Source organism: Budorcas taxicolor, chromosome 10, assembly GCF_023091745.1.
Source record: "Budorcas taxicolor isolate Tak-1 chromosome 10, Takin1.1, whole genome shotgun sequence".
Lineage (NCBI taxonomy): Eukaryota > Metazoa > Chordata > Mammalia > Artiodactyla > Bovidae > Budorcas > Budorcas taxicolor.
In genome coordinates, this window is record NC_068919.1 from 21,414,040 (window position 1) to 21,540,083 (window position 126,044).

The 126,044-nt window shown below is 51.3% G+C and overlaps 5 protein-coding genes across 6 annotated transcripts; 2 read left to right on the plus strand and 3 right to left on the minus strand.

Annotated features, from left to right (window-relative positions):
* Positions 1 to 29,863: 29,863 nt before the first annotated feature.
* NGDN (neuroguidin) lies at positions 29,864 to 37,347 on the minus strand. Of its 2 annotated transcripts, XM_052646892.1 has the most exons (11): positions 37,268 to 37,347; positions 36,866 to 36,925; positions 35,961 to 36,032; positions 33,043 to 33,180; positions 32,349 to 32,433; positions 32,212 to 32,264; positions 31,837 to 31,960; positions 31,580 to 31,748; positions 30,682 to 30,838; positions 30,484 to 30,541; positions 29,864 to 30,034 (listed from the first exon to the last, which is right to left on the minus strand). In XM_052646892.1, the coding sequence occupies exons 1-11, from the start codon at positions 37,277 to 37,279 to the stop codon at positions 30,015 to 30,017; spliced, it is 948 nt and encodes a 315-aa protein (XP_052502852.1). In that variant the 5' UTR covers positions 37,280 to 37,347; the 3' UTR covers positions 29,864 to 30,014. The 2 variants fall into 2 exon arrangements, with proteins under 2 accessions (XP_052502852.1, XP_052502853.1); XM_052646893.1 differs by lacking the exons at positions 36,866 to 36,925; positions 37,268 to 37,347 and adding an exon at positions 34,853 to 34,916 and having other exon boundaries at positions 35,961 to 36,027.
* Positions 37,348 to 58,449: 21,102 nt separating this feature from the next.
* LOC128054194 (myosin-7) lies at positions 58,450 to 80,256 on the plus strand. The gene is made up of 40 exons (XM_052646811.1): positions 58,450 to 58,517; positions 59,690 to 59,742; positions 60,131 to 60,339; positions 60,596 to 60,739; positions 61,229 to 61,385; positions 61,537 to 61,564; positions 62,352 to 62,460; positions 62,550 to 62,642; positions 62,745 to 62,808; positions 63,224 to 63,322; positions 63,561 to 63,664; positions 64,273 to 64,411; positions 64,512 to 64,630; positions 64,745 to 64,894; positions 65,153 to 65,323; positions 65,916 to 66,225; positions 66,502 to 66,569; positions 66,880 to 66,967; positions 67,582 to 67,699; positions 67,844 to 67,967; positions 68,239 to 68,375; positions 68,626 to 68,881; positions 69,482 to 69,724; positions 69,871 to 70,047; positions 70,852 to 70,997; positions 72,099 to 72,189; positions 72,880 to 73,269; positions 73,492 to 73,618; positions 73,774 to 73,892; positions 74,883 to 75,079; positions 75,647 to 75,830; positions 76,008 to 76,173; positions 76,299 to 76,423; positions 76,982 to 77,290; positions 77,517 to 77,720; positions 77,842 to 77,967; positions 78,059 to 78,334; positions 79,242 to 79,337; positions 79,439 to 79,573; positions 80,122 to 80,256. Exons 3-40 carry the CDS (start codon positions 60,139 to 60,141, stop codon positions 80,137 to 80,139), a joined length of 5,808 nt encoding a protein of 1,935 aa, XP_052502771.1. The 5' UTR covers positions 58,450 to 58,517; positions 59,690 to 59,742; positions 60,131 to 60,138; the 3' UTR covers positions 80,140 to 80,256.
* A 5,040-nt stretch (positions 80,257 to 85,296) lies between these two features.
* Positions 85,297 to 111,719, plus strand: LOC128054195 (myosin-6). Its single transcript, XM_052646812.1, has 37 exons — positions 85,297 to 85,509; positions 86,703 to 86,846; positions 87,080 to 87,236; positions 87,333 to 87,360; positions 87,636 to 87,747; positions 88,002 to 88,094; positions 88,732 to 88,795; positions 89,066 to 89,164; positions 89,611 to 89,714; positions 89,800 to 89,938; positions 91,579 to 91,847; positions 92,106 to 92,276; positions 93,636 to 93,945; positions 94,853 to 94,923; positions 95,212 to 95,299; positions 95,390 to 95,507; positions 95,875 to 95,998; positions 96,279 to 96,415; positions 97,976 to 98,231; positions 98,378 to 98,620; positions 98,767 to 98,943; positions 99,453 to 99,598; positions 99,846 to 99,936; positions 102,202 to 102,591; positions 102,941 to 103,067; positions 103,159 to 103,277; positions 103,875 to 104,071; positions 104,606 to 104,789; positions 104,966 to 105,131; positions 105,257 to 105,381; positions 106,913 to 107,221; positions 107,533 to 107,736; positions 108,734 to 108,859; positions 109,090 to 109,365; positions 110,498 to 110,593; positions 111,255 to 111,389; positions 111,681 to 111,719. Exons 1-37 carry the CDS (start codon positions 85,309 to 85,311, stop codon positions 111,702 to 111,704), a joined length of 5,820 nt encoding a protein of 1,939 aa, XP_052502772.1. The 5' UTR covers positions 85,297 to 85,308; the 3' UTR covers positions 111,705 to 111,719.
* A 2,549-nt stretch (positions 111,720 to 114,268) lies between these two features.
* CMTM5 (CKLF like MARVEL transmembrane domain containing 5) lies at positions 114,269 to 116,498 on the minus strand. Its single transcript, XM_052647168.1, has 5 exons — positions 116,373 to 116,498; positions 115,247 to 115,399; positions 114,722 to 114,814; positions 114,426 to 114,510; positions 114,269 to 114,332 (listed from the first exon to the last, which is right to left on the minus strand). Exons 1-5 carry the CDS (start codon positions 116,496 to 116,498, stop codon positions 114,319 to 114,321), a joined length of 471 nt encoding a protein of 156 aa, XP_052503128.1. The 3' UTR covers positions 114,269 to 114,318.
* A 1,416-nt stretch (positions 116,499 to 117,914) lies between these two features.
* On the minus strand, positions 117,915 to 120,387 carry IL25 (interleukin 25). Its single transcript, XM_052647263.1, has 2 exons — positions 120,134 to 120,387; positions 117,915 to 118,170 (listed from the first exon to the last, which is right to left on the minus strand). Exons 1-2 carry the CDS (start codon positions 120,373 to 120,375, stop codon positions 117,915 to 117,917), a joined length of 498 nt encoding a protein of 165 aa, XP_052503223.1. The 5' UTR covers positions 120,376 to 120,387.
* Between the last annotated feature and the right edge of the window lie 5,657 nt (positions 120,388 to 126,044).

The following is a 126,044-nucleotide window of genomic DNA, read 5'->3' on the forward strand; positions in this document are numbered from 1 at the left end:
CCTTGGGGTCTTGGCAATGGCGTGCTTTCTCCTTTGTGTCCTCACGCCTCTCTCCGTCTGTCGCTCTACTCCCCATGCCTAAGAGGGAACGGGAAGGAGGTCCTGGCAGAAAAAAGTCTGTGTTCCCAAACAACTCTCTCTCTCATACACACACACACACTCACACACTCTCACACCCAACATCTTGCCTCCTCCCTTCTCACTCCTGGCACAAGCCTCTCAACCAGATTGGCAAGAGGCACTGCCACCCTCCCCCACTCCACACAACACCAGAGCCCGTGCCAGGCTCCCTGGGCATTCATTGCCAGCACCCGCCCGCCTCCTGCCAGGTCCCCTTGCCTCTTCAGTGCTCCAACAAAAGGCTGGCCTGCCAGCCCAAAAAGTCTCCCTGGGGAGCGGTGGCACCACCTCTTCTCTTGGCTCTTAGAAGCTCTCTGGGCACTTGCCTGGCCTCTCCCTCCACCACTTCACGTTCCCAGGCTGGAAGAGGACTAACCACCTCACAGTCCAACCAGTTCCCAGAGCTGAGCTATAGATGGACAGCGACATCAGAAACACCCCTACCCCTCCTCTCTGCCTCCTGGGGCCCATGCCCACAGCAACCGCTTGGAGCGCCAGCCTGACAGATGTGATGCCAATGGCTCCTGGGTATCGAGCCTTCCTCCCAGAGCACCAGGACTCCCACCACCGCCCCCTCCCCATTTGGCTCCTTCCATCTCCACAGACACAAGGGTGGCAGCTGCAGTGCCATGCCTGTAAGCAGGCAGCGTGAAGCAACTCAGGCACCTGCTTCTGTTCGCCCAGGCCCCAAACCTCTCCCCTCCTTCCACCCCATCCCTCTGTCCTTCAGGTGGGACACTAGACTGGCGACCGCAGTGCCAACCCCCACCCATGCCCAGGAGGCTCACATATAGCACTCACTTCTGCGTACACATACGCACACGCGCGCGCGCGCGCACACACACACACACACACACGGCCCCTTGAGTGCCAGGCAGCGGTGGCAGACACACAGCAATGCATAGTGACTGGTATACCCGAGGAGGCAGCCAGATTCGGCACCTGATCCAGCACCCATTTGGGATTGGGTGGGTAGGCGGGCAGGCAGGCGGGCGGAGGGGTGATGGAGGCAGGCGATGGCCCTAGGTTGGCAGCCGATGGAGCTGGGAGAATGGAGGGAACAGATGCTCTTTGCCCAGCCTCCCTCCCTCTCTCTCCGAGATCAGTGCCAAGCTGGGGGGATGGGGAGAGGGAAGATGGGGGAAGGGTGGCATTTGGAGGCTGGCAGAGGGGGGAGCTGGGTCCGCCCAGGCTGGGCAGTGCCGGCACTGGCTGCTGCCTCTCCACTCTGCCATCTGTCTCGCTCCCCCCCCCACCCCCTTTCTCTCTCTTTCTCTCTCTCTCCTTCATCCACAGCAAAACGAAGAGAGGAAAACAGGGTCCTCATTCCGCCCACCCCCAACCTCTGCCGGACCCCTCTCATCCTCCCACAACTCACCACACTACACCACCACCAAGCCATCTGTGTTGCCTCCTCTGGCTCGGCCACCTTCTTTCCTTCGCCTTCACCCTCACACCAAGACGGGTGCAATGTTTTTAAAAAACAGATACATGTATATTTTACAAAGCAACTTAAAAGGAAAACTATTTTCTTTGGGAATGTCGGGTCCTTCTGAGTCTGGGTCCTCGGTGCCAATGTTTATGGCAGGCAAAGGGAGGGCACCCTGTCCTCAGCTGGTGCCCATGAATCCCATGCCAGGGAGGAGGGGTGGCTGGGGTGGGGTGGGGGCGGGGTGGGGTACCGGGAGAGCTCTCTTCTCTCTGCGCCTGTGGTGGTTTCTTTTTTTTTCCTCCTTTTCCACTTCCGGAGCAGATTCAAATAGATCTAGAGCCTCCCCCACCCCCAGTTCCCAGGGCCCCTGTGCCCTTCTCTCCCTGCTTTTGATTTCATTCCTCGATCACCCTTTCCTTTTTTGTGTATGAGTGTGTGCGTGTGCGTGCGCGTGTTTGCATCCATCGCGGTGGGCACGGTGCCAGCCACCGCACAGCCATCTGCGATGCCTTCTGCAGCCTCTTTTCCTCCCTGCCACCTCCAGCCCCCAACTCCCCTGCACCCCAGCTCTCCACTCCCAGCCCCCAATCATTAATTAGCTACTGAATTAATTAAACCATGAATGCTAATTAACATTCCTAAAGGGCAGGCTGCCAGGCTGGGGGGACAGAAGGGGTGTGAAGAGGAGACTGGGATGGGGGAGGAGGAAAGAAAGCTTGTCTGCTTAGGAGCACAGGGGGGCAGATGGAAAGAACCCAAAAGAAGAGGAAAGAGAAGAACAGAGTGATGAGACAGGGACATGGAAAACAGCATGGAAAAACTGAGTCCAAGTGAGAGCCCCCCAGGCTTTCCTGCCCAAATGAGGCACAGTTTACTGCTCGTCCCCATCCAGCCTGGGGAAGGCTCAGTATATATTCCTAGGGTGGGAGACTCTGGCTGCTTTTTTCCTGTCTCTGAGAGAAAACCAACTCCAAACCAGTCAACAGCTACTACCTCTCCATCCAACCACAGCGACCCTCAGATTAGGTCACCAAGACGAGACTCTGGGCTCACAGGAGCCCTCCTGACTTGGCCTTCCCCACCCCTTGTCAAGGTCGGGGGGGCGCCCTGCGAGCCTCTGCTGCTGCGAGACATGCAGCAGTGCATGGGGACCCACGAGGGGTGTCAGTTTCACAGGAGTCAACGGCAGTTCGCTGAAGATGAACGACTGCCTGCAAGGCTGCCCTAGGAAGACTGTGACAAAGACAGTCCCTTTAGGACTCCAGAGGAGAAAAAGCGGACACTCCTACCCACCCTGAAGACCAAGAATTTGGGGAAAAGACAGTAAGAGTAATTTTGAGTTGTTGTTTTTAAAGAAAAAGATACCAGTATAGCAAGACTTCTGAGGGTGCTCTATGACATGCGAATCTGATGAGATGCACCTCAGAAAAATGGATCTCACTATCAAATTATTTGGGAAATACTCTATATTCTCCCTCTTAAGAGATTCAAAATGTACAGGGGTGTGTTAAAGGCGCTGAGAAATTCTGTAAAAAAAAAAAAGTGTTGAATGCTTTTAACCCCAATTCTCAAACTCACTGGGACCTGGAGCTCTGATTTAAAATCTTTCTAATGTAATGTATTTATTCCCATGGCAGCAATGCCCCACTTTGGGGAAAGCCCTATCAAGTGCTCAGGGGTGGTCCTGGCCCGGAAGCCAGCAGCTGGACAAGCTGGCCCCAGGTGTGGCATTCCAGAAAGAAAGCACAGGGCCCAGGCTCCAGTCTTCCAAGTGCAGCGCAGCAAAGCACCAAACCAACTCACGGCGGAGAAACGGTATCACTCTTAGGGTCACAGACCTGCATCTTCAGAGCTGGAAAGACACCTTAGCAACCATTAAGCCTAATCCTTTCACTTTAGAGTAAGAGGAACCGAGACTCAAGAGACGTGAAGTGATTTGTCCAAGGTAACGGAGCCTGTCCAAGGTCACTGATAACACTGAGGTTAGGGCTGGGATTTTCTGAGCTCTAGCTCTGCTCCTCTTTTTCTGCTGTTAAAATTTCAGGCAAGGCCAGCACAGGTTTATCATAAACGTGTATCTGAAAGTTTCACCCAGACCCCCTTCTTCCTCTGTGACTAAGGCCTGGGCCTGTCTTTCCCACCCTGCCCTGGCCCCGCTTGCCAGAACCCACAGCATCCACCTGTCTTCAGAGAGTATATTCCCTTGGAAGTGCGGATGGGTGGCAGGAGTTCACATTTTACAGACTCTCCCCAAGTGTTCCTGATACCCTGGGTTCACAGCATCAGCTCTGAGCCATCTCTGCCTTCCCTTCCAGGACACCCCAACCCCACTACGTATCATTGGTATCGACCTCAAGCTTTTACTCCCATCACAGACTCCACCCTATCCTGGTCAGGTAATCCCAGATGTCTCCGGGACACCTTCTGCTATATTCCTAGCAACCTTCCCTCTTCCTGTCCTTCTCACTTTGGCACCTGCAGTCCCCAAGGTTGCTTGGCCTTGCCATCAGTCCTTAGGAGGATGGGCTGTCTTCAACCTGCAGGGACACATGACTCACAAGAGTGAGGAGACCCCAGAGCCAGCCTTGGAGATGTGCCAGGGCCCACAGCCCCCCAAGTTTCTGAACACCCATCCCTCTGCCACAGCATGGGCCTATCTTTTCCAGCAAAGACCTTTGGGGAGCTGGCGGACAATGGAGATAGATGGGGTCAAGCACATCTCAAATGCTGAAGAACAGCATTAAATTGCGGAGGGGTTTTTTGGCCACCCTGCATGGCTTGTGGGATCTTAGTTCCCTGACCAGAGACCAAACCCGAGCCCTCGGCAGTGAAAGTATGGAGTCCTAATTGCTGGACCTCCAGGAGAGTCTCACTATGTGGGAATATACAGGGGAATATGGGTCCTATTAAGGGCTTCTCCAGTGGCTCAGAAGGTAAAGAACCCCCCTGCAATGCAGGAAACTCAGGTTCAATCCCTGGGTCAGGAAGATCCCTTGGAAAAGGAAATGGCAACCCACTCCAGTATTCTTGCCTGGAGAATTCCATGGATAGAGGAGCCTGGCATTGGGCTACAGTTCCATGGGGTCACAAAGAGTCGGACATGAATGAGTGACTTTTACTTTCTTTCATGGGTCCTATTGTGTAAGTCTGGCCCAGTTCACAGCCACGCTTCCAATATATAAACTCCCCCACAACTACACAAGAATAATGGCCCTCTTAACAAGATAACTCACCACACCATTTAAAGACAGAATAGCTTTGATAATTTTGATTTGCTTAAGACATCGACATCCAAATTTGCAAACATCACAAGGTCCCTCGGAGCTCTAATCTCAGAATCTGTAAGTGCACGGGCTGACTCTGCTCCTCCTTCCCTCCCACGTGCCCAACAGGATGGCCTTTCGCCCCTGGGCTCACAGAGCCACTTCAGAGTGTGCCCCACTGTCCAGCTGCTGGCTACACCCCCAGCTGAAGAACGATGTGATAGAGGGGGGACAAAGTAGAGTCAACTATCCAACTAGGGTGGGCAGGAGGTAAGACCTAGATGTGGTCACAGGTATCCGCCCCTTTTTTTTAACATTGTTTTATAGAAAGCATTTTAGGGCTGCTTTTATCCTTGGGGGACATCCCTGCTAAATTCTCCCCTTTCAGAGATCAGTGAGAGAGGCCAAAGTCCAGCTTTCCAGGGTCATGGATCCCAAGCCAGTTCACTCTCCCTTCTAGTCTGTTTTATCTCCCCAACACCCAGGCACTAAGTTGCTGTCAGTAGCAGAGGCACTCTGAGCTACAATATAAATGATGATTATTCTATTATCAAATAACATTGCCAAGCCTGGCCGGCTCCCTCCTACAGTGGCAGCAGAGGCGAGCTACAAAATTCAATATTGATAAAGCGTATATTGTCTTCTAGAACCATTATTCTGCCTGACAGCCACTCTCTAGGGCTCCCACCATTAGCAGCAAAGAAGGGAGAGAGATTGGTTAGCAATGGCCTCTGGGAGGGAGGACCCTCAGGGAAAAGTCCTCTGAATCCACCACTTCTACAGCCCAACATGAGGGTTAATCCCAAACAGAACTCCCCAGAAAAATCTAACACAGTGAACAGAAAGGGGGCCCACAGCCTGGTCCCACCTCTGCCACTCCTTCAGCGCAGCCCTGGATGTCCTGTATTCTGGTAAGAAGAAAGGAATGAGCCGGAGGTTCCTTCCAGCGCTGACCCCCAATTCTGCAGCTTAGCCCATGCCTACTAAGGCTACTGTCAGTTTCCTTTTTGGTCCCAAGCACGAAAAGAATTAGGGTCATGGTAGTAAGTTTCCTAGTAAAAGGGCTTAAGACTTTAAGCCGCAGACCGAAGGGCTCACCCGATCTGCTCCCCACTGCAGGCCTGTGCACTGTCTGTTCTCTAAGCCCCGTGCACTTCCTTAGACAACTGCACAGCCAGCTCCCCACCCTCCTCCTGCCCTTTACACAGGAGGTCTCCCATTTAATACTGACTCCTGACCCCACCCAACCCCTTTACCCTGCTCTACTTTTCCCTTTATCCATTGCATTTGTTACCTTCTATCTGACTTATTATTTATTTTCTACTTCTCACCTCCAGCAGGTAAACTCTACAAAGGTAGGGATCTTGGCTTTGTTCCTGAGTGAACCCACCAACAATACCACCTGACACATAGGTGGAGCTCAAAAGGATTTGCTGAATGAAGGAAGCTAAAGCTAGAAGGCTGCGTGTTTTGGTCAGCCCCATCTGACTAGTTCCATCACTTGGGGTTGGGGACAGGGAGAGATGGGTCATCATTTCAGCAAGATGGCTAGTGAACGCCCCACATCCTCCTGTCTCCATCACAGCCTCTAGAACGTGCCACTCAGGAAAACCTGGATGTTTAAGTGGGATATTTGCTGCCGAACCCCAAGCACATTGCTATCTGGTGCTCAGTCAGATTGCTAAGCCTTCCTCCCAAGACTTCAGTCCCCTGCTTCAGGCTGCCCCAGACTAAACACCAACCTCTACAGCCCTGATTTTCCAGCTTGAGTAAGCACAGGAACCACCAGATAAGCTGGTTTACAATGCTTATTCCCAAGCCACCTTCCCGGAGACTCTGATTCAATGAGACAGGGGAAGGACCCAGAAATATACATTTAACAACACTCTCCATTCCCCAAGGTGATGGCAGTAACAGGAATTGTTTGGGCCACACCTTGAGGAAATCTGGTGCAGACTGATGCTATTAATAGATTAAGTGAGCTGTATTTCTGTTTCCTCTGCATCTCCCTAACTTCAGGATGTGGCTCTAGCACCAGAAGAAATGGACCTGTGAGGTGGGTTTGCCATTTTCTTTCCTACCAGAAGCACAAAAAATTAAAACAGCACTTTGGAGAGACATGGAAGGAAGGGAGGAAGTGGAGGAAGGCAGCAGCGTAGAGTGTAGAGCTGAGGCAAAGCACGCCCACATCGCAGCGTGCTGACCCCGTACCTCACGTTCTGCACAGCTTCTTCAGCAGTTAGGTTCGAAGTTTAAGCATCTTATCTTGGAAAGTAAGCAGGTAAAAATGACCATGTCTAGAATGACGGAACCATCTGCCTCTGTCCATTTTATATGGAGAAATCCAGCATATATATCATGGCAGTGGCCTGGGCCTGAGCTCACCTGGAGTGCCTCCAAGTACTGGGTCCAACATACACTCCTGCCCAACAGGCTCTAATGGACAGAGCTGAAAGGGACTCAGTATTCCAAACACTGAGGCCACTGCTCCCGGGGCAACTATGCCTGTCCAGGAAGGGTAACTGCTAAGCAGGTGTTCCCAAAGGGATGGCACAACCACCAATCAGACCTCAGCACAGAGACTCCTGGATTCTCTAGGATACAGGCCTGGGAGAAGAGAAACATACCAGGAGCAAGAAGGGATATCATGGCCATCCCAGGGTCCAAGGAGCAGCACGAGGGCTCTGGGAGCCCAGGGTACAGCATCTAAGAGGAAGATGCAAACAGAGACAGGGAACACCCTAAGGGCTTCTCTAACCCCTGTTCTCTTTCTTCTACTCTTCAGGAACTTACTAGAGACAAGCATTACTCATGCCCATTCCACTGAGTCACTCAGATATGATTTGCTAGGTCAGACCCCAGGACTAGGGACTGAAAAGCAGCCCTCAGTTCCCTCTATACCTCTGCTAAGTTAAGCTCATAACTATCTGTCATCTGGAGGTCTCCCAAGGCCAAATATTAATATATTTCCTTCAATAATGACAACAATAATAGCAACCAACATTTATTTGGTACGTCCTTTACATCAGGAACTATATTAACTCATTCAATTTAACAACTATGTGAGATAGGGACTATTATTACACCGATTTTACAAATGGAGAAACCAAGGTAGGAAGAGGTTAACAATAGGAAGGAGTTCCAATCAGGCAGCTTGGACTCTGGAAATCATTCTCTTAGCTTCTTTGCTCACTGACTGCTTCTGGGCTTGGGGATGGGATGGGATTTGCCCCAGGTGACAGATTTAAGACTAGGTCTAAGGGTTCTGAATCTCAGAAAAGAGCTGAGACTCAAGTCCCGACCACAAAATCAAAGAGCAGAAAAGAATTTCACAGGGAGTTCCCTGGCAGCCCAGTGGTTAAGACTTGGTGGTTTCACTGCTGTGGGCTGGGTTTCAATTCCTGGTTGGGGAACTAAGACCCCATAAGCTGTGTGGTACGATTTTCTAGTCAGTAGAGTCCACACCCCCTCTCAGCTGGGGGAACTTTCAGGCTAAGTTGGTTAGCTAGTATCCTATTCTAGAAGCTCCAACCCTGGGATACTTCTGGTTCAGTGGGTCTCATATTTATACTATTCACCATCATTTGACTAATGAGCACTTATTCTACTCTAGGCACTGGGCTACACCTGCAAAAAAGCAGCAGTGAGCGCGTGGGACCAAGAGCGGATTGTTGCTGAGCAGCATAAAGTACAAGACACACAGGAGAAGGTCCAGAGGTCTCCTGTGAATACCACATTAAGAAACCTCAGTGTTACTCTGCAGCCTATTGACAGCAACTGAAGGAGTTTAAGCAGGGGGATAATGCTAAGATTTGTGCTTCAGCGAGATGACTTTGGTGTTTAATTGGAGGCTAGATTTGAATGACGCGGGGGTAACTGGAGGTTGTGGCTGGAAGAAGTTAGAGCCGATTAGGAACTGAAACAGTGGAAACTGAAGTAGGAAGGGGAAGTAGTAAGGGCTTTCCTTAACTGAAGGCATACAGGGTAGAGTGGAGAGAAACATCCAGGGGATGCTCAGGTTCTGTGATCAGCACCTGAGCTCAGTGATCAAGAAGATAATGGAGCTACCTCCTGGGAAAGTGAATACGAGAGGTAGGTGAGATGGCAACATGACGAAGCTGGCTTTAGAAAAGTTATGCTCAAGTTTGTTGGGTCATCCAGACAGAGATACCCAACAAGCAGATGAATATAGGGGTTGGAAGCTCAACAAGAAATCTGAACTGAAGATAGAGATTTAGAAATTATATGGAAATTCATGGAGTTGGAACCTTGGGAATGAATGATATCAACCTGGGAGAACATGTAAAGTAAGAAATGAAGAGGAGGACAGACTCCTTAAGATATCTTAACATAAAAGGGTGGGAGAAGTTGCTTGAGCCAAAAGAGACCAAGAAAGAACAGAGGGACCCAGAGACTAAGGGAGAGTGTGGGTCACAGAGCCAAGGGAGACACATTTCAAGGAGAAGCAGTCAACAGGTCCAACGCTGGGCTCAGCTGAGTTCAGGCAAAGCCCACGACCTGCTAACCACTCTAATCTATACACCTCCCCACTCCCCTGCTGCTGGCAAAGAACACTGCTTAGGACTGCTGTGTTTTATGATCTCCATTTTAATACCACTGAATAACAAAATCTATTTATTTTTTCATCTTGAAGCTCAGTAGAGAAGCAGTTGTGGCTCACCTGGAAGTCTCCTGAGGGCCAAGGCCCACGTCTGAGGAAGGAGCTCATGCAGCAGACCCAGAACCCTGAAAAAGTTCCTGACTCTCTAAGGACAAACCCCTGGGCCTCAGTTCCCTTGTTTGAAAAGTGGTTGTGAAGAATATCTGAGCTAATTCTCCCGATGAAAACATCTTATGCTGTGGCTGACATTAGTTTAGTTGCTAAGTCATGTCCGACTGGTCTTGCGATCCCGTGGACTATAGGCCACCAGGCTCCTCTTGTCCATGGGATTTCCATGGCTGACACTTAGGAACCACCAAATAAGTGCTAATTAATATTCCTTGTCCTCCTTCCTTCAAAGGCCTTAAAGACCTTTAAACCTGTCATGATTCTTACAACCTGAAGAAACACAGGGAAAGCCAGCCTTAGAGAACTGACGTGCCTTCCATAAAGCCACCCAGAAGAAGAGCTGCCAAGCCAAGATGAGAGCCTGGGGCTGCTAAGTCTCAGTTGAGGATTCTGGCATCCACAGCACAGATGCCCAGAATCCTTTCCTAAGTGAGTAATCCCTCCCTCAATAACCATCACATCTTACGTATATCTGAAGTTTATCCATAACTGGACAAACCTGTAGACTTCACTCTAGAGAATCTGAGCCCTCAGAGCCCTCCCAGCCTCCCTCACCAGAGCAGAGCCCAGGACCAAGCACAGGAGAAAAGGAACCCAAGAGTCCTACCACCCACATCACTTCTTCCAAATATTATCTACTATTAGCTTTGTCCATGACCTGAAGCTGAGCTCAGCTAAGCAGACTTCCAAGACCCTTCTGCTCAGCAGAATCCCTTTGCAGACAGAAGGCAAGGCCCAAGACTGACCATGTCTTGGGTCACTCTGATCACTGTATTCCTTCCTCGGTTTCTGAAATGCTAGCCATAGTGTGCCATAAGGCAATGTTCAGTAGGTAAGCCCTCTCTAAGTATATATAAATGTTAGATAGTGATAATGCTGTAGAGAAAAATAAAGCAGAGAAGGGGAATTGGGGTCTCTACATAGAGAGAAGGGCAAGGGGCAATTTTGAATGGAGTGATCACAGAGAAGACACTTGCCTAAACATCTTTCTCAGAAATAAAGATAGGGTCAACTCAAAACATAATCTGGAAGTCACGGAGCCTTTCTCAGCCTCAGTTACTTCACCATGTACTGTTATGAGATGTGAGATGCCTATGTCTTTACTTCAGGCCACATGGGGTAGAGAAAAGTGCCTTGGATCATGAATGACAAGACCTGGGTTCCACGCGCACTTCCACCACTTACGAGCTGGGTGAATCCGGGGGAAATAGCCCGTTTTTCAGTTGCCTCATCTATAAAGAAGAACCAGTATCTCTCTACCTATCTATGTCTGTCTGTCTATCTATCACAGAAGCCTTTTTCAGTAGCATGGGCCAGAGTAATGATGGCATTCTGCCTTTAGTTCACCATCTCCTCCCAAGTATCCTAAAGTTGAGGGAGATTTCATCTCAAGGGATGCAGATCACTTAACCAAGGTCCTCAGAAATGACTTTCCTATGGCACTTCCCCGGTGGTCCAGTGGTTAAGACTCCGAGATTCCAGTGCAAGGGGTGTGGGTTCAATCCCTTGTCCGGGAACTAAGATCCCATATGCTGTGCAGTGCAGCCAAAAAAAGTATTAAAAAAAACCACACAACTTTTCTTTCATTGATCTTACTCAATCAACTATTTATTAAGAGCTTCCCTGGTGGCTCAGTGGTGAAGAATCTGACTGCCAATGCAGGAGACACAGGTTCAGTCCCTGGGTTGGGAAGATCCACTGAAGAAGGAAATGGTAACCCACTCCAGTATTCTTGCCTGGAGAATCCCGTGGACAGAGGAGCCTGGTGGGCTACAGTCCATGGGGTCACAAAAGAGTTTAAACGACTGAGCGACTAACACTTGCTCCAAGTAAAGAGCTACAGAGTACTTACTAAAAAAGAAAAAAAAAAAAAGACATCATTATTTGTAACTCAATTCCTCTCATTAAGTTGTTTTAATAGTAATTACTAAACATTCGCCCTTCCTTTTTAGGTCCTACAAGATTTTCCCTGAACTGTGGCCATGGGCTTTTGGGGTCAAGGAAGGAGTCTGTGTGTCTGTTTCCCATATCCACTCTGCACATGACTGGTGCTCATTAAAGTTACTCTCTAGGTAAGAGCTTCCCTGTAGCTCAGACAGTAAAGAATCCACCTGCAATGCAGGAGACCTGGGTTCGACCCCTGGGTGGAGAAGATCCCCTGAAAAAGGGCATGGCAAGCCACTCCAGTATTCTTACCTGGAGAATCCCATGGACAGAGGAGCCTGGAGGGCTACAGATGATGGGGTCGCAGAGAGTCGGACACGACAGAGCAACTAACACTACACTACCGCTCCTCGCTAAGAGGCCTGGATGAGACGTGAAGACTGTCCCTACCCCTGGGTGTGACTGAACAATGCTATTAAGGCTTCTACTCCACCAAGAAAATTCCTCTCAGATGCCAGGCTGTGCTTGTTCCAGCATAAACTGCCCACAAGAGTTCTGCATCCACCACAGTATCGGGTCTTCGTAAGACTGAGTCCACAGACAGCAAAAGTGAGCCTCTCCATGGCTACCACGCAGGCCAGGACCGAGGCTCCGCGATCTCCCTGATTAACGGATCTGCTCAGTTGATCTCACATAGGGCCGCACAGAAATGGTCTGCTCCACCACACACTCCATGCCACAGTGACCATCTTAGCATGCCTGCCTCCCTTTTCTTCCTTTAATAACTTTACTTATTTTTGGCTGTGTGGGTCTTCGTTGCTGCCTGGGCTTTTCCCTAGCTGAAGCGAGCAAGGGCTATTTTCTAGTTGCAGTCCGTGGACTTCCTACTGCAGCGGCTTCTCTTGTAGAGCACAGGCTCTAGGGTGCACAGGCTAAGTAGTTGTGGCACAGCGGCTTAGCAGCTCTGCAGCCTGTGGGATCTTCCCAGATCAAGGATTGAACCCGTGTCTCCTGCACTGGCAGGAGGAGTCTTTACCACTGAGCCACCAGGAGAGCCCCTGACTCCCTTCTAGACGTGAATTCCTCCATGAGGGCTGGTGTCTTCTCAGCGCCTGACAGTACCTAATAGAAAAGACTGGGTGCCTGCCTAGCAAATGCTGCCCGCTGCAGACACCATGCCGCCCCCGTGACCCAGGCCTGGAGTCGTTCCCTCAGGCCTTCTGCAGGCAGATGCGCTTCTCTTACCCAGGCTAGGTCACAGCATTTGGGACCTGGGAAGGATACCATGAGAAATCAAATTCATTAGCAGTGATTAGCTGATTTCATTGTCTCATTGTCTCCTAATGAAAATAAGGCTTTCTGCGAAGGGGGGTGGGTATGAAAAAATAAAATAGGATCCAGAAAGGCAGGTAAAGGTCTAGAGCAGAGGGCGCCACAGTGACGCGAGTTCTGGCAGCCATGCTCATCAGCACAGGATCCAACAGTCTCTGGCACAAGCTCAGGACGGAGGGTGGGTGAGCGTTTCCGACTCCCTTCACCCAGGGCAAGATCTGTGCAGAATCTGGCCGTAAGGGAGCCATGGATTCCCAGGCATTCGCATCTTCTTGCTGAGACCAGAGCCTCAGCCTTGAACATTCCAGTTTCACCCCACCTCGTACCATTTTTTCCCTCTGCAGACTGCAGAAAAATCAGAGTCCAACCGCACATCTTCCTCTCAGCAGCTCCCGGTTAGCAGGAGACAGAGGTGGCCCATAGGAGGCTGGCTCCAATCAGCCTCACCCATTTGGCAGTCCCGGCAAGCGCAGCTGGCGGGAGCACAACAGGAAAGAAGGGAGGCGCTCAAAGTGCATCCTCACCGCTCAGAGGTGCAGCTGGACCCAGCAACACCAGTTTGCTGCCAGTTTTGTTAAGCTAGTCAACGAAGCCTCTCCAACTGAATACTGCCGCCTGTCCTGTACTTCTCGAGGGTTTCTGTCTCAGTTTGTCTCTCTACACCCAAAGAAGAGCGAAGAATAAGTATGGGGGAGAGGAGAGAGAAGCGTTGGTGGCATGTTTTTTCTTTTTCTACTTAAAAGAATGAATGGGTTTTTCCCCAGTGGCTCAGTGGTAAAGAATCTGCCTGCCAATGCAGGAGGCACAGGTTCAATCCCTGATTCAGGGAGATCCCACTTGCCTCGGAACAACCAAGCCTGTGTGCCACAACTACTGAGCCTGTGCTCTAGAGGCTGGGAACTACTGAGCCTGCACCGCAATGAGAAGCCTGCACACCGCAACTAGAGAAAAGCCCTCGCAGCAACCAAGACCCAGCACAGCAAAAAATAAATTAATTAATTTTTAAAATAAAGAATGAAAAAAGACTGCGTCGTGTGGTGGTAGAAAGGAAACTGGGCTAAAAGTCTAGAAATCTAAATCTGGGGCCTGGTTCTGCTACTCACAAGCTCATGAGCTTATGCCCTCCACATCACTCCCTGAACCAGTCTCTGCATGCAAATGATGGTGCTGGTCCATGTGACAACCACATGTACAAAGTACCTTCAATAAGCAAAGGAAGCGACTGAGGCTCAGAGCGACTGCCGCATGCCACTGTTAAACCACCTCTAAACTTCCTTTCAGCTCTAATGCTCTGGAGTTTCTTGAATGACCCCTCACTGTCACTTTTTTCTTCCTTCATCAGTTCATGGCACCAAGCTTTGAAAGCTAAATTATCTAACTGCTCTATGGTCATAAAGGCAAATACAATAAATTATTCAAGGACACCCCCTCACACAAACACACACCAAGATCCCTAGGGCTGCAAGAGTGCCTACCCCCTCCATATACTTATCCTTCCATTACTTACAAGGAAAATAATCATGGAAGGCCTTAAGGAACAGAAAGTGAAAGTCGCTGTTGTGTCTGACTCTTCGTGAGTCCATGGAATTCTCCAGGCCAAAAAACTAGAGTGGGTAGCCTTTCCCTTCTCCAGGGGATCTTCCCAACCCAGGGATGGAACCCAGGCCTCCTGCATCGCAGGCAGATTCTTTACCAGCTGAGCTATCCGGGAAGGAACAGAAAGTTTCCTGAATTCACCTGTCTCCTTTCTTTTTTCGTCTAGTAACTACTTAGGGCAACTACTAAAGAACATTGTAATGTAGCAAACAATGCTTATTTCTTCTCATTTACTTTTAGAACTGTTTGTTTCTCTTTGTTGTCCACTAATGCCTGCTTTATGATCCAAAAGTCAGCAGGGCAGGCACAGTTTGAGTCTGGGTGCCAGCCAAAGGTACCATATAATCAGGAGGCCTTTAGACGAGCTGGTGATGATCTTACCCTTTGGTGGCTTCCACACAAGGTAGCCCGACCCACTCATTCTAAACAGATCACAAATAGCAAATACCAGCAGCTACCAAACAAAACAGTAAAGCAGAAAATAAGCCATGTGTTAAAACCAAGTGTCACGTAATTCTTCAACTCTCTTCTCCCTGTGCCAGCAGGTAGTTGAGAGAAATTACTTTGGCTGTAAGCAGGGTTATGCCTAAACCAGGCATAGTATTAGACTGCAAGAGGGAGATGCAGACAGGCAGTGAGGATATTCCAGAAGAGACGCACAATTTAGACAATTAGACTCTTCAAAAAAAAAGAAGTCTGTATCTCAAAGAACAGGCCCAGAGAACAGGACAGAGGTCAAAAATAATAGGGGAAAAGTTACCCTAGAGTTTAATCAAAAGAGATCTGTCAATATTTGGCTTGTTCTGCAAGAGACCATCCAGGAGAAGCAATTAACATAAAGCAAATTCAGGGGAAGAGCTGTGGTGTGTCCTGTACTGGCAGGGGAGCTGGCACTCTCATGGACTGCTGGTAGAAGTATAAACTGGTTTACTATCCTTTTTGGAAGGCAACTTCAGTCTCCATTAACATGTAAAACTTCTACCCAGCAACTGTAGGCATTTATGAGAAAAACTCAACACTCTTTACACCAGCAGTGTTTCCAATGACTCCCGTAATTAGGGCAACAGTTACATAAACTGTAGACATCACAGAGCAGTGAAAAAATTGAGAAAGATCTTTAGGCGGTGATATGGAAAGATCTTTCAAGATATGTCAAGATAGAAAAGCAAGTTATAAAACCCTATGTGTAGTGTGCTCTCATTCATGTAAAAATAAAATAATAACTACAAGGCCCTCACAAGGGCTTCCATGGCGGTTCGGTGGTAAAGAATCTGCCTGCTCATGCAGGAGACACAGGTTTGATCCCTGGTCCCGGAAGATCCCACATGCCTCAGAGCAACTAAGCCACACCTACTGAGCTGTGCTCTGGAGCCCACGCTGTAGAGCCCCAGGGAACCTCACCACCGAGCTCCTGTGATGCAGCTACTGAAGCCTGCATGCTGAGAGCTTGGGCTCCACAACGAGAGAAGATGCCACAACAAGAGGGCTGCCCACTGCAACTAGAGAATAGCCCCTGCTAGGCACAGGTAGAGAAAAGCCTGCACAGCAACGAAGACCCAGCACAGTCAAAAAAAAAAACCACACACACACAACCAAGAATCTAGGAGACATACATGAATTCAATTATAGTGGCTATAAGAACTGGGGAGTGAGCATCAAAGGGGGTTTCCCTTATCTGTATTATTTGAAATTTGTTTTAGAAATGTATTTTTGCATAGTAAATAATGATTTAAAAAAAAACAACAACCCTACAAATGAGCTAAAGTACAAAAGCCACCTTTATGTATGAAACGAAAGATGTTCTAGACACATTTTTAGTGAAAAAAGCAAGTAACCAAACACCAGGTATGGTATAATCTAATGACGGTGAATGAACATCAGCCTGGAGAGAGAGGCCTGAGTTCACATCTGCACTCTGCCACTTGACAGTCCCTTGATCGTGGGTAAGCTGCTTAATTTTTCCAAAGCCTTGGTTTAAGGATTACCCAGTTCATGAAGTTTAAGTGAAAATGGATAAAAAGTACTTTTTACAGGGCCTGGCATAGATAAGCACTCAGTAAATGGTAGCCATTATTTATATTAACAATAATCAATTCAGTATCAAAAACTGGTTCCCAGGGAGCATTCCAAAGAGAATCTTTATGATATATGATGATTGAGTCTTAACATTAATCAATATTATTTTTCAAATTACTAATTCTGTGAGTTCCAGTCATTAAATTTTAGAGCTGGAGAGAATCCCAGGAATTGATTTAACTTGATGGTTCCTAAATCTGGCTCCCGACAAAGGTCCATATAGTCAAAGCTATGGTCTTCCCAGTGGTCACGTACAATTCTGAGAGCTGGACCGTAAAGAAGGCAGAACGCCAAAGAATTGATGCCTTCAAACTGTGTTGCTGCAGAAGACTCCTGAAAGTCCCTTGGACAGCAAAGAGATCAAACCAGTCAATCTTAAAGGAGATCAACTCTGAATATTCACTGGCAGGACTGATGCTGAAGCTCCAGTATTTTGGTCATCTGATACAAACAAATGACTCATTGGAAAAGTCCCTGATGCTGGGAAAGACTGAAGGCAGAAGGAGAAGAGGGCGTCAGAGGATAAGGTGGCTGGACAGCATCACCGATGCAATGAACATGAACTTGGGCACACTCCGGGAGATGGTGAGGGACAGGGAGGCCTGGTGTGCTGCAGTTCACGGGGCTGCAAAGAGTCAGACACAACTGGGTGACTGAACATTAACAACAAAAAATCTGGGTACACGGGAGAATTAGTGAGAAACCTTTAGGGGAGGAAAATAGACATTCCAAAGACCCACTTCAGACCACATTAGAATTTCTGGGAGGTGGGACTGTGATCTCCATATTTACAAACCTTCATCCATCCATGTGCTTATACATGCACAGGACACCTCTGGGAGGGGAACTGAGGAATGGAGGTGGTAGGAGATTTCGCTGTAGTACCTACTCCCTTTTGTAGTGTTTACTTCATTTACCTACTCAAAAAATAAGTTATTTTTAAAAATAAATAATAAGCTCCTCCAGGGGCATTACTCCAGAGACCAGAATGGTGTTCTTTATCCTATGCCCCTGAAATTTCACTTCAGAAAATTGCAAAAGATTTCTGTATAAAGATGTGGGTGTCCATCACAGAAGGAAAATACAACAAACCTGCAAACATGCTAAATGTCTAACAAAAAGAAACGGTTTTATAAATTATAGTATATCCATGATTGAGATATTACATGTTCATTTAAGGGTTTTTTATTTTGAGACTGATCTTTATTTGCTTTACACAGCATTAAAAAGTATGTATTATATACTGCGTGTGTGTGGGCTCAGTCATAACTCACATCCAACTCTTTTGTGACCCCCTAGACTGTGGTCCACCAGGCTCCTCCGTCCATGGAATTTTCCAGGCAAGAATACTGGAGTGGGATGCCATTTCCTTCTCCACATTAAGCATTCTTTAATCTGATTTTTTTAATTGCATAAGAAAATGTGATACAATATGAAGTGAATAAAACAGGATACAAATGTGTACAAGAAGCCTAATCATAATTTTGGAGTGGGAAGGTGGTGAGAAATGTCTATAAAAACATAAAAGGAAATACAGTATATATGAAAACAAGCCTGTGCCCTTTACTCTTCACTCCATCACCTCTCCTCAGCCCTTGCCCCCTTCAGAAACTGGCTTCAGTTGAGGAAGGACCTCCCTGGTAGTCCAGTGGCTAAGACTCCATGCTTCCAATGCAAGGGACCTGGGTTTGACTCCTGGTCAGAAAAACTAGATCCCACATGCTGCAGCTAAGAGTTCCCGTGCAGCAACTGAAGAACCTGCATGCTGCAATGAAGGTCATTGCAACTAAGACCCAGCATAGCCAAATAAATAAATATATATTTAAAAAACAAACCCTACTGAGGCACCTAAGCCACATTATACTGTGGAGTGACCTCCCTTAGTCATCACAAAATTATCTTACTCATCATACTTTTTGTAACTTTTTGTGTCCTCCATCCAGAGGACAAATACTTGCCATAACTGGGAATGTCACTGACTCTAAAGCAACTAAGACACCTTGATATGTGGCTCTATGCCAATCAATACATTTGCTGAACAGCTGGGAATTGCCAGGCTTTAGGCTAGCACTACGTGTACTTCACTCTAAAGACCTGGATTTCTGCCCTCACGGAGCTAGCATCTCATCTCTGTGGACGGCCTAAGACACACATACACAAGAAAGAATAAGTAACAGTATTGTTATTGTTTAGTCATTAAGTTGCGTCTAACTCTTTTGCGACCCAATGAATTACAGCCCACCAGGCTCCTCTGTCCATGGAATTCTCCAGGCAAGAATACTGGAGTGGGTAGCCGTTTCCTTCTCCAGGGGATCTTCCCGACCCAGGGATTGAACCTGCATCTCCTGCATTAAAAAGCAAGATTATTCACCACTGAGCCACCTGGGAAGCCCAAGTAACAAATAGTACAAGAAGACCCAAAAGCAGCACACGGGATAGGTGCTACAAGGAGTTTGCACAGAGACACAGAATAATTTACCACCCTTTATTGTATATTCTCGGAGAAGGCAATGGCACCCCACTCCAGTACTCTTGCCTGGAAAATCCCATGGACAGAGGAGCCTGGTAGGCTGCAGTCCATGGGGTCCCTAAGAGTCGGACACGACTGAGCGACTTCACTTTCACTTTTCACTTTCATGCACTGGAGAAGGAAATGGCAACCCACTCCAGTACTCTTGCCTGGAGAATCCCAGGGACGGGGGAGTCTGGTGAGCTGCCGTCTATGGGGTCGCACAGAGTCGGACACGACTGAAGTGACTTAGCAGCAGCAGCACTGTATATTCTCGTATATTCTATTTTCCCCCTGAACCAAAATATAAACCCCTTTGATGTAACAATTCTATCTCATCCTTTTTTTTCATATCTAAACCTAATGCCTTGTGTGTCCGGCAGATAATAGGTGCTTAACAAATGTTTTTTAAATTTATGATACTCTAATGCTTTGTATAGTGAATATGCAAATTTTTGAGTGAATTAATTACTGCACTATGAATAACAGTTGGAAATACCACCTAAGTGCACAGTGGTTAGGAGAATAGATAAGATAGAACTTGCTCCTGGTATATTTCAGACTGAAGAAGGTAGGGAAACGTTGGGGTGGCTGCTGTCGGGAGGCTCTGCTCACCCAGTGGAGTCCTCACAGACTTCAGTTCTTTAGTGAAGGGCTAGACAGGGGCGTCTAGATCTGCACTGAATAGTTTCTTTCACTCTTCAGAGGAGAAAAACAATGACAAGCAAGCTGTCCCTCTTTTTTCCAGCTTGCATCATGGTAGCGACCTTAACAGAGTCCTTGGCACCAGCTACAACACAGCCTTGTCAATCCACACCCCAGCCTCCCTTCTTCTGCTCCACATATGTATCTCCAGTTGTTCTCCTATTCTCCTCTCCAGCCCTCTGTCAAGGACAGAAGCCATGCTAGTCATCAGAGTCATCTCTTTGAAGTCTCAGCTAGGAATCAGTGCTCTAAACCCTCCAGGGAAGCAATTATCTTCTTTGAAGGGAAGTCTCATCCCTAAAATGTTGACAGACCACAAAGATCAAACTCAAAGTTCACCCTGAATGCAATGAGGAAAGGGAACTGAGAATGCACCCTGAATTTTCCTATCCTGGATTTTCTTGGTTCTCTAGGACACAGTACATATTTAAGGATGACTATGTCTATCTAGAAAAAACCTTCCAAGTTCATCTGGCTTGGGGCAAACTTTAACCACTCCAGGCAGATACGCATCCATCTCCTTAAGAGTTCTTTCACTAGAGCATGTCACTGACTTGCAAGGAGGAAGTTCTCCTTCATTTCTAACCTAAAGCACTCCCATTAAAATTGATATTTATTACTTTAGAAGATATTCAGGGCAGCAAATCGGCATCCTCTGTAACATTATTTCTCAGGCTATTCAAGCATGCTAATGTTTGCAACCCACAGCTCTACCTCTAACCTTTAGAAGCTTCAAGATACTCTCATTTCTCCAATGCTACTAATTATTTCCCTCTTCAGTAAGTTCCACTTTTCACGATTTCCCATCTCTGTCTCTTCACACCTCCCTCAGATTTCTTTCCACTTAGGCTGTTCTTCCCTCTTCAACCCTTCAGCCTCCTTCCCCCTACCTGCCCATCCCTAAGTTTCCCATCCTGAATGGACAGAAGCCCTGCTTTATCACCTCCTACTTTTCTGACCTAGCATTCTTCCCTGTAGGAATGTTAATTAGCATGCGGGATTTAATTAATTCAGCAGTTAATTAAAAATGAGAGCGAAAGAGTGGGCGAGGAGGCGGGCGGGAGAGGCAGAGCCCGTCTCAGTGCAGAAGGCACTGCAGATGGTTCTGCGTTGGTTGGCACCATGCCACCGCCCTCCAACCCCCCCCCCCCAAAAGCACGTACAGTGAGGGGGAGGGGCAAAAGGAAGGGGCACAGCCTGGCAGAGCCTCTAGACAGACTCATTCAGTCCTGCCGCCGCTTTGTGCCGGGGAGAGATAGAAAGAGGGAGAAAGCGAGAGAAAGAGTGGGAGAAACGAGGACAAACCACACTCAGGAAAAGCAAAAGACGTGGGTGTCGGAGCCAACTGACTGGGAGAAGCACAACGCTTGTTCATCCCCAAGAGGGGCAGTGTCTTGGGGCTCCCTGGCTCCTGAAGACCATCGAGGACAAGATGGGAAAAGACTGCCACGCACCCTCTGGAGGAAAAGGGATCGTCTATTCTGACAACCAGGGACCCACTCTGCAGCCATTCTGCCCCTCACATGCTGCTTCTTCAGTATAAGCAGGCAATGAGGAAGATAGCTATTGAAAATGAAAGATGAGGGTGTGGAGGGAATGGGCACAGATGGGCAACGGTGAGCAAGTGGATGAGGAAACTTAAAGGAAGAGAAATGAAGGGTATTCATGAAGGGAAGGCAGAAATGTAACTAGATGAAGGAGAAGAAATAATGGGAAAGAAAGAGGAGGAAGTCAGGGGCAGAGCCACACTTTGTTTGCCAAGAAGGATGAAGAGGGCTGGAGTGTCTGTGCAGAGGACTTCCACACCTGATCTCGCTTAGCCTAGGTCAAGAAGGGGGACAGCGACACTGCAGGGAGGGGCGGGAGCCGATCCTTCTGAGGGTCAACTAAGGCACCGGAGATGGGGGACTAATCCCGAAGATCTTCCTAAATTCTGGATACTTCTGCCAAACCAGGACATCATCAAAAGCAATGGAGAAAAGCTTCCAAGTGAACAGAAAAGGAGGCTAGGATGACAGGAGGCTGCAGAATCCGATTCCTGGAGCTCCAGCAGGGAGATGGGTGAGGAACGGGATTTTTAGCAGCACCCAGCTGGCTCTTAGAGGATCCATTTCAGGATCTGAGGGATAAGACAGACAGGGAAGGTTGGGTTTCAGAAAGCACCCTTTTGGTGGGAGGCATCTAGGAAGCTTTGGCACTTTAAGCCTTGGGAGGGAACAAAAGGGCAAGTGAAGTCTGCCATCAGTGACAGATTACTTAAGGCTTGACTGAGAGAGACTGAGGAGGAGGGTGTGAAGCCAGATGAAGCTTCTCTGGTGTTAACTGCCACAGAACTGAACGCAATGCCAGACAAGGGTCACTGTAGCTAAGAGACAGGGTTTTCCTGGCTAGGAATTCTGATTTGATCTCTTTACCACCTAGGGCTTCCCGCAAGAGCTAGCAGTGAGTGAATCGAAATTGGGAGAGAAGAAGTAGGCATTCAAGGGCTTTTTATTCTCCAGAGTTCAGCCGTGGGGCTAAACTCAAGGCTGGCAGATGAGACAAAGCCAATTCTCAGACTAAGCTGCTACAGGCTCAGTCCAAGTGGAAATATGTGAATGCTTTCTGAGCTTATTTTTTTAGCCTAGGCTTTCATTAACAACACAAACTGTAAGAACATGTAATAGAGGCAGAGTGATGGCTTTACAGTAGACAAATTCTTTAAGACTGAAGATGATCAGCACTAGCAGGAGGAAGAGGGTGGTCTACAGAGCCTTTTATTTTATTGATACCAAATCCAAGAGTTAGCTGAAAAGGAGCAGGAAGGCGAAAACGGAGACGTCAGAGCTTCCGAGCCACCACCGTGTGCTATCCAGTCCTGAGATAATAAGGGGGAGAAGGCTTAGGGGAAGGAGTATATTAGCAGTAAAGTCAAATTAAAATCTGGAATGGGAAAGAGAAACCAGCGGTTTAGAAATTTTCTACCTTTGGGAATGTCAAGGCCCCTCCAATAGGCTGTGCTGTGTAACACCTGAGGGAATCCCAGCCCTTCTCAGGGAGCCAGGCACCTGCTCTGCCCCACGCCCCAGCTCTCACACTGCTGATGCCTAACCTCAGCCAGCGGCCAAAACTGGTTTCACTACAAAACCTGTGCGGCTGGCTCCAAAGCGGTCAGTGAATTTGGGGATGAAATGGAAACACTGGTTTCTGTGGGGCAGTCAGCAAAAAGTCAGACCCAGATGTCCAAGAGGATGTGGGTTCCAACACCAGCTCTGCTAATGACTTATCTGTACAGTTTTGGACAAACCACTTCTCCCTAAGTGGAAGAAAACAAAACTTTTAACCAAGACAATTTTAGCTGCAGTAACCATAAGCACCTAGAAAAGATATAGTTAAAATTTTATAACTCTTGGAGAAGGTACCAAAGCTGAAAAGTCCCTACCATTCAGGCAACAAATATTTACTGAGCCTTGGTTTTAAAAGAGGGACCTTGGGAATTCCCTGGTGATCCAGTCATTAGGACTCATCAGTTTCACTTTTGGGGGGCCCAGGTTCAATTCCTCATTAGGGAACTAAGATTCCACAAGCTACATAGCACAGACAGAGAAAAAAAAAAAAGAGAGAGAGAGAGGGACAGGTTTCATCTTTCATCGTCTAAGTTACACGAGTCCACAACCCTAACTAGAGTCCCTCAGATAAGGTGAAGGTCTCTGAAAAGGGCAGCATGAAAATCAGCTGAGGAAACAAAGAGACCACTGGTCCATTTGCCTCCACTGACATACACACCTCAGGAAGGCGGGAGAGGCAGGCAGAGGTTTTCATAGGTACCTCCAAATCTCAGGCAATAACGTGAAGGATGTGGAGTTTTGAATTGAGGCTCTCTCTAGGGCTCTGCCTTGCAGGCAAACGCTGCCTGTCTCCGTAGTCCAGGAGTCGGTCTTGACTCACACAAGCATGGGAAATAGAAGCTAGTCATTCTGAGGGTGCCCATTTAAGCTAAGAAAGATCTCTTCCCACCCGGGAATGAAGGAAAGAGGCCACACCATCCATCTTGTGGACAATTCCTAGGTCATACACAAGGCAAAGACTCAATACTATTTTTCCAGGGAGCTACCAAGATGCTTTTAATCCACCAAAATAACTCAGTAAGTGGAAAATGAGCCATCTTAGAAACTGGGTAACCTTCCAACCAACTGGAAGGCTGCTAGCTGGCTAGCTGAGGGACTGTTTTGGTCACACACTGAATGAGTGGTCTCCAGATAAAGTTGAGAAGCAAGGCAGTACATGAGTGAGGGGACTGTCTGGTGACTCTGGATTATATTCTGGAAAGGTTATGGCTGAGTGGGGCAACCCCATAAACTTTGCTGAGATAAAGGACAGACATGGAATGACAGGAGGAAGTAGTGGCAAGACAAAAAATGAGATCCTGCAGTCAGAATTGTGCTCAGTGGTGACCAGACAGCCAGGGTGCCCATCAAGTAGGCGTAACAGCTGCCCTGGCGAGGACAGGACTCAAAAGATCAAAAACAGGACATTTCCTAAGGACCACAGAACAGGTTTTAGGGTGTAGCTTTTCTCCAGATTCTATAAAATATAGGAAAACAAACACACAGCTATCCTGAGCCATCTAAACCAAAAGGTTTTGGACGAAGCCCTTATAATCTGAATTCGTGTGACTCTCCATCTCCTTTTCCCAGCACATGGAACGAAATTTTATAGATTCAGGTAACACAGTGTCCCTCGTCAGGTGAACTCTATTTAAAATCCAGGCACTGAACAGACCTGAACAGCACAGGCTATCTTTACTTTCCCTTTTCCATGCATTCTCCTGTGTCCGCCCTCTCCTGACCTCAACCTCAACACTCACCCATGAGTTCCTTGATGCTGCCCTTTCCTAACCCACCCTCACTATGGCCCCTTTTCATTAGGAGAGTCCTCTGAAAGATGCCAAGGGCAGAAGAGATAAAAATAAAGGGAGTAAGGAAGTGTGTGGTCTGAGATAGGGGAATGAGATGAAAATCCTGCAGACAGACAGAAAGAGAGAGAAATAGAGACAGAGAAAGCAAGGGAGTTGGAGCGGGGGGGAGGGGAAGAAGATGGCACTGCGGGAAAAAGAGCGCCACAAAATTAATTTGAGGAAGGGAACAGTAGAGGAGACGCCGGTGGAATAACAATCAGGCAGTGGAGGGCTGGGGGAAGGGGGAGGGCGCCGTGGGTGGGGAGGACCCTCCGCGCAGAGCACCAGCAGCACCACCTATGGGCACGGCGGAGGGTTACAGGCAGCAACAAAAGAGGCCCCCCGCCTGGACACGCAAGCCTGGGGTGCGGGTGGGGAGGGAGAAGCCACGCTTCTGCCCTCCAAGCCTCTCAGTAACACAACACGCAGGCTACAAGAATACATTCTATGCGGCTCTCCTGGGAAGATAGGGATTTAAGAAGGGGGGGGGGGGCGCGGGCGGTGGGCACGGAGAGAAAACTCCTGGCTTTTTCCATTCCAAGGAGGTTTCCCTCTCAGAACTCAAACAGTAGACAAGAGAAGGGTAAGGAAGAGGAGGAAAGCCAGGTACTGAAGGCAACGTGTGCACCTGCTTCTCCCTTCATTAGCTGGAGAGAGGGTTTTCTCTTTATTTCCAAGTGATTTCCTTTCCCCACTCGAGGCTGGAGTGCAGCTCCCTCCCTGGGGCACTGGCCGCCCCTCACTCAGCTGCTTCCTCCCAGCACTGCCCTGAAACTCCCAACCGTCATTAGAAACCCCCAGGGACCACTAGCTCTGAAAAGGGAAGGGAAGGGTCCCCCTGCCGAACAGGCCTGGGGTGGGGTTGGGGGCCGGGGAAGGGTGGGAGAGAATGAGAGAGAATGCGAAAGCTCTGCAGAGGGAGGGGAGAGGGAAAACGTGATCTGTTGTGCTTTCAGGGAGGAAGGATCCTTCATATTTTTAATAATAATAAATACATGAAGACAGATTTGCCAGCATTGCTCTGGCTCCTCGGGAAGTGTGGGGGAGGGGAGCCAACGCAGCGGCAGCACCGACCAGTATCTCCCCGCCCCTCCCCCACTACACAGGCTCAGTATTGCGGCTCCCCCTCCCCCCGCAGTCCTCCCCATCAGAGCCCACCCTTTCTGCGGCCCCTTCGCACAGCTCTGCCCCTCCCTCCGCCACCTCTCCCTACTCCCCTAGCCCTAGACTCAGTCCATTCAGCACGGGTCCTCATTGAACACAGTCTCACTCTAGCTCTGAGACGTCCTGGTACCCACCTCACACTCCCTAATCTGAGGCCCCGCTCTCTCCTACCAGTGCCCTTCACAGCTGATACACAACACCCCACAGAAGTAAGCCGGTATATTTCAGCCTTTCCCAGATCCCACCAAAAGGGACTGCTTTTCTCCCCATTTTTATTTCAATGTGACCTCCTTTCTCACAACCTTAAATATAATGGCCATCAAATGTGCTCAGGGGGTGTCAGGGCCTCAGGACTAGGTAGACTACTGCCACCTATTGACCCAAATTTGTTCAAGATAGACCTTTAATACACTTCTTACACAGCAGCACTCTGTCATTTCAAAAGCATCAATAGCTTAAACATGCAAAGGCATGGCTCTTGGGGCTTCTCTGAGACCCTCTGAACAATGAGATCAAAGACATACAAAAGCAAGACTGGGCAGAGAGCCAGAGCAATGATGCCTTTCTCCATGCAGAGGCAGAAAAAGAGCCCGAACCCAAGGAATGAAAAGCAACTTCAAGTCTCCTCAAGGGTCTGGAAGCAAAGAAAAGTAGGGGTAAGAGTTTTTCTCAAGGGCTGTTAAAAAATCTTGTACATCACAATATGAATTATGTTACCAATAGAGCAGAAGGCAGGATTTCACTCATACGCCACTATCAAGTTGGACAAATCCTTGGGTAAGTCTCAACATGAATCTGAGGTTTACACACCTAATAGATTGCAGGGAGTATGGGGACACTCAGGAATGCTGCTGCCTCTCACTGAATCCATACCAATCAGAACTGGAGATTGAACAGATAAACTGGGCTATGCAAAGGGCAGGTCTACACCAAGCAGCTCAGTGGATTGGTTCAGCTCTGTACCTTCCACCAACCCAAGGCAAGGAACACAATGAAAAGGCCTGCACTCTCCATGGTGCTGAAAAAGGATGTCATGGAGTCCTCATTCGTGAAGACTGCTGCATACTCCTGAAAGACATTCCCCAAGCCCTCATAAAATCATAACAAAACAAAGCTTTAGAGGCAAAAACAGGCCTTGATCAAATCCTCTTCCCTCCCCCTCAGATGACAATACGAAGGCAGAAATGCTAAAGTACTTATCAGTACTAGACAAGTAATACTGATACTTATACTACTGATAAGTAGTACTGATACAAGAGAGTAAGTACTCTCTTGCTGGAGTACAGCTCCCTCCGTGGGGCAATGAACCCACTCAGCTGTTTCCACCCAGCACTGCCTTGAAATTCCAACCATCATTAGAAACCCCAGGGAGGCACCAAGCTCTGAGAAGAGAAGGGTCCTCCCACTAAAGAGACCTGGAGGTCGGGCGGGAGATAGGGTAGAAAGAATGAGAATGCAAAAAGTCTGCAGAGGGAGGGGAGAGAGATGTGATCAGTGGTATCTGCTGTGCTTCTAGGGAGGAAGGATGCTTCACATTTTTAACAGACACCACGTGATAAAACTGAACAAGTACTCATGTGCACTGATGATACACCTTACTTAGTTAATGTTGGAAGTGATGCACTCTTTGCACTGATCAGATCTGACATTCATGTGGTCTAACCAGAGAACTAAATCTGAACAGGAAGAAGGGAAAGAAGAAAAGCAAATGACAGCCATAAAGAAACCCTGAAATCTTAATTCTTAGCTTCCTTGCCATACTACTGTAAAAGTGATTTTGAAACTACATGCTGTGGAGTGCTAACGGTTCCTAGCAGCTCCTCAGAAATCGTGGGAGAAGTGGGCCATGAGAACATGAAGCTCTAGGAACCCTCATTCCCACTTCAAAGGAACCTCACTTGTCTTTTTTACAGGGTGAAAATCCAAGCAAAATTTTGTCAACAATGTACTTTAAACATTGTTTGATAACTCTGGTGAAAATATTCTCAGAAATTACTCACGTTTTGGTTGGAAACCTCTTTCAAATAGCACCTGTCATCTAGAAGGCCAGGGATAACAAGATTTCCTGAGATTAAAGACTGGATTGAATTAATATAAGATCCACAAAGGCAGGGATTTCTGTCTGTTCAGTTCACTCCTATAACACAAAGAGGCCAGAACAATGTCTGGAACTTGTGATTTCTTTGAAGGCAAGCTCTTGAATAGAAATGGTACAGTAAGGAGAGAGCTAGAGGTCATAAACTACTTTATTTTTTTAAGGAAAAAAGAAGGAAAACAAAACCTTCAAGACGTTCATAAACCCAGGACACTTGGCCACCCTTCTCTATTTACCAAAGCACTGGCTCTTTAGCAACATAACCTTGGACAAAGGACCCAAGTGTCTCAGCTCTCTCATTATGATGACATGTTTTCTAAGGATTAAGTATAAAGCACTTCGTTCAGTATGTAACACAGAGACAGACCTTAAAAAACAAACAAAAAAGAGCACCTCCTTTCCCTTGGTAGTTCCCACAATCCAAAAATATTAACAAATTAGAAGCAAATGCAATAGCTGGTCCTAAAGGAGAAAGCAGTGGTCCTAACCTCGTCCGGTTAGTTCAGCCAGAAAGGAAAAAGGCAGGCTCTGGGTACATCAGGCTTGCTCAGACCTGCCAGGGACTAAGTCAGAGACCCCAGCAGTAAGTGCATCTTGGTATTATCCATAAGAAACTCCTCTAGGCTCCTTGGTTTGCAGGAAATCTCAGATTCAGTCTAACACATTTATTTTTCAACTGAGGAAAACTAAAGGCCAGAGATGTCAAGTATTTGCAGAAGATCACATAGTTAACAGAAGACAGTCCTAGACTGTCTCTCTTAACCACTTTCTACCAAGCTATAGCTGACTGAAAGCAGGCCCTGCCCCAGACCAGTTTAAGTCCAAATGCATAGGACTTAGAATCAACAAGGTTTTAGTGACAGAATGATCCAAATTATATCCTTCTCCATGACACATCATTAATTCCAAGGAATTATTTCTACAGACTCAACCCCCTTCCTATTCCTCATTTTCTGTATTATCCAAGGCCAGAGGGATCTCTCACTAACAGAAGTCATTCTTTGAACCGAATATAAGATCTCAGATATTTAACTTCTACCAGTCTCCTGACTTGGGCTGACGTCTGTGGGATTTTTATTCTTTTGGTCTGTTGCAGTTGTCTGCCTGCCTGCTCGTTGGCATTACTTCACAAGGTCTTTGTAACAGGACTGGCCTTTACTAACTGGTAACTGAAGCCTTTCTTGAAGGAGTGTCAACAAGTCAGAAAACCACAAGATTATCCTGATTCCTCACACTCTTCTTATTCACTCTATTTTCTCTAGATACACTCTCTCAATAACTGACCTAAGGGCTGCCTTATTTTCATGCTGTTTTAGAGAAAAGAAAAACATTCAGAGAAGTGGAAACAAGAATAACTTGGTTATGAGGAAAGGTTCCATTTAATAGTATTTGATTACAGTCAAAACCAAAGGTTTTCTGAACACTAATGCCATCTGGTGGTCAAAAAGATACATTGCCTGCGTGCAGTCGTGACAGACTCTACCACCCCATGGACTGTGGCCCTCCAAGCTTCTCTGTCCATGAGATTTCTCAGGCAAAGATACTGGAGTGGGTTGCCATTTCCTCCTCCAGGGGATCTTTCCTGATGCAGGGATTGAGCCCACATGTCCTGCATTGGCAGGCAGGTTCTTTACCACTGAGCCACCTGGGGATCCCCGTAAGATACATAATAAATCTTAAAATGTCCGTATATTTCAGATTATCTGTATTATCACTACAATAAATCATACAGGAACTTGAGGCAACGTGGGGGTAAAAGAATGTATTACACTACTCTAATCTCTCAATATTTTTTGACTAGCCAATTTCTAGTTTCTGGGGAACATATTTATCAAAGAAAACCATATAAAGCCAAATTTTCTTATTCTCCCCAAGATCTCCTCTTTCCCTTTTCCATCACCCTCTCACCAAAAATACCCACACCCAGAGATTCCAGTCATATAATACATGTGCAAAAGGGGCTTGAATTTGTTAAGTAAAATCAATTTTATTAATAAAGATCTTTCCACATGTCCAGAGTATATGATTAATGAATTCCAAAGAAAAAACCTACATACAATGAAATCAGAAGTATCCCGGATGACAAAAATAAATTAAGTATGTACACCCATAATCACCGCCGCCTCCGAAAACCTGAAAGGAAGGGAAACCAAGAATGAGGCAAAGGACAGTTGAGAAAAACCGAAGAGAGAGACAAAAAGACCATCTAGAGAAAAGGGCTCCTTAGGAGTGGGTCCCCGCGGCAGTGCTCTGTATCCTCCCAGGATGAAAGACGGGAAGGAGGAAGGAAACTGACATTGGATAGCAGTTCCTTCAAGTGATGCTTTTATATTTACGTAAGCAAGCCTGCACAGGCGCTATGGGGATTTCAGAGACAGAATCCAGAAGTCTCTTTTGTGAATGATACTGATTTTCATCTTGGAAAAGAAAAAAATAAGGCCCACATCCAAAGAGATTAATGCCCAGTATGGAAGATACACTACAGAGGTTGGTAAGAACTAGAATGGCAAACCCAGAGCCGGTATCTCAATTTATAAAGTCCACGCTGCGCTTGATCACCCAGGTCTGAGCCATTCACTCACCTTTCTTCTTCCGACCTTTCTTAGGTATCTTCTTCCGCTTCTTAGTAGGATTTTGATCCTGGAGATGCACGGAGAAGGGAAGGAATGGCTGTGCGCTTTCAATACTAGTGTCCCTTTCCAAGTTCCTCGTGGTAATAAGCCCACATACAGTTAGCTGAAGCATGAAGGTCACCTCCCACCACTGGATCAGCACCTCACCTCGTTAAGATGAGGGGTTCCTCCTGTCAGAGCACTGATGTCACTGAAGTGTGTGAGGGAATGAAGCTGTGAGCTCATGACATTTGCTCGTTTTCGCCGTCCTTTCTCCCGCTTGCTGACACTTAAACGCACCATCATGCTCTCCTCATAGTTAATCCTGCAAGAGAAACATAGACACTGTTTCCAGCATGCTCAGTCCACTGAGGCAGAAAGCTGCAGCCAAGAACCTGGCCCAGGTGTTTACTCAGCCATCACGTAGACAGTTCTCAAGAAATCTCATAGCCGGTCACCACAGTATTCGCTGAGGTGATTCTATATGCTCAGTACTCAATGTTCAATGAAATGCTCTTTGTGCTAAAACGTCCCTCCTCCCCAGAAATGAGCTCACAGCCCATCCACAGGAATATTTAAATTATTATATATGAAAATTCTTTGTATTCCAGCTTCATAACCAGGATCCCCTACATGGATCCTCTCACTGACATCTATCGACTATAGAGAGAGTCACCTAGGCAAAGTTGACAAATTTGTGTTCAACAATTGCTTTTCTACTTTTCTTCCCTGAACTAATCTAAAAACCTGATTTTCTTGCTTTCTTCACAAAATAAAGAGCAGGGATAGTGAAACGGAACTTCAGAGCCTTAGTCAGTGGCAATGCATATTTTTTTCTCCATGGAGCGTTTGCTCAGCTTGAACAGCTTGGGTCGCAGGGGTGGGGAAACAACATTTTTCCCCTAGTCCCCATAATGTACTTCAAAACTCTAATTCTTAGAAATCATTAACCCAAGTTTAGTACTCCATTTCCTACATAACATGGGTTCTCTTGGAATCAGATTAATCATATTCATTCAAAACAAAAGGACAAGTCCCTATAGCATAGAAACAACTTCTAATGCACCTGTGTTGATCCTCCTGACTCTGGCGAGTAACATGAGGATGCCGAGCATCTCGGATTTCCTCTGGAGCATCTGAGTACTGCTCCTTTAGCTCACGAATGACAGAGCTGCTCAACGCCCGTCTCTTGGCTCGTTCTAGGCGCTTCTTCTCCCGCTCAGCTTCTGTTTCATCTATGTGATTAAAAATCAGCAAGGGTTATCCCAGGACAGAGAAGAGAAACACAATTCACACAGAGGAAGCAGCAGCCACAGTTCATACCATAATGAACTGGAACCAAGCGTGGTGGGACGTATTTCTTAGCTGTTCCTTTTCCAGATTTCTTCCCTGAAGCCCCAGACTGGCCTTCTTCTGCTTCATCTTCCTCCTCATCCTCAGAGCTCAACTATAAGAGGAACATAATGTCCACAAACTTAGGAAGAGTTAGTCAAATAAGTGACAAGGAAATTGAAAGCTGAAGTACCTGGGAAAGTGGGAATACAAACCAGAGGGACAAAGGGGAATCTCACATTCAACACTCTTAGGCACAAGCTGGGAGTCAACAGTAATAAGAGAAATCCCAGGAGGTCCAGGAGCACCACAAGGCTCACCCAGGTTTAGATTCCTCAGGAAAATCAGGGTACTGCAGCCTCTTACCTTGCTCATCATATTGCTGGGACGAGGCTTAAAACGGAGTGGGTCGTTCTCACCTACAATATAAAATGCAAGAGATTGTACAAGACTTGGAACTTTTTGAATGGTCCCCAGAAAACCTTACAGTTTCCCCTACTTACTGAGGCTGCCTGTCACTGCAGTCTTGACCAGTTTGTCAATCTGATACTTCAATTTTTGGTCCAAAGGACGAAGCTTTTCCAAAACCTAAAATGTGGTTAAATACCATTACATGAAGTGAAGTCGCTCAGTCGTGTCCGACTCTTTGCGACCCCATAGACTGTAGCCTACCAGGCTCCTGTGTCCACGGGATTTTCCAGGCAAGAGTACTGGAGTGGATTGCCATTTCCTTCTCCAGGGGATCTTCCTGACCCAAGGATTGAACCCAGGTCTCCCGCATTGTAGACAGACACTTTACTGTATGAGCCATAAGCACACACCAAAAGTTCCTACTTTTAGCTGCCAGATAAAGCCCCTAAAATATGCAAAAAGTAGAGGAAATGAAAACAAAAATGCTTTTTCTCCATTTGGTTTTCTCATTAAACATGAGAAAAATGAAATAAATAAATAAATAAAAGTGTTAGTTGCTCAGTCCTGTCTGACTCTTTGCAATCCCATGGACTGTAGCTCATCAGGTTACTCTGTCCATGGAATTCTCCAGACAAGAATAATGGAGTGGGTTGCTATTCCCTTCTCCAGGGGATCTTCCTGACCCAGGGAACATGAGAACACCACTTAAATGAGAGCGATCATGCCACAGTCCTGGAGTTCAGGATTTAGCAACTTAGAGCCCATAAGATGCCAAATGCTTTGTACCGTGCGAATCTCCACCAGTCTCAAAACTGCAGGATGTCCCTGAAGAGAACCTCCTGAGGCTTTGTCCAGGATGAGATGGCTCAAATCCATAAGGTACATGAGCAACAGCTGATCTTTTACTTCCAAAAGGCTGAGACCCTGAGTTGAGTCATAAGAGAAGCATATTCAGTTTTAACCAGAGAATGAGGAGAGAGAGCCTAGGGAAAACAGGATAATTTTTTCCAAGTTCAAGTTTTTTCCAAGCAGTTCATGTAAAGTATCTAGAGTAGTCTCAAGAAAGTGGCTATACCTAAAATGGCCACAGAGAAAATTATGCTAACACGAGGGAAGCAAAGCTCACAGAATTATGGAAGACAGGAAGAGCAGGAAAATCAATAAAGTATCCCCCAAAATCACTATAGCAAGGTTTCTCAAACTCAAGGGCTACTGATATCTGGGGACAGATAATTCTTTGCTGTGGAGCACTGTTCCATCTACAGTGAACAGAGGAGGACTAGAGGGCATTCAACAGCAGCCCTGACCTCCACCCCCTGACCCCACCCCTCAAGTTGTGACAATCAAAAATATCTCCACAGCACTGAATTTTAAATTAATTTAACCAAAACAGTCACCATGATTTTATAGTGACTGCTGAATCACTACAGTGAATACATATCACATATAGTGAATACATGATTTTATCCCCATATGATGAAATTATACATTACAGGTAAAAACAAGGATCTATACCTAGTGACATGGACTTAGTTCTATGTCAACACACTTTCTACCTACGTAGAGTGAATACTGTGGTTCAAACTGAGGAGGCGAGAAGTATGATACACATATTTTACACGTATAGAAAAATAAAGATAATACAATTAGCAACTGCTACCCCTGGGAACTGAGATGAGGAAAAGGAAGAAATGGAGTATACTATAAAAGTGATTTTCCATCAAGCACATATTACTTTTATAACAAACAAACTTTTTAAATGTATCCCAGTGGCTATCTCAGAATGGTGATTACACTGATTTTTTAAAATTTTCTTCTTTGTGATTTTATGTATCTTTTCAACTGTCTAAAAATTAAAATGTATTACAGGGACTTCCCTGGCGGTCTGGTGATTAAGACTCTGCGTTTCCACTGTAGGGGGAACGGGTTCAGTCCCTGCTCAGGGAACTAAGATTCCACACGTTGCACAGGGCAGTCCACCACCAAAGAAGTGTACTACATTACAGTGTATTATGATTTGCTAATCATAAAATATAAGTGCATTCTTTTAAATAAAAAAGTAACTTGTGTAAGCAGACTTAAGGTATAGTTATGGGGGAAAAAAAAAGTCAATGTGACTGCATAAAACAAAACTGGAAAAGCCCACAGCCCTTGGAAGACCTACTTCAGACAGGCTAAATAAATAATCTCTGCCTAAGATAACATAGTAATAAGAGTAGAGCTGGGATTCAAACTCAGTCTGACTCCAACACCCAAGCCCTGGGTATCTGTAAACCAATATGCTTGAGGTCAACACTAGCATGATATAGGAGGACCAGCAAAGCCTTCAAAGACACACAAGCTGAGCTCAACTTTTGAATTAGGCATTCAATAGTCAAATATCGGGTAAATCATGACCTTTGTCTCCTCATCTATAATATGTAACATGAGACTCAAATAAGATGGGAATGTACTTTGTAGCCTATAAAACACCTGATGAAGGTCTTTGATTCTCAAAGTTACTAAATAACTGTTCAATGAATAAATATATAGTGATCTAAGACACATGTGTGCAGCTCATCTCAAAAAGGCATTAAAATGCATAAAAGCATCATACCCAGAATAAAGACAGCCAAGAATGTGAGAAACAGGATCTTCTGACACGCTTGGGCATTGTCAAGCTTATGAGTTACACGTGTATGGGTTACAAGCATATAAGACAAAAACAAAACAAGAAGCTAAGATTAAAAATGGGAAGAGAACAAAAATGAACGAAGAGAAAGAAATGGCAAAAAGATACATTAAAAATTCATTTAGCTATCTTCCTAAAGCACAAGTCTGCTGTATATCTCGTGTTTTAAGAACCCCCACTGACTTTTATTAACCTACTATAATGATTTCCATTACTTCTGCTGACCTATGGAATGTCATGCTTAAATAACATCTTTTGAACAAAAGTTCAATACATAAAACAGGCAACACAGTTCAAGCAGGGATGAGGGATCCAGAAATCCCTCATTCCTTCTATACTGATCCAGAGATTCCTTCTATACTGTCCTGCACCCAATAATTTCCTTGGAAACTTCAAGACCTTAATTTGAAAATCACTGTATTTAAGATACACATCATTTTCATAGTCAGAATACATCTTTAAATCCACAGTATCTTAGTATGTCGCAGATTAACAAGCAGCACTCTTTTTGCCCCCAATTAGCAAAATTTTGGATTAAATGAACACAGCAGTAACTCCTTAGTTGGCCTACAAGGCTCTTCATAGAGTGACTACTTTTCCAGTCATATTTTCTAGCCCTGCCCCCAAAACACACACAAAATGTACAAAAAGCACACTACGTGACATACCTCCTTCGCAGAATATCATCACGTGTTAGGTCTTTGTGTTTTTGCACATGCTATTTCTTTCCATCCCTCTGACCCTTGTTTATTCCTCACAATCCTGCTACCTCCTCTAAGACGCCTAACTCCTTTTGCTCCCTGCTGATCATTTAATTTCACTCCTCAGTTTTCACGGCCGCTCACCATGACTGCTACTGTTTATACCTATTGCTTTCACCTGCCTTCTCTACCAGACTTCAGCACGGAAACTGGATCTTATTCATCTTCAGAGCTCCAGCACTGAGGACAGGCCACACACTCAATAAGTCGACAATGGACAGAGCTGTTGAGGATATTAAGTCAGGGGATGCTTACTTTTCAATATGTCTTACCTTCTCTGTACGATAAACTTTAGCCTGAACTTTTTTGGTCAGAGTTTGCACTTGTGCTGTGACAGCCATCACCTGAAATTAATTCAAATAAAACCCCTGATCAGAATACAATCAAGTCATCTCTGTGAGCTGTGAAGGACAAAATCTAAACAAGCCACCTAAAAAATACTGATATCTGAGACACTGCCTAAAGTACACCATCATCTTCTTTTCAGTTCTGGGAAAGTACAGGAGAGGCTGATACTTCTTCAAAAAGAAGAAAAAACTTTCAACCTCTTCTTAAAGAGATTGACTTACCAAACTAGAGGTAGGGAATGGGGATGGGAAGTGGTCATGAGTGCACTGCACCTTTGTGCAGCTCAACCTGCAATGTGAGATCTATTAGTATATAACCGTGTATCAGCTGGGCACCCAAAGGGCAAATCACATCACCTTTCTCATCACTGGCTTCCTTATCTATAGGAATAAAGGAAATTGATTCAGATGCTTTTTTGTCCTGAAGTTTCCTATATTCCTTTGGATGCAGAAATCAATTACTCTGAATTGCTGCCTGAAAAGGTTTTCATTAGATCATCCTGCTCTTAAGGTATCTGGTCATTCAAATACGTACTCAGTCGCTATGTCGTATCCAATTATTTTCGACCCCATGCACTGTAGCCTACCAGGCTCCTCTGTCCATGGCATTTCCCAGACAAGAATACAGGAGTGGGTTGCCATTTCCTTCTCCCAGGGCTCTTCCTTACCCAGGGATCCAACCTCCATCTCCTGCATTGGCAGGCGGGTTCTTTACCGCTGAGCCACCAGGAAACCCCCATGACCCCAAATCACCAAACTTTAGAGGTAAGGCAAACAAAGTCAGAGCCTATTTGCAACTAATCTATTCCAAAAGGGGTGGCACTACTCACCTGCTCCTGGAGGTTTTTCAAAAGTGCCACAGCATTTGGCAGGTCTGACTCCAACACCTCCTATGAAGGGATAGTAAAGAAAAGTCATTTCTTTCCTCAGGATCATAAGACGGAAAGTGTGGGGTGGAAAAGTCCCCTCTCTCCTTCAAACAGCCCAGACTTCCTGCCTTCCCACTCCGATGCCCATGCAGCCTCGCCCCACGGACGGCCAGCCTCTCACGTTACTGGAAAGGAGCGTTAACTCCAGTCCCGTCTCCTTACTACGGTTGTGGCTGGGAGGACGCCTCGGTAGAACTATTTTTATCACCATCCTTTCCTCGCGCCAATAATTTGCCTCCAGGCACCGAGGAGAAAGGAAACGTCCACAATATCAAGCCAAGGAAACAAACACATGAAACTCACCAGAGCCGCCATCTTCAGAGAGCCTGCCCCTTCCGGAACTGTACTTCCGGAGAGCGGACGTCGTCATGACAGACTTGCGAGATCACCGCCGCTTGCAAATCTAAACCAATACGAAGAGGGGCTCTCTCATTTCCGCTCCAAACAGGATGTACGGAAGGAGGGGCCGGATCCAGCCAATGGAACAGAAGAACCGGCTAAACTCGTCAGACTTAGGAGGAGCTTTACCAATATAAATATGCTCTTGGAAAGAGCCATATGATTCGTAGATTGAGTAGAATGGGTGGAGTTAAGCCAGTAAAAACTCGGCAATTGGTTGATTGGCACTTTTAAAGGCCCAATGGGAAAAAGGAGTTAACTGAGCGAACTGAGAGCGTATTGGCTCTTGGATGCCGCAGTACCCGGAGTCTTTTTCAAGACACTTCCGTTGCGTTGCCTGAGCCTGCCGCTAGGTGACGGGGCTCAGCTTATCTCTGAGAAGGTGGCCACGTTATGGAGTCGCCTTTCCAGGCTGGTGTTCCAACGCAGGCCGTGCTAGATTCTTCATGGACCCCCAAGGCGTTTGTACGATCTTGGAGAAGTCATTTGATCTCTGAGCTCTTTTCATCTATAAATAAGAGAGTTGAGCCAGAGAAGCCCAGAGCCAGAATTTAGGCACAGAAGATAAGCACATTCACCTGCATGGTGACCACCTGGGGGCAACGTGTAAAGACCCCCTCCACTGCCGCCTTCTACCAGTTAGGGGATGTGAAGGGGAGGACGTTTGACAAAAGAAGCCAGTTCAGATTTACATGACTTGCTTCTGGTCACACAGATTCAAACCCAGGTTGTGCATACGTAGTATTTCATTATGCGCTGCCTCATCTTTTCTTCAGTTCAGTTCAGTTCAATCGCTCAGTCGTGTCGAACTCTTTGTGACCCCATGGACTGCAGCACGCCAGGCCTCCCTATCCATCACCAACTCCCGGAGTTTACCCAAACTCATGTCCATTGAGTCGGTGATGCTATCAAACCATCTCATCCTCTGTCCTCCTCTTCTCCTCCTGCGCTCAATCTTTCCCAACATCAGGGTCTTTTCAAATGAGTCAGCCCTTTGCATCAGGTGGCCAGAGTATTGGAGTTTCAGCTTCAGCATCAGTCCTTCCATGAATATGCAGGAATGATTTCCTTTAGCGTGGACTGCTTGAATCTCCTTGCTGTCCAAGGGACTCTCAAGAGTCTTCTCCAACACCACAGTTCAAAAGCATCAATTCTTTGGGGCTGAGTCTTCTTTATGGTCCAACTCTCACAACCATACATGACTCCTGGAAAAACCATAGCTTTGACCAAACAGATCTTTGTTGGCAAAGTAATGTCTTTACTTTTTAATAAGCTGTCTAGGTTGGTCGTGGCTTTTCTTCCAAGGAGCAAGCCTCTTTTAATTTCATGGCTGCAGTCACCATCTGCAGTGATTTTGGAGCCCCCCAAAATTAAGTTTGTCACTGTTTCCACTGTTTCCCCATCTATTTGCCATGAAGTGATGGGACCAGATGCCATGATCTTAGTTTTCTGAATGTTAAGTTTTAAGCCAACTTTTTCATCTTTTCTTAATACTTTCAAATATGTCGGCTAACTCCTGCTTTTTACAGTCTGGTTAAGTCAGCTGTTTGGGTATTAATTATTCCTGTCCTCTGCCTTGGACTTCCTGGGTGGCGCAGTGGTAAAGAATCCACTGTTCAATGCAAGACACCCAGGTTCCGTTCCTGGGTCAGAAAGATTCCCTGGAAATGGAAGTGGAAATGGCACCTCTTGCCTGGAAAATTCCATGGACAGAGGAGCCTAAAAGGCTACAGTCCATGGGGTCTCAAAGTGTCAGACATGACTGAGCAACTATGTGCATTGTCTGCCTTGGGAAATAAGCACTGCAAGAGGAAATAATGGTCTTGAATGTTACCCACAACTGTCGAGTTGATCTAGGACTAGAAATTAGATTTGCTGACTTGGAGCAGTCTTCTGAAAGTAAACAATGAATAACTCCCAGATCTTGGCAACTAGGGTGGGAAAATTCTGGTTTCTAAATCTTCTGCTGGACTCCCGAAGAAGGCAGGAGTTAAGTATCCAGTCCCCTTGCCTCTACATCTAACTTTATTTGCTGTTTCAGGCCCAGTGGAAGCTCAGGTGCTTGATAGCCTACTCAACTGAACTCTTTTCATCTATAAATAAAAGAGTTGTTTTTCAGTCACTCAGTTGTGTCCGACTCTTTGCAACCACATGGACTGCAGCATGCCTGGTTTCCCTGTCCTTCACCATCTCCTGGAGTTTGCCCTAACTCATGTCCATTGAGTCGGTGATGCCATCAAACCATTTTGTCCTCTATTGTCCCCTTCTCCTGCCTTCAATGTTTCCCAGCATCAAAATATTTTCCAACGAGTTGGCTCTTCACATCAGATGGCCAAAGTATTGGAGTTTCAGCTTCAGCATCAGTCATTCCAATGAATATTCAGGACTGATTTCCTCTAGGATGGACTGGTTGGATCTCCTTGCAGTCCAAAAGACTCTCAAGAGTCTTCTCCAATACCACAGCTCAAAAGTATCAGTTCTTCAGCACTCAGTTTTCTTTATGGTCCAACTCTCGCATCCATGCATGACTGCTGGAAAAACCATAGCTTTGACTATATGGACCTTTGTCAGCAAAGTAATGTCTTTGGTTTTTAATCTGCTGTCTAGGTTTAACACAGCTTCTCTTCCAAGGAGCAAGTGTCTTTTCATTTCATGGCTGCAGTTACCATCTGCAGTGATTTTGGAGCCCAGGAAAATAAAGTCTGTCACTGTTTCCCATTGCTTCCCCATCTATTTGCCATGAAGTGATGGGACTGGATGCCATGATCTTCATTTTTTGAATGTTGAGTTTTAAGCCAGCTTTTTCACTCTCCTTTTAAAAAAAATTTTTTTCTAATTGTGGTGACATTTATTTTGATAACAGAACAGGTCTCCACTCACCTGACCCTGAGCTAGACCCTGAGTAGGATGAAGCCCAAGTCTGGGTGGTGTGGAGCAGGAGCCCCACCTACCTGCAAATTCACTCCCCTCTTTCACCTTCATCAAGAGGCTCTTTAGTTCCTCCTACTCAATTAACCAATAGTTTTTATACCATTTATCAAGATTTGTATTAGGAAAATTTTTCCATTTCAACATGAATTTATGAACTATTCAGATCCTCAGCCCATTTTTTAATCAGGTAATTTTTTGTTATTATCAGATATATGATTAGCAAATATTTTCTCCCATCCTATAGGTTGCCTTCTCATTTTGTTGTTGGCTTCCTTTACCATCCAGAGCTTCTTAGCTTGTAATCCCACTTGTTTATTTTTGTTTTATTGCCTTTATTTTTTGTTGTCAGATTCAAAAAATTCCTTGTCAAGACTGCTGTTAAGAAGCTTACTGCCTATGTTTTCTTCTAAAATTTTTAAGGTTTCAGGTCTTCCATTCAGGTCTTTAATCCATTTTGAGCTATTTTGTGTATAGTATAAAATAAGAGTCTAGTTTCATTCTTTTGGGTGTAGCTGATTAGTTTTGGTAACATCATTTATTGAAGAGACTGTCCTTTCCCTATTGTAGTAAATTAATTGACCAAACAAGTGTGGTTTTATTTCTAGCCTCTCTATTCTATCCCATTGATCTATGTCTTTGTTTTTGTGCCATTATGATATTGTTTGGACTACTATAGCTTTGTAATATAGTTTGAAATCATGGACAAAAATATTTAACCTATTATCTGGGCACTTCATGACTCAATCAGTAATCATACATGAAAATACACAAGTTCATTGATTCAAAAATCTATTTCTTTGAATTTGTTCTGAGAAAATATTTCAAAAAAAAAAAGAAACTATGTATATATGTTTACAGAGACATTATAAGTTCAAAAACCTGCAAAGGATTAGAGAGTGATTGTTAATGGAAGTGGGATTCTTTTTGAGGTGATAAAAATGTTCTAAAGTTAGGTAGTGATGATGGTTACCAAACTATGAATATACTAAAACAACTGAATTGTACACTGTAAAAAGGTGAATTTTATGGTATATGAGTTATGTCTCAATAAATATGTTATAATACTATAGGCAATCTAAATATCAAATAAGTAAAATTTCTTATATTATCTCTGTAGCCCACCAGGTTGCTCTGTCCATGGAATTCTCCAGGCAAGAATACTGGAGTGGGTTGACATTTCCTTCTCCAGGGGATCTTCTCGACCAACCCAGGGATCAAACCCTTGGCTCCTGCGTTGGCAGGCAAATTCTTTACCATCTGAGCCACTGGGGGAGTTTATATTATCTCAGAAATAGCAAACAGCTCCATTTAATGAGTGCTTATCCTTCCCTGGTGGCTCAGACCATAAAGAATTTGCCTGCAATGCAGGAGTTTGATCCCTGGGTTGGGAAGATCCCCCTGGAGATGGAAATGGCAACCCACTCCAGTATTCTTGCCTGGTGAATTCTGTGAACAGGAGCCTGGCGGCCTACAGTCCACGGGGTCGCAAAGAGTCAGACACAACTGAGTGACTAAATTTCACTTTCAGTTTTCACTGAGTGCTTATTCTATGCAAGACATTATTCTGAACACTTTACACATACTAATTTGATGGTTTTTCAAAGTGTGGTCCTTGATCTAGTAGCATCTGGAATAAAAATTCAGGCCCCCCACCCTGTCCTACTGAATCAGATCTCTGAGGCCAGGCCTAAGACACAGTATTTTAATAAGCCTTCTTATTAAAGAAGTATGATTCTGCAACATGGTCAAGGTTGAGTGTCTCTGTTTTAACTTGTTATTTAATACTCATAATAAACCCATAAGGTGGGAAATATTATCTCCATTTGATAGATAGTAGTGGAATGTCTGCAGTCATAAAAATTTAAAAATCTAAGATTGCAGAAATATGGAATTCTGATGGCTAGAGCATGATAGGCAATGGCCACCCACTCCAGTACTCTTGCCTGGAGAATCCCAGGGATGGAGGAGCCCGGTAGGCTGCCATCTATGGGGTCGCACAGAGTCTGACACGACTGAAGCGACTTAGCAGCAGCAGAGCATGCTTATGTACATACTGTATGTACGCATAGCAGCCCTATATGCTATATATGTATTTTTGAATGTATATATAAAATAGAAACACAAGCACACCTTGGAAAGAAGTTGAGAATTAAAAATAGTTAATGTGAAACCTATATGCAGGTCAGGAAGCAACAGTAAGCACTGGACATGGAACAACAGACTGGTTCCAAATAGGAAAAGGAGTACGTCAAGGCTGCGTATTGTCACCCTGCTTATTTAACTTCTATGCAGAGTACATCATGAAAAACGCTGGGCTAGAAGAAGCACAAGCTGGAATCAAGATTGCCAGGAGAAATATCAGTCACCTCATATATGCAGTTGACACCACCCTTATGGCAGAAAGGGAAGAGGAACTAAAAAGCCTCTTGATGAAAGTGAAAGAGGAGAGTGAAAAAGTTGCCTTAAACCTCAACATTCAGAAAACGAAGATCATGGCATCCGGTCCCATCACTTCATGGGAAATAGATGGGGAAACAGTGGAAACAGTGTCAGACCTTATTTTGGGGGGCTCCAAAATCACTGCAGATGGTGACTGCAGCCATGAAATTAAAAGATGCTTACTCCTTGGAAGAAAAGTTATGGCCAACCTAGACAGCATATTGAAAAGCAGAGACATTACTCTGCCAACAAAGGTCCGTCTAATCAAGGCTGTGGTTTTTCCTGTGGTCACGTATGTATGTGAGAGTTGGACTAGGAAGAAAGCTGAGCGCCGAAGAATTGATGCTTTCGAACTGTGATGTTGGAGAAGACTCTTGAGAGTCCCTTGGACTGCAAGGAGATCCAACCAGTCCATTCTAAAGATCAATCCTGGGTGTTCTTTGGAAGGAATGATGCTGAAGCTGAAACTCCAGTACTTTGGCCACCTCATGCGAAGAGTTGACTCATTGGAAAAGTCTCTGATGCTGGGAGGGATTGTGGGCAGGAGGAGAAGGGGACAACAGAGGATGAGATGGCTGGATGGCATCACTGACTCGATGAACGTGAGTTTGAGTGAACTCCGGGAGTTGGTGATGGACAGGGAGGCCTGGTGTGCTGCAATTCATGGGATCGCAAAGAGCTGGACACGACTGAGCAACTGAACTGAACTGAACTGAACTGAACTGAATGTGACTGTGTAGGAGATCTTGTGTGTCATTTCTGTACTTGCATAGTTTCAACAAAGTTTTGTTTGTGTTTCAGGAACAGCCCTGCTGAACTGAAAAGTACGTTCATAGAAGAACCACTGAGACTACTATATACAAAACAGATAACAAAGACCTACTGTAAAGCACAAGAAACTATACTCAATATTTTCTATTAATCTATACAAGTATAGATTATGTTTGTGTATATATTTATTATTGAATCACTGTGATATACACCTGAAACTAACATGACATTGTAAATCAATTATACTTCAATTAAAAATGCAGATTAGAAAGAACCATCAGAGAATCTCATACATTCCATTAACATTTTTGTTAGTTATATATATTGTAATATTGCTGAATCTTTAATCAGAGCTATTTAGGCCTTTAAAAACTTGAATTTCCACATTTGAAAATGGAAAAAATATCAATATGCTACTCACTTTTGAGAATCTACTGAAACAATGTATGTATAAGTAGATTATAATTTATTATGGGCTTCACAAGTGAATGATGTTTTTAAATGATTCTTGGATATATTGTTGGTGATTTCTCTATTAATAGTGGAATAGGTTTTTTTGTTGTTGTTTTAAAAGAAGAGCCACTGAGCAGTGCTTGGAGAGGGCAGGCAGGAGAAGTTCCAACAACATTAGAGAGGTGGGAAGGTCCAGCCTGGGGTGAAGGTGCTATGGAGAACCAGTCAGACCAGGAAGTGAAGAGCTAAATTGGGACAATCTGGGGCCAGTATACAAAGTGTCTTTAGGTGCCATTCAGAAGTATTCAGGCTTTGTCTCCAAGACAACATGGAGCCCTGGACGTTTCTATGAATGATAGATATATTAGACGTGGCACTTTAGAAAATGGAGACTGCCAGTCATTTGTTGAGAAGAGCAGCTAGAAGACTAGGTAAGGTGCTATTGCAATTATCTAGACATGAGAAGGAAAGAAGGAGGTAGGACCTTCTGAAGGTAGAGTCTACAGATTAATAGAAATATTGTTCGGTGCCTTTCTCCTGAGCTCCCTTCCCTTTCTCATTTCTGTTTCCCAGCTTCTCAAAGTAGTTTCCTGCACTCCCGTGACCACAAGTCTAGAATCTCCTCTGCATATGAATCTGAAAACACAATGTCACTTTTCCCAAGAAAAATTACACCACCAATTCTATAAAATCAGATAACATCACCACCACCACACATGCCAACACCACCTTAAAACACATTAATGAGGCTCCATGCCTGGTTAAAATCCAAACTCCCTTGATTTGGTTTATAACTTTCTTTTTGACCAGCCTTCACCCACCTCCCAGGCTCTTCTACTTTGGTGCTTCCCAGTTACTTCCATTCTTTAGCTACATGGTGCTCAGTCACTCAGTTGTGTCCGACTCTTTGCAACCCCATGGACTGTAGCCCTCCAGGTTCCTCTCTCCATGGAATTTTTCAGGCAAGAATACTGGAGTGGGTTGCCATTTCTTCCTCCAGGGAGAACCCAGAAATGGAACTGGTGTTTCCTGCTTTGGCAGGTGGATTCTTTACCACTAACCTGGAAAGCCCCTAGCTACACTGAGTATGTTTCAATTCCTCTCAGGTTATTGGACAAGCTGGTCACTCTGCCCAGCTCCTCCTTTTCTTGACCTACTCCAGCTCAATGAGTAGCTCACTGAGCTCAGCTCATCCTTCAAGTCTGACCTTAAAAGTCATTTCCTCCACTAAACCTTTCCTGACCTCCAGTCTAGATTAGGTGACCTTGCTTTGTGCTCGAGGATTTCTTCCATCATAGTGCCTGCTACTTCCTCTATTATAATACCTGACACACTATTCTGTCACTGCCTGTTGCCCCTCCATAGTAATCTGTGAGCTCCTGAAGTCAGCACTGTGCCTGCCACAAAGTTGGGGCTTAATCAATATTAGTGGGAATGAATGTTCATTCCTGGACTATGGTGAGGCCTGCACCCATTAACATTATCATTCTCATTAACATGAGCTGAACAATCAAACTGGAAGGAGCTGGGATCTGGAATTGTTCGACAGGGTGCACTGAGATGGGGCAGATTCTGGGGGACACTGTCATTGCAGATGCTGGAAGGAAGTCTAGACCAGGCTGGCAGCAGATAAAAGGAATCAGTCTATTAAAGCAGTCAGAATCAGGAAGATATTCTAATAAGAGGGCACTGGAATAAGTTTGGAAATCCAAGCAGGCAAGTGGAAGTAATAGGTACAACTTATTGAGCAGTCACTGTTTGTTGGACACTGTGCCTATAACTCCAGTTTTTCCCCTTCTTTATTGAGGAATATTTGACAAATAAAATTTGTATATATTTTTACAAAATAATATTTTGATATATGTATATATCGATGTACGTATACACAATCAAGTTGACAATCTAATTAATGTATCTATCACTTTACATAGTTACCTTTCCGTTGTTTTTTTGTTGTTGTTAAAATAAAGATCTACTCTCATAGCAAATTTCAAGTACACAAAACAGTACTTTTTTTTCAAGTGTTTATTTATTCGGTTGCCCCCAGGGTCTTAGGTGAGGCACTCAGGATCTTCCTTACCGCATGCAAGCTCTTTAGTTGCAGCATGTGGGATCTAATTCCCTGACCAGGGATGGAACCTGGGCTCCTGTATTGGAATTTTGCTTCCTGCATTGAAGCTCAGAGTCTTAACCACTGGACCACCAGGGAAGTCCCACAAAACAGTACTTTTAACTACAGTCACCATGCTGTACATTAGTAAGATGGCCAGAACTTACATCCTTCATATCTGAAACTTTGTACCCTTTGATCAACATTTCACCTCCCTCCCCAACCACTGCGAACCACCATTCTATTCTTTGAGTCTAAGAGTTTATCTTTTTTAGATTCCATATATAAGTGAAATCATGCAGTATTTGTCTTTCTGTATCTGGTTTATTTCACTTAGCATAACACCCATCGCTGCTGCTGCTGCTAAGTCACATCAGTTGTGTCCGACTCTGTGCGACCCCATAGACGGCAGCCCAACAGGCTCCCTCATCCCTGGGATTCTCCAGGCAAGAACACTGGAGTGGGTTGCCATTTCCTTCTCCAGTGCATGAAAGTGAAAAGTGAAAGTGAAGTCCGACTTCACTTGTGTCCGACTCTTCGAGACCCCATGGACTGCAGCCTACCAGGCTCCTCCGCCCATGGGATTTCCCAGGCAAGAGTACTGGAGTGGGATGCCATTGACTTCTCCAGCATAACACCCATTAGTGTTATCCATATTGCCACAAATGATAAGATTTCTTTCTTTTAGAGCTGGACAATATCCTTCATCCATTCATCTAACAGTGGATACTTCGGTTGCTTCCATGTCTTGACTGTTGTGAAGAACGCTACAGTGAATATGACAGTATCTCTTCAAGACAGTGATTTCATTTCCTTCGGCTATATGTCCAGAAAAGGGGTTGCTGGATAATACGGTATTTCTATTTTTAATTTTTTGAGGAACTTCCATATTGTTTTTCATAATAGTTGTACCGATTTTTTTTATAACTTCAGATACATAATCCTTAAACCAAGTATATGGGGTAGTATTACCATCCACATTTTACAGTTAAGACTGAGAGTTAGTGCTGGAATTCAATAATAGTTCTTCTTGGGCCTGTGCTCTTTTCTCTACATTAGTGCTTCCCCAACATTAAATGGCCTGGGAGGTCCTGTAAAACTGCAGATTCTGTTAAAATGCAGAAAGGTAACTCAGGCCTGGGTTGGGGCCTGAGATTCTGTAGTCCTAACAAACTCCCACTGATGAAGCTATATCAGTCCATTGGGTCATATTTTGAGTCTTAAGACTCTGCACGGTACTTCACTCTTTTCTAAGAGGGGTTAAATAACACCTAGGTCACACAGCTAGCCCACAAGCCTGGGTTTTTGACCATAGGCCTCTCTGGTCGAAACCGGTGCTCAGGGCTTCCCTGGTGGCTCAGTGAAAGAATCCACCTGCCAGAGTTGGATCCCTGGGTCAGGAGGAACCCTTGGAGAAAGAAATGGCAACCCACTCCAGTATTCTTGCCTGGGAAATCCCATGGACAGAGGATGTTGGCAGGCTAACATCCATGGGGTTGCAAAGAGTTGAACATGACTTAGCGACTCAACAATAACAACAACATATTCCCACTTGAGGATGTGTCAGTCTGTGGATCATACTTTGAGTCATAAGGCTCTGCACAATATTTCACTTTTTTTCTCAAAGGTGTTAAATAACTCACCTAGGTCACACAGCTAGTCCATAAGTCAGGCCTAATTGATGTCAAAACCTATGCTCTTAGTGATTAAGATACGCTGATGAGTATGTGTGTACTCAGTCATGCCTGACTCTTTGAGACCCCCATGGACTGCAGCCTGCCAGGCTCCTCTGTCCACGGGGATTTTCCAGGCAAAAATGGAGTGGGTTGCCATTTCCTTCTCCAGGGGATCTTCCCCACCCAGGGATAGAACCCAAGTCTCTTCCATCTCCTCCACTGGCAGGCAGATTCTTTACCACTAGCGCCACCTGGGAAGTCCTCTAAGATATGCGGTCTCCCTCTATTTGCAGGAAACAGGACCTCCAGAGTCTGGGACTTAAGGGGGAAAATCAAATCCCTGAGAAGTAGACAAGCACCAGAGAAACTAAGAGGGTTACCAAGACGGGGCCTTTGCCAGAGAGAACAAAACCAGGGCTCAGTTACCCGTCTGGGGCACAGGCTGGGGCCCAAGTCTCAGGAGCAAGATAGAAGCTGAGTTCCCAGAAAAACGGGAAGGATGACTTGATAGGGACACTCCAAACGTGGGCAATAGCTTGTTCTACCCCTCCTGCCTGGAGCTGGACAGATTCTGCCTATGTGACAAGGTCACACAGGGGAGGAGGAAAAGCTCACCTCCACACTCTCCTCCCTGGGATCCTCAGCATGGCCTGGAGAGGCTAGGCCTCCCTAGGGCTCGCCAGCATCCTTTGGAACCACTGACCCTACCCCCTGCATGCTCCCTTTCCACCTTCTCTTCTCTTGATTTCAAGCCTTCTTCCCACCTCGATCTTCTACAAACAAACTCCCTGTCTAAATGACAGGATGTTTCAATATTTCAGATCCTTATCCTGTGGACCTTGTTCTGCAGGATTCATAAAAGTTACCTTAAATTTTTCTTTTTCCATCACCTTAACTTTTGCCTTACTCCCTTTGAATGGCCAGGGTATAGGCGTCTGGGAAGGGGCAGAAGCCAGTGATGCTTAGAACTGGCTCAGTCTGGGGTGTTTGATGGGGAATGGGGGGCCCGCAGGAGTAGCACAGAGCAGGGTGAGAATAGGTGCAGGGTATTTCGGATGCCTCTGGGCTTGTGTTTCCACAGCAGGAATCCAGCCATCCATGCCACACCAGCTGTCGGATCAAGGGCTGCATCACAGTCATCAACTATATTAGGATCTTGGTCAGAACTTTTGATTGGCTTCTGGCTAGAGGTCATTTCAGAACTTCCACAACAAAGGACAGGTACAAATGTGACCTAAAGAATAGGTTACAGATCCCCTAAACAGAAGAACAACCAGATAAATTTCTGAGCATGAAAAATGTGACAATTCAGAATTGGCTTTGCAAAATAAGTGATCAGACATCATTATATCATTGCTACAGTTGTAGGGGGAGAAGATCTCTTTTTTATAGCAGAGACAGATATAGCCTCTGCTATATTAGGAAATTTCTCATGACCCCAGAGTCCACCCATATTCCTGCACTTCTGCCCCCAGGTGGAATCCCTCTGTACAGTGACCCCTCTTCCAAGAGGAGGATATCCAGGGACAAGGATGAGCTGAAACAGAAAGGGGATGTTTGTTGGCATCTGTTACACATCCTCCTGAGACACTTGAATTCATTTTTTTAATTCATTTGGTTCTTTTTTGAGAGTTTATTACTGTTTAGCCTCTAGAGAGACTGGTACTCATTCAAAATGCAAGTTACTTGAGGAGAGACCCCCAGAATCATCCATGACCTAAGGAATCTCCAAAACTACCAACATTTCATTTTTTTTATATCCCAGTAAAAGAAAAATCCCCAGACTTGTATTTTACACACATATATAAAAGTATATCTGGATGGATACACTCCAACTATTAACCATGGTTGCCTTTGCAGAATGGGACTGTGAATAGTGGGAGAAGCTTTACCTTGCTTGCCTGGTAGAAGATTTATTGTTTGTATTTTTGAAGTATTAATAACAAGCATACTTTTATAATATGAGAGGAGGGAAAAACAGGAAGGGAGGGAGGAAGAAATGAGAATGATTTGAGAGACAGAAGAAAAGCAGAAAGACAAAAAAAAAGAGGGAGGGAGGAAGGAAGGAAAGGAGAGAAAGAGATTTAAAAAAAAACAGGAACAGAAGAAAGAAAGGCCTCCTCCACCCTCTCCCTGAATAAGATCCAGGGAATCTCATCTATGTCCCTTATTCTGCAGGAGCAATTGGAGCCCTCATAGGAACAGAGAACAGCAGCTGTTCGCCCTCTTTGGCACATTATTCATCATGCATTTATTTTATTTAGATTCATCAGAGTTGAAAGACCTCAAGATAAAAATATACATAATCACTTCTGGCCATTTAAAATATCAAAACAATGAACAATATTTAGAGAGACCAGAGGCAAGAGGGAGGACAAGGGGGAAACAAAAAAAGAATATATTGGGCAAGAAAGAAGCAGTCGTTTCAAGCAAATATCTAGAAATGGCAGTCAGCCTAAAAATCCTGGAGGCTGCTGCTCCCTGTCAAGCTATGACAACCTTGTTCCTTGGAGGCTGGGCCCAAAAGGTCAACATAGGAGCCTTTGTCTCCCTTGTTTCCCCCAGGTGCACACAGCTCTGCACAGTGGCTGTGGACGGGGTTGCTCAAGACCCAGCCCTTTCAGGACCCACATCCAGCTCACTGGTAATATGCAGGAACCTTCCCTAAGGGCCCTTCCCTCTCCCTGCCCTGCCTCTGCATTCCCACATTTGGAGACTCAAAACTTCAGCTATTTCACCCATGTTAAGTGTTGCCACTCTGGACCTGTGATCACATGGGCCGTGTGTTCATTGATCTGAAAACTCTTTGAGGACGAAGGGGCCTCTGACTTGCCTCTTTCCCCCTCGGAGCCTAGGTGCTGCCTGGTCCAGAGGGTGTGCAGTGACCTTCCTGTCCTCTTCCCGCCACCTCTCCAAGCTCTTCTCCAGTGTCAGTGCCAGAAGGCAGGAGGACCCTGGTTAGCAGATGACCATGCAGGCATGCAGGCATGTCTGTCTAATTCTAGCCAAGGGCACAGGGGGCAGGACAGAGCCCAGGGACCTGTGGCCTCTCCGCTAAGAGGACAGAGGGCTAAGAATAGGACAGGAGATTAGGGAGGGATTGGAACTGCATTGTTATCTCACAGGAATGGCGTTTGTTAGGGAGCGTTTTTTTCCAAGCTCTTCTATGAGCCACCCCACCCTCTCCTCTGCCCAGTATCTGTAGGAACACCACCACAGGTCTTCACCACTTCTCTTTCCATCTGCTCTGCTCTGCGAAAGTGAAATTACTCAGTCGTGTCCGAGTCTTTATGACCCCATGGACTATAGCCTATCAGGTTCATTCATCCATGGGATTTTCCAGGCAAGAGTACTGGAGTGAGTTGCCATTTCCTTCTCCAGGAGATCTTCCCAACCCAGGGGTTAAACTCGGGTCTCCCGCGTTGTAGGCAGACGCTTTACTGTCTGAGCCACCAACGCCTATCCATTCCTGGCCCCTCTTCCTGTTCCGGGTTCCTCTCCAGCCCCATCCTAATTCCTCATCATAAATTAAATCCCTGCCCCTCTACCTATTTTCCCTCCTTCTCTGCCTGGATCCGCTTCTTTCCACCTCTTCCCATAAGTCCTTCCCATTCATCCTTTTCCCCAACTTTGTCTCCCGCCTGGCCCCTTTGCCCACCACCTCTCCGCCTAAGCTTCCCACACTCCAGCTCTGAGCACCAGGTTTTCCAGGCTGCTGGCCTTTGCCTCCCCTCTCCTAACTTTTTTGGACCAGTATTTTGTCCACTTCTCCCTCTGTCCTGTGTCCCCTCTCTCGAAGCTGAACTGGACAAGCACAAATGGCAGAGGCTGAGGTGGGCAGACAGCCTCCACTCTCCTAACAGCTAGAAGCCATCAGCACCAGACACCAGGCAAAGGGACACCTCTGAGAACAAGACCCAGGACATGCAGGCCATAGGAAACACCTCCCCGAACTCAGCCACAGCTATTCTTAGGAACACAGTACCACAAAAGGGCCTTATGCTCTGTGTCACCCTCCCAACACCCCCACCCCACACCCCTCACACACACAAGGAGCTGCTCTTGGCAGAGGCTGTAATCTCAGAGAAAAGGGGCCCAAGCACGGGAGGCTGGGCTGGAAACTCTGCCCCCTGTTCTGACTTCTCAGAGCCACGAGGCTCTGCCCTTGAGACAAGGTCACCTCCCACCACAGCGCACAGACACACAGCTCTGGCAGTCTGCTCTCTCTGCAGTCTGAAACACCAACAGAGCTGAACCTCATCTCTGCTGCCTCACCCCTTACTCCTCCGTTGTCCACGCACCCTTTCCTGGCTCTTCCCCACTCCCAGCAAACCAACTCCCTCCCCATCTTACTTCCTCCCCACTCTTCCTGCTCAGTATGGGTCAGGCTCTTTTTTATCTAGTCAGTCCAAAGTCCCACAATAACTGTCTCTTCTTTCCTTGCTGCAGGTGAGAAGCTAAGACCCCAGCTCTGGTCCCTTGAGACATCAAGGAGCCTGACCAGCTCTCAATCCCTGGTCTGGTTCATGGATCTGGGGTGACCTGGCAGTCAGGTTGCCAGCTGCCCCTGAAAAGCTCCCTCAGGAAGAAACAGCAGCCAGCTCCGTAGCTCCTTTGTTGCAAATCAGACCCAGGGAGGTTGCTCACCACCCTCCCCAAAGGCAGGAAGCACCTTCATGATGTGTGTACATCTTTGTGTTCTTAATGAGCTTCTAATATTTGGATAGAAGTTTAGGGTGTATGTAGCAGAGACAGGAATCAAAGCCCTGCACTAAAACCCAGGCTTGCAAACCCAGCAGCAGGAATGCTGCCCAGCATTGCACGGTGGGCAGAGAGAGAAGGACTGGCTTCCACCTTCCACCCTCTCAGAACACCAGCGAGAGCCCTGCTCCCAGAGACCAGCCATTATCCCAAGGCAGGCTACGGGTTCAGACAGGCAGGGGTACCTGTATTGTCAAGCCAGGAACATCATCTTTCCAGGTGAAATAAAAATTCTGAGGCATAAGCAAGCAGAAGCAGCTGAGTCACGGGTACTACTCATGTTTTCAGATCACTTTGTAGAGCTACACTGCCCTCCAGCCCTGGGCTGGTCCTCACACCATGGAACACAGGAGGCCCAGACGTTTCTCAGGCCAGCTGGGGAGGGCCACAGGATGAGAGTGTGGCTGCCCCCATATTCCGCTGTGATCTCCCTGCATGCATCTCTGGGGATAAGGAGTGAGCTGGCTGAGCACCCTCCCATTTGCAAGCCCACTTCATGGAGGCGGGCACCTCAACCCTCCAAGTACTTCCGAACCACCCCTCTGGCTTCCAGAGAGAGAGAAGCAAAAAAAGAAAAACAGAACCAGAAAATGTAAAAGGGACTGGAGAACAAAACAAAGGTCTGTTTTATCATCCCCCTTCACAAGTACAGGATTGCCCGATTTTCAAAACAAAACAAATCATGTTATTTGGCCTTCTTCCCCTTCTGGTTGCTGTCTAATCTCTCAGCTCACTGCCAAGCTCCTCAAATGCAGGGCTCACACCCACTGCCTCCACTTCCTGTCCACTCATCCTTTTCTTAATACCTCTCTGCAGCCTGATCTGTCCTGAGACTGAAGAAGGTGCTTGCTCCAAGATAACCCGAGTTCCTCCTCTCCACCTCCCTGACATTCAGTCTGCCTTTGGCATCTGACACCATGGCCACCTGCTCCTCTTGAAGAACTTCTTCTGGCTTCGAGGAAACTGCCCCTTTCCTGTGCTCCTTGCCTTCTCCATGCTTTCCAGTCTGACAGCCATCCCCTGAGGCAGTCGGTCTCACGTACCTGTCCTGCCCACCAGTCCCGTAATTCCAACTTCATACAAGAATGCAAACCATCTTCATCAGATTCCCCACTGTTACCTCCAACTCCCCTGAACCAAATGCCCTGTCCTCTTCCTGCTTGTCTAAAAGCCCGCTCCCCTTTGCTGCTACTCCCATCCTTCCCAGGATCACACACTCATGAATCTTCCTTCCTCATTTCCTGCATCCGATCTGTCAGCAAGGCATTTGATTTCTTCCTTAGACACTACCATGTGTAAAACAGCTAGTGGGAAACTGCTGTATAATACAGTGATCTCAACTTGGTGCTCTGTGATGACCTAGAGAGGTGAGATTGGCAGGGGGTGGGGGGTGGGGGGAGTGGGTGGAGGGAGGCTTAAGAGGGAGGGGAAATATATATACATATAGTTGCTTCACTTTGTTGTACAGCAGAAACTAACACATTATAAAGCAATTATACTCCAATAAAAATCAATTTTAAAAAAAAGGAAACTCTTCCAGCCTCGCCTTTTCTTTCCTTTTTGCATCTACTCTCCCCACTCTTCTCCTGACTTAGATGGTTATCCTAGCCTCCTCTCTGGTCTCCTTGCCTCCAGCCTCTTCTCCCACAGAGGAAGAATGAGACAGGCTAGCAGCTGGGAGAGAGGCATTCCTGGTGAGTTCATCAAACAGTCTTGGCACTGGCTACAGATACAGCTCTGACTCTGTACCACAGGTGTTTTGCAGAGATGTATACATACCCACCCTGGAGGAGGGGATGACAACTCCCTCCAGTGTTCTTGTCTGGATAATTCCATGGACAGGGGAGCCTGGCAAGCTACATCCATAGGGCTGCAAAGAGTCAGTCACAACTGAGCAATTAGCACATATACACACACACACCCATGTTTGTGTAAAGTCTGTAGGCACGTGTGCTTGTGTTCACTCACCTGTGTTTATGTGGGAGTGGAGGTGGGGAGACGGGTGACTGTCCCAGGGAGGCCTGCTGAAGGGGACTTCTGACCAAAAAACCCAGAGAACACCTGTTCCCGTTGGGAAAGAGTGGCTGATTTCTCAGCCTTTTGGTTCCTCACTAAGAATTACCATCCACTCCTATTAAATGCTATGGTCTGTCTATATCCTGGGCTGATCCAGGCCTGACAGCCACAGGATACTGCCCCAGAGATGCCTGTAATCAGAGCAGAGGGCCTCGAGTCGGGGAGTGGGGGTCTGTGCTGGGTCCCCAGCTGGGGTCTGGCACAGCGCAGGCAGCGTGCAGGGCTGCAGTTCTAACACCACAGTGCTCAGCAGGTGCTGCGAGGGCTTTCTTTAGTTGCAGCGAGTGGGGGCTGTTCTGTTTCAGTGTGCGGGCTTCTCATTGCGGTGGCTTCTCTAGCCGCGGAGCTCTCGAGCACCCAGGCTTCAGTAGTTGTGGTAAATGGGCTCAGTTGCTCCATGGCTTGTGGGGTCTTCCGGGACCAGGGATCAAACCTGTGTCCCCTGCATTGGCAGGTAGATTCCTAACCACTGGACAACCAGGGAAGTCCTGGTCTTCATAGCCCCCGACTATCCCCATGTTACAGATGATGAAACTGACTCGGGGAGGTTCTGTAACTGACATCAATCACACAGCTGGGAAACAGAGGGGCTGCGTTTCAGAGCGGACCTTTGTGACCAACTCCAAAGCTTGCCAGGGTGCCCCTCGCAAGCTCTCTGAGGCCTCCAGCCTGGATCCAAACTATTCACACCCCACCAAGCCTCTCTTTTAGTGAGTTGTGCCTCTCTGAACACTCCCCGAGGGTAAGATCTACCTTTCCCAGCACCCCAAATTAAATAGGGCCAGCCTCAGCCCCTTCCTTCCAGCTGTCCACTGTCTGTCGGAAAGCAGAGTCTCTGGACAAGGGGGTGGGGGCAGGGTGCAGAGGGGCGCAAAGATTTGGAAGCCAGCAGGAAGACAAAAGAATGACAAGAAGGAGCAGCTGTTTGCAAAGGGAAACCTGAGACGTGCACAAAGCTCAGGCCCTAAGCCCAGGCTCGTGTGGAGCCAGGGTAGGGGTCTCCCCAAGGTCAGAGACTCTGGCGGCAGGCGGATTGGAGTGCTGGGCCCCACTCCAGGGTGCGTCCCCCCTCCCATATGCGCAGACAGCCATGCCCCCTTCCTCTTCCTGGCCGAAGACACCTGCCTCTTTCTGCCGCTCTCCTGCTCCCATCCCATGGGTTTGGGGGCTCCTTTCTTATTTCCCTCCTTTCACGCCGAGGTCTCCTTTGACTTGCCCTGGTGCACCCCTCCTCCTCCCATTCCTGGTAGTAATTTTAGCAACTTTTCCTCTGAACTCCCGCTGGCATGTTCACAGCAAATGGCCCCTGCTTGGGCCTGACACTTGATCAGGGTGGTGACAGAGCCCAGACAAAGCAGTCACAATGCTGGGGAGGGGAGGGCAGTGGAGACAGATTACCTTCCTTCCACTGCAGGCCTTATTTGGTCTACCTTGGTGAAGCTGTCCGCCCTCCAGCCCCTCTTTATTTATAGCATTTTGCTCTGCTCTCCTTTGTCTTATCTGCTATCACTCTAACACACCCTGCACTCTCCCCATGCACCCCCACACAGGGGGCCCCTGGCCCCTCACTCCTCCCACCAGGAATGCGCACGTGAGCAAAGGCACTGGCTCTAAGTTCAGGCCTGGATTTCACGTCTTCAAACAGTTGAGCAGAGCTGTGCGGAGGAAGGATCTTTATACTGGTCACTGTTATATCCTGATCGACTAAAACAATGCCTGGCACGTAGGTGTTCAGTAAACACTAGTTGAATGAAGGAGTCAGCAAAGCTGCGGTCTCCAAACTGTAGTGAGTAGAAGGAAGAGAATCCTGATGGAGCTAAGCGTAGATGCCAGAGGGCTGAAGAAAGAGTGGGGATATTTAAGGATGTCAGACCCTCCAATCTGGCTTCAAACTGTGCCACTGAGGCAACAAGCCTAGAGACGGGCGAGTTCTCTTCCCTTCTTCATAAGCTCTCTTGAGAAGAGTAACACTGTAACACCAGCAGGCAGGATCCCCCCAACTCAGCAGGAGGGGAACAAAGTACCATTGATTTACTAACTGTAGAAAAGGCTTTCCAGTTCTATGCCACAGACGCCCGTGATGAAGATACTGGCTTTGAAATGGCTTGGCTGGCTCCCAAGCATCCTCTGTGCATCTCAGTTGCCGGCATCTGTGTCTGAGCCCTGGGAACTCAGGGAGGGGCAGCTGCTTTAGCTTGGAAAGCTCGAGGGGGCGGATAAAAAGGAACTTTGCCCTTCGTACCCAGTCCCTGAGGTCCCTACCAGTGGACCTAATCCCTCAGCACGTGGCAGGGCCTGGTCGGGACCCTCAGGGTTTGTTCTGCTGAGCAGTGCCTGCAGGGGCTGCCTCGGCGGCTGCACACCATGACACCTGGGAGCCGGGGCTGCTCTGGCTGCACAGCTCCTGCGTTTCATGGTCGGCCTCCCACTTGCCAGCTCCTGCCCAACTAACGCTGCCCTGACTGCGTCGTGGTTACCAGGCAGCCCCCACCGAGGCCCCCACCTGGATCGCCCTTCCCTGCTGCACCCACCGCACCTTCAAAGTGCACCTGTGCCCCATCCCCCTGCCTGCAGCTCTCCTTCCAAGCGGACAATAATCAGATGGATCAGCCCGCATGCGCTGAAGAGTTGAGACTGGGAAGGAGGGGGAGCTTCAAACCAGACCATCCAGTGGTTGCCTGGACACAGAGCCAGTGAAGCTTAAACACTGGAGGAGCGTGGCATCGGCTGTGTTCTGTGCTCACAGGCTGAGCCCCAACTCCCTTTGCTCCCCTCCTCTGTGGCTGCTCCTTAGGTCCTCAGGAAAGTGGGAGATCTTTCCAGTCCCTCTACCCACCTTGCCTGAACACTAATCTCACCAGAGCTGGAGAGCGGTCACCCCTACAGAACACAAGCGGGGTGCAGGCAGGCACAGCCCCTCCTAGATCACAGCAGCTGTGTTGTCTAGGCCCTGAGGTGGGGCATTTAGTGCCTGTGGTCAGGGCTAGGAAAACAGGCAAAAGGCTCCAACCAAGGACATCTGGAGCCAGCCCTCCGCACACAGTGGGCCCTGGGCTGCTCGGACCCCCAGCCCTCCTTCTCAGGCTCCTTCCCCAGGCTGGGCTCCACCCCCATCTCCTGAGCTGCTCCCCACCCTCCTTGAATCTTGCTGCCCTGACTGGCTGCATGATCTCAGAGAAGGCTTTTCCTCTCCCCATGAAGTGAAGGACTTGGACCCATCACTAAGGCCTGTCTGGCTCTGAGGCTCGGTGACCTCACACACTGCCTGGCTGTCCAAGGAAATCAGTGCCTGAGCCAGAGGCCCCATCTCTAAGCTCCCTGGTCGTACGTCTTGCAGTTTGGCTGGAAAGCCTCCTTCCAGCTGCCCCCACCTAGCCCATACCCTGGGTCCAACTCCGCTCTGGGGTTGCTCACTCTCAGCCCCATCCCATGTCACAGCTGGGTGCAGGAGCCAGGCCAGGGAGCAGGAAGGACACGAAGCAAGGGACCAGGCTGGTCCTGGGGGCAGGGTCCCTGAGGGCAGTAGTCCAAGAGGGCGTGGAGGGGGGGACGGCCTGCCTGAGGTCACGGTGGTCGTGGTCAGTTCCCCCTCCCACCAGCTGTGGAATGTGAGGCCTGGCCTGGGAGATATTTTGGCTGTACTTGCAGCCCTCCCCGCCCCCTGGAATCAGACCCTGCTCACTCCATGCCATAACAATGACGACCACTTCCAATTGTTTCCTAGCTGGGGGGGGAGGAGGGGAGCATGGTTTGGGAAAGGAGGGGGGAGCCTGGGGGAAATGCTTCTAGTGACAACAGTCCTTTCTAAATCCGGCTGGGGACTGGGTGCAGGTGGGGGTGGGGGCGCCCTGCTTCCCCATATATACAGCCCCCGCCTGGCCAGGTCGGCTCCACAGCTCTCTCCTGCGCTCCAGTCTTCTCTCCTTGCTGCTCTCAGGTAGGGGCTGGGAGCTGGCGGCCCTCCTCTGGGATAAGGCCCCAGGTTTAGGAAGGGGCTCCTCCAGGAACAGCACGCTGCTTTCAGGGCTTCATGCAAAGTGTCAGGTCTGGTCACGGAGCACACACGGGCAGGTCTAAACATGTGTGTACATGCCAGGGGAAAGGTGTGTACATGCCAGGGGAAAGGGGGCTCATGTGTTACAGGGGGAGATGTCTGTGTCTGACTGAACCTGTGGGACCAGAGGGGTGTATGTGTGTGTGTGTGTCTGAATGTTTGGTGAGGGAGGCTATGTGCCTCACTGCCTGAGACACAGAAATATCAACTGAGAGAGGAGTTTATGATCAGGCCCGAAGACAAGTAGGAAGCGGCAAGATGATGACAGAGAACATTTCAGAAGTTCGTGCATAAAAGCTAGTTCTGTGAGGTTTGCACTGGGTAACTACCCACATTCACATACACAGGATGGCTCGTGTGCGCAGCTGGGAGTCGAGCGGTGGGAGTATGTGTGCCCCCTGCAAAAGTTGCTCCCGGGGACAGGAACATGGTGTCCTGTCTTCATACCTTTGAGACGGTCTCTGTGCTGGGCACAGACTGAATGTACAGCTCGCCACATGTCTGCGGAGCGCATTCAGCTGTGCCATGGGTGTGTCTATGAGAAGATGCCCACGGGGGCTCCTCTCTGACAACGTCCACCACAACTGACCGCAGACTGGGGACAGGATGGATGAGAACTGGCTCCGGAGTCATGAGACTTGGGTTCAAGTCCTGGCTCCGCCACTTACTGTGATGTGTTTTTGGACAAGCAAGCTCATGAACCTAGATTTCCTCCTCTGTAGAATGGGGTGAGGACTGAGGAGGAGGACAGGCATGAAAATGCTCTGTAGGCTATAAAGCCCCAACAGTGTGACCACTGGTTGTATGTCAGGTGGCTCAAAAAGGCAAGCTTCACTAGATGGGAGAGGCCAGGGCAGGGCCATCAGCCAGGAGTGAGGAGTGAGGGGCTCACTGAGGTGGCATCAAGAACCTGGGTGGGAAAAGCGAGAGAGAGAGCGGGGCCAGAGAAGCCCGCCACCACCTCCACCCCTGTTCAGGCCTTGGGGCGGAGGGGTGCTGAATGGCAGGACTGGTGAGGCAGGGACACAGCCCTGACCAACCTTCCTTCTCTCCAGGCCCCTGCTGCCTTGAGCCCCTTTCCTCTCGAAGGCGCGTTTGAAAAGCCAAGGTAAGGAGAGCCGATCCGAGAAGACGCACAACTCTAGTTTCTGCCTCGCCTTAGGGAGCACAGCCTGGTGGCCAGGAGTTCTTACCTGTGACTAGTGAAGGAGTCAGGTAGTGAACAGGTTCAGAGATGCGTGTAGTGTGTATCGTTAGCTTCCTGCTCCCAGAAGCCCAGGGCACTCTGCCCTCCGCTAGGAGGGCCCCAGGCTGGACCAAGTTAGCCTCCGCCTCTGCCCCAATAGATTTGCTGGGGCTAGGAGATGAGCTGAAGGAATGAGGGACTCTCGGTGACCCCTGCTGACCCCCGAGCACTGTGCTGGGCTTTGGGGCTCCTGCTGCAGGGGAGAAGAGTGGAGGGGAGGGCAGTCAGCTTCTTCTCCCTCCCTTTGCAGCCGCAGCCATGGTGGACGCGGAGATGGCCGCGTTTGGGGAAGCCGCCCCCTACCTGCGCAAGTCAGAGAAGGAGCGGCTGGAAGCCCAGACCAGGCCTTTTGACCTCAAGAAGGACGTCTTTGTGCCTGATGACAAAGAGGAGTTCGTCAAGGCCACGATTTTGTCTCGAGAGGGTGGCAAAGTCACCGCTGAGACAGAGCATGGCAAGGTGGGTGGCGGGGCCAGCGTGAGAGGCCACCCTGGATGCCCCCCCATGCCTGGGGTGCCTGGAGGTGGGTGCCACCAGGATGCACCCCACAGAGTCCTGGTTCTCCATTTCTCTGGGTAGGGATGTACTCTCTCCAAATAGCCCTTCTCGTCCCCAACATCCTGTCTATCTTCTCTGGGACCCTGGATTCTTTTCTCATGAGCGTGGTTCTCCTATGACCTGCCTAACTCCCATCCCTGTTCGTGGGCTGTTGCAGACAGTGACCGTGAAGGAGGACCAGGTGTTGCAGCAGAACCCACCCAAGTTCGACAAGATCGAGGACATGGCCATGCTGACCTTCCTGCACGAGCCTGCGGTGCTCTACAACCTCAAGGAGCGCTATGCCTCCTGGATGATCTACGTGAGTGCACCCCCGGACATCCCTCTGGATCTAGTGGCTTCCTGCTCCGTGCATGTCCACTTCCTGGAGGCCAGCGTGTCTGTCCTTTGTGCCCAGGCAGTACTTCACTCTGCCATACTCCCTACATCCTTGTGCATGCTAAGCTGCTTCAGTCATGTCTGATTCTTTGTGAGCCTATGGGCTGTTGCCCACCATTTCCCAGGCAAGAATACTGGAGTGGGTTGCCATTTCCTTCTCCAGGGGATATTTCCAACCCAGGAATCAAATCCGTGTCTCCTGCTTGGCAGGTGGATTCTTTACCACTAGCGCTACCTGGGAAGCTCACCTACATCCTTGGTGCAGTTCTAATGACCTGAGGGCTGGGGTTGCTCAGATGGACTGCGTTCATACAATTTCCTTTCTCTCCCTCTCCTAAGACCTTTCTCTAACTCCAAAAACTGCCACCCCTCCCACTTCATCACTGGCAACTCACTTCTTTTCCTCCCCTAGACCTACTCGGGCCTCTTCTGCGTCACCATCAACCCCTACAAGTGGCTGCCGGTGTACAATGCCGAGGTGGTGGCCGCCTACCGGGGCAAGAAGAGGAGTGAGGCACCACCCCACATCTTCTCCATCTCTGACAACGCCTACCAGTACATGCTGACAGGTGACAGGCCCCAAGTGAAGGCCTTCTTGGGGGCCCCTCCTCCCGAGGGGTTCAGGCCTCTGGGAGAGATACAGGGAGCTGGGGCAGGGTGGGGAGATGACAAAGCATCCTGAGCAACTCCTGACTTGTCCTCCCCATCTTCTCCCCACAGACAGAGAAAACCAGTCCATCCTGATCACGTGAGTGTGGCTACTTCCTATTCCCTTCCACAGTCTCCTTGAGCCCACTCCCCATCATGACCCAAGCCCCCAAGCACAGACCCCCAGTTCTCTTTCCCTCCACCTTCTGATGCCAGCTCTGATGTCTCCTCTGGCCTTGACCCTGGCCTTCTCCTTGCTCCTCCCCTTCCTTTCTCCTCCCCACTCCTCTTATTTTTCCTGTCCCATCTCCTTCACTCATGCCCCTCTAACTCATCACGCATCTATCCATAAGCCTGGGAACACCATGTCCTCTTCCTCTCTTCATTTTCCTTCATTTTTCCCTTCAGAAACCCTCCCCATTCTTCCAGCCCCACCCATTCTTTTCCAAAATGGCCTGGGCCCATCTCCTTTGATTGACATTGCCCAGCCAAGACCATATTGAGCTGTGCATAGTCACTCAGTTGTGCAGGACTCTTTGCAGCCCCAAGGACTGTAGCCCACCAGGCTCTTCTGTCCATGGGGATTCTCCAGGCAAGAATACTGGAGTGGGTTGCCATACCCTCCTCCAGGGGATCTTCCCAACTCAAGGATTGAACCCAGGTCTCCCGCCTGCCCAAATCCACTTCTTCTAGCACCTCCTTCCTAGTTGATACCCTTGACCCTGTGTATGTCAGAGCACAGCTGTGTTCCTGGGATGCATATTATCTGGTGGCTTCCTGCTGCAGGGCTCTCCCTGCCAAATGAACTAGGCAATCTCTCTTGACCAGAGGCTTGTAGTCTCAAACAATGTCTGTTCACTGCCTAATAAGCCCGACTGTCCCAACAGCGGAGAATCCGGAGCAGGGAAGACGGTCAACACCAAGAGAGTCATCCAATACTTCGCGGTCATTGCTGCCATTGGCGACCGCAGCAAAAAGGAGCAGGCCACAGGCAAGGTAGGCCTACTGTCCTCCAAGGGCCTGTGCCGCAGAAAGGGAGGAGGAGGAGGAGGCCTCTCACCTGCCATCCCTCTTGACCTCCACAGGGCACCCTGGAGGACCAGATCATCCAGGCCAACCCCGCCCTGGAGGCCTTCGGCAACGCCAAGACCGTCAGGAACGACAACTCCTCCCGCTTCGTGAGTGGGCCCTGCCTTTGGACTTGGGATTTGGGCTGGTCAAGGGATGTGTCAAACAGCAGCCCTCCCTCAACTCATCACCACTTTTCTCCATGTCTCCAGGGAAAATTCATTCGAATCCATTTTGGGGCGACCGGAAAGCTGGCGTCTGCAGACATCGAGACCTGTGAGTGTCACAGACCTGCTAGGGCTCATCCTGACCCCGCCCTCACTCTAACTGTCTCCGACTCAGTCTCTCTGTCTCTGGACGGTTCTGCCCCTCAGGCTGTCCTCCTCTCTCCCTGTCTCTGTGTCTCTGTCTGCATATTCCTCTCCCTTTGAGACTTCCTCTGGTCTGTCTCCATCCCTGTCTCTGCTCGTCCCTGTGTCTTTCTCTGGGACCTTCCTCTGCTCCTGGGACCTCGTCTCCATCTCCAGCTCTGTGTGTGATCTCTGTGCATCTGCAGGTGCATCTCTCTCCCTCTCTTGTCTCTCCCTTTCCCTCTGTCCTGTTCTCTACATTTATCATTCCTATTTCTCTATTTCCTTATACTGAAATCGAACTTTTTCTTCTTCTCCTTCTTCTCCCCTCCTATTCACAGACCTTCTGGAAAAATCCAGAGTTATTTTCCAGCTGAAAGCAGAGAGGGATTATCACATTTTCTACCAAATCCTGTCCAACAAAAAGCCTGAGCTGCTGGGTGAGTCACAGCTACCAACTGAGCCCAACTATTTCCATGGCAACCTGGTCCCCTCCACTTGCAGCTGCTTGTTGACAGGCCCTGGGTTTATCGCACTGCTGGATTCAGTTCTGTGGGCTGCAGGACCCCATTAAGCCTTGTCATGTGCTCTTTTGCAGGTCATGTGTCATGGCAGATAGCCCCAGGGAGGGCCAGGGATTTGTGCCCCCATTCTAACATCTCTCCCCCCACCCCCCAGACATGCTGCTGATCACCAACAACCCCTATGACTATGCATTCATCTCCCAAGGAGAGACCACTGTGGCCTCAATTGATGACGCTGAAGAGCTCATGGCCACTGATGTAAGTGTGTGAGGACCCAGCTGAGAGGCAAGGGGACTGGTGGTGAGGGGCAAATGAGTCCAGTTCACTGGCCCAGAAATAGAGCTAAGACCCTGGCTGTCTGTTGTTCCTTCCTGAGGGCCGGAATATACCCTGTGACATGGGTGTGCTGGGATACAGATGAGATTAGACAGTGACTTGTATTTTCAATCAAAGCAAAGAGGGTTGAAAGCCATGGACAGAGAAACAGACAAGCCAAAAAACAAAGCATTACTAAGGGAAAGGGGCGGGTGGGGCTAGAGCAGGCTGCTAGGGGAAGAATAGGTGTAGACACATATGGGAGATCCAGGCATGGATGCAAGGGAAGGGCCTAGAAGAGGGACAGCAGTAGGAAACGTGAGTGGGTCACCCAGAGCAGCTCCAGAGAACAGCCTAACCACTGACACCCAGCCAAGGCAGTCCACACCCACCCAGCTCTTATACTTCCCAGCTTAGTTCTGGGGTTCCCCACTGGGGATGGGAGTCTCAGCACCCATTCAGGAGATAAGATCTCGCTCAACTGCAGAGGGGCCTCATTTACCTTCCATATTCCCTTTTCTGGGGTCCACCACCACGGGTCCTGCCTACAGAATGCCTTTGACGTGCTGGGCTTCACTGCAGAGGAGAAAAACTCCATGTACAAGCTGACGGGTGCCATCATGCACTTTGGAAACATGAAGTTCAAACAGAAGCAGCGAGAGGAGCAGGCCGAGCCTGACGGCACCGAAGGTGGGAATCAGGGGTGCAGGGAGCAGCTATGGAGCCATGAAGCCTCCGTCTGGGAGGAGGCGTCCCCTTTCCAATTCTGCCATCGGCCCTTTCCTTCCAGAGGCCGACAAGTCCGCCTACCTCATGGGGCTGAACTCAGCCGACCTGCTCAAGGGGCTGTGCCACCCTCGGGTGAAAGTGGGCAACGAGTACGTCACCAAGGGGCAGAATGTCCAGCAGGTGGGTCATCTTCAGACATTAAATGGCAGAGGGGCTGGCCCGGCGCAGCCAGGGGAGCTTTGCAATTTACTCTTCCCACCACTCTCTCATTCGGGTTTCTCCCCGACCTTCCAGGTGGCGTATGCCAAGGGGGCGCTGGCCAAGGCCGTATATGAGAGAATGTTCAACTGGATGGTGACGCGGATCAACGCCACCCTGGAGACCAAGCAGCCTCGCCAGTACTTCATAGGCGTCCTGGACATCGCCGGCTTCGAGATCTTCGACGTGAGTGGGGAGCCCAGGGTCTGGGAGAATGGGAACTCACTGGTTCACACAGGCAGCCACTGCTGGCCAAGCCCCGGGGAAGGCCGTGGGCTCCCCAGGGGTGGAGACAGCCACGTGTCTTCAGGGGACGCTCCCTCCCTGCCCTGACTGGAGAGAGGCCAGCCACACCGTTGCCAGGCTGGACGCTGCCCTGGGTGAACCCCTTGGGCCACAGACCCCTGCCCGCCTGACCCACTCCTCCCCGTCCCCGCCCTGCAGTTCAACAGCTTCGAGCAGCTCTGCATCAACTTCACCAACGAGAAGCTGCAGCAGTTCTTCAACCACCACATGTTCGTGCTGGAGCAGGAGGAGTACAAGAAGGAGGGCATCGAGTGGGAGTTCATCGACTTCGGCATGGACCTGCAGGCCTGCATCGACCTCATCGAGAAGGTGCTGCCTCGGCCCCTCTGCCTGAACTCTCCATTCACGCCCCACACACATGAATGCCCCAGGAGAACGGCCGCCCCACCCTTCTGGGCATCGTGATCTAGCTAAAAGAAGAATCCCAAGCCCTAGTTTCCAGAGCCTTGTGCTATCCTGGCCACCCAGGACAGGGTGGTCCTGGAGAGCTGAGTTCCAAAGCTTGAGAGTGGATTCGCAGAGGATGGGCACTTCAGGGATGGCCTCCCACACCACTGTGTTTAACGACCCTGGTTTACCCATCAAGGAGCAGGAAGTCTGAGGGTGGCATGGGCAAGCATAAGAAAGCACTTCTTTTCAACCGCAACATCTCAGGGACCCGGGTGATGGAGTAGGGTGTAAAGCACCTATAGCATCCATGTTCCCAGACTTTCACAAAGGTCCCTTTGAAATCAAAGTGCCACCTTGGGAAGGTTTGAACAGGTGCCAGTCAATAGGTAACTGCTCAGAGCTGAAGTATCAGCTAACAGCCAAAGGGGCATCTCCATCAACACGAGAGCAGGCAGGATCCATCTCCACCTGCTTGAAGCAGGCTCAGTGACGCTGACCCCTCTACCCTCAGCCCATGGGCATCATGTCCATCCTGGAGGAGGAGTGCATGTTCCCCAAGGCCACCGACATGACCTTCAAGGCCAAGCTGTTCGACAACCACCTGGGCAAGTCCAGCAACTTCCAGAAGCCGCGCAACATCAAGGGGAAGCCGGAAGCCCACTTCTCCCTGATCCACTACGCCGGCACGGTGGACTACAACATCATAGGCTGGCTGCAGAAAAACAAAGACCCGCTCAACGAGACGGTGGTGGACTTGTACAAGAAGTCTTCCCTCAAGATGCTCAGCAGCCTCTTTGCCAACTATGCTGGGTTTGACTCACGTAAGTGGAGACTGGGACCCAGGGACCGGGAGCAGGTTTCTGCTGTGGTTCTGAGGCAGGTCAAGGGCTAGCCCCCGCCCCGCCCACTTCCATGTCCCATGTCGGACTGGGCCCCAGGGTTTACAGACGCAGTGAGAGAATTGGGTGGAGAAATTGGAGCACCCACAGTGAAGACTATGGCCTGCAACCAAATGTGGAGAGAGGTTGGGATTCCTCACCCGCTGCCCTGACTCCGCACAGGCCCACTCATCCCCTTTACTTGACACTCTTCCACAGCCATTGAGAAAGGCAAAGGCAAGGCCAAGAAAGGCTCATCCTTTCAGACCGTGTCAGCTCTGCACAGGGTGAGTGTGTGATCGGCGCCAACCTAGCCCTGCTCCCCTGCCTGGCTCAGCCCTGACTCCTCCCACTCCGTCTCCTCAGGCCCTTCCTGACCGGCTCCACCCTCTCTTCTCTCCCCTGTATCTGCTGGCCTCGCCTCTTACTCCTTTCTCCCCTGGCTTCTTTATCCCTTCTGCCTCCCGCTGTGTCTTCCCCTAGCCCTCCTTCACTCTCCAGCTCCTTGCATTCTCTCTTTCCTTTCCTTCCCCTCTGCTCCCTTTCTTACTTCTCTTTCACTTTCTTAACTTCTCCCTCTTGGGTTCTGGGCCACAGGAGAATCTGAACAAGCTGATGACCAACTTGCGCTCCACACACCCCCACTTCGTGCGGTGCATCATCCCCAATGAGACAAAGTCTCCAGGTGAGCCCAAGAAGCCAGGCCCAGCCCACCGCTGAGATGCACTGCCCCAAGGTCAGGGTGTTTTAGATCACCTCTTGGCTCCCACCTTGGAGATTTCCAGATCACATTCTTCCCCTCCCATTTCCCAGAGAGGCTCACACACAGCCTCCCACCCTGGCCCCAGCGCTGCCCTCCATTTAGAACGTGTAGCTCAGGGTAATGTGTAACTACTTTGATCGACATTCCCTCCTAAGTGCCTTACAGCCCCTGATGAGACATGTAAGGATTGTTTTTCCCTTTCTGAATCATAAGGAGATGGAGGAGTTCAGGTGTCTGGGTTCGGGTGCCTGGCTCTGCGAAGTTCAGCGACCTTGGTCAAGTCCCTTAACCTGTCAGGGCTTAGAAAATGGTCTATATTGGCCCTGGCCACCACCTATTAAAACAGGCATAAACCATATAAAATAAGGACTGTGAAAGCCTTTTGGTTACTCTCAAATTTTATGGCAAGAAAAAAAAATACTGACTTGCTAAGGTTACAGGCCAGTCTGCGACAGAGCCAAGATCAGAACCCAGAACCCTCGGCTCTCAGCCCCATGCTCTCCCCACACACTCCTCTCCCTTCCCTCCTGCCGCAGGGGTGATAGACAACCCCCTGGTCATGCACCAGCTGCGCTGCAACGGCGTGCTGGAGGGCATCCGCATCTGCAGGAAGGGCTTCCCCAACCGCATCCTCTACGGGGACTTCCGGCAGAGGTGGGTACCGGGCGCTGTAGGGCTCAGGGAACAGGGGGAGCCTGGGCAGCCTTGGCAGGACGCGGAAACCGTGAGTGGCCTTAGATTCTGCGGGCAGAGTCAATCACTGCAGAACACAGGTGACATGGGGCACCTCCCTCCCAGGTATCGCATCCTGAACCCAGCGGCCATCCCCGAGGGCCAGTTCATTGACAGCAGGAAAGGGGCAGAGAAGTTGCTGGGCTCTCTGGACATTGACCACAACCAGTACAAGTTCGGCCACACTAAGGTAAAGAAAAGGAGGAAACAAACCGACTACAAGGAGACCTCTCTTGTCCTTTTACTTTATGGTTCCTTTGCTTTTACCAACCGTCTCACAAGCATTACTGAACCACATGCCAGCCCTCCCCATGGACCAGACAGCCCTGCTCCCCCATTCCAGCTCCAGCTGCCACCGACCTCCTTCCTCCAGTTCTTCCCTGCCTTGTTACTCTAAGACAAGCCCCTCTTCGTCCCCCTCCTGCCTGTCCCAGTCATGTCCACACACAACTTCCCTGCAGGTGTTCTTCAAGGCGGGCCTGCTGGGGCTGCTGGAAGAGATGCGAGATGAAAGGCTGAGCCGCATCATCACCCGCATCCAGGCCCAGTCCCGAGGTGTGCTCTCCAGAATGGAGTTCAAGAAGCTGCTGGAACGCAGGTGAGGGAAGTTAAAGGGAGGGTCTCAGGCCTCTAAGGCCCAGCTTGACTCAGAGCACTGGAAGGAGAAAGAGCACCCCAGACCTTCAAGTGACAAAGGGCCACAACACAGCTACAAACACCAGTGGTGGGCGTGGGGGGGGGGGGTGGTGCCTCGCTGTCACAGTGCAGGATGGATGGAGGAGCCAGGGCCTCTGGGCCGGAAGGAGGGAAGAGGCTGTCTCACTGACCTTCTCACTCGGCCCCTGCAGAGACTCCCTGCTGATTATCCAGTGGAATATTCGGGCCTTCATGGGAGTCAAGAACTGGCCTTGGATGAAGCTCTTCTTCAAGATCAAACCACTGCTGAAGAGCGCAGAGACAGAGAAGGAAATAGCCATCATGAAGGAGGAGTTTGGGCGCCTCAAAGAGGCTCTGGAGAAGTCGGAGGCTCGGCGCAAGGAGCTGGAGGAGAAGATGGTGTCCCTGCTGCAGGAGAAGAATGACCTGCAGCTCCAAGTGCAGGCGGTGAGAGCCCCAGGCCTTTGCCCACATCTCCCACACACCCTGCACCTCCCTACCTGGGGGCTCACCATCCTGTGCCCTCACAGGCAGAGGATTCTGGAATCAACACTTCCAAAGGCCTCCACAGAGGTCTCTAGAGAAAGAAAGGGAAGGGGAGAAAGCATTAACTTAAAAATACAGGTTTTCCATCAGGATTTAACCTGGATCCATAGCTTAGTAATTCTGTGACTTGAGGCAAATGATGTGTTATCTCTGGGTCTCCATGTCCTTATCTCTAGACAGGGAATAAAGTTGCCCTTCTCACCAGGCTGTAAATATGTTAAGTGCTGGCATCAACAAATACAGTTCCCTCCCCTTTGATGGAGGAGACCAGAGGAAGAGGGCCAGATAAAGAGACTTCTGGTTCCCTTCCTCTCTGCTCTCATTCCCCAGTGCTCCTGCCACATTGCCCTAAAACTCCTCCCCTCCCCATCCCTCTGAGGTTCTTCTCAGCTGGGGAGATCCTGGGGTTTCCCTCTTACAGTGAAGGGGGAGCCTGTCCCTCCAAGCTTTTGCCATCCACCCCATCCACCGAATAGCTTCCCCTCTGCACCTTGCCCTCAGGAACAAGACAACCTGGCTGATGCGGAAGAGCGCTGTGACCAGCTGATCAAGAACAAGATCCAGCTGGAGGCAAAGGTGAAGGAGATGACCGAGAGGTTGGAGGACGAGGAGGAGATGAACGCTGAGCTCACTGCCAAGAAGCGCAAGCTGGAAGATGAGTGCTCTGAGCTCAAGAGGGACATTGATGACCTGGAGCTGACCCTGGCCAAGGTGGAGAAGGAGAAGCACGCAACAGAGAACAAGGTGAAGGCAGCTCCCTTTGAATCCAGACCAAGTCTCAGGATTCCCAGACCTGAGTGTGGTCCTGGCCCTTGGCCTTGGAGGTCTCCATAGATGTCTCCAGGTTGGTGATGTCTGACCCTGGGGGGGATGGGGTTCTCGGCCAACAGGTGAAGAACCTGACAGAGGAGATGGCTGGGCTGGATGAGATCATCGCCAAGCTGACCAAGGAGAAGAAAGCTCTGCAAGAGGCCCACCAGCAGGCCCTGGATGACCTTCAGGCTGAGGAGGACAAGGTCAACACCCTGACCAAGGCCAAGGTCAAGCTGGAACAGCATGTGGACGATGTAAGTACACTATCACAAGGGTCTAGATGTACCAGGTCCGTCAGTGTCTGTGTGTGCATATGTGCGTTTGGGGGAGTGGGGTTAGAGAGTGCTCCTCTCCTGATACCTTTTAGAAGGGAACTGGGGAATAGACAAGGAGAGGGGTGATCAGTTCACAGTTATGTATCTCACCTTGCTGATGTGATCAAGAGTAGAGATGGGCTTCTTTATTTCACTTTAGGTTCAAGCCTATATGTCTCCATTCAACTACGGAATTTAGAGGGTTATCTCATAAGAACATGATAAATTTCCTTGGGAATTTTGTGAAGATCCTCAAGGAGGATCTTTGGACTTCTAATGGTTTAGCCAGGATCTGGTCCTCAGTGATCACTGCTCCCATAGGTAGTCCTTCGAGTACACCTCTACTGAATCATTCTTTATCGCTCTTTGTTATCATTATTGAAGTATGGGTCCCATCCATAGACTGGAAGCTGCCTTTAGGTGGAACTTGGTTTTATTCAGTTTTGCATCTGCAGTGCCTAGGATGGAGCCTGGAACCCAGTAGGTGCTTACAGGATGCAGATTAAATGAAAGTAGCTTTGGGATTTTACCCTATAGTCATTCATTCAGTAATTTATCATAGTTACTGAGCATCCCTCCATGGTAGGCACTCTCACAGTGCCCTGGCCACATTTGGCCAATTCTGGGGAAGTATTCCCAAGTCTTGACACCTCTAAGGATCCCTCAGCCCCAGAAAGAACGAGCTCCTACATTATCAAGTCAGGATACTTGGCCTAAGGTCACACTGGTCCTTCTCTTCATCAGCTGGAGGGATCCCTGGAGCAGGAGAAGAAGGTGAGAATGGACCTGGAGCGAGCCAAGCGGAAGCTGGAGGGTGACCTGAAGCTGACCCAGGAGAGCATCATGGACTTGGAGAATGACAAGCAGCAGCTGGATGAGCGGCTCAAAAAGTAGCGTGTTCCCTGCCTCATCACCCATCCTCCTCCCCCACCCGCAGCCCGGTCCACTCATGGAAGTACTAGCTGACCTGACAGATCCATCCTCAGAGGCAACAGCCTCATGCAGCTTCCATAAGGGGGTGCAAAACTGTGGGCAGAGCCTCCAGGAAGAGAGCTTTCCTCCCCCAGACACACACATCAGGGCCCAGCAGGCCTCCCTGGCAAAAGTCTAACCCAGATCCCTCCAGCCCTCTCTTCCTGCTGGGCACTCGCCCCCTTTATACACAAGTCTCTTTGGAGACCAGTTGCATAACACAGAGGAAAGTTCCACACAAAAGCCTCTCGGGAAAGTCCTTTCAGGTCCTTCACAGAAAGCCCAGAGGACCACAGAGAAACGTGGTCAGCCACCACGTGTGAGCAGTGCAGGGTCTGGCTACTTCTTTGTTCAATGATCTTGTGGTTCCAATTCTTATTGCAAGACCTTCCAAAATGTGTGGATACACATTTCACACTTGGCAAAGAGTGAGTCTGCACACATATTCAGATAATCAAAGATCTTCTGTTGCTTTAGGGTCAGGACTCTGAAAGGCCCTGAGACTCATCCTGATCAACAGCCTCCCCAGAAAGTCTTCACACTTACCCAGGCACAGTACTTGTTGAATGAATGACTATATGATCCCACTGATCCTCAAACGACCTTTTAAGAATGGTACTTGAACCCCACTTACCAAAGAGGAAAGGAAGGCTTGGAAAGCATACCAAATTGCCCAAAGTAACAGACACAGAATTAAAGACCATCAGAGCTAAAAAGTGCCTTTGAGTCGGTCTAGTCCAATGCCCTCATTTTACAGACCAAAGAAGGGAGCATCTCGGAGCCCAGGTCCTGTCACTCCACCTACAGCGTTCTTCCTGTTGTACTTCCTATTGAACTTCAATCCTCCAGCAGGTGTTACACTTTCAAGGACCCTACTACAGCCCTGGAAGCTGGTTGTTGTTGTTTTTTTTTCCACGAAATCCTGCTCCTCATTTGTTTCATTACCATCTCCAACCACTGGCAGCCCCTCTTTGAGCCCGATCAGCCTTCCTTGCCTCACGGTCCCTTCTTCCTCGCAGGAAGGACTTTGAACTGAACGCCCTCAATGCAAGGATTGAAGATGAGCAAGCCTTGGGCAGTCAGCTACAGAAGAAGCTCAAGGAGCTTCAGGTAAGGCCCCTGGGCTGGTCTTCAGCCTCTCGACCCTCTTCTACACCGTTCTCACCCAGCATCACAGGCACTGGCTCTGTGTCTGTGAAGGGAGATGCTGGCTATCACAAATCCCCCATGGAACACTTCCAGGAGGGCTGGCTGATCCAAGGATGACATAGGAAGAGATCTGGAAACACTCACCGGTCTGGGGACAGAAATCCCAGCTTCCTACGTCAGCGGTGGTGCAGCTGGTGACCGTGGGGAGTGCACTGCCAACCTCTGGATCTATGTGGCCTCCTCTGTTCCCCATGGCTTTTCAGGCCCCTTCAGCCCAGCTGGGCTGTGACTTCAGTTCTTATCTCTAGAGTGGACACTGTGTTGGGTCTTTAGCTGTCCGGAACCTGGCTCTCTCATTCCAACTTCAATTATTTTTGCCACAAAACTGCCTAAACTATCCCTGGAACACTGGTCCCTTTGTCCTTCTTCAAGAGCAACCACTTTCCTTCCCATAAAGAAAATGTAGCATGTTTTGGCCCAAAGGCAGGCTAACTCAACTATCCAAACCATCTCACTGAGGTGATCCTTTTATTTCTACTTGTCCCCTGGTGGGACTAAGCTCACAAGCCAGGAGCCTTCTAGAGCCCTGGGAGGGGGCTCCGATAGAGAGGCCAAGGGGCTGGGTCTGAGCACCCTCTGTGTCCCACCCAGGCACGCATAGAGGAGCTGGAGGAGGAGCTAGAGGCTGAGCGCACCGCCCGGGCCAAGGTGGAGAAGCTGCGCTCAGACCTGTCCCGGGAGCTGGAGGAGATCAGCGAGCGGCTGGAGGAGGCCGGTGGGGCCACGTCCGTGCAGATCGAGATGAACAAGAAGCGCGAGGCTGAGTTCCAGAAAATGAGGCGGGACCTGGAGGAGGCCACGCTGCAGCACGAGGCCACGGCGGCCGCCCTGCGCAAGAAGCACGCCGACAGCGTGGCCGAGCTGGGAGAGCAGATCGACAACCTGCAGCGTGTGAAGCAGAAGCTGGAGAAGGAGAAGAGCGAGTTCAAGCTGGAGCTGGACGACGTCACATCCAACATGGAGCAGATCATCAAGGCCAAGGTGGGCCCGGCTCTCCTCTCCTCTCCTCCAATTCCCTCCACGTGCCTCTGCTTTCTGTCCACATCTCCTCTCTTTGTCTTGTTCAGTTTCCTGCTTCCGTCTTCTACCCTGTTCTTGGACCCTTCCATTTTATGCCTTCCTCTTTCCCTGCTCCTTTTAATCGCACCGCTCGCACCCCATCAGCCCCCTGCATACACCGTATAACTCTCCTTCCCATCTCAGGCTAACCTGGAGAAGATGTGCCGGACCCTAGAGGACCAGATGAATGAGCACCGGAGCAAGGCTGAGGAGACCCAGCGTTCTGTCAACGACCTCACAAGCCAACGAGCCAAGCTGCAGACCGAGAATGGTGAGCCCTACCCTTGTCTTCTGAGTTCCTGAGCCAGTCCAGGCTTGGGTATGCACACATCTCTCCAGCGAATGGGACCTGAGGGTTAGGGGCGGGGTGGGGGAGAGAGGAGTGACTGACCCTCGAGAGTTGAGTGTGCTTCGGTGCCTCTGCAGGTGAGCTGTCCCGGCAGCTGGATGAGAAGGAGGCGCTGATCTCCCAGCTGACCCGAGGCAAGCTCACCTACACCCAGCAGCTGGAGGACCTCAAGAGGCAGCTGGAAGAGGAGGTTAAGGTGAGTCCCAGAGTCAGGCCACTTGTCCAGTGTACTGGCTGGCCTTGCATCCACCACTTCTTTCCCAAGAATGAGGCTTGCTGTCTACCCAGTATTTTCCCATTTTCCAAAAAGAAATTGCCCAGACCCTACCATGTGTGTGTGTATGTGTGTGCACACTCAGTCGAGTCCAGTCTTTGCAAAACCACAGACTGTAGCCCACCAGCTTCCTCTGTCCATTGGATTTTTCAGGCAAGAATACTGGAGTGGGTTGCCATTCCCTCCACCAGGGGATCTTCCAGACCCAGTAATTGAACTTGTGTCTCCAGCATTAGCAGGCAGATTCTTTACTGCTGAGCCCCCTGGGAATCCCAGGCCCTACCATATGCCTCCTAATTCTACCTCCCATTCAGAGGCCTTCTGCCTTTCTGCAGCCATCTCTGGAGGGTAGGGAGTAAGAGGTGGGGGTGGGGGTGAGGGGAATGAGGTGAAGAGAGGAAATAAACTAGAGAGGTGTGATGGCCTTAGCTGGGCATGGGGATGGGATGCAGGAACTGTGCAAGCGGTCCTGGGATTTGCAGGGCAATCTGAAAACTGGAGAAAGAAACTCAACTGGATCCTATTTTGAGCACTTTGCTGGGCTCATTAAAAAGGGGAAAGAATATGAATTTTTAAAAAGGTCAGGGCTCAAATCCTAATCTGCCTGTTAAGAGCTTGGTGATCTTGGGGAAATTGCCTGATATCTCTGAGCCTCCATCTCCTCCACTGTAAAATGGCAGTGAGGATGATAAAGCCTACTGCGTGAGAAGCATGAGGGGGATGGGCACAAAGCCTTTTGTAAACAGTGCGGCACTGTATGGATTTTCTTTAACAGTACTCAGTAAACTGTTCCAGGTCCAACAGGGATTTAGAAACAGGTGAGAATGTGGGAGGATGTTGAAATTAGAGTGAGGAGACAAGCAGTGCATCACAGGGTAAGCTGAGCCCACCCCTCGGTGCCACCCCTCCCAGGCAAAGAATGCCCTGGCCCACGCACTGCAGTCGGCCCGGCACGACTGTGACCTGTTGCGGGAGCAGTATGAGGAGGAGACAGAAGCCAAAGCCGAGCTACAGCGCGTCCTGTCCAAGGCCAACTCAGAGGTGGCCCAGTGGAGGACCAAGTATGAGACAGACGCCATCCAGAGGACAGAGGAGCTGGAGGAGGCCAAGTGAGTCCCGGGCCGCCTGCCTCTGGCGGGGGCCCCTGTGTCAGCAGGCCGCAGCCCAGCCCACTGCTCACTGGGGCTGGCTTCGGGGATGGATGCTTAGCTAGCTCTTGACAATGCAGAGGACCCTGCCCCGGCCCCACCTCCTTCTCCTCTCAGGGAAGCTTTTTGCTCGCGTTATGTTTCTCATCCGAATATAAGACGAACAAAAGGTTTGTCTGAGGGCAGAGTGCAACCACCTGGGGCAGGGTGCCATGGCAGGTGAGAAAGTGGGGTGCTGGGACTGCATGTGTCCTCCAAGTCTGCAAGCCTAGAGGCTGGCCAAGGTGGGAGCGCTGCCTCGCAGAAGGCCCCCTGGGCGCTGTGGGTCTTCACACCCTGTCCCCCAGACTCTCCAACAGCCTTGTTTTCTGCCCCTGGGCCTGTCCTCAGGCTTCTCCAGCAACACTTCTGAACTTTCAAAGATTGTCTTCCACAAGACTCACCATGTTTCCCCTTGTCCAAATCCACACCCTCCATCCTCCCCACCCTCTCCCACCACTACTCCCTGGCCCTCACCAACACGGGCAGGAAGAAGCTGGCCCAGCGGCTGCAGGACGCCGAGGAGGCCGTCGAGGCCGTCAACGCCAAGTGCTCCTCGCTGGAGAAGACCAAGCACCGCCTGCAGAACGAGATCGAGGACCTGATGGTGGACGTGGAGCGCTCCAACGCGGCCGCCGCCGCCCTAGACAAGAAGCAGAGGAACTTCGACAAGGTGGGCCCGGGCTGCGGGCCACAGCCAGGGGGCAGAGCAGGCCGGCAGGCGGGAGTCAGGAACATCCTCCCAGGAGGCTGAGGCTAGGGGAGGCTGGGCCTAGGAGGGGGACCTGGGTGCCGGAGGTGGGGCCGGGGCTGCCCTTTGAAGCCGTTTCCTTGCGTTGGGTCCCCGCAGATCCTGGCCGAGTGGAAGCAAAAGTACGAGGAGTCGCAGTCGGAGCTAGAGTCCTCGCAGAAAGAGGCGCGCTCCCTCAGCACCGAGCTCTTCAAGCTCAAGAACGCCTACGAGGAGTCCCTGGAGCATCTGGAGACCTTCAAGCGCGAGAACAAGAATCTGCAGGGTGCGGGCGCGGGCCGGGAGGGGCGGGGCAGGGAGGGCCCGCACGTGGCGCCGCCCCGCGGCCCCTCGAGGCCTTCCCAAACTGGAGCAGGCAGCCCCCGACTGAGCCGCCCGCCCCTCCCACAGAGGAGATCTCCGACCTGACTGAGCAGCTGGGCTCCAGTGGCAAGACCATCCACGAGCTGGAGAAGGTCCGCAAGCAGCTGGAGGCCGAGAAGCTGGAGCTGCAGTCGGCCCTGGAGGAGGCCGAGGTGCGCACACAGGAGTGGAGGAGGTGCAGGGGGTGGGAGAAGAAGCTGAGGGCTAGGCTATGGTCCCTGTTCTCATCTTCCCTATCTTTTGTTCACGGGTGCACCCTCAGAGCCTAGAACAGTGCCTGACACTTAGTAGGCACTCAACAGATACTGTGGAAGGAACGAACGAACCGGTCACTCACTTCCCTTCACACAGACATTTTACCTATTACATCTTAGACGAGATTTCCTGTTTCACTCCCCCTCTTTTCACCTCTGCCTCCCTCTTTGAGCTTTTACATTCTGTGCCTGATTGCCTCTGTTTCCTTGGCAACACCACTCTCTTCATTTTCTTCTTTGTCTTTATAGCTCACTCTCCTCTGTGAGAGCCTGAATCACCTTCTCATAGGCCTTTTTTTCCCTTTCAAATTCTCTTTTCTTCTTCCTCCTCCTGCTTCTTTGACTGAACCACTTACACCACTCTTGAGCTCACTTTGTATCCACGATTCATGGACAGCCCCTGGCCCCATCCTGTGCCCTGACTGCCTCAGACCTTTTCTTCCCAACCCCCTGCAGGCCTCCCTGGAACACGAAGAGGGCAAGATCCTCCGGGCCCAGCTGGAGTTCAACCAGATCAAGGCAGAGATGGAGCGGAAGCTGGCAGAGAAGGACGAGGAGATGGAGCAGGCCAAGCGCAACCACCTGCGGGTGGTGGACTCACTGCAGACCTCCCTGGACGCGGAGACGCGCAGCCGCAACGAGGCCCTGCGGGTGAAGAAGAAGATGGAGGGCGACCTCAACGAGATGGAAATCCAGCTCAGCCATGCCAACCGCTTGGCCGCCGAGGCCCAGAAGCAAGTCAAGAGCCTCCAGAGCTTGCTGAAGGTACACGGTGGCTTTTGGAACCAGGAAGTCACCTCATCCAGAGAGGGGCAGTGGCATCCCATCATCACAGCACCAGCTCCCTCCTGCCCCTGGGCCATCACTGACCCCTCCCACAGGCCCTGCCCAAGCCACCACCACAGGCTCACTGCAGCATCCAGTTCAGCTAACAGCCTTCTGATGGGTTGAGCCCAACTCCCTCTCTCATGCGAACTCTCCTGATGCACAGGACACCCAGATCCAGCTGGACGACGCGGTCCGTGCCAACGACGACCTGAAGGAGAACATCGCCATCGTGGAGCGGCGTAACAACCTGCTGCAGGCCGAGCTGGAGGAGCTGCGGGCCGTGGTGGAGCAGACAGAGCGGTCCCGGAAGCTGGCGGAGCAGGAGCTGATCGAGACCAGTGAGCGGGTGCAGCTGCTGCACTCCCAGGTTAGCAGTGCCCTAGGGCGGTCCCAGAGCAGAGCACAGGCAGGTCTCCGCAGGTGAGTTTCAGGAGACATGCATGGAAGCTCAGCGCTGCTTTTCCTGCTCTGCCCACCCCTACCCTCAGAACACCAGCCTCATCAACCAGAAGAAGAAGATGGAGGCAGACCTGTCCCAGCTTCAGACTGAAGTGGAGGAAGCAGTGCAGGAGTGCAGGAATGCTGAGGAGAAGGCTAAGAAGGCCATCACGGATGTGAGTCCCCCTGCCTGGCCTGCCTACTCGAAGACAGGGTTTTCTTGGACTGGAAGATTTAGATCGAGTATCACTTCTCTCCCGTGTGCAGGCCGCCATGATGGCGGAGGAGCTGAAGAAGGAGCAGGACACCAGTGCGCACTTGGAGCGCATGAAGAAGAACATGGAGCAGACCATCAAGGACCTGCAGCACCGGCTGGACGAGGCGGAGCAGATCGCGCTCAAGGGCGGCAAGAAGCAGCTGCAGAAGCTGGAGGCCCGGGTGCGGGAGCTGGAGAACGAGCTGGAGGCCGAGCAGAAGCGCAACGCAGAGTCGGTCAAGGGCATGAGGAAGAGCGAGCGGCGCATCAAGGAGCTCACGTACCAGGTGCGGGCTCAGCAGCTGCCCCCGGACCGGGCCTTCTGCATCATGGCCTGAAGCCAGGGTGACAACCACCCCAGAGGGATGAAGTGTTCTCTCTTAGCCTCTTAGAGGGCAAAGAGCCGGAGGACAGCCTATGGCTACCCAGTTTCTACTCTGCCCAGCCCTGTTCTACCCTGAATACCCCTGGCTCAGAGGGCAGTCTCTGAGCCTTCTGGCCTTCAAGCTCCCCATCAACATTCACCATCAACTTGTCCCTTCAGGACACACCCGGAGCTCCAGCAGAGCTCACCCAGCACAGATGACCAGAAAGCAAATATGTAACCAAATCTTAGCCTGGCGTCATCACCACCAAAATACACCAAAGCCATTGGAGTGAATCTCAGAACTTTTCAGTTACTCAGGGAAGCATAGACTTTAGCTTTTGCAGTGTTTTCCAGAATCAGGCTATCAATTAGATTTTGTTTCCATTCCAGTCCAGAAAGTCGCCATCCCTCTATGCATACTTGTCCTTGACCTAGATCAAGTCTATGTCATTTCCCAGCGGTCCAGGAAATCCCATCAGGCCTGCAGTCCCAGAGTTCCTGCCGGCACATGCTGGGTTTATCCTCCGTGGGGCCCCAGGACCCCCCAGGGCCCACTTCCAGCACAAGGCCCATGCACAATTTTGTGTGCAATTTCAGGAGGCCCATCAGCTCCCTAGACTCTTTCTTGGCACATACTATTAAAAGTATGCATATGTTTTTTGGTAAGAAATTGTAAGGAGATCACAAGTGTTTGGTGAGGATCAGAAAGTTGAATTGGGTCAGGATATTACCTTCAGGGTAAAACCGATGAATGCGGGAGGGGCCATACTGCTTCCTATGACCATGCCATACTCACTGCTGCCCACCCCCTTCCCCACGATCCCCAGACAGAGGAAGACAGGAAGAACCTGCTGCGGCTGCAGGACCTGGTGGACAAGCTGCAGCTGAAGGTCAAGGCCTACAAGCGCCAGGCTGAGGAGGCGGTGAGTGATCCTGCTGGGGTCCAGGCCTGGAGGAGGAGACCAGGCAGTCTCATAACCCCTGGCTCCTCACCTCATCCTCCCATCCCCCCAAACCCCTACAGGAGGAACAGGCCAACACCAACCTGTCCAAGTTCCGCAAGGTGCAGCACGAGCTGGACGAGGCGGAGGAGCGGGCGGACATCGCTGAGTCCCAGGTCAACAAGCTGCGGGCCAAGAGCCGCGACATCGGCGCCAAGGTGGGTTCCCCCCACGACAGCAACCCCCCAGCCCCTCAGACATAGCCCCTCACACCAGGATTCCTCCCCTTCACATATTCTTGCAGCCGAACCCCACAGCCCCAGAGGCAAGGTAACTCAGTCCTCCATGATTTCTAAGGTTCTTCCCGCTCTCACTTTCAATGATTTTGTGATTCCCAGCCCTACGGTGGTCAGCAGAAACCCTAACTGACACATATTCAGTGTGTCCCGACTTCCCCCAACTGCTGTTTTCACTTCTCCCACCTGCTTTGGCCTTCAGTCTTGTAAATCCCACCCAAGATGTACGTCCCAGAGGACCTTGTCCTTGTTGAGGAAGCATCCCTCCGTCTGACCCCAGGGCCCTTCCCTCCAGAGCCCTCCCCTCCACAGTGACCCCTAGGATCCATCTCCCAGCACCTCAGGGCCTCCTGCAGGCCACACTGTGGTACTGCCCACTTCAGTGCCCATCTCAGCTTTGCTGCCTGTGCCCATCCCTGCCCAACACCCACCTCTCCGGAGCTAGCGTGGACTGTGTTTCCTTCCCAAAGGGCTTGAATGAGGAGTAGCCGTGCCATGTCTTCTTGGTCTGCCGCATCTTGAGGGTGCAACGAAGCTCCCAGTCCTGGAGCCTGGAGAGCTGCCCCTTTGGAAGAAGCAGAATAAAGCAATTTTCCTTGAAGTGAGATCCTGCCTCTAGACTCTTCTTCACAGCCTGCCAGCCACAGGAACACGAGGACATGACCACGGGACGGGGAGGGGGGCTCCAGGGGAGGAGGCCAGACCCAGGAGGCCTCCCTGGGGAGCCTGGGAGGCTCCGAGCATCCTTGGTGCAGCACTGCCATGGTCTCCCATCACCTCCTCAGCAGATGACACCTCTCCTGTCAGCCCTCTCCCTGGCCCAGAGACCCTAGGGGTTAAAGGAGATTTAGAGAAGCCCTTGAAGCCCTCCTAGAGCACGTGAGCCCATCTGTGTTGACCTACGCCCCTGATCTGATCAACACTGCCCCTCCTGTTGACAATAGCCGGGCTGGGCCATGGGGAGGAGGTTTAGTGTGTGAGGGCCCTCCAAGGCATGACCCACTTAGAGTAATGACCCCCCAGTCCCCATCCAAGGTGAGTGTCTGAGAGGGCAGGCACAGGACTGGCATCCGTAGTTCCTCCCCCTTCCAGACACAGCCTCCACTGTCTCCAACTACCTTCCCATCATGACCAGGAGAACTGCACTCCAGCCCACCTCCCATCTCCTCCTGGGACCTGGCCTGTGGTCCAAGACACTCTATTCTTCTCCCTCATTACTTCCTACCATAGCTTTTGGCCTTGCTGGAAGATGGAGGTTCTTTGGCCCGTTTAGAGCAGGTCATCTGAGGGGGAGGCAGGCAAATGAGGGGCTGGGGAAAGTCACGGTGAGCAGGACCCTGGGGAAGGAAGGGGCTGGGGAGGATCACCAGAGGGCTGGAAAGTGGAGGAAGGAGTAAGCTCCACCTCAACTAAACAAGCCCAGTCCTCCACCTGCCCCAGACTCACTGCCACTGGGCTGCTTAGGGAAGGCCTGGACCACAGAGCACGGGGACTGAGGAGGCCCTGGCCTGAATCCTCCCCAGTGAGCTACACATGGCCACTCCCAGCCCCTCTGGGCTCTGAGCTCCCAAATGCAGCAGCGAAAGTGCCCGTTCCAGGGAGGAGAGGAAGAGGAAAGAAGGGGAACAGGGAAGGAAAAAGGAAAGACCTAAGCAGGTCTGCAGTGGAGAGAGAGGGAGAAGGTTCAAGAACGTGGAGGATGGTGAACAAGGAAACCAACAGAGAGAGAATATAGAGGAAGTGAGGTGGGTGCCCTTGAAAGACCCACAGGCTATCCCATCATTCTCTTCACATCCTCCTCCACTCTCCCTGCCTAGCACCAGTCTTCCTAGGAAAGACTTGGAGAGGAAATACCTGGAGGAAAGAGAGGGACATGTGTGAAAAGGAAGATGCGGGGGATACTCAGAGAATCCAAGCTTCCAGAGCAGAAAACAGAGGCAGAGAGAACAGCCAGTGCCCACGCAGCAGACAGGCCCCCGAAGGACGATGCTGAGAGGGGATGGGAGAGGAGACAGAGAGGGCGAGCCTTGGATAGAGAAGCTGGAAGAGCCAAGGGTCTGGTACTGGCCACAGGAAAGAATCCTGGGTCACCCTCAGATGCCGGCAAAATTGAGAAAGCGGAGAACGGTTAGGTTCAAGAGGAGTGGATGAAGACCCAGAAGCAGGAAGTGCAGGCTGAGATGGGACAAGCAGAGGGTGAGCAGAGGCTGGGCTCAGAGAAAGGCAGAGACGTGTGGAAATACAGGCATGTCAGACCATGCGATGGGCAGAAATATGGCGCCAGGGAGAACGGGAGCCCAGGTCCAGCTTTGAGACAGGGAACCGGGCAGAGGGGAAGGGAGACAGACACAGAGAAGGACAGACATACAGGGAGCCAGGCAAATGCAGGGCTTCTCTCCTCGGCCCCTTACCTGCGGCAGGAGTGACCAACCGGCACGCTCACCCTCCAGGACTCCTGGCAGAATAAGGAGCTGCTTCGGGAGGACAGAGAGTAGGGATGGATGTGAGAGGGAGACTAGGATAGGGAGAGGATGGCAAACCAGACCAGACGGGTGGGGCAGAACCCTGGAACCGTGTTAAGCCCTCCCCTCTTCCCCCTTCCATAGGAGACAGTGGGAACCGCCTGCCTACCCCTCACCACCCCTTGACTCCATCTATACCCAGTCTGGCTCGCTCAGAACATAAGGTTCCCTGAGGACAAAGCCTAGCCTTTGTCACCTGGTTCCGACCCAGCCTGACCTGATGTTCCCAGCCCCTTATCACGTCCCCAGGGCAATGGGAACTAGGCAGTGACGCACTGGGCCGCAGACTAAACCCCCAGCTTGCGTACTAGGTCCTCGAGTGACCTGGAGATGGGGACAAGTAGCTTTCATCCCAGGGGGAAATGAGTTGGCATATGCGCCTGCAGGAGATGGGAATGTGGGGTTGACTACGGTCCCCCCAAGGACATGGGTATAGGGTACAAGTCCCCTGGAGACAGATGTGTATTCCTGAGTCCCACAATGGGGCAGTGGAGGGCCCTAGGGAGTTGGAGACCATGCGGGAGAGACCACATAATTGGTGGAAAGCAGAGAAGCCGACCCCCATCCGTCCTACCCACCTCCACACTCTAGAGCTATATTGAGAGGTGACAGGAGATGGTTTGGGAGGGGGAGCTTGGGAGCATGTTCCTGGGTGTGAGGGTGTAGGGAAAGCCAGGGCAGCGGAGTCTGGCTTTGTTTCCTGAACACAATGTCCACTTAGTCATAACAGGCATGGCTACTGCCTCTGAGAGGTGGCATCACTGGAGGCAGGGAGGGGGGCCACAAGGGCCTGAGGCACTTGGGGACACTCTCCAAGAAGGACATGTGAGTATGAGCCCCATGAGGGTTGAGAGGCGACACCAGGGTTCTACCTGGGGAGACGGGAGCGGACTGCAGAGCCCCCACCCTATGGAATGCCAAGCTTGGGGCCCAGCTGGTGTAAATCCCGGGGATTGCCAGGGCCCCAGTCAGCCTCAGCAGCACCTGCACCCTCTGGCAGCCCAGGGAGGCGGAAGGGAGCACCCCCACCCTCACCCCTCCTGCCTCAGGCCCCGGGGATTAACGCCTCTCCCACCCCCATCCCATCCCGCAATGGGAGCAGAGGATGGCAGTGAAGGGTAAAAGCTTCTGTGTGCAAATGTGTGTTTGGGTGTGCAAAACAACGCAGAGGAAAATCTGCAAACTGAAGTATGTAAGAGTGGAAAACCCTCATGTGTGTGTTAAGACTGGGCATGGACCTGTGGTGGCTAAGTCTGGACAGTAGATGGCTGGACTGCGGGTCTGTGTGCACCTCTGCCATGGTGGCATGCGGAACTCCGTCTTCTGCTTGACAGGTCAGACAGTGGCCACTGTATCAGGAGCGTCAGGGAGGGGCTGGGGGCTCCGGATGTGTCCCTAATGTAATGCAACCTCACGTTCCCAGGAGGACACCTGCCTGCAGACAGGGGAACACACAGAAAGAGAGGGCAGCACGAAATTCTTTTCCTGACAAAGGGAAACTGAGTCAAGGACCCGGGCAGTGGAGCCCCTCCCTGGGCATCCTGGCTCCAGCTGCCAGGCCCCAGCACCATAGGACTCCAGGCCCAGAGAGGGTGGGGAGTTGCTCCCAGCCTGGGGCCGTGTGAGGACAGGCCAGGGAGGAAAGGAGGAGGGGAGCCTGTGGCTGGGAGGCAGGGGACAAGCCTCTGGTCTGCAGGAGAAGGTGGCCCTCACCCCGTGTGCTCAACTCACCCTTCAGATTAAAAATAACCAAGGTAAGGGCTTGATGGGGGGGGGGGGGGGCAGGGGGGAGGTGGTATGAGAAGTCCTGTCTTGCCACTATCGGCCCATCAGTCTTTTGGAGGGGAGGAATGTGCCCAAGGACTAAAAAAAGGCCCTGGAGCCAGAGGGGCTGGGGCGACAGACCTTTCATGGGCAAATCTGGAGGCCCCGGGTGTCCTCTTGTCACCTCCAGAGCCAAGGGATCAAGGGAGGAGGGGCTGGGAGGAGAGAGAGGTGGAAGGGAGGGTCCCTCCGGAAGGACTCCAAATTTAGGCAGGGGGTGGGGGCAGCAAAATATAAAGCAGTGTGCTCCAAGGACAGACTGACACTCCTCTGAACCAGGTAAGGTGGGGCTCAGGGTGGGAGCCCCCATCTCGAAGGGAATGGGGTGAGATCAGTCGGAGGCCCAAGGGTTCTGCTTGAACTGTCTTGCTCCAGCCCTGGGAAGTTGCCCCCGACAGAGGGGGAGGTTCCCAGGGGAAAACCAGAAACCTCTTTTCTTCTCCTACCGGCATGTCCTCCCCGGCTTTCGTCTCTTCCATGTGCTTTCTTCCCCTTTGTCCCTCCTTGGATGGCTTCCCTCTTGCAATCCAGTTTTGTTTTTTTTTTAAGGGAGGATAGTTATAATATTGTGATGGTTCTTGCCATACATCAACATGAATCGGCCACGGGTGGTTCAGTTTTATTTTTCCTCTTGGTTTCTGTCAGCACTTGTCACTATCATACTTCCTGGTCTGTCTCTCTTCTTGCCCCTCTTGGCTGTGTGCTCTAATCTCCTTGCATCTCTCTGTTTCAAATGCAGATTCCACACCCCACCCCTTGCACTTTGACTAATTCTGCATCCTCTCTTCCCTGTCTCTCCGCCTCTCACCTGCCCCTGACTGCCCCTTTCAGTCTGTCCCGCTCGGGTGACTCTCTGGCTTGAGACTCACAGCTTGCTTCTCCCCGTGGGCTGCCCCCCTTGTTCTTCATTCTCCTTGTCTCTTCTCTCTGCTCGGCTGCACCTCTGTGGCTCACGGTCCAGGGTCTTCAGGATTCTCTGTGAAGAGGTCACCAGGTGAGAATCACCTCAATTTTCTCCTGGAAGCCAGGTTGCTGGACCAGGGGCCCCTGTCTCTCCTCTGAGTGGCTCAGCACCTTGCCTTAGCAATCTCCAGTCCATTCCACCCCACGCAAACCCCTCACTGATTTCCCTTCAGCCTCATATCAGAGGGCAAGAGGGGGCTGGATGCAGGCCAGATGCTTCTCAGCTGGGGAGGTGAGAGTGACAGGACCCAGGTGGTGAGGAGATGTGGCAGGGAATGGGGGCTGCAGAAGGCAAGGCCACCCACTGAGGCCCGGGCCCTCCTGTCTCGGCCGCAGAGGAGCGACAAGATGACCGATACCCAGATGGCCGATTTTGGGGCGGCAGCCCAGTACCTCCGCAAGTCAGAGAGGGAGCGACTGGAGGCCCAGACACGGCCTTTCGACATCCGTACCGAGTGCTTCGTGCCGGATGACAAGGAGGAGTTCGTCAAGGCCAAGATCCTGTCCCGGGAGGGAGGCAAGGTCACTGCCGAGACAGAGACTGGCAAGGTGCGTGGGACACAGCACAGGTGGTGGGTGAGGGGCGGAGCCACGCGCAGTGGGAGCTGGGGGGCTCTGGAGGAGAGCCAAAGCCAGCCGGGGTCCAGGACGAACTCCCCTCAAGGGGCCCAGCATCTGGGTGAGAACTGACCATTCTTGTTGGATCTAAGCAAGTGTAACCAGGCCACCCCAGGGATGCCCACCCCTTGCCAGGGAGGATGCTGCAGGCAGGGAACCTCACCTGGTTTCCTCGTCAGAGGGGTTATGTAGCTAAAGAGGGCCCAGACACTGCATCAAATGAAGCTCCCTTCTCAAGCCTGCATCCCTCCACTCTGTGCCTTAGTTTTCTCCACGGACCAACTCTCGCCAGTGCTCCCCAACCATACCAGGAGCAAATTTTACAGGTGAACACAAAGCAGGAACTCTTGAGCAGAATGCTCAGTCCAGGGCTGACGACTAGCACTCAGAAGTCACAGGCCCTTGTCCCTCATGCCAGCCATGAGAACTGCCACCGGTCAACAGCAGCGGCTCTGAACCGTGCGCCTGGTAGACTGACTGTCTGCAAGGCCGACTGTCTACACTGGCTGACTGTCGCGTCCCCTTGAGGTGTGCAGTAACGGGCCACAACCACTGGGGGTTTTAACTATGACCCCAGCTCTGCCACTAGCAGCCACCATATACTGGCAAATCATTGATCATTTGCTCCACTGTAAAAAAAATGCTGGAATACCTACTCACAGGATCTCATGATGCAAGGGCATGACAAACTGGCCAGTGGTGGCCAAACCATTTGACAGCGACCAATGAAGAGTGTAGAGTAGGTGGGTGAGATGTTTCTCCAGCAGCAGCAAGGTTTGCCCTTAGCAATTGATGACCTCAAGCATGCCCCCAAGAGTCAGGGTAAGATCAGAGAGCTTCTGCCCCTAGACCCTCAGTCAGGGACTGAAAGGTGATGCTCATGGGCAGAGTCTGGGGAACTGGCAAGACACAGGGACTCTAGGGCAATCCATAAGAAGGGACAGACAGCGGGCAGGTAAATTATCTGGCGTCGTGGGAAGCTATGGGGTAGGGCCCAGGCACTATGAGAAAAGAGCCAGGGGAACAAGGCCAGGTCACAGCCTGTGTTCTGGGAGGAGGTAAGTGGGCAAGGCTAGAGAGGGTCCTGATAGAAATGTCTGTCCTACTTCCCCTCGCCCCCACAGACGGTGACCGTGAAGGAGGACGAGGTGTTGCAGCAGAACCCGCCCAAGTTCGACAAGATCGAGGACATGGCCATGCTGACCTTCCTGCACGAGCCTGCGGTGCTTTTCAACCTCAAAGAGCGCTACGCAGCCTGGATGATCTACGTAAGTGAGCCCTGCACACGCTGGGCAGTATTCTGCACAGCGTCCAAAGTCGGCCAGGGCGACTTTCTCAAGGGGAGGGGACTAGAACTCTCCCTCTGCTCCCTCCCCATCCCTGGTTAGCTGCAGGAAGACAGGAGCCAGCTGGCATAACAGGGGACGCCTCTGCCTGGCACCACTGCCCATCCCAGGCTCTCCCCTCCAACTTCTCGTGACTGCCCTGTCTCTTGCTTCAGACCTACTCGGGCCTCTTCTGCGTCACAGTCAATCCCTACAAGTGGCTGCCCGTGTACAATGCCGAGGTGGTGGCTGCCTACCGGGGCAAGAAGAGGAGCGAGGCGCCTCCCCACATCTTTTCCATCTCCGACAACGCCTACCAGTACATGCTGACAGGTGGGCTGGTGGCCCTGACATGTGGCCCCTCAGCCCGACACCGTAGACCGAGGCCCTGAGCCCTGACCCCTCTGCCTCTCCTCTTTTCTCTTCCAGATCGGGAAAACCAGTCCATCCTCATCACGTGAGTGAGCAGCACCCATGCACAGAGGGGCCTGGTGTGGGGGAGGCCGAGGCTGATTCCTGGGGTGCTAGAGATGGTTGAAGGCTGTGGCTGCCAGGAGCTGGGTACTCTGAGGAGAGCCAGAGTGACCTACAGCGATGGGCAGGCTCTGCAGGGAGCTAGGCCCTGGGGGAGGAGATTCAGTGGCTAGGACTCTGAGGGAAGAGGGTGTAGTGCTGAGCTTCGAATGGAAAACAGTGGGAATCTGGGTTCTGATGGGTCCCTGTTGCCGCCAGTGGAGAATCCGGGGCAGGGAAGACTGTGAACACGAAGCGTGTCATCCAGTACTTTGCCAGCATTGCAGCCATAGGTGACCGTGGCAAGAAGGACAATGTCAATGCAAACAAGGTGCGAGGTGGGCTGCAGGCTCTGCAGAGGGGTTAGGGGGCAGGCTGACCTGGTGACCCCTAGCCCTGACCTGGGGAACAGTGCAGACAGCATCCCCGAGCCCAGTGCCCGAGACCTTCCCAGCAGGAGACGCATGCTCTGAGGTCTGAATATGGCCCTCTCGAGCTGCAGACCACCAGCAGTCCATCCCACTCCACCCCCACCCTCCCCACCACCGCCTGGAGGTGAAGCCCCGTGCTCTGCCCCCTCTGCAGGGCACCCTGGAGGACCAGATCATCCAGGCCAACCCTGCCCTGGAGGCCTTCGGCAATGCCAAGACCGTCAGGAATGACAATTCCTCCCGCTTCGTGAGTGCACCTGACCACTGCCCACAGGCTTCATGCAGCGTTGATGAAAAAAGGGGTGGAGGTGCAGTTTTGCCAACAGTCCACACCTGGCTGACCGTCTTGCATTTGGTTTTGGGATATCATGTAACACACACGCCCACTCTAAACCCTCCCCACTCAGCCTGGCCCCCAAGTTCTGAGAACTCAAGGAAAGAGACCCAGAACCACCAGAGCTGTTTGTTGCAGAACCAAGTCATCGGGCTGACTTGGGTCACATTCTGTGTTTTTTTAATGACTATTCCCAAAGCTCTTCCACGCTGTAAGTGGAAGAGCTGGAAGGAGGACAGCAGGGCTTTTGAGCCAATTCCCCAGCCTTCCATCTGTCCAGCAAGTCCCCACCCCTCCCAGAGCCCCAGGTCCTTCATCTGTGAGACTGAGGTAGTAGTCTCTACCTTGCTGGTTATTGGGAGGATGACATGAGATCATATCAGAGGCACAAACAGGATGCATTCTATTTTGTTCATGATACTAAACTGGGGCTCCAAGGAAATCATTTACATTTCCAAAACCATCCAGGGCGTTCTGGATTGCACTGAGGTCCAGGATCTCCTTCTCTCTTCTAGCCCCCTCCCTCACTCTTTGTCCCATCTACCCCCAGGGAAAATTCATCAGGATCCACTTTGGAGCCACTGGAAAGCTGGCTTCTGCAGACATAGAGACCTGTGAGTATGCAGGGAGCCTGGCCCCCTCCTCCAGAGTCCTCCACCTCTGCCTTCACTCCTCGCTGGGCACCGTCTTCTGTCGACATTTCCCCTCCGTCTCCTGTCTCTGTCTCCATCTGCCTCCCAGCTTTATCATTCTTTTCCCTTTAAACCCAGTCTTCCCCTGTCTCTCTCCGCTTGCCATGGGAGCCTTTCTCCCCTGACCTCCACCCCTTCGCTGATTGGTTCTCTTCCTTCCCACCTGCCCTTCCCCCACCTCTCCTACTCCAGACCTCCTGGAGAAGTCCCGGGTGATCTTCCAGCTGAAGGCTGAGAGGAATTACCACATCTTCTACCAGATCCTGTCCAACAAGAAGCCAGAGCTGTTGGGTGAGCCCCGTCAGAGGTCCCGGCTGCCCCTGGCACCCCCTGCAAGCCCAGCAGCGCAGGGCGGACCCCTCCTCCTCCTCACCCGCCCCGCCCCCGCTCACCTGTCCCCTCCCTCCACCTGCACAGAACCTTTCTCTTCCTGCTTCACCTTGGACCCACCTGTGTCAACTCTTGCCTCCCTTTCACACCCTTCCTTGTCTTCTTTCTCCTTCCCTGTACTTCTTTTCTCCTTCTCCTCTGTGTTTGTCTCCCCCCTCCACCCTGTCACCCCCCACCACCCTCTCTCCCCGTGTCCCCACCACCCACTTTTCCTTTTCTTCTGGACCCTCCCCTTGGCCTTTGCTGACTGTCCTCCTCTCTACTTGCTCCTCCCTTCTCCCCACCCCTTCCCCCACTGCGCCCCACTCCCGACCCCTCGTCCCCGGCCCTGCCCCTCGCCTGGACAGACATGCTGCTGGTCACCAACAACCCCTACGACTACGCCTTCGTGTCTCAGGGGGAGGTGTCCGTGGCCTCCATCGACGACTCCGAGGAGCTCATGGCCACAGATGTGAGTGAGGAGGCAGTGGGAGGGCTCCAGGGGCTCCTGGGCCACCCGCCCCATCACCCACGCTGCCTCTCTCGCCCTGCCCCAGAACGCCTTCGACGTGCTGGGCTTCACTCCTGAGGAGAAAGCCGGCATCTACAAGCTGACAGGCGCCATCATGCACTACGGAAACATGAAGTTCAAGCAGAAGCAGCGGGAGGAGCAGGCGGAGCCGGACGGCACCGAAGGTTCGCGGACAGGAGGGCAGGCTGAGAAGGCCTGGGGGGCAGCGTGTCTGCCTCTCATGCAGGGACAGCGCTCTGGGAGCAGAGTCTCCTCCATGCCACGTCCAAACGGGGTGCCTTTCAGTGATTCTTAAGGAGCAGCATTCACAGCAGCAATGTTAGGACCACGATACAGAAAGCGGGAGGAAACAGAGCAGGAGAAGCAGGTGGTCGGACGGTGGTGCCTTTTCCCAGGGGTGGGCTCTCCCCACCTGATCTAGACTTGAGGCTTTCTGTGCCATTATAACCTAGCCAGACACCACCTTCCATCCCAAAAGGCTGGATCCCAGAGGACCTGAGGCTTATGGGTGGGTGAGGGCAGGGACATGGGAGAAGTGGGAAGACAGGAGGCACCTCAGAGTCCCGCTAGTTTCTCAACCCCAGCTGGACCAAGCAGAAGTGAAATGGAGAGGTTTCCTCCTGTGCCCAAGGCTCCACCAGGCCCAGGAAAGCACGGACCTGAATGCTGAGTATCCCCATCACTAAGGCAGTGTGTATGTGAGGGTGCCCAGCCCTCAGGAGGGCCCCTCACAGGCTCCGTGCCATATTCTGCTGGGAGACAGAAGTCCAGGGGTCAGGACACAGCTCTGGGTGTTGGCACATCACCCACATCACTGGGTCTCAGCTTCCTACTCAGTGGAATGGAGCAGTAGCCCTTCCCAGCTCCCTCTGAGTCTGATTCGAGAATCCCTTGAGAAGGAGATGTGAAGGTGTAAACAGGGCTGGAGAAACACCTGAGAATATTCCTCTTGACCTTCCTTCAAGGATCCCCTCTCTGTATCTATCCAGATCAAATGCCAAACCTGAGTTTCACAATAGCATGTCACCAGTTATCATAAAACTCTCAAAATTAAACCAAGTACGTCTCCTCTAAATAGAGATCATGGGGCTTTCCAGGTGGTTCAGTGGTAAAGAATCCACCTGCCAGTGCAGGAGACATAGGAGCTGCAGCTTCGATCCCTTGGTTGGGAAGATCCCCTGGAGGAGAAATGGCAACCCGCTCCAGTATTCTTGCCTGAAAATTCCCATGGACAGAGGAGCCTGGTGGGCTACGGTCCATGGGGTTGCAAAGAGTCAGACACAACTGAGCATGCACACCCACACACAAATAGAGTTCGTAGGTTGGACAGCACATTTGGAGAGCTGAGGGTTGGCGGGCTGACCAACACACTGTTAGGAACCCTGATTTCCAAGCGAGTCAATTTGGTGGACACATAGATTCACTGTAGAGCAGGCCCAGTCCTGGGCTAGATCCTGGGACTGGGGACAAAGACAGCAAGGAGCAGAGGACATCTTCAGCCACAGTCCGTGCGCTGAGAGAGGAGAGGATGCATGAGGGCAGGGGACACGCCTACAGCGGTGCTGGCAATGGGCCGGGTGCAGAGACACGCAGATGTAAAGATGGAGGCGAGCTGGCAGCGTGGTGGGAAGTCTGGGGTGACAGAGGGGCCTCAGGCACACACTGGCTGTGTCACCGTGGCAAGCCCTGTGCCCTTCAGGCCTCAGTTTGCAGCTCTTTAATGAGAGGGTTAGGACCTAGTGGCCCTGGGCAGGGAAGGACAGTCTATGGAAAGTGTTTGTTTCTCCCTTTCTTTCCCCACCAGATGCTGACAAGTCCGCCTACCTCATGGGGCTGAACTCAGCCGACCTGCTCAAGGGCCTGTGCCACCCTCGGGTGAAGGTGGGCAACGAGTACGTCACCAAGGGGCAGAATGTTCAGCAGGTGTACTACTCCATTGGGGCGCTGGCCAAGGCAGTGTACGAGAAGATGTTCAACTGGATGGTGACGCGCATCAACGCCACCCTGGAGACCAAGCAGCCTCGCCAGTACTTCATAGGCGTCCTGGACATCGCCGGCTTCGAGATCTTCGACGTGAGTGGGGAGCCCCGGGACTGGGAGAATGGGAACTCACTGGTTCACACAGGCAGCCACTGCTGGCCAAGCCCCGGGGAAGGCCGTGGGCTCCCCAGGGGTGGAGACAGCCACGTGTCTTCAGGGGACGCTCCCTCCCTGCCCTGACTGGAGAGAGGCCAGCCACACCGTTGCCAGGCTGGATGCTGCCCTGGGTGAACCCCTTGGGCCACAGACCCCTGCCCGCCTGACCCACTCCTCCCCGTCCCCGCCCTGCAGTTCAACAGCTTCGAGCAGCTCTGCATCAACTTCACCAACGAGAAGCTGCAGCAGTTCTTCAACCACCACATGTTCGTGCTGGAGCAGGAGGAGTACAAGAAGGAGGGCATCGAGTGGGAGTTCATCGACTTCGGCATGGACCTGCAGGCCTGCATCGACCTCATCGAGAAGGTGCTGCCTCGGCCCCTCCACCCGGGCCCCTGCACCTGCCATCCCAGACAAAGTGGCAGCCCTATCCCTCTACACCCAGGAAACTAGTCCCCAGATCCCCCAGCCTCCCTCCAGGCCCTGCTTCCCCTCACTGTGACATTGTGGGCATATACAGGTCCAGCCTTTCCTTCTCTCCCAGCACCTAGGACCTTGTCCCATATGGTGGACCTGAAGAGAGAGATATAGTGAAGGAGGGGACTCCTAGCCCCTCTGACGCCCCATGAGAAGCATCATTCGTGGAAAGGACCTGGGCTGAAACTAGACACATTGGCTTCCCATCCTCTCCCAGTTGGCTGAGGATAAGCCTGTCTTCAGGCCCTCTTGTCTATGGAGCTTCCTCAGAGGACACTCCTTGTCCTGACTTGCTTTCAGTGAGCCTTTGCAGAGGGAGGCAGAGCCCGCAGCAACTGATGGTCCCCCAACCCAGCCACGACCAGTCAGAAATAGGGGCCTCCCCCACAAAGCTTTGCCTAGTGATCCAAGGCCCTACTCTTCTGGAAGCCTCGGATTCCCCTGAGATTGTATGGAAAAACATGTGTGGACTGGTGGGGTAGGGGTGCATACGCAAGTGTGTGTGTATGCAAATTCTGGGGAGGAAGTCTTGGGGTTCACCAAATTCTCAGTAGGATCCCTGTCCCAGGAAAAGTCAAAAACGGCTACACTTTCTGAAGTGCAGGACATCATGCAGAACCTGAATCCCTCTAACCATTCCTTGGAACACTGTTCCCTGACATACAGGCACAGGTCTGGACTGCCCTGCAGTCTGATGCCTCCCATCCCTTCTGGCCTGTCCTCATCCCTCTCTGGGGCAGAGACATCCAGGAAGAAGGGGCTGTGCTGTGAGCCCTGGGGGTAGGGACTGGAAGTACAGGGCTCTTCTTTGGGTCCACTGGGGCAGGAAGAGGTTCCCTAGGCCAGATCTGAATGTACTCAGATTTAGGTTAACTTCAGGAATGTTAATGGGCTTCCCTGGTGGCTCAGAAGAAAAAGCATCTGCCTGCAATGCAGGAGACCCGGGCTCAATCCCTGGGTTGGGAAGATTCCCTGGAGAAGGAAATGGCAACCCACTCCAGTATTTTTGCCTGGAGAATCCCGTGGACAGAGGACCCTGGCGGGCCACAGTCCACGGGGTCGCAAAGAGTCGGACACGACTGAGCGACTTCACTTTCAGGAATGTTGGCTTCCTGTACCAGGACATGAGGTGGCTGCACGGGCTCTCTATGGCCTGCCAGCTACACAGCTACAGTTTCTCCTCAGTCGGGGTGTGGGATTCTGCAAGCCTGGGGATGTGTTCAGTGACTCTCTCCTCTCCCTCCTCAGCCCATGGGCATCATGTCCATCCTGGAGGAGGAGTGCATGTTCCCCAAGGCCACCGACATGACCTTCAAGGCCAAGCTGTACGACAACCACCTGGGCAAGTCCAACAACTTCCAGAAGCCGCGCAACATCAAGGGGAAGCCGGAAGCCCACTTCTCCCTGATCCACTACGCCGGCACGGTGGACTACAACATCATAGGCTGGCTGGAGAAGAACAAAGACCCGCTCAACGAGACGGTGGTGGGCTTGTACCAGAAGTCTTCCCTCAAGCTCATGGCCACACTCTTCTCCTCGTATGCCTCCGCTGATGTCGGTAAGAGGGCAGCCCTCCACTGCCAGAGCAGTTCTGGAGGTGCAAGGGGCCAGGGGCCCACTGTTTCAAAGCACGTGACTCCAAAGGCAGGAGGGGGACTTCTCTGGTGGTCCAGTGACTAAGACTTCATGCTCCCGACGGCGGGGGGTGGGAGTTCGATCCCAGGTCAGGAAACTAGATAACACATGCAGCAACTAAGAGTTCACGTGCTGCAGCTAAAGAGCCCACATGCCACAACTAAGACTGGCACAACCAGATTTAAAAATATATATATACATTTTTTTTAATTAAAGAAATAAAGGCAGGAGGGAGCCTTAAGAGGGGGCCGTCAAGAGAGCCCACAGCAGCCCATCTGTGCCGTTTCTGTGGGAGTGTGATTTTCCCCTCTGGGTTATGGATGTTGGTATACGTGTTCTGTGCCTCTTCAAGACTCAGAGCAACTGAAGATCAGTGCCAGAGGCACCCACGTCACTGCAGCAGGCCTGGCATAGAACCATCCTCTGCAGGAGGCCGCAGTGAATGTGAGAGCATCACTGAATGTACGGTGGAACAAATGAGCCTCGCCTTCAGAGAAGGAAGAGAAAGGGTGTGGACTGAAATGAGGAGGGTAAAATACAAGAAGAAAAGTAGAAAGGGGAAAAATGTAAGCATGGCAAGGGAGGAGAAAGCACTAATGTTATTTCAAGACCTACTGTGTGCCAAACAGTGGAGAGGCAGACTGAAGCTTTGATCTTTTCTAATCTTCTCTATTCCATTTAAAGGGAATGACTCTCCTCCTCATGGGAAAACTGAGACTTGGAGATAAACTGTCCAAAGTCACACAGCTAGTGAGCAGCATAGCCCTGGCCCCTGCTCAAAGGGTCTCCGATTTCAAGCCCTGGTTCATCATTCCTTCTCTTGTTATTAGGGGACAGCAGTAAAGGCAAAGGAGGCAAGAAAAAGGGTTCATCATTTCAGACAGTGTCAGCCCTCCATCGGGTAAGAAGGGCCCAGAGATACCAACAGACTTGCAGTGGGCAGACCCAGCCCAGAGCATTTTGTCTGCACCACCCTTAACCTGATGCTCTGAGTCTGGGGAGGAAAGAAGCTAGAGTTACATGGTTGTTTTGGGCATGTAAATTCTACACCGGCCTGAATTCACATCATGTTATGTATCCCCTCTCAATCCCTTAGAGGGTTCTGGTGACAGGTTATCTGGGGCCCAGGGTCAGGGACTAAAGGGATGGTCCCTGTGGCTCCTGACCTCCACCTCTCATCTGCCTCCAGGAGAATCTGAACAAGCTAATGACAAACCTGAGAACCACTCATCCTCACTTTGTGCGCTGCATCATCCCCAATGAACGGAAGGCTCCCGGTGAGCGACGCACAAGGGTCTAGTCTGGAGAGGGCATTTGGCAGCCACTTGTCCTGAGGCTGACCCCCTGCCTCTCCCCTCCTGCCGCAGGGGTGATGGACAACCCCCTGGTCATGCACCAGCTGCGCTGCAACGGCGTGCTGGAGGGCATCCGCATCTGCAGGAAGGGCTTCCCCAACCGCATCCTCTACGGGGACTTCCGGCAGAGGTGGGTACCGGGCGCTGTAGGGCTCAGGGAACAGGGGGAGCCTGGGCAGCCTTGGAGGGAGAGGAGTCTGCAGCTGGCCTCAGATTCTGTGAAAGTGAAAGTGTTAGTCGTTCAGTTGTGTCTGATTCTTCGCAACCCACGGACTGTAGCCTGCCAGTCTCCTCTGTCCGTGGAATTCTTCAGGCAAGAATACTGGAATGGGTAGCCATTCCCTTCTCTAGAGGATCTTCCTGACCCAGGGAATGAACCCAGGTCTCCAGCATTCCAGGCAGATTCTTTACTCTCTGAGCCACCAGGGAAGCCCCTTGATTTTGTGGGCAGAGCAAATCAGTGCAGAACATGGGTAACTCCAGGCACCTCCCTCCAGGTATCGCATCCTGAACCCAGCGGCCATCCCCGAGGGTCAGTTCATTGACAGCAGGAAAGGGACAGAGAAGCTGCTGGGCTCCCTGGACATTGACCACAACCAGTACAAGTTCGGCCACACTAAGGTGAGTCTGGAGGCCCTTAGGGTGGAGGTGTAGGATACGCAGCCACACTGAGTGAAACGGCTGAGAGTTCGGAAGGCACCCTGACTCCTGGCTTCCCGTGTCAACCAGGAGTTGGGACCCAGCTTCTTTTCTGTCTTGTTTTTCACATTTCACTCCCAGGTCTAGGGTATGCAGGTGATGGGGCCCTGGGAAGCTCAGCCAGGGTCTCCCACACTCTCCCTCCCCCTTGGCTACCCTTCTCTGAGGCTGCGGCCCCTTTGGCTCTACCCCTTGCCCCCAGGTGTTCTTCAAGGCGGGGCTGCTGGGGCTGCTGGAGGAGATGCGGGACGAGAGGCTGAGCCGCATCATCACCCGCATCCAGGCCCAAGCCCGGGGTCAGCTCATGCGCATTGAGTTCAAGAAGATCCTGGAGCGCAGGTGAGGCTGGGGGGAAAGGGAGACACACTCTCAGAGATGTAAGGGGCAGACAAGCAGAGCCCAGAGGTGTGGGCCAAAAGACCTAAGTTCAATCCTGGCTCCATCACTTACTAGCTGGTCTGGACAAGTGACTTGACCAGTCGGGGTCTCATTTTGAGTTCTTTTTTAAAAAAAGAAAATTCCCCATAGGGAAATGAAAATTAAAACTCCAACGAGATACCATTTTAAAACACTAGACTGTAGCCTGCCGGGCTCCTCTGTCCATGGGATTTTCCAGGCAAGAATACTGGAGTGGGTTGCCATTTTCTTCTCCAGGGGATCTTCTGGATCCAGGGATCAAACTCGGGTCTCTCACGTTGCAGGCAGACTCTTTACTGTCTGAGCCACCAGGGAAATGTGTGCAATCTCTTTGGAAAACAATTTATCATTTTCTTTGAAAGTTGAACAGTTACATAGCTTTCCACTCCTGAGTGCATTCCCACAGAGAAATACCTGCACCTGTTCACAACATGAGACAAAAACGAATCTTTATAGCAGCATTGGTCAAAATAGCCAAGATCTGGAAACAATTTGAATTTTCATCTGCCGGAGAATGGGTAAATAGTAGCATACTCATTTGGGGAATATTATCAAGTAATGAAAAGGAGGCGACTACAACTGTATGGTACAATACATTTGAGCGTTAAAAGCATATTGCTGAGTTAACAGAAGCAAGTCACAGAAGGATACATATAGTGTGATGCAATTTTTATAAAACTCAGTAATAATTTTAAAATAGCATCTTCCTGCAATGCAGGAGGTGCACAGGAGCCTTCCCAACCCAGGGATGTGCCCTAGGTTGGGAAGATACCTCATAGGAGGAAATGGAAACCCACTTCAGTATTCTTACCTAGAAAATCCCATGGACAGAAGAGCCTGGCAAGCTACAATCCATGGGGTCACAAAGAGTCGGAAGTGACTGAGCATACACACACATTGTTTAAAAATACATACACATATGGTTTAAATATTTTTGAAAGAGTTAGGAAATGAAAAACACAAGATTCAAGGTAGTGACTACTTCTGGTGAAAGGACCGGAAAGGGGATGGAGTGAAGTCTACAAGTAGCATCAATGAAGGCCATGCTCTACTTCTTGTCTGGGTGATGAGTTCATAGATAAATCATTTTGCTTCATTCTTCATAACGTACATGTACATTATAGACATTCTTAAATGGAGAATACCATGTTCTTAACATATTTGAGGTTCTTAGGAGATTAGAAACACTGAACACAGTAGAGATGCTATAACTGGTGGCTTCCATAGCTACTACTACCCCAGTAAGGAAGATATAAACTGCCCTTTTGTTGAATTGATCAGTTAATAAGCATTTATGGAGCAACTCCATGCTCAGTGTGGTAATGTTGAGGTAGGGTTGCCTATCAAGGCTGCGAGAACAGGTCCCTGCCCTCAGGTGCCCAAAAACTTGTTCAGATGTGCTGGGATCCCAGTGCAGCTGGCCCCATGACTGGAAAGTTCTCCTTCACAGTGCGGCTCCTTGCCTCCATGTTCCTTTGCCAGGGATGCCCTGCTGGTAATCCAGTGGAACATTCGGGCCTTCATGGGGGTCAAGAACTGGCCTTGGATGAAGCTCTATTTCAAGATCAAACCACTGCTGAAGAGCGCAGAGACAGAGAAGGAGATGGCCACCATGAAGGAGGAGTTTGGGCGCCTCAAAGAGACACTGGAGAAGTCGGAGTCTCGGCGCAAGGAGCTGGAGGAGAAGATGGTGTCCCTGCTGCAGGAGAAGAATGACCTGCAGCTCCAAGTGCAGGCGGTGAGACCATCTCTCTTTCCCCCTCCCCTGAATCCTAACCCATCTCATCATCAGGGACTATGAGACTCCAAGCTTCAGCTCTCTCTAAGACTCTGGATCTCTCCTCTCTTTCATCACCAGCTCTCCTCTCTGTCCTCTTCTCTCAGGAACAAGACAACCTGGCTGATGCGGAAGAGCGCTGTGACCAGCTGATCAAGAACAAGATCCAGCTGGAGGCAAAGGTGAAGGAGATGACCGAGAGGTTGGAGGACGAGGAGGAGATGAACGCTGAGCTCACTGCCAAGAAGCGCAAGCTGGAAGATGAGTGCTCTGAGCTCAAGAGGGACATTGATGACCTGGAGCTGACCCTGGCCAAGGTGGAGAAGGAGAAGCACGCAACAGAGAACAAGGTGAAGGCAGCTCCCTTTGAATCCAGACCAAGTCTCAGGATTCCCAGACCTGAGCGTGGTCCTGGCCCTTGGCCTTGGAGGTCTCCACAGATGTCTCCAGGTTGGTGATGTCTGACCCTGGGGGGGATGGGGTTCTCGGCCAACAGGTGAAGAACCTGACAGAGGAGATGGCTGGGCTGGATGAGATCATCGCCAAGCTGACCAAGGAGAAGAAAGCTCTGCAAGAGGCCCACCAGCAGGCCCTGGATGACCTTCAGGCTGAGGAGGACAAGGTCAACACCCTGGCCAAGTCTAAAGTCAAGTTGGAGCAGCAGGTGGATGATGTGAGTAGGAACAACCATGCTTCCTTTGTGTCTCTCAGGTCAGAATTTTGCAGGCAATGCCAATGGCAAGGGGTTTGCAATCCCTAAAACTAATTTCCATCCCACCCGGGGCCCTTTTCTTCCTCCCCATGCTAAGTCGCTTCAGTTGTGTCTGACTCTTTGCGACCCTATAGACAGCCCACTAGGCTCCTCTGTCCATGGGATTCTCCAGGCAAGAATACTGGAGTGGATTGCCGTGCCCTCCTCCAGGGGATCTTCCTGACCCAAAGATTGAACCTGTAGCTCTTGCATTGGCAGGCAAATTCTATACCACTGAGCCACCTGTGAAAGCCCCTTTCTTTCTACAGTTCTTCACTAGGCTGGGTCTCTGAGTCCTTCATGTCTGCCAGGATGACTCTGCTGGCTTGACTTCCAGTCCCACTGGACTTTGGGTTTAGAAGGGAGCAGAGGGGGATGTATTGTGGACCTCAGGTTTTCTCCACCCTGTTCATTTTTACTTTCCCCACCAGTTGGAGGGATCCCTGGAACAGGAGAAGAAGGTACGCATGGACCTGGAGCGAGCTAAGCGGAAGCTGGAGGGTGACCTAAAGCTGACCCAGGAGAGCATCATGGACCTAGACAATGACAAACTGCAGCTGGAAGAAAAGCTCAAGAAGTAGGAGCATACGGAGGCCGGGAGGGGGTCCTGGGGGTGTCTGGCCTGACGGCTAAAGCTCAGGGTGCTGCACGGCCTCTGGCCAAGTTTGCCCAGGGCACAGTGGGAGCAAGCAGGTCAACCACAGCCCTTCCCCTGCCTTCACTCTTGGGGGCCAGAGGAAGAAGAGTGGTCCTTGCATGCAGAGGCAGGAGGAGAGGATGAGGGCAGAGAAAAGAAAACCATCTGTCACCTCCTTCTTCTCCAGGAAGGAGTTTGACATTAATCAGCTGAACAGTAAGATTGAGGATGAGCAGGCACTGGCCCTTCAGTTGCAGAAGAAACTGAAGGAAAACCAGGTGAGGTTCTTCTGGGTGTGGCCACCAGGGAGCTCAATGGTGGTGAGACAGCTGGGACTGCAGGAGCTGCTTAGGGTTCTAGACAGTATCTAGAACTCTGAGCTACCCAGAGGCCCTGTGAGCCCTGACTTCCAGGCACCTGGGAACATCAGCCTTCCCCCATTAGACCAATAATATCTTATTTCATCTGGGCTATTTGGGGAGGTGGGTGGGGATCATACTTACTAAAACAGCTTCTCTTGCTGAGCTATACTCTGCCTAATGGATTTTCTTGTGCTTAGTAGCTCAGTCATATCCAACTCTTTGTGACCCCATGGACTGCAGCCTGCCCGGCTCCTCTGTCCATGGGGATTCTCCAGGCAAGAATACTAGAGTGGGTTGCCATGCCCTTTTCCAGGGGATCTTCCCAATCCAGGGATTGAACCCAGGTCTCCCACATTGCAGGCAGATTCTTTACCATCTGAGCCACCAGGGAAGCCCGATGGGCTTTCTGCCCTGGGAGCATTGGTAGGGCTTGGTTCTCCTCTAACCCTTCCTCTGGTGCTGCTTTCCCCTCATGGGGGTGAGAAAAGCCTTCATGGACCCCTTCTCACAGGGAGCTCTGTTCTTATTCTTCCCAGGTACTTGCCTTGCCACTAACTGGGGCTGAATCCCCACAGGGCACTTGAGTCAACTCCTGAGACCTTGAGCAAGTCACTTCCCCTCCTGCACCTCAGATTCTCCTCTCATCTGTAAAATGGGACTAATGACCCCTGCCTTGCAGAGGACCGGAAGAGATACTGTATAGGAACACACTTTGCCAACCAAGAGGCTATATATACATGTGATTTTAGTATAGCTCAGGTTACAGAAGTCAGCCAGCCCCTTGCAAGAAGATGTTCTTTTGTCTGCCCATGGCTTTCTTATCCCTCTGCAGGAGGAGACTGAATTAACAGTCAGAGTCTCCCTTGCCTTTCACGCACCCTGAATTTTAATGCGCTTTTAGTCCTGTGTTTGTCAGAAGAGCCCTGGAGGCAAGGGAGGCAGGTACTCTCCTCCTCATTTCAAAGTTGCATGACCACATCTGGACACAGTGACTCCTAGGCCAAGGGGACTCAGCTATTGACCCCCTCATTTCCTGAAGAGATCGCAGCTGGTGGAGAGGGCCAGTATCCCCTCCGCATTCAGGCTGAGGGTCCAGGCCGCAAGTGACACGTGAACACAGTTCCACTCCTCTGGGGGCTGCTCAGGGGCTAGCCTGCCTTTAGTGATGCTCTTACCTCCCATCTTCCTGGGTGCCCTTTCTGGGTTTTAGCCAGAATATTAGAACATCCCCAGGTTCTTCTACCCTGGGTCTGGGCAGCCTCTTGGACCCAGAACAACAGTGCAGTTATCCTCACCAGATGCCGGCAATGCACTGTGGCTCCTTCTTCTTCCTGTCCAAGCTCTTGCCCCATCCTGGGAGCAGAGGTATGATGGTCTTGTCTGTCTTGCTCCCAGGAGCCCCCCCACCCCCCACCGCCACATATACACATTCCATCAACACCACTCATAACCACAGGTGAAAGGACCCCACCAAACCTCCCTTTTGCTCCTGGTTAGTCAGACAACAGATAAAAAAAATGAGGTGGGAACAATGATACAGAAGAGGGCATCCTGCTAGCACTCTCCTGGCCTGGAAGGGAAAAATCAAGCTGTAACCCAGCCATGGGCATAAATACAGTAAGCTCCAGAGAGCTAGGAATAGGTTGATTAGACTTGGTAGTTAACTCAGAAGATTATAAAAGTTTTTGATTGAGGCATATTGTAAATATTTGTAAAACACAATCACCAGCTTTCCCGTCTTATCATTAGCAGAGTCTAGTGAATCTGTGGAATTTCTGAGATTCAGGATCTCATGGGATCTCAAGATCCCTCTCTGAACACAGATTCTCAGGATTCAGGGCGAGAGATGGTCAGATTGGGTCTGAGATGCCCCTCCAGGAAATGCCTTAAAGGTACAGCTTCACCCAAATTCTTATTGGTAGTCTGTGCGTTATCAGATGTTTAGCAGCTTCCCTGGCCTTGCCCACTAAATGCCAGTAGCAACACCTCCTCTCCAAGTCATGACAATCAAAAATGTTTCCAGACCTTGTCAACTGTCCTCTGGGGCACAGAATGTCCCCTGGTGGGAACCACAGCTCCGCAGGACCTGGGCATCTTGGCCAAGAGCCTTCTAGAGCCCTGGGAGGGGGCTCCAATGGAGGGACCCAGGTGCTGGGTCTGAGCCCCCCTTGTCCTGCCCAGGCACGCATAGAGGAGCTGGAGGAGGAGCTGGAGGCTGAGCGCACCGCCCGGGCCAAGGTGGAGAAGCTGCGCTCAGACCTGTCCCGGGAGCTGGAGGAGATCAGCGAGCGGCTGGAGGAGGCCGGTGGGGCCACGTCCGTGCAGATCGAGATGAACAAGAAGCGCGAGGCTGAGTTCCAGAAGATGAGGCGGGACCTGGAGGAGGCCACGCTGCAGCACGAGGCCACAGCGGCCGCCCTGCGCAAGAAGCACGCCGACAGCGTGGCCGAGCTGGGAGAGCAGATCGACAACCTGCAGCGTGTGAAGCAGAAGCTGGAGAAGGAGAAGAGCGAGTTCAAGCTGGAGCTGGACGACGTCACATCCAACATGGAGCAGATCATCAAGGCCAAGGTGGGCCCGGCTCTCCTCTCCTCTCCCTCTCCTCCCTCACCGCATCGCAGGGTACCTTCCCTCCATTTCCTCTCTCTGCCATCGCTCTTATTCTCACTCCCTTCATCACCCTCTGGTCTCTCTCCCTCTCACCCTTGCACCCACCTTGCCCTCCCTCTGCGTCTCCATCTCACCACCTCTCCCTTCTTTAATTCATGCATCCTCTTCAGATTGTGCCCCTCTAGCTCCACCCGTCGCCTCCCCTATCCCCCCACCTCTGTGTTCTCCCCCACCTTGGCCCACCTGTCCTTCCTCCAATCCACCCAACCCCTCCCACATTCACCTCTCCCATGTCCCATACCATCTGAAGGCCAACCTGGAGAAGATGTCCCGGACACTGGAGGACCAGGCCAATGAGTACCGGGCGAAGCTAGAAGAGGCCCAGCGTTCCCTCAACGACTTCTCCACCCAGCGAGCCAAGCTGCAGACCGAGAACGGTGGGTGCCCCGCACCAGGCCTGTGTCTGCCCCGGGACAGAGCATCAGTTGCCCCCCTCGCTAGCCCACAAACCCTCCTTCCCACCTGCAGGTGAGCTGTCCCGGCAGCTGGAGGAAAAGGAGGCACTGATCTCCCAGCTGACCCGAGGGAAGCTGTCCTACACCCAGCAGCTGGAGGACCTCAAGAGGCAACTGGAAGAGGAGGGCAAGGTGAGGCCAGCTGGGTGGGCAGTGGATGGGACTGAGAGCCACCCTGGGCAAACAACCTCAGGAATGGAGGCTGGAGTGAGGCTGGAGACTACAGATAGGCCTCCGAAATAGAAAGACTTTCGGCCAAGCTCTTCTACTCTTCAGCTAAGCCACACCCAAACACCACTCCTTCCCTTAAAAAAAAAAAAAAAGTATTTATTTGGCTGCACCGGGTCTTAGTTAAGGCATCTTTACTTGCGGCATAGGCAATCTTTTTTTTTTTTTTTGCCCATGGAATCTTTTAACTGTGGCATGTAAACTCTTAGCTGTGGCATGTAAGATCTAGTTTCTAGACCAGGGGTCAAACCCAGGCGCCCTGCACAGAGTCTTAGCCACTGGATCACTTGGGAAGTCCCCCTCCGTTCTTACATGGGAAGAGGTGGGCAAACTGGGAAGGTACCTCAAGACGTTGAGATTCCACAACACCAGCCCTCACCCTGAAGGAGGCTGAGATTTGATTCAAGGTCATAAATATGAAAAGATCCGAAAAATGGGGAGAGGGTCTTCCCTCCCACCTTCCCAGAAGCTGAGCCCACCTGCTGGTTCCGCCCCTCCCAGGCAAAGAACGCCCTGGCTCACGCACTGCAGTCCGCCCGGCACGACTGTGACCTGTTGCGGGAGCAGTACGAGGAGGAGACTGAGGCCAAGGCTGAGCTACAGCGCGTCCTGTCCAAGGCCAACTCAGAGGTGGCCCAGTGGAGGACCAAGTACGAGACGGACGCCATCCAGAGGACCGAGGAGCTGGAGGAGGCCAAGTGAGTCCCGGGCAGCGCCCCCACCCCCACCCCAATTCTAAGAGAGGAAGGAGCAAGAGGACCTTGGTGGAGACAGGCAGAGTGGGCGTGGGAGGCAGATTTAAGAAGGAAGACAAGAAATGGGGAGAAATGTGGTGGGCAACAGAGGTGCTTGGGAGGGAGCCTGGATCCTGCGCTCTTGGGTGACCCCTGGCTGGCCCCGACTCACTTCCTGTGACGGGCGAGCTTTTGGCCCGGGTTATACCTGACGCTCACGTATAAGACGAGCAAAAAGCTTGTTGGTCAGAGGAGCTATCGCCGATCAGCCTGGGTGGGGAGGGGTGGAGACTGCCACCCAGAGGCCGCTGCGGGTAGGGAGGAGACTGTTCTAGGCACCCGCAACCTTGGCTCCCTGGAAGCTGGGCTTCCAGAGCATCCCAAGGAGCTGTGGGGAGGGGCCTGGTTCTTCTCATCTGGCAGTTCTGGGAGGGGTGGTCCCAAGGCACCACCGTTCCCAGGTAGAGTCACACACACACACCCAACCACCCTGGGCAGGAAGAAGCTGGCCCAGCGGCTGCAGGACGCCGAGGAGGCCGTCGAGGCCGTCAACGCCAAGTGCTCCTCGCTGGAGAAGACCAAGCACCGCCTGCAGAACGAGATCGAGGACCTGATGGTGGACGTGGAGCGCTCCAACGCGGCCGCCGCCGCCCTAGACAAGAAGCAGAGGAACTTCGACAAGGTGGGCCCGGGCTGCGGGCCACAGCCAGGGGGCAGAGCAGGCCGGCAGGAGGGAGTCAGGAACATCCTCCCAGGAGGCTGAGGCTAGGGGAGGCTGCGCCTAGGAGGGGGACCTGGGTGCCGGAGGTGGGGCCGGGGCTGCCCCTTGAGCCGCTTCTGTCCCTTGGGTCCCCGCAGATCCTGGCCGAGTGGAAGCAAAAGTACGAGGAGTCGCAGTCGGAGCTAGAGTCCTCGCAGAAAGAGGCGCGCTCCCTCAGCACCGAGCTCTTCAAGCTCAAGAACGCCTACGAGGAGTCCCTGGAGCATCTGGAGACCTTCAAGCGCGAGAACAAGAATCTGCAGGGTGCGGGCGCGGGCCGGGAGGGGCGGGGCAGGGAGGGCCCGCACGTGGCGCCGCCCCGCGGCCCCTCGAGGCCTTCCCAAACTGGAGCAGGCAGCCCCCGACTGAGCCGCCCGCCCCTCCCACAGAGGAGATCTCCGACCTGACTGAGCAGCTGGGAGAAGGAGGGAAGAATATGCACGAGCTGGAGAAGGTCCGCAAGCAGCTGGAGGTGGAAAAGCTAGAGCTGCAGTCGGCCCTGGAGGAGGCCGAGGTGAGGGCCTGGCTCTGCCTGGACCCCTGCCTCTTACCCTCTCCTACCCACCTACCATCACCCTCCTGTCTCTGACCCCCTACTCTCCCTCACCTGGGGATGATGGTGATGGAAGACAAACTCTATTAGATCATTTTCTTAGTCCGAAGTCATATACCCAGTACCCACTACTACCTCCAAAGCCAGAGTCTGCACAGAGGAAAATGCCACAGCTTGATCATAGGTTTTTCTTTCACACTGGGTTTATAAAGTTGAAACCTGGCCATCATAACAACTCCTCAGACAGGGGGTGGGAGTGTCCGCTCCAGATTCAAACAAATCTGAGTTTGAAACTTGGCTTGAGGACCTCCACTGTGTCATTAGGCAAGTTCCTTAACCTCTAAAATGGCATTAATTGTACACACCTCGATCCCTGAGTTAGAAAGATGCCCCTGGAGAAGGGAATGGCTACCCACTCCAGTATTCTGGCCTGGAAAATTTCATGGACAGAGGAGACTGGTGGGCTACAGTTCATAGGGCCACAAAGAGTTCGACACGACTGAGTGACTAACACTTTCATACTTTCATAACATTTTCAGTTCAGTCACTCAGTCGTGTCCAACTCTTTGCGACCCCATGGACTGCAGCATGCCAGGCTTCCCTGTCCATCACCAATTCCCAGAGCTTACTCAAATTCACATCCATTGAGTCAGTGATGCCATCCAACCATCTCATCTCCTGTCGTCCCCTTCTCCTCCTGCCCCCAATCCCTCCCAGCATCAGGGTCTTTTCAAATGAGTCAGTTCTTCGCATCAGGTGGCCAAAGTATTGGAGTTTCAGCTTCAGCATCAGTCCTTCCAGTGAATATTCAGGACTGATTTCCTTTAGGATTGACTGGTTGGATCTTTTACACATGACTGTTATGATGATTAAACGAGGTAACGCACTTAAGAATTCAATATATATTAGCCATTGTTTACTGTTCATTTTTAAGAACCTGGGACTTCCCTGGTGGCTTAGACGGTAAAGAATCTGCCTGCAATGCGGGAGACCTGGGTTCAATCCCTGGGTTGGAAAGATCCCCTGGAGGAGGGCATGGCAACCCACTCCAGTATTCTTGCCTGGAGAATCCCCATGGACAGAGGAGCCTGGCGGGCTGCAGTCCATGGGATCACAGAGTCAGACACAACAGTGACAGTATAGCACAGCGCAGGGATAGCCCTGAGATTTGGGGCTTCTGACTTTTTTCACTATAGGGTGAGGGACTTGAGAAACAAAGAGAAATGTTTGAATTTGTAGTTGTAGAAATCCTTTGCTATGATATTTTAGATGGGTCAGGATCATCCAATGTTAATGTTGGAGCATTTTGGCAATTGTGAGGTCAAAACATTTCCTTGATGAAGGAACCCCAGGGTATCCAGCATGTCCTCCCCCACAGCACCCAGGTGGCCTGGGATGCAGGTCCTGCCTCGCTGCCTCCAGCTGACACCTTGAACCCTCTCGGCCTCCCTCCCTGATGTGCCCTGTGCCCTGCGGTCCCTCTCCCCTCCAGGCCTCCTTGGAGCATGAAGAGGGCAAGATCCTCCGGGCCCAGCTGGAGTTCAACCAGATCAAGGCAGAGATTGAGCGGAAGCTGGTAGAGAAGGACGAGGAGATGGAGCAGGCCAAGCGCAACCACCTGCGGGTGGTGGACTCACTGCAGACCTCCCTGGATGCAGAGACGCGCAGCCGCAACGAGGCCCTGCGGGTGAAGAAGAAGATGGAGGGCGACCTCAACGAGATGGAGATCCAGCTCAGCCAGGCTAACAGGACAGCCTCAGAGGCCCAGAAGCATCTGAAAGTTGCCCAAGCCCATCTGAAGGTAACAGAAGTGAGGGCTCTCAGAAAGGGATAAGTAGGGTTGCTCACAGGAATGGTGAAGGCCCGAGGAAAGGGTCCTGAGCTAACAAATATGAGAGCATGGGGGGCACCAACCTCCTGGATTTGGAGGCTTGAAGGAGAAGAACTGATCAGGCTCTGGAGCATGTTTTGGACCAATCCCGCCTGTGGGCCTGGAGACCTGAATGTGTCTCCTGAGGTTAACGTGAGCTTTGTGACTACAGGGAGGGGTGTATCAGATCCCAAATGGAGGCCCTGATGGGGGCCTTCCCACATCACCCCTATCCCCGGCAGGACACCCAGATCCAGCTGGACGACGCGGTCCGTGCCAACGATGACCTGAAGGAAAACATCGCCATCGTGGAGCGGCGTAACAACCTGCTGCAGGCCGAGCTGGAGGAGCTGCGGGCCCTGGTGGAGCAGACAGAGCGGTCCCGGAAGCTGGCAGAGCAGGAGCTGATCGAGACCAGCGAGCGGGTGCAGCTGCTGCACTCCCAGGCGAGGAAGCTAGGGGAAACCTGCTGAAGGCCAGAGACAGGATGTCTAGCGAGGTTCTGAGCTAGATGCCCAGAGAAAGCGTATGTCCAGGATCATACACTATTTTCTTCTCTTGGACCAACTGACATCTGTCAGTCATGGCTGCAGAACTACTACCTTGAGAAAGGGGTCTAAACGTAAAAGCCAGCCTCAATTTGCTCTATTAATGGGACTTTTGAAGTTTAAAGACAGCTTCCCTTGTGGCTCAGACAGTAAAGAATCTGACTGCAATGCGGGAGACCGAGGTTCCATCCCTGGGTCAGGAAGATCCCCTGGAGAAGGAAATAGCTACCCACTCCAGTATTCTTGCCTGGAGAATTCAATGAAGAGAGTAGCCTTTAAGGCTACCGTCCATGGAGTCACAAAGAGTTGGATGACTGAGCCACTAACACACACATCTGTTTGCAAGTCCACAGAGCACCATTTTTCTGCAATCCCATATACACTGTTTTCAGCTATATTCAGCAATGAGTTTTTATGTCCATCTTACTGCACTGTCCTGTGGAACTCTGTTCCATAATCTAGTACATATGGGAATGACATCACCCACTGACGTCATCCTCTCTTCCTTACGTCATTACATTCTTTCTATAACTACAATCTCTTCCAGGATACAGTCCTTTTAAAACAGTTGTACCTGTTTTTCTTGGAACTCCCTGCAAGGAGGGATTCCTTGGAATTTCCTTCCATTCCCCTACGTAGACATGTTACTAAAGAGCTCAGGAGTAGAACTACAGACCCTTTCCTGCTTGAAGTCTTCAGAACTGAGTCATTTTACGTATAATGTCTAGAGTACATATATTTTCATTGGAAAAAAAGAAAGCAGGTACAAAACAGGGAAAATACTAAAAGCAAGACATGTTTTTTAAAAAATGACTAGTTCTCATTTTCTCTGGATGAATGTGTAGAATCATGTAACAAAGTATATACATCCAACAGTTTTCCTTACCTTATCTAGAACACCAGCCTTATCAACCAGAAGAAGAAGATGGAGTCAGATCTGACTCATCTCCAGTCAGAAGTGGAGGAGGCGGTGCAGGAGTGCAGGAATGCTGAGGAGAAGGCCAAGAAGGCCATCACGGATGTGAGTCACTGCACCTTCCTGCCTCCCTGAAAGACTCAAGCGAGGGCTCTGGGTCCAGGCCAGGCCACTGTGCTGTAACAACTGTGATTCTGCCATTGTGTGGGCTTGAGGGCCTCCAGGACCAAATGTCAGGATGAGAAAGAGGTGGCCCTTATGGGAAAGAAGAGCCCGCCCCCCCCACCCCTCGCCAACCCCGGGCCCTGTTCTTTTACACTCTCTCCCGTGTGCAGGCCGCCATGATGGCGGAGGAGCTGAAGAAGGAGCAGGACACCAGTGCGCACCTGGAGCGCATGAAGAAGAACATGGAGCAGACCATCAAGGACCTGCAGCACCGGCTGGACGAGGCGGAGCAGATCGCGCTCAAGGGCGGCAAGAAGCAGCTGCAGAAGCTGGAGGCCCGGGTGCGGGAGCTGGAGAACGAGCTGGAGGCCGAGCAGAAGCGCAACGTGGAGTCGGTCAAGGGCATGAGGAAGAGCGAGCGGCGCATCAAGGAGCTCACGTACCAGGTGCGGGCGCTGGGGCCACGCCCTCAGAAGTAGACGTGAAAACGTATCCATTGCCCCACCCCCTGACCAACACGGGCCCCACGCAGAGCCCCCCTGCCACCTGCCTCTTGAGAACCTGTCTTGGGATTAGTTTTCTTTCACATTCTCTGAAGACAGGTTGGCTTGAGTCTATGAATTTTTTTTTAGCAAAGGGAGAATCTGCTTCTACTTCTTGAAAGCTCCTGAACCAGCATTTTTCCAGATGTTTAATAACCTGAAGTGCTACCATGAAGGCTTCAGAGCCGTCCAAGGCATCTTTCCACCTGCCTCAGAGGCAGGGGTGTTGTGTGGCATTCAGTGATAAAATCAGGGATGGTAAAAGACTCAGATCTTCCATGGAACTCCTGGGACAACAGATAGAAGGCCTTAGAGAAAGAAGATTCCAGAATGGTCTAAGCCTTCCATCTGCATAGCTCAGAGCTTTTGTTCTTGACCTATTACTTCCCAATATGCCTGGGTAGGAAGGACAAAAAAAAAACGAGGTGTTGGTTCATTTGACAGCTGGATATGAGAGGCACGGGAAAGAGGTACAAATGAGAACTGCAGGTGTGTTGTGTGGGTGTAAATAGAAATAGCATCCTAGCAGAAGCAGTGATCAGGAGTGATCAAGTGACATAGGAACCATTGATCCTGGTGCTCAATACCTGACCCAGAACAATATATACTGGGTTATGATAATTAGAATGATCTGGATTATGATAATCCCTTCTTTCTGCTTTCCTCCTGAGTCCTCTCTGGTCACTCTAGACCCACTGCCGAGAGCATCTTTGGTGCTCCAGATTAGATCTGGAACAGCCCTCACGTCTCCACATTATCAAATGAAGAAATCCCGTTTGGTTCCAAGCCTCTCCTCCTGTTTCTCACCTCAGGGCCACAGCCTTCTTTACTTTTTAGATCCTGGTGTGAGAACTTTGCCATGCCCTTTGGCCTATAAGTCTCCTCAGAGATGAAATTTGTGCACAACCTCTTTGGCCTGGCCCATGGGAGGGAGGGGCAGCTGAGGCATGGGAAGAGAATGGGGTCATGAGGGAGGGAAAGATGATTGCTCTTGCTGCTTCCCCCAAACGGGCCTCCTCCACCCATCTGTGCCCAGACGGAGGAAGACAGGAAGAACCTGCTGAGGCTGCAGGACCTGGTGGACAAGCTGCAGCTGAAGGTCAAGGCCTATAAGCGCCAGGCCGAGGAGGCGGTGAGTTCATGGTTTTCTCTACTTCCTATGTGTCAGAGCCGACAAGGGTCCACCCCAGTGTGGGACCCGGACGGAGGGATTGCTGTTCACTTTAACTCTCAAACTCAGAGCTGTGGCAGGCACTCCTGAGTTAACAAAAGCAAAGCTTATTTGACTCAGGACCTACCCACAAGCTGCTTATAATCCACCTAACAGTGAGCCCAAGAGAAAGCAGTGCAGCTACTAATGCAGCTTAGAGGGCCAGCCAGTGCTGAAAGCTGGATGGTAGCAGGGGAACTGGGCCTGGAAAGGGGCCTGAGCAGGTACAGCATGGTGGGGAAGACATCGAGTGAGCACAGAGGTGCGGACGTGAGTTGCTGATGAGCATACGTGTGCAGGAACCCTCAGGGGTTGGGGAGCATCCGTCCGGGTCGCAGTTGGACAGGGGCGGTCAAGCTGGATTCTGAGGGGGGCGGACCAGGCAGCATGGGATTCCTCTTGGGCAGTGGGTAGCCTGGATTCTGAGCACTGGGTAAGGTGCCAGGCACCTTTGTGGAGGGTGCCAAGCCAGGAGCAGGACACTTTTGTTGCAGGAACATGGGTGATAGATGACAGCGAGCCCCTGGATTAGGAGCCTGGGCACCCCCTCACCTCACCCTCCCATCCCCCTGAACCCCCACAGGAGGAACAGGCCAACACCAACCTGTCCAAGTTCCGCAAGGTGCAGCACGAGCTGGACGAGGCGGAGGAGCGGGCGGACATCGCTGAGTCCCAGGTCAACAAGCTACGGGCCAAGAGCCGCGACATCGGCGCCAAGGTGGGTCCCTCCCCCGGCCCTACTACTCACCCCCATGGCAGCACAGCCCCCACACCTGGGCATCCCCCTCCTGCTCAGACAAGCCCCCTACAGGCTGGAACCTCCTTAGAAAATCCAGTCCCACCCCACTTATACCACAAAGACCTCTAAAGGGGACCCCAAGATTCCCAAGGCCTGAACCTCTCCCCCTAAGGGCATCTCCCTTTAGGCCCCTGAAAGCCCTGGAGATTTCTCCCCACACCCTTCCTTCCTCTAACCAGCTGCTCCCTCACACCTTTTATTCTTTCTCAGCAAAAAATGCATGACGAAGAGTGACGCTGCCTCCAAACCTCACTCTAGCTGCCCTCCAATAAACATGAATGCCAGACTTTGCCTGAGCCCCTGTCCTTCCTGCCGGCTGCCAGGAGCCGTCCTGGACTCCTTGGGGGGAGGGTGGCCTGGCCCCTGCATCAGAGCTGGAGGAACCAAGACACCCCACATCTCCAGAGGAGGAACTGAGGACCAGAGGGGTGTGGCAGCCTGCCTCACCTGAGTCCCCATACTGCTCATCAATCAACCACCAGGGACAAGAGGGAGGAATTTCACAAATGAAGAGCACAAGGACACCAGAGGGTGATCCCATCCCAGATGCCTAGACACGGAGTTGCACTGCTGAAACTGAAGCCCTCCTCCACCTACCCCACCTCTGAAGCCACGGGGGTTATAAGTGTCCTGTTCCCTCCAAAATGAATTCCCCATTGATGCTAGGAGAGGCTCAAAGCTGGCTGGGGATGGAGATAGGATGACACAGGTGGCTGGAGCCCGGGTGTGTGGGCCCCCCCTTCCCATAGGGCATCCTGGAGCCAGCTGATGCCAAGCTGAACCGAAGTCCAGTGTGGACCAAACCTGGGCCTTACGTGCCTCACGTTGACCCCTCACACACGCAAGCAGAGCACACGCAGGCGCATGCAACAGGGCATGTCTCTGCTCCTTCCAAGCTCCCACCAGGGACAGGCTGGCCTGGGTCACACAACTGCTCAAGGGACAGGGTGGGTCCTGAGCCCCCTCTGCTACCAAACCCCTGCCCCCTGCTGTGCTTTACAGCCAGGCTCTCCTGACCACCTTCTCATCACTTCACTGCCCCCCTATCTCCTGGGACTCCCTGGCTAAGCCCTTCTGATCCCTCCTCTGAGGCCTTCACCACCCCCTGTCCAGGATGTCCACCACCACCTGTCTTGAGAATGGCCTGTACAGAAAGTCTTGAGAACCATGAGCAAAGACCAAAGAAACACAAAATTCAGTCGGGCCTAGCCCTAGAAAGGCCACCAGGCATGGTTAGCAGCCAGGATGTGAGGACAGGAGAACAGGACGTAGTGGGCAGGAAAAGCCAGACCAAGAGAGGCAGGTGGATAGCATCGAGGGGAGCAGAGTGCCTCTACCAGAGCTCAGGTTCAGGCAGGTTTTGGGGTCAGGGCCTGCATCTGGACAGAGCACCCGAGAAGAAGGAAGACATTTCAGGGCAGGAACACATGAGTGCTGGAGAGGGGCTGTGAGCAAGTCAGCTTGGAGGAGCTCGGCCATTTTGGGATCTGCAAGGCTGTGCAGGGTCATCCCGGCCACACTGCGCTCTCATGGGCCAGGAAAGGCTGACTCCAAACTCCCCCTGAGCTGTGACTGCCCTTCACTAGCTGGTCTCCTTTCCCATCTGTGAAGCTCAAGGAGGGGGAGTCTGCCAGCCACCTCTGAGTGCCTGGGGCCCAGCACGGGGTCTGCACATGAGATGTTCAGGAAATATTCTGCTGGGGTGCTGGCAGCCTGGGAATGTGGCCCTACTGATGGAGAGAGCTGGAAATGAAGCTGGGCCGTTTTTAATGAGCTTCAGGGGGCTCGGTATAATATCCAGAACACCTGTTTGGGCGTTAGGAGTGCTGGGCTCCAGCCCTGTGTGTGCGTGGTCAGTCATTCAGTCGTGTCCAACCCTTTGCGACCCCATGGACTGTAGCCCTCCAAGCATCTCTGTTCATGGGATTCTCTCAGCAAGAATACTGGAGTGGGTTGCCATTCCCTTCTCCAGGGATCCTCCTGACCCAGGGATTGAACCCGGGTCTCCTGCATTGCAGGCAGATTCTTTACCGCTGGGCCACCAGGGAAGCCCGGGCTCCAGCCCTAACTCTGTCACAAATAAAGAGGTCATGTCCCCTAACTGAGCATGTCCTCTCTTATGTGAAATAAGGGCATTGAACCAGGTGATATCTGAGGGCTTGTCCAGCTCCAGCAACATGGGAATCTCCCTCTTACATTGGATGCTGACCTCTCCCTGGTGACCTGTGGGTCAAGTCCTCCCCACACCACCAGGGGGAGCTCTACACATGCCCCAGGCAAGCAACCCACTAGAAGGGCTGGACAGGTGGGCCTTCATTCACCTAGGAAAGGCTAGTGCTTTTTCAGACACAGGACCCGGGGTGCCCAGCCACCAGGCTCACCACAAGGTAGCCTTGCACCCAAGAGTCATGGCATGGATATTCTGTGTTGAAGGATATCCTCAGCATCTTCAGTCTAAAGCCCCACTTGCTCATTGTTCAGACCTGGTCCCAGAGTAAGGACCATGACCTGCTCCACGCAACATTTCCATGAATATTCCTAGCATTCCTGATCTGCCTAATTTCTGAGGAAGAAAGAGATTCACCAGTAGGATTCCAATCTTTTAATTTGGGAATGACCAGCTTCCTCCTGCACCCTCCCCTTAGACCATAAAGCAGCCTCCCTGGCCGAGCTTCATCAAATGCCAGACTAGCCCCCACAGACAAGTCCACGTGACTTCTCAGGCCTGGCTCCATCACTGTAGGCTGGGGCAGTAGACAGTAGGCTAGGGAGCTAGTGAATCCAAAGGAGATGAGTCTGTCCCCTGTCCCACTTTCTGGCTGGGCTCAGAAGCCAGGTATCCCCAGGGTCACTGCTGGTCCCCTGTGAAGATGGAGCCAGGTGGGATAGGGCATGGGGGGGTAGCTGGGTTGGGGGGCAGGGGGCATCTCCTCTCCCCAGAGGATAGGCACTCACCCTGGGCAGCCCTGGGCACCATCTCGGTCCGGTAGATCTTGAAGGCATCGTAGGCAAAGACAGAAACCAGGATGATGCCAAACACCTGTGAGAGCAGGAGGGGGATGCCACAACAAAGGCCAGCGAGCCACTGGACGCCAGGGAGAGGGAGGTGGGTGACCCAGGGCAAGGCGTGAGCCAGCCCCTGGGCACTGACTTGAGCTTGGGGGGGACAAAGGCACAGGAAGGGTGCGACCATCAGCCAGAGGTCCCTGGGGGTTGGGGGGAGCCGGAGAATTCTGCGGGTCTGGACTCACAAAAGCAGCAATGGCAGCTCCGTCCCGGGAGGTCACAGCCGCGAAGGAGACCACCAGGAAGATGATGATGGCACTGACACAGCGGAGGAAGTCCTGGGGGTTGGGGGTGCAGGGTCAAAGAGAAGCAGAGGGCAGGCGGCATCAGCCTGAAGTTTTCCAGGCTAGTCAGCGGCTTGACCCTCAGGTACTGGGAATCCCTACACGGAGATATCCTTGGACACAACATAAGGTGCTTGAGAGACAGAAAGCAAGAGAGAGCTCACACAGCTCCCCAGGGGAGGGACGCAGATGGACGCAGAGGGACAGGAACCAAGACAAGAAGCCAAGGGGCTGGGCTGGGGCTGGACCTGCATTGGGGAGCAGTCTGAAGGATGGGGTCAAAGCTATATTCGACTATAGGACATGGGGGCTGGATTCCTTGCTTACCCAGGAAAAGGAGAGAGGCTGGAAGAGGAAAATTCAATGTTGAAAGAAGAAAGGGCCCAGAATGGCATGGGGGAGGCAGCACGGGGTGGGGACCCTCACCAGACAGGGCCAGTTCAGCCGATCGAAGCGCTGGTAGTACTGGGTGGCATAGAGGAAGAGGAAGGCTAGTGTGATGAAGAACTCCAGGAGCGCGGCAGCCATGTAGGCAGAGATGGAGGCCGTGAAGCAGATGAAGATGATGAAGGTCAGGGCCTGCAGGGCCAAAGGTGGGAAGTTTATCACGAAGGGGACACAGGCCCGGACAGGCCTTTGCCTCCCTGTTTTCAGGAAGCTCCCCCAGCCAGCACACCGCCTGCCCTCGGAGGTCTTGCCAACCCTGGTGGCAGGAGCCATGCCCAGGGCCTTTGCCCATCAAGGGCCGACTCCAGCCTCCCACCTCTGCCAGCCCAGGCTCCCCCTGCTCCGGTGCCCCAGTAGCCCCAGCAGTTTAACCAAGTTTCACAGCTCTGGGGAACACCACTCTATGAAATCCAGAAGAGAGTGGGTCCCCCTTTAGCACTGGGAACACCAGCCCCTTGAGTGGTGGGACATCAGTCTGTGCCCCCAGGAGGTACCCCATGCCCCATAATAATTCCAGGATGCCTAAAACTCCTCTAACAAGGACGAGAGCCTCTGGTTCCATGCCAAGAGGCAGGGATTAGAAGGCAGATGCTCCAGAGTGGATGTGCGTCCCCTCAGCTCTCAAATGTAGGACAAGGTATATGCCGAAGACTCAGGTTTACACTGAGGTCTTGCTAAGTGAATAAGGGAAGGTACTTTCCTGAGGACAGATGTTCACAGGGAGCAGGCAACAGATAAAGCGGGGCTGCAGAAAGTCTGCCCTTTTGGGTAACTGAACTTCTTGGATGTGCCGAGAAGCGGCCATCTAAGGCCCAGGAGGAGGCCGGCTGGTGTTATCGCCGTCCCATCCCATCCCTGTGCCTCACACTCCCTCAGTGTCCCAGAGAGCGGTCCGCTGTCTAGCTTCAATCCTTCCTGAAGACACTGAAAGCTGCTGTTGCCGCTTCCAGGCGGAGTAGCAGCAAGAAGGCAGGCGAGGAGATGTGGGGAGGGTCGCTGGGGCAAGCGGGGTGTCTGAGAGGTGGGGGAGGGAGGCTGCTGAGGAGTGAGCCCTGAGGGGCCTGGGGCGGGAGGTGAAGCTCTAGGCTGAGGAGGCGGCTGTTACCAGCTCAGTTTCCAGCAGGATGCCTTTGAGGGAGGAGAGGAAGGTCTTGTCCACCGCGAAGCCCTCGAGCCCTGCAGCTGCCCCTTCCTCGGGGGGCCGGTCCCGACGACTCCAAGCATTGAACATCTCCACGAGGCCCACCGGGTACAGCCCCCCACTGCCACCAGCCCAGGAAGGAAAACAGGAGGATGGGGACCTGGCAGGACGGGGAAGCAGAGAGGAGCAGGAAAGGCACTGCGAGAAACCTCAGAGTGAAGCGGGCAGGACTGCCGTGGGGGACCGGAGAGGGCGGCCGCGGGGTGGGGGCGGGGGGGGTGTGCTTGCCCAGATAGGCCTTCACCCAGCTGCCCAGAGCGCCCTGCTGGTGCCTGCACTGGTCCCCAGGAGGCACGTGGAAGAGGAGGGGCGGGGAAGAGGGGAGGGGTCAGCTCCCCTCTTACTTGGAGCCTGACCCCGCCCACCCGCCGAGGGTGGGCGAAGGCAGGAGGGGAGAGGGGGCGGACTGCGAAGAAACCGGGAGGAGCTGGGAGGTGAGCCGAGAAATGGGCCAGGCTAGGAGCCCCCGAGAACCCAAGCCTGAGGAAGTTTGCGTCCTCCCTTCCCTAACCTTAACCCTCTTCCTCACCATCCTTTCTCCCTTTTCCTTTCAGGGAGGGTGGGAGCTGGAGCCCGGCCCTGGCAGCACCCCTCAGGACCAAGCTGTAGCAGCCAAAACTGAGGACAAAGGCAGATTGTTGGGGGGACAAGGGGGCGCTGTGTGCCTGCTGCAGTGCCTCAATGGGCCTCTGTTTCTCCAGTATGCCAGGAGGGCAGCCTGACCCCCACCCCGGTGTTTAGGGCTGGGCCAGGGAGCCAGGGAAGGGGAAGGATGGGGGGACCACAGCGGAAACTCTGGAGGGCAGCAGGTGGGGGCTGACAGTGGGGAGGAAATGGGACCAGGCTGGGAACCACAAGATGCTCAAGCACCAGGGATGCCAAAGACAAATTAGGCCACTTTTAAGTACAGATTATTTATTTGAACAATTCTCTCCCTGCTCAATAACAGCCTCTTCCTTAGCAGCATTCATGTCAAAAGACTAGCAACTCCACCAGGAGGTTTAAGGTCGATGCTCCAAAGTCGATGCTCACTAAGCGTTTGATGAATGAAGGAAGGAGCGAACAAACTAATGAATTGAAGGGCTCTCCACTGGTGAAGGGAAAAATATCTGAAAGTGCCTGTGCTGCACCAGGGCAGCTGGGGGTGGGAGGGAAGAAGAGACAGACATAGCAGAGCTTTGAAGACCTTTCCCAGGAGGAAATGACAGGATGCCAGTTTCCAGGGACCATAAACAGCCGCTACTGCCTTGGATTTGCCCCGCATTTCTCACCCACTCCAAGAAGTGCAAAGTGCGGTCCCCCATGGTCCCCCGTCCTGTCCCAAGATCCTGCTGCTCCGGGTGGTCCTTTGGAGGGGCTGTGCCTTCGGGTGTCCTGGTTCACCACAGCAGGTGGCTGTCCAACCAGCTCCAGTGTTTGCCCAGGGACCAGCCATGGTCAGCACAGCTAGGCCATCACACGGGGCCGCACGCACACGCAAGCCAAGGAGACACGGTAGAGCCTGCGTTCCAGGCAGTAGCCATGGTGGGCGCCCTGCTGTCCAGGACACGGCCGCCGGTAGAAGACGGTCTGGTTGTGGTAGAGCAGCTCTGAGTTTCCCAGGGGGTCCATGTGGGAGCCCGTCTGGAGGCTGACACAGTGTGGACACAGGCAGCGTGCGTGGTACAGATCCTGCGGGAGCCGGTTCAAGTCTCTGTCCAACCTGTGGGGCGGCAAGAGTCAGGTGCTGGAGGGAGGGGCCGGCCAGGAGCAGTGAGGCCCCCGGGGGGAAACGCCAGGGCTGCTGTCAGTCCTGTGGCTTTGCTTCCAGCTCTGGTGCCCACAAGCCAGGTGGCTGTGAACAAGTCACCCCCTCTCCTCTGGGATTTATTCTCCTGAACTGCGAGGGTTGGGGATGGAAGAGTGACTTTCCAAATGGTGCCAGAGCCCTGAGGGGGGTGGGCCAGGTGGGGAGCTCCACTGGGGCCTCTACCAGACCAACTGTGGTTTCATGTGACCCATATGCTGGGTTCTAGCATCACGTTTCCTTGTGTGATTGTCAGTATATATGTATTTTTAAATTTTTAAAGTAAAAATTGCTCTTATATCCAAGTATAAGAAAGCATGAAGTGAAGGCTGACAGTCTGCCTCCCACCAGCCCCACTCCCCTGAAGGAGCCACTGTCTGCCATGTCCTGCCCATCCTCCAGATTCCAACTGTGCATGTATAATAAGCACATGTTCGGGTGTATTGTAAGACTTATTGACTTATTCTGAAAAGGTTTCATAGCCCCCAGAAGATGTGAAAAGTCAGTGCTCCAGAGGTCTGTGCTCCAGAAGCCCAGTAGGAAACAGCCAATAGGTTGGAAAACCATCCTCCCAACAGACAGGCCTTCGCAAACTGGGGCTCAGCTAGTGTAGCATTTCCCAGAGTGGATTCCCTGACAATGCGCTGTAGCAGAAGGGGTCTGTGGTCAAATGATTCTAGGAAGCGTTGAGTTTAATGGGCTCTTCTCTGCAGACTTCTTGCTGTGAATGTGCTGAGCATGCTGAGAACCTCTAAGGGGGTGGGGACTGCAGCAGTTTTCCCCCCACTTACTCGATATCATCACTTTTTTTCTGAGGAACAGCTTTTGCTACACATGTTGCAAAGCACGTGCTTCGGGGAAGACCAGCCCAAGTGGATATCAAGGGTTCACAGTCCAGGTGTCTAGACCCCAGCCAAGTCAGCCGTCTGGTACCCAGCCTCCCCAGAGGGGTTCCCAGCCTCTTTAGATTTAGTCTAGAAGCTAGCCAGCCTACTGAGACCACTTCAAAGCATAGTGGCCTGGAGTCTCCACCTTGGACTTAGTCTCAATCAAAGCTGGCCCCCTCCCTAGCCAATGACCTTCTCCTTTCATCCACAAAGCCAAGGCTAAGCCAGAAATAGACTTACAGTGGGTGGAAACAGATACCCCATGAGAATGCGAAACGGGAGAACTATGTTTGGCATCCCTACAGTACTAAATTTTAGTATTTTAATTCACTGTCCCAATTTCAGTACTTTCTACTATTTGTTTATATCACGACATAAATAGAGAATTATAAGATGTGGCAGCACATGGAGAAGGAATAAGACAGGTCCTGATCAAAGACAACCACCCTGAAGGTCCAGCCCCCCAACTGTCCCCCCAGAGCAGAAACAGGGTATAATTAGAACCCATTCATGGCTCAAAGCACTAGCGTTGGGGATTGGGCTGCTTTGTTCCTATCTGGTACATTATTCCCTGATATTTTTGTTAGAAAAGTGCAGCCATTGTAGGGGAAGGAAAGGGAGAAGAAGGGAGAGGAGGAGGAAAGATAGAAAGGGAGGAGGAGGGGAAGAAGTGGAGGAAGAAGACAGGAAGAAAACCTCCCTTTTCTGTACTAAGGTTAGATTTTTCGGGGTTTCATATGATCTGCGTCATCAGGCTATAGAATTTCACTTTACAGATGAGAAAACCTGAGCTTTGAACCCTTGAGCGATTGGCCCAAGGTCACCAAAAATGTGTCAGGGCTAGACCTTGTCTAACACCCAAACTTGATAACCTCACCGAGGTAAAAGGGAGACATAGGCTGGAATTGGCTGGAACTCCCCTGGTCCCTCACACACATCCTGACCAGCACATGAGCAAGCGTTTAGGAGGGGGCAGGGGCTGGCAGACTCACTCATATCTCCAGGGGGCGATGGAGCGGCTGTTGAGGGGTCCATCCTTGCTGGAACTGCAGGATTCTGGGTGGTGGGCGAGGCTGGTGGTCTCTGGGGGAGGCATGAGCACACTGTTCCACTTCAGCCACTCCTCAGTGGGGTTCTGTCCTTCGCGGGGGCAGCAGCCGGGCCAGTGGGTGCAACGCCTCTGGGACCCCAAACAGAGGGTGTGGGTTCCCATGACCATTGCCAAGAACGCCATCGCCTGTAGGAAAAGGCTGGTAAGAAAAGTGCTCCCGGCTAGTCTGCATGCCCCCTCCCCCAGCTGTGCTCTGAGATTCTAATTCATGCCCCATCTGGTCCGCAGCCCCAAAGCTGAGAGCTCCCTCCATCCCCAGCCACATCTCTGCTCTTGCCTCACTCAGCACCGTCCTGGCCAGGCCCCTGCTTACTAACCTGGTACATGCTGGATGCTGCTTGCCAAGCCTCAGTGCCACGCTGGCTGACAGTAAGGCCTTGTGCAAGCTGTTTGACTGGAGCAGTTTGAGAGTCCTGGTTTTATTTTCAGCAAACCTGTTTTGTTTATTCAAATTTATTTCCACTACCTTTTGGAGGGTGTGACCTGAGATTAAAAAACAAAACAAACCCCCCCCAAAAAAAAAACTTGAAAGTCTTTCCAAAAGCTGCTTTAAATGCTAGTCTCATGGAAGTTGTGATTAACATCGTCGTAAGCCTATTGAGTAAACTTTGTTCTTTGCCCTTTTCTGGGCGTAGGGTCAAAGTAATAATATCCTGTTATTCTGTGCCTTGGGAAACAGGCATTGTGAGAATTCTGATGGGTCACTTGATACCCGATATTAGGGAACATCACTTGGACTCTCTCCAAGAGGCCTTGCTGCTATAATCCCTGCTGCTCCCACCCAGGGTCTTGTCTCTTCTCTTCCCTCTCTTCTCAGGTATCCTCAGGATCCTCCACTTTAGTAAACATTTCCCTCTGTCTGCTTGTTCTCTGACCCCTTCCTCATCCTCCATGACCCCAACTTCTGTGACCACATCATCTGTGATTTCTCAGTGTCCATTATTTCTCCCCAACTTCCCCTTGCCCTTCTCAAGGGCCACTTACTCCCATTCCTGTACATCCCCTGACCTCCTCTGGACTCGGGATACAGGCTTAACCCCATAGGCTGCCAGGAAGGCCTGGACTACAACAGTTTGTTGGCTGGATGTGCAGGGTCTAATGGAAGAAGTGGTGGGTGATTGTTCCCATGGCGCAAATGAGAAGGCAGAGCCAAGAAGAGAGGCAAGGCGACAGCCTTAGCTAAGAGCCAACAGAAGCACCCAGCTCCCAGATCAGCCTGCCCCACCCCTACTCACTAGTTGAGGAGCATGGCAGGGGGAGCTGCTACTCTCAGGCCATGGGGTAAGGTCTTGCAGTCACAGGTCCATGGACCACTGTCGGCCAGGAGAGGAAATGTGTGCTCTGGCAAGGTTCCAGCTGGGCCTGGCCGCAAAGACACAGGTCAGTCAGGGGCCACCCATCTGGGGGGCTCTCTGCCTGTTTTGCTCCAATCTTTTTCTCTGCATCCTTGTTCAACAACTCCCCTCATCCCCTCACCACCCCCCCTCCACTCCAACACACTCATATACAGACACCGTCTCTAGAGTGATGTTTCCTGATTTGCATGTGCTTTCCCTTAGAAAATACTCCTTTGGTAACCAACGACTCAGGAAATAAACAAAGGGAACCAGGAATAACTTAAATGGCAGAATGATAAGGAATCTTTTGAATGCTTTAGGGCAAAGCAGCCCTAAAATAGAGGCGTGATGATGTCAGAAGGCATTCGGAAGTGGGAGAAGTGGGTCTGAGGGGCCCGGAAGTGAACGGGCAGTGAGAGCTTAGGGTCAACAGGTGATGGCTAGGAGAGCAGGGCCACTTAGGAAGAGCACTGGGGCCAGGAATACATTGCCCCACTCTCACTGGCCCACTCTCTGGCCCTGTGCTCCCAGGCACCCTCTCACTTCTATCCACCCCCTCAGCTCCTGAGATCATGTGCCAGGATGGTGCCAAGCCCTGCACATGCATCAGCTCGTTTTACCTTTATAATATAACAATGAGATGGAAATTACTGTCCCCATGTTAAGATGAAGAAAGTGAGACCCAAAGAAGTTGAGTAACCTTATCAAGGTTGCACAGTTAGGAGGAACCCGAACTGGTTCCCTCCCAGCCCTGAAAAACTCCAAAGCTAAGCAAGCTCCTGGTATGCAAATGCCACACTGTGGTGACCTCTGGATGGAAGGGAAGCCCCTGCTGTAAGGGATTTCCTACTCACCTAGGTGTGGGCTGGACACGTCTCACCTAAACCTGCCCGAGGCCACAGGGCATTCCTGCCCACTCAGGCACAGCCCGGCTGGCTGGGATCCACGGCTCCGGCTACCTCTCCCTCAGCCTCAGTTCTGCCCCATGGCCCCCAGAGTGGCTTCTGGTGTTCCTGAACAACCCCCAGCCCAGCAAAGGCTTTGCAGGGACCTTCCAGAAGTGCTGGATCCCTCAGGTTTCCCCAAACCGAACAAAGTCTCAGAGGCTGACACATGCCCAGACCTCTTGATCTTGGCCCCCATCCAGGACAGGATGCTTGAAAGAGCTGGAAGGCATCCCAAACACTTGTTTCACTTGCTGACGCTGCAAACGACCCACACTGATTACATGGGATGTTTCCTCCAGGAGAGGCTTTTGGGTTGTCCCCCTGCCTCTGTACCATGACTTCCTCTGAGAAAACTGCTGAGGGGCATTCTCCCCTGTGATGACCAGGCCTGACACAGAACCTGTCCTTTGAGACACACACCCCCGCCCACCTCCTTGCAGTTGCTCAGCCTCCACCCTTATCTCAGGAGCAGCTGTGGGTCTCCTCAGGGTGACTCCCTGCCATGAGACACATTTTCCAGAGGGTTTTCCTCTTGGGGTGACTAAGAATCCCTGAGTCACCTCAGCTTCCAGGGAATCCCTGGGGGCGTAGAGAGATGGGGGTGGCCATGGGGAGAATGTGGACGTACAAGCAAAGTTCATCCAGTACCTGATATCAAGGGTGCCTCCCTGCCTGGGGCTGACCTGGCAGCCACAGGGGAGATCTGAGCATGCCACCCCAGGCCACTGACACGAGGTCAGTCCCTAGCAGGAAAGAACAGGGAAGATGTGAAAAGGGGCATCCCACCTGGGCCAAGAAAGCCTGAAAGATGCTATGATGGCTGTCCTTCCCTTCCTCAGAAAGTCATTCAAGTTCTCATCCACTGTCTTGAAGTCCTGCCCCTGCCTCTGATCAGCTCTTCACCGAGGGCCCTCTCTTCTCCTTGTTCATAGAGATGGGCATGCTTGGTGGGGAGGCTGAAGGGGAAGCAGGCAACAAGGATGGCTGCAAAAGTATCTTCCTGGTGGCTCAGACAGTAAAGAATCTACATGCAATGTGGGAAACCCGGATTCGATCCCTGGGTTGGGAAGATCCCCTGGAGAAGGGCATGGCAGCACACTCCAGCATGCTTGCCAGGAGAATCCCATGGACAGAGGAGCCCAGTGGGCTACAGTCCGTGGGGTCACAAAGGGCCAGACATGACTGAGCAACTAGTGCAAAAGTGCCAACCAGCTCAGCAGCCCCTGAAACAGTGCTGGAACAGGGCTCAGCAGGGGCGTGGATGCTCAGGTGCACTCACCTGAGGGGCCCGTAGGGCGGCAGGGGGTCAAAATGCAGAAATACTTCTGCCCCCTGCTGGTAAACAGATGCTGTCCTCAGCCCTGGAGCACCCCCACATTGCAACCTCCCTGTGACCCCACAACTGACGGGAGACTGCCTGGCCCAGATGGAGGCCTTCAGAACAGATTCCCATGACCTGATGGGGACACCATGATGGCACCGGTTGCTAATTATTTATAGGATCACCTTTAGTTACAAAAATCCCCCTCCCTTCAAAAGGAGCCTGCCTTCAAAGAGAACCCATTCTTGCCTGGGAGACGTGCAGAGAATCAGAGTGAACAGGACAAAAAACTCAGCAACTCCCTCCCCTAGCCACAGGCTGGTTCCTCCCCAGCTGGGCCTTTGCCTTTCTCAGTCCTACAGTCGTGGCTGCAGGATTCATCCATTTCATTCATCCTGTTCATTCATCCATTTGCCAAACATTTATTGAGCACCTACTAGATGCCAGACACCATTCTAAATGCTAGGAAGGCAGAGGAGGACAAGTCAGATTAGGCTCCTACCTCATGTCTTAGGAGGAGAGGGATGGTAAATAAGGAAACAAGATAATTTTTGATAATAGTAAGTGTTATGAAGAAAGTGAGACAATGTTAAGAGATAAGGAATTACTGGGGGTGGGGGATTGATGGGGGAAGAGGGCAACTTTAACTTAAAAAGTCAGAGAAGGCCATTCTGAAGATGTGGAATTTGACATGATGATGGAAAGGTTCTGGGGAAAAAGTGGTCCAGGCAGAGGAACCAGGACAACAGAGTTCTAGAGGTAGAAAGTCTTGGCACATTTAAGAAACAGAAAGGACAATGTGGTTGGAAAACAAAAGCTAAGGAAGAGTGTAGAATGAGGCGAAGTGAAGACGCGGGCAGAGGGATTTCAATGGCTAAGACTCCTTGCTCCCAGTGCAGGGGACCTGGGTTCAGTCCCTGGTCAGGGAACTACATCCCACGTGTCACAACTAAAGACCCCAAGGATGGGGATGAGATCAGCTGGAGGGCTCTGCTGGGAAGGGACATGAGTGGGAGAGAAGATTGGGACCCAGAAAACCCGATGGAGGAGTTCCTTGCTTTCTACCCTGTGAACAGTGGCAAAGGCAAGCCCCGAAGTCAAGGGCCCCCATCTGAGGCAGCCGCCCACCCAGGGTCTTAGCTACCCATCCAGTCTGGGTTTTTTTCCAACCTAACCTGGGACCCAGAATCCTCCCTGAACAAGTTAGAATCACGTTAAACCTCTGTTTGCAAAGGAGAGGGCAGAGATGAGTCATAAGGACAAGGAGAAGACTCCAGCTGCCATTGACACAGAAACACTTGGAGCTTTCGTGAAGGTACAAGCTGGGGGTGGGGGTGGGGTCATGGGGAGCCAAGGTGAAGAGGGAAAGTCATCGTGCTAAGCACTTCACATGTATTCACACCTCACCGAAGTCACTATTCCAGATGAATAACGGAGCTTCAGAGATGTTCCAGAACTTGACAAACTTCACACAGCTGACAAACCAGGATTCACCCCCCACCCCCACCTCTCCCTGGGGCTTCCCAGGTAGCTCAGCTGGTAAAGAATCCTCCTGGAAAGCAGGAAACCCCAGTTCAATCCCCAGGTTGGGAAGTTTCCCTGGAGAAGGGATAGGCTACCCACGCCAGTATTCTTAGGCTTCCCTGATGGCTCTCAGACAGTAAAGAATCTGCCTACAATGTGGGAGACCCAGGTTCAATCCCTGGGTTGGGAAGATCTCCTGGAGAAGGAAATGGCAACCCACTCCAGTATTCTTGCTGGGAAAATCCCATGGATGAAGGAGCTTGGTAGGCTACAGTCCATAGGGTCCCAAAGAGTCAGACGCGACTGAGCAACTTCACTTTCACTTTCCCTTTCCCCTCACCTAGCTACAGGCACTAGCCAGACCCTCAGCTACAAGAAGGCAGTGAGCCTTCTTGCCCACCTCCCAAACCACCATTCTGCCAGGGCCCAGCACTTCCTTCCTGTTTAGTCTTTTCCAGTCTCTATTTCCCATGCACCAGTCAGAGCATTCATCTTTAGAACTGGGTTTCTTGCCCACCTCCATCTTGAGCCCCAATTCGCCTTGGCAGTCCTCTGGGCAGAGATTATACCAATCACTCCCCAGTAGCTGACTATCTGTATTCCAGGCAGCTAGGCCTCTAGGGCTGGGGTCTGAAAGAGGCTGGACCAGGCTGGAGCTGGAAA

Coding starts and splice junctions, on each gene's coding strand:
- NGDN (XM_052646892.1), bottom strand. Junction 32,265..32,348: donor TGCAGTGACAGGCAGCCTCA/GTAAGTAGGGGA, acceptor TTTATATTGTAG/GTGAGAACGACCCACTCCGT. Junction 30,035..30,483: donor GAAAGGTCGGAAGAAGAAAG/GTGAGTGAATGG, acceptor CCTTCCTTTCAG/GTTTTCGGAGGCGGCGGTGA.
- LOC128054194 (XM_052646811.1), top strand. CDS start 60,139: ATGGTGGACGCGGAGATGGCCGCGTTTGGGGAAGCCGCCCCCTACCTG. Junction 69,725..69,870: donor AGCACGCAACAGAGAACAAG/GTGAAGGCAGCT, acceptor CTCGGCCAACAG/GTGAAGAACCTGACAGAGGA. Junction 77,291..77,516: donor GCCTCCAGAGCTTGCTGAAG/GTACACGGTGGC, acceptor CCTGATGCACAG/GACACCCAGATCCAGCTGGA.
- LOC128054195 (XM_052646812.1), top strand. CDS start 85,309: ATGACCGATACCCAGATGGCCGATTTTGGGGCGGCAGCCCAGTACCTC. Junction 95,999..96,278: donor ACAAGTTCGGCCACACTAAG/GTGAGTCTGGAG, acceptor CCTTGCCCCCAG/GTGTTCTTCAAGGCGGGGCT. Junction 109,366..110,497: donor TCAAGGAGCTCACGTACCAG/GTGCGGGCGCTG, acceptor ATCTGTGCCCAG/ACGGAGGAAGACAGGAAGAA.
- CMTM5 (XM_052647168.1), bottom strand. CDS start 116,498: ATGTTCAATGCTTGGAGTCGTCGGGACCGGCCCCCCGAGGAAGGGGCA. Junction 115,400..116,372: donor TCCTGCTGGAAACTGAGCTG/GTAACAGCCGCC, acceptor TTGGCCCTGCAG/GCCCTGACCTTCATCATCTT. Junction 114,511..114,721: donor GAGCTGCCATTGCTGCTTTT/GTGAGTCCAGAC, acceptor CTGCTCTCACAG/GTGTTTGGCATCATCCTGGT.
- IL25 (XM_052647263.1), bottom strand. CDS start 120,375: ATGGCGTTCTTGGCAATGGTCATGGGAACCCACACCCTCTGTTTGGGG. Junction 118,171..120,133: donor ATCGCCCCCTGGAGATATGA/GTGAGTCTGCCA, acceptor GCCGCCCCACAG/GTTGGACAGAGACTTGAACC.